This window comes from Chiloscyllium plagiosum, unplaced genomic scaffold (assembly GCF_037043375.1).
Source record: "Chiloscyllium plagiosum isolate Xiang-an unplaced genomic scaffold, Cpla_swu_hap1 HiC_scaffold_38, whole genome shotgun sequence".
Classification (NCBI taxonomy): Eukaryota; Metazoa; Chordata; class Chondrichthyes; order Orectolobiformes; family Hemiscylliidae; genus Chiloscyllium; species Chiloscyllium plagiosum.
In genome coordinates this window covers 30,435,051-30,579,229 of record NW_028270176.1, presented here as the reverse complement: position 1 = coordinate 30,579,229, position 144,179 = coordinate 30,435,051, and the positions used below count along the sequence as shown (strand labels likewise).

Below are 144,179 nucleotides of genomic sequence, written 5' to 3'. Positions count from 1 at the left end.
TTTAAAATCCTTGTAAATCGTTTCTGCACCCGTTCCAATTTAATAGCATCCATCCCTGTAGCAGGGTGAGCAGAACTATACACGGTACTCCAAAACTGGCCTCACCAAAGTTCCGAGATCTGCTGCAACATGATGTCCCAGCTCCTGACTGATGAAGGTCAGTGTGCCAAATGCCTGAGATACTACTTTCAAGGCACACTGAAGGCTAGCACAGACATGACAGGCCAAATGGCCTCCTTCTGCTCCCATGAGCTATGGTCCCACAATCAGTGGACGTTCAGTTGAAGTTTTAATGTTGAGGAATAATTATTGACTCAGGACATCAGGGAGGAGTCATGGAGATGTAGGGCTCGGAAACAGACCCTTCGGCCCAACTCCTCCATTCTGACCAGATATCCTAACCTCATCTAGTCTCATTTTCCAGCACCCAGCCCATATCCCTCCAAACCCTTCCTATTCATATACCCATCCAGGTGCCTTTTAAATGTTGTAATTGTACCAGCCTCCACCACTTCCTCTGGCAGCTCATTCCATACACGCACCACCCTCTATGTGAAAAAGTTGCCCCTTAGATCCGAGACCCGGAAGTAGTTAGTGTAAGCTTAGCTGGGTTAGTTTTTTTCCCCCTTCAAAAGCGTGAAGGAGAGGAACCCGAGGCACTACACAGGTAGTGCCTCCCACCCGCCCTCCTCCTCTAACCTAATAATAACATCTGTTGTGGCAAGCAGGTAAGTGCTGAATTTTGCTTGTATTATTTAGACACAGTTTTTGTTTAAACAGTTAGCTTTAGAGGGATGGCAGTGAAGGCAGTGCAATGTTCCTCCTGCAACATGTATGAGGTGAGGGATGCCATCGACGTCCCTGCCGATTACACTTGCAGGAAGTGCACCCATCTCCAGCTCCTCCAAGACCGTGTTAGGGAACTGGAGCTGGAGTTGGATGAACTTCGGATCATTCGGGAGGCAGAGGGGGTCATAGATCAGAGTTATAGGGAAGTAGTAACTCCCAAGATGGCAGATAGATGGGTTACAGTGAGGGGGACTGGGAGGAAGCAGCCAGTGCAGGGACCTCCTGCGGCCATTCCCCTCAAGAACAAGTATACCGTTTTGGATACTTGTGGGGGGGATGACTTACCAGGGGTAAGTAACGGGGCTCAGGTCTCTGGCACGGAGCCTGTCCCCGTTACTCAGAAGGGAAGGGTGAAGAAGAGCAGAGCAGTAGTAATTGGGGACTCGATAGTTCGTGGCACAGATAGGCGGTTTTGTGGGAACGAGAGAGACTCACGTTTGGTATGTTGCCTCCCAGGTGCAAGGGTACGTGATGTCTCTGATCGTGTTTTCCGGGTCCTGGAGGGGGAGGGGGAGCAACCCGAAGTCGTGGTCCACATTGGCACCAACGACATAGGTAGGAGGAGTGCTGAGGATGTTAGACAGGCTTTCAGGGAGCTAGGTTGGAAGCTTGGAGTTAGAACAAACAGAGTTGTTGTCTCTGGTTTGTTACCCGTGCCACGTGATAGAGATTCGAGGAATAGGGAGAGAGAACAATTAAATGCGTGGCTTCAGGGATGGTGCAGGAGGGAGGGGTTCCAGTTTTTGGATAACTGGGGTTCTTTCTGGGGACGGTGGGACCTCTATAAACAGGATGGTCTACACCTGAACCTGAGGGGAACCAGTATCCTTGGGGGGAGGTTTGCTAGTGCTCTTGGGGGGGGTTTAAACTAACTCGGCAGGGGCATGGGAACCCAGATTGTAGCTTCAGGGTGCAGGGCCTGGAGTGTAGGGAGGTGAGGAACATGGCATCAATTTCCAAGGAGGGTGCCTGTAAACAGGGAAGTGGCTTGAAGTGTGTATACTTCAATGCAAGAAGTATACGAAATAAGGTAGGTGAACTTGCAGCGTTGGTTGGTACCTGGGACTTCGATGTTGTGGCTATTACGGAGACATGGCTAGAACAGGGACAGGATTGGCTGTTGCAGGTTCCGGGATTTAAATGTTTTAGTAGGGTCAGAGGTGGGGGTAAAAGAGGGGGAGGTGTGGCATTGCTTGTCAAAGATAGTATTACAGCGGTGGAAAGGACGATGGATGAGGACTTGCCATCTGAGGTAGTTTGGGCTGAGGTTAGGAATAGGAAAGGTGAGGTCACCCTGTTAGGAGTCTTTTACAGGCCTCCTAATAGTCCTAGAATCATTGAAGAAAGGATTGGGAAGGTGATTCAGGAGATGAGTGACAGTAATAGGGTGGTTGTTATGGGGGACTTTAACTTTCCTGATATTGATTGGGAAAGCTATAGCTCAAGTTCGTTAGATGGGTCAGTGTTTGTTCAATGTGTGCAGGAGAGTTTCCTGACACAATATGGAGACAGGCCAACAAGAGGTGAGGCCATACTGGATTTGGTTCTGGGTAACGAACCAGGCCAGGTGTTAGAATTAGAGGTAGGTGAGCACTTTGGGGATAGTGACCATAATTCGGTGATTTTTACACTCGTGATGGAGAGGGATAAGTGTGTACTACAGGGCAAGAATTATAGCTGGGGTAAGGGAAATTATGATGCGGTGAGGCATGACTTAGGATGTGTGGCTTGGAAAAGTAGACTCCAAGGCAAGAGTGTAAATGATATGTGGAACTTGTTCAAGGGGCAACTATTGAGTGTCCTTGATAATTATGTACCTGTCAGGCAGGAAGGAAAGGGTCGTGCGAGGGAGCCGTGGTTTAATAAGGAATTGGAATCCCTTGTTAAATGGAAGAGGGCAGCCTACCTCAAGATGAGACGTGAAGGTTCAATTGGGGCGATTGAGAGTTATAGGGTAGCCAGGAAGGACCTGAAGAGAGAGCTAAAAGCAGCAAGGAGGGGACATGAAAGGTCCTTAGTAGATAGGATTAGGGAAAACCCTAAGGCTTTCTATAGGTATGTTAGGAATAAAAGAATGACTAGGGTAGGAATAGGTCCAGTCAAGGATAGTAGGGGGAAGTTGCGTGTGGAGGCGGAAGAGATTGGGGAGACACTGAATGAATACTTTTCTTCAGTATTCACTCAGGAACAGGGCATTGTTGTCGATGAGAATACTGAGGCACAAATAAGTAGAATGGATGGCTTTGAGGTATGTAGAGAAGAGGTGTTGGAAATCCTGGAAAAGGTGAAAATAGATAAGTCCCCTGGGCCTGATGGCATTTATCCTAGGATTCTCTGGGAAGCAAGGGAGGAGATTGCAGAACCATTGGCCTTGATTTTTATGTCCTCTTTGTCTACAGGAGTAGTCCCAGAAGACTGGAGGATAGCAAATGTGGTTCCCTTGTTCAAAAAGGGGAGTAGGGATAGCCCTAATAACTATAGGCCGGTGAGTCTCACTTCTGTTGTGGGCAAAGTCTTAGAGAGAATTGTAAGGGATAGGATTTATGCACATCTGGATAGGAATAATGTGATCAAGGATAGTCAGCATGGTTTTGTGAAGGGCAGGTCGTGCCTCACAAACCTTATTGAATTCTTTGAAAAGGTGACGAAGGAGGTTGATGAGGGGAAAGCGGTAGATGTGGTATATATGGATTTTAGTAAGGCGTTTGATAAGGTTCCCCATGGTAGGCTACTGCAGAAAATACGGAGATATGGCATTGAGGGTGAGTTGGAGGTTTGGATTAGGAATTGGCTGGATGGAAGAAGACAGAGGGTAGTAGTTGATGGCAAAGTTTCTTCATGGAGTGCCGTCACTAGCGGTGTTCCGCAAGGATCTGTTTTGGGACCATTGCTGTTTGTCATTTTTATAAATGACCTGGAAGAGGGGTTAGAAGGTTGGGTGAGCAAGTTTGCGGATGATACGAAAGTCGGAGGAGTTGTTGACAGTGAGGAAGCATGTGGCAGGTTACAGCAGGATATAGAGAAGCTGCAGAGCTGGGCAGAAAGGTGGCAGATGGAATTCAATGTAGCTAAGTGCGAGGTGATTCACTTTGGGAAGAATAACAAAAAGATGGGGTACTGGGCTAATGGTCGGATACTTGGTAGTGTGGATGAGCAGAGGGATCTTGGTGTCCATGTACACAGATCTCTGAAAGTTGCCACCCAGGTAAATAGTGCGGTGAGGAAGGCATATGGCGTACTGGCTTTTATTGGTAGAGGAATTGAGTTCCGGAGTCCTGAGGTCATGATGCAGTTGTATAAGACTCTGGTACGGCCGCATCTGGAATATTGTGTGCAGTTTTGGTCGCCATACTATAGGAAGGATGTGGAGGCATTGGAACGGGTGCAGAGGAGGTTTACCAGGATGTTGCCTGGTATGGAAGGAAAATCGTATGAGGAAAGACTGAGGCACTTGGGGCTATTTTCACTAGAGAAAAGAAGGTTTAGGGGTGACTTGATTGAGGTGTACAAGATGATTAGGGGGTTAGATAGGGTCGACAGTATGAACCTTTTCCCGCGTATTGAGTCGGGTATTACAAGGGGGCATAGCTTTAAATTAAGGGGGGGTAGATATAGGACAGATGTTAGGGGTAGGTTCTTCACTCAGCGAGTCGTTAGTTCATGGAATGCCCTGCCAGTAACAGTGGTGGACTCTCCCTCTTTATGGGCATTTAAGAGGGCATTGGATAGGTATATGGAGGATAGTGGGTTAGTGTAGTTTAGGTGGGCTTGGATCGGCGCAACATCGAGGGCCCAAGGGCCTGTACTGCGCTGTATTCTTCTATGTTCTATGTTCTATGTTCTATCCCTTTTAAATCCTCCCCCTCTCACCCGAAACCCATGCCTTCTAGTTCAGGACTCCCCCACACCAGGGAGAAGACTGTGTCTATTTATCCTATCCATGCCCCTCATGGTTTTATAAACTGACTCGATGTCCCTACAACAGTGGCCATGGGATCTTACACGCCCACTGCAGAGAGCTGGAGGGGATCTGGGTCCAACTACATTGGGCAGGCAGCACTGGGCTGGCACCACCAAGGACTGAGAATGTCATGTTCCTAGACTGACAGCCCACAACCCCCTACCTCAAAGCCAAAAAGATATAACTCAGCAAAGCAGCAACTAACTCCTCCTGCTAACAGTGAGAAAAGTGCCGAGGGTTTTGAGAGGGAGGGGGTGAACAGAATGGGCAGCTTGATGGCTGATGTATCTTAAAGCTAAACAAAAATGGCAGCCTTTTCCCCGTGACTTTGATTCCCCGACTGATCAAGAATCAGTCTCAGCCTAAAAAGACTCAAAGACTCTGCCAATCCCCACTCCCCCCATAGCTCTCTGTGACATAGTTCCAAAGACGCACAACTCTCTGAGAGAAGAAACTCCTCCCCATCTCAGTCTGAATTTGGTGCCCCCTTTATTCTGAGACAGTGCCCTCTGCTCCTCGACTCTCCCATGGGGAGGGGGGTAACACATTCGATACATTTCAATGAGATCACCTCTCATTCTGCTACACTCCAGTGAGTGGTACTCCAACCTGTTTAACCTTTGATCCACACCAGGGACCACCACAGTCAGCTTTCTTGGAACGGCCTACGATGAAGTGACAGCCTTTTATTAAAATGAGGAAATGGAAAGGCTCAGTATCAATCTCTTCTCTTTTCCCCGTTCCTCAGCACATTGCTTAATTTAAATAATCATCCATTCCCACTTGAATGCCCGAATTGATTCTGCCCAGGAAGTGCATTCCATTCCCTAATCATTGGCGCCACAATTGCATCATTTGCTAAGCCCTTGAGTGTGTGAACTCACCATCCTTTTATGAGCAAGAACAGGAAGTCCCGATCTACGCTGTCCAATGCAATCGTACTTCAGAAAACATGGAATTGGAGAGCCAACTAGGTTCCTCACTTCCCAGGAGGAGTCCCAACCTCCCTGATCTGTCCTTATTACGGCCCTTCCACATCCCTCTGAAAATTCCTGTTAACGTCTTCAGAACTCCATCTCATATGCACACATCTTTCCATTAGTATCCCTCTCTCTGTAACCCCCTCCAGCCCCTACACCCCCTCCCTGCCTCTGTAACACCCTCCAGCCCCTACACCCCCTCCCTATCTATGTAACACCCTCCAGCCTCTACAGCCCCTCCCTATCTCTGTAACCTCCACCAGCCCCTACACCCCCTCCCTATTTCTGTAACCTCCACCAGCCCCTACACCCCCTCCCTATCTCTGTAACCGCCCCCAGCCTCTACACCCCCTCTCTATCTCTGTAACCCCCTCCAGCCCCTACACCCCCTCCCTACCTCTGTAACCCCCTCCAGCCTCTACACCCCCCTCTATCTCTGTAACACTCTCCAGCCTATACACCCCCTTCCTATCTCTGTAACCCCCTCCAGCCCCTACACCCCCTCCCTATCTCTGAATCTCACCCAGCCTCCCTATCTCTGTAACCTTCCCCAGCCCCTACACCCCCTCCATATCTCTGTAACCCCCTCCAGCCCCTACACCCCCTCCCTATCTCTGAACCTCCCTCAGCCTCTACACCCCATCCCTCTCTCTGTAACCCCCTCCAGCCCCGACACCCCCTCCCTTTCACTGTAACCTTATCCAGCCTCTATACCCCCTCCCTATCTCTGTAACCTCCCCCAGCCCCTACACTCCCTCCCTATCTCTGTAACCCCCTCCAGCCCCGACACCCCCTCCCTTTCACTGTAACCTCATCCAGTCTTTATACCCCCTCCCTATCTCTGTAACCTCCCCCAGCCCCTACACTCCCTCCCTATCTCTGTAATCCCCCCAGCCCCTACACTCCCTCCCTATCTCTGTAACCCCCTCCAGCCCCGACACACCCTCCCTGTCTCTGTAACCCCCTCCAACCCCTACACCCTCTCCTTATCTCTGTAACCCCCTCCAGCCCCTACACCCCCTCCCTATCCCTGTAACCCCCTCCAACCCCTACACCCCCTCCCTATCTCTGTAACCCTCTCCAGCCCCTACACCCCCTCCCTATCTCTGTAATCCCCTCCATCTCCCTCCCTCTCTCTGTAACCCCCTCCAGCCCCTATTACCCTCTCTGATCCCTGCGCTATTCCAGTTTCAGCCTGTATAGTTTCCCAGAAATCACATCAACTGAATCCCCCTTTGCACCCACACACCCCCAACCCCTTCCCCTCCCAGCCGTGCAGTCTTCAGCTGTTTGGACCTGAAGATTTTTTAAAATCACTCATGAGTCATGGGTGTCACTGGCTGGGCCCTGTCCCTAGTTGCCCCCCTTGAGGAGGTGGGGGTGAGCTGCCTTCTAGACCCGCTGCAGTCCATGTGCTGTAGGGTAGACCCACAATGTCCCTGAGGGAGCGAGTTCCAGGATTCTGACCCAGGAAGGAACGGCCGATAGATTTCCAAGTCGGGATGGTGAGGGGCTCGGAGGGGAACTTGCAGGGGGGTGGTGTTCCCATGTACCTGCTGCCCCTTGTTCTTCTAGATGGAAGTGACCGTGGGTTTGGAAGGTGCTGCCTGAGAGTCTTTGGTGAGTTTCTGCAGTGCAGCTTGTAGCTGGTACAACACTGCTGTTACTGAGCGTCGGTGGGGGGGGGAGGGGATGGTACACACTGCTGCTACTGAGTGTCGGTGGGGGGAGGGAGGGGATGGTACACACTGCTGTTACTGAGCATCGGTGGGGGGAAGGAGGGGACGGTACACACTGCTGCTACTGAGTGTCGGTGGTGGGAGGGAGGGGACGGTACACACTGCTGCTACTGAGTGTCGGTGGGGGGAGGGAGGGGATGGTACACACTGCTGTTACTGACCGTCGGTAGGGGAGGGAGGGGATGGTACACACTGCTGTTACTGAGCGTTGGTGGGGGGAGGGAGGGGATGGTGCACACTGCTGTTACTGAGGGTCAGTGGGGGGAGGGAGGTGATGGTACACACTGCTGTTACTGAGCGTCGGTGGGAGGAGGGAGGGGATGGTACACACTGCTGTTACTGAGCGTCGGTGGGGGGGGGAGGGGATGGTACACACTGCTGTTACTGAGTGTCGGTGGGAGGAGGGAGGGGATGGTACACACTGCTGTTACTGAGCGTCGGTGGGGGGAGGGAGGGGACGGGACACACTGCTGTTACTGAGTGTCGGTGGGGGGAGGGAGGGGATGGTACACACTGCTGTTACTGAGCGTCGGTGGGGGGAGGGAGGGGATGGTACACACTGCTGTTACTGAGCGTCGGTGGGGGGGGGAGGGGATGGTACACACTGCTGTTACTGAGCGTCGGTGGGGGGAGGGAGGGGACGGTACACACTGCTGCTACTGAGTGTCGGTGGGGGGAGGGAGGGGATGGTACACACTGCTGTTACTGAGCGTCGGTGGGGGGAGGGAGGGGACGGTACACACTGCTGCTACTGAGTGTCGGTGGTGGGAGGGAGGGGACGGTACACACTGCTGCTACTGAGTGTCGGTGGGGGGAGGGAGGGGATGGTACACACTGCTGTTACTGACCGTCGGTAGGGGAGGGAGGGGATGGTACACACTGCTGTTACTGAGCGTCGGTGGGGGGAGGGAGGGGATGGTGCACACTGCTGTTACTGAGGGTCAGTGGGGGGAGGGAGGTGATGGTACACACTGCTGTTACTGAGCGTCGGTGGGAGGAGGGAGGGGATGGTACACACTGCTGTTACTGAGTGTCGGTGGGGGGAGGGAGGTGATGGTACACACTGCTGTTACTGAGCGTCGGTGAGGGAGGGAGGGGATGGTACACACTGCTGTTACTGAGTGTCGGTGGGGGGAGGGTGGGGTTCGTATACACTGCTGTTACTGAGCGTCGGTGGGGGGTGGGTGGGGATGGTACACACTGCTGTTACTGAGCGTCGGTAGGGGAGGGAGGGGATGGTACACACTGCTGTTACTGAGCGTCGGTGGGGGGAAGGAGGGAATGGTACACTCTGCTGTTTTACTGAGCATCGGTGGGGGGAGGGAGGGGATGGTACACACTGCTGTTACTGAGCGTCGGTGGGGGGAGGGAGGAGATGGTACACACTGCTGTTACTGAGCATCGGTGGGGGGAGGGAGGGGATGGTACACACTGCTGTTACTGAGCGTCGGTGGGGGGAGGGAGGAGATGGTACACACTGCTGTTACTGAGCGTCGGTGGGGGGAGGGAGGAGATGGTACACACTGCTGTTACTGAGCGTCGGTGGGGGGAGGGAGGGGATGGTACACACTGCTGTTACTGAGCGTCGGTGGGGGAGGGAGGGGATGGTACACACTGCTTGTACTGAGCGTCGGTGGGGGGAGGGAGGGGATGGTACACACTGCTGTTCCTGAGCGTCGGTGGGGGGAGGGAGGGGATGGTACACACTGCTGTTACTGAGCGTCGGTGGGGGGAGGGAGGGGATGGTACACACTGCTGTTACTGAGCGTCGGTGGGGGGGGGGAGGGGATGGTACACACTGCTGTTACTGAGCGTCGGTGGGTGGAGGGAGGGAGGTGATGACTGTGGAACCTCTAAAAATCCCTTCCTAAACCTTCCCATTAATATCTCTGTCCTAACCTCACCTCCAATACTGGCAAGGGAATATATCCACAGAGCTCTTATGGAACAAGCCAGGAAATAGGATTAATTCCTTCCCTCATGAGCAAGTTCAGGCACAATGAGGTGAATGATCTCCTCTTTTTGTATTCCCCCTAAACTGCTCTCACCTCCTCCTCCTTTCTGATGGCCCTCAATTCTGATATTTTTGACCATCCAAGATCCCCTTCGTGCTGAGCAACAATGGCGTGCAAAGGGACACATTAACCACATTCAAAGCGGGTGATACATAAATGCAGGTTCTGATTGTTTTCCGTTTACATCCTCTCAGTCTGACACAGCTCACAGCTCCTGCAGCAAGGGAACGATGTTGCAATGAATCCGTCGGTGACAGAAACGCTGATTTGGAAGAGATTTGGCATTCTCTTGTTCCATCCGTGACTAATAAAGGCTCTGGTTTGGTTGGATCAGGCGTGTCTGTGTATTGAGGGGGCAGAAGGGACTTTTCTGAACTGTGTGTTGCTAATACACCAACAGTCACATGGAAATTTCAACAAAGCCTCTCAGCGTCCCACAGGCTGAACAAGTTCAACTGGTCATGGGCATCACAAGTGCTTCATGGATTTCAGGTCAAGATTGTGTTCAGTGTTCCTTGCCAAGAGATCTGCAGGCTCTTCACACACGCAGAGAGACAGACACACGCACACCGACAGGCACACACACACAGACAGACACACACACACACACACGCACACGCACACACAGGTACAAACACACACAGACAGACAAACACACACAGACACAGACACAACACACAACGCACACAGTGAATTATCCAGTTCTCCAGGTTCTGTGGAAGGGACAGTTCAGTCGGCTCAATTCCCAGCACGAGGCTCAGAGAGTGTGGCTCATTATCTCCACAGTCTGTTAGCCCCTACACCCCCTCCCTATCTCTGTAACCCCCTCCAGCCCCAACACCCCCTCCCTATCTCTGTGACCTCCTCCAGCCCCTACACCCCCTCCTGATCTCTGTAACTCCCTCCAGCCCCACCCTTGCCTTGCAGTGACAATCCTTATTTGAGCTCAGGCTCTCCTAGTGCCGACAGCGAGATGGCATGGAGTGGTCAGGTGTGGATGAAGTGTGGTTGGTGGTGGGGGGAGAGGTAATGGTTCAGGGTGTCCTTTCCTCATTCGAGGCCTCTAAGTGGTGAACAACACAGGAACTGATAGGGTGAATGGCCTGCCATCTCTGCCCTGGTTGAGCCACCGCACGACTGTTACAGTGGAATGGTCACTTTGCCTCAAGCTGGGATCTTGCTGTGCACAGGGACTGGCAAAGGAACACTGGCTTCCTGTTAGGGTGGAGCAGGAGCCTTCACTAATCATAGAATCCCTACGTTGTGGGGATACACCAAAGAGTAATCCACCCAGATCCATTCCCCCTCCCCTATTACTCCAACATTTTCCCCGACTAACCCACCCTAACCTGCACATCCCTGGACACTATGGGACCATTTCCCATGGCCAATCCAACCTGACCTGCACATCCCTGGACACTATGGAACAATTTCCCTTAGCCAATCCACCCTAACCTGCACATCCCTGGACACTGTGGGAAGATTTAGCATGGCCTGTCCAACCTAACCTGCACAGCCCTGGACACTATGGGATAATTTCCCATGGCCAATCCATCCTAATCTGCACATCCCTGGACATTATGGGACAATTCACATGGCAAATCCACACTAACCTGCACATCTCTGGACACTACGGGATAATTTCCCATGGCCAATCTTCCCTAACCTGCACATCCCTGGGCACTATGGGACCATTTCCCATGGACAATCCACCCTAACCGGCACATCCCTGGGCACTACGGGACAAATTCCCATGGCCAATCCACGCTAACCTGCACATACCTGGGCACTATGGGTCAAATTAGCATGGGCAATCCACCGTATCCTGCACATCTCTGGGCACTATGGGACAATTTAGCATGGCCAATCCACCCTAACCTGCACATCCCTGGGCACTACTGGACAAATTCCCATGGCCAATCCACGCTAACCTGCACATACCTGGGCACTATGGGACAAATTAGCATGGCCAATCCACCGTATCCTGCACATCCCTGGGCACTATGGGACAATTTAGCATGGCCAATCCACCCTAACCTGCACATCTCTGGACATTTTGGGACAATTCACATGGCCAATCCACACTAACCTGCACATCCCTGGACACTACGGGATAATTTCCCATGGCCAATCTACCCTACCCTGCACATCCCTGGGCACTATGGGATCATTTCCCATGGACAATCCACCCTAACCGGCACATCCTTTGGCACTATGGGGCAAATTCCCATGGCCAACACACCCTAACCTGCACATCCCTGGGCACTATGGGACAAATTAGCATGGCCAAACCACCGTATCCTGCACATCCCTGGGCACTATGGGACAATTTAGCATGGCCAATCCACCCTAACCTGCACATCCCTGGACATTATGGGACAATTCACATGGCCAATCCACACTAACTTGCACATCCCTGGGCACTATGGGACAATTTCCCATGGACAATCCACCCCAACCGGCACATCCTTTGGCACTATGGGGCAAATTAGCATGGCCACTCCACCCTAACTTGCACATCCCTGGACACTATGAGACAATTTAGGATGGCCAATCCAGACAAACCTGCACATCCCTGGGCACTACGGGACAGTTTCCCATGGCCAATCCACCCAAACCTGTACATCCCTGGGCACTATGGGACAAATTAGCATAGCCAATCCAACGTAACCTGCACATCCTTTGGCCCGATGGGACATTTTAGCATGGCCAATCCACCATATCCTGCACATCCCTGGGCACTATGGGGCAATTTCCCATGGCCAATCCACCGTAACCTGCACATCCATGGGCACTATGGGACAATTTAGCCTGGCCAATCCACCGTATTCTGCACATCCCTGGGCACTATGGGACAATTTAGCATTGCCAGTCCACCCTAACCTGCACATCCCTGGGCACTATGGGACAATTTCCCATGGCCAATCCACCCTAACCTGCACATCCCTGGGCACTATGGGACAATTTCCCATGGCCAATCCACCCTAACCTGCACATCCCTGGGCACTATGGGACAATTTCCCATGGCCAAACCACCCTAACCTTCACATCCCTGGGCACGATGGGACAATTCAGCATGGCCAATCCACCCTAACCTGCACATCCCTGGGCACTATGGGACAATTTCCCATGGCCAATCCGCCCTAACCTGCACATCCCTGGACACTATGGGACAATTTCCCATGGCCAATCCACCCCTAACCTGCACACACCTGGACACTATGGGTCAATTTCCCATGGCCAAACCACCCTAACCTGCACATCCCTGGGCACTATGGGACAATTTAGCATGGCCAATCCACTCTAACCTGCACATCACTGGGCACTATGGGACAATTTAGCATGGCCAATCCACTCTAACCTGCACATCACTGGGCACTATGGGACAATTTAGCATGGCCAATCCACCCTCACCTGCACATCACTGGGCACTATGGGACAATTTAGCATGGCCAATCGACCCTAACCTGCACATCCCTGGGCACTATGGAACAATTTAGCATGGCCAATCCACCCTAACCTGCACATCCCTGGGCACTATGGGACAATTTAGCATAGCCAATCCACCCTAACCTGCACATCCCTGGGCACTATGGGACAATTTAGCATGGCCAATCCACCCTAACCTGCACATCCCTGGGCACTATGGGACAATTTAGCATGGCCAATCCACTCTAACCTGCACATCACTGGGCACTATGGGACAATTTCCCATGGCCAATCCGCCCTAACCAGCACAGTCCTGGACACTATGGGACAATTTCCCATGGCCAATCCACCCTAACCTGCACATCCCTGGACACTATGGGACAATTTCCCATGGCCAAACCACCCTAAACTACACATCCCTGGACACTGTGGGACAATTTAGCATGGCCAATCCACCCTAACCTGCAAATCCCTGGACGCTATGGGAGAATTTAGCATGGCCAATCCAACGAATCCTGCACATCCCGGGGTCCTATGGGACAATTTAGCATGGCCAATCCACCGCAACCTGCCCATCTCTGGACACGATGGGACAATTCACATCGGCAATCCACCCTAACCTGTACATCCCTGGGCACTATGGGGCAATTTAGCAAGGCCAATCAATCCGAACCTACACATCCCTGGACACGATGGGATAATTTAGCATGGCCAATCCACCCTAACCTGTACATCCCTGGGCACTATGGGATAATTTAGCATGGCCAATCCACCCTCACCTGCACATCACTGGGCACTATGGGACAATTTAGCATGGCCAATCCACCCTAACCTGCACATCCCTGGACACTATGGGACAATTTAGCATGGTCAATCCACCCCAGCCTGCACACCCCTGGGCACTTTGGGACAATTTAGCATGGTCAATCCACCCTAACCTGCACATCCCTGGACACTATGGGACAACTTAGCATAGCCACTGCACCCTAACCTGCACAACCCTGGGCACTATGGGATAATTTCCCATGGCCAATCCACCTGACCTGCATTCCCCTGGACAGTATGGGACAATCTAGCATGGTCAATCCACCCTAACCTGCACATCCCCGGACACTATGGGACAATTTAGCATGGCCAATACACCCTAACCTGCACATCCCTGGGCACTATGCGTCAATTTTTCATGCCCAATCCACCCTAACCTGCACATCACTGGGCACTATGGGACAATTTAGCATGGCCAATCCACCCTCACCTGCACATCACTGAGCACTATGGGACAATTTAGCGTGGCCAATCCTCCCTAACCTGCACAGCTCTGGACACTATAGGACAATTTAGCATGGCCAATCCAACGTAACTTTCACATCCCTGGGCATTATGGGACAATTTCCCATCTCCAATCCACCAGAACCTGCACATCCCTGGACACTATGGGACAATTCAGCATGGCCAATCCACCCTAACCTGCACATCCCTGGACACTATGGGACAATTTAGCATGGCCAATACACCCTAACCTGCACACCCTTAGGCACATTGGGACAATTTAGCATGGCCAATCCACCGTCACCTGCACATCACTGGGCACTATGGGACAATTTAGCATGGCCAATACACCCTAACCTGCACACCCTTGGGCACTTTGGGACAATTTAGCATGGCCAATCCACCCTCACCTGCACATCACTGGGCACTATGGGACAATTTAGCATGGCCAATCGACCCTAACCGGCACATCCCTGGGCACTATGGAACAATTTAGCATGGCCAATCCACCCTAACCTGCACATCCCTGGGCACTATGGGACAATTTAGCATGACCAATCCACCCTAACCTGCACATCCCTGGGCACTATGGGACAATTTAGCATGGCCAATCCACCCTAACCTGCACATCCCTGGGCACTATGGGACAATTTAGCATGGCCAATCCACCCTAACCTGCACATCCCTGGGCACTTTGGGACAATTTAGCATGGCCAATCCACCCTCACCTGCACATCACTGGGCACTATGGGACAATTTAGCATGGCCAATCCACCCTGACCTGCATTCCCCTGGACACTATGGGACAATCTAGCATGGTCAATCCACCCTAACCTGCACATCCCTGGGCACTATGGGACAATTCAGCATGGCCACTGCACCCTAACCTGCACATCCCTGGACACTATGGGACAACTTAGCATGGCCACTGCACCCTAACCTGCACATCCCTGGGCACTATGGGACAATCTAGCATGGTCAATCCACCCTAACCTGCACATCCCCGGACACTATGGGACAATTTAGCATGGCCAATACACCCTAACCTGCACATCCCTGGGCACTATGCGTCAATTTTTCATGCCCAATCCACCCTAACCTGCACATCACTGGGCACTATGGGACAATTTAGCATGGCCAATCCACCCTCACCTGCACATCACTGAGCACTACGGGACAATTTAGCGTGGCCAATCCTCCCTAACCTGCACAGCTCTGGACACTATAGGACAATTTAGCATGGCCAATCCAACGTAACTTTCACATCCCTGGGCATTATGGGACAATTTCCCATCTCCAATCCACCAGAACCTGCACAGTCCTGGACACTATGGGACAATTTCCCATGGCCAATCCGCCCTAACCTGCACATCCCTGGACACTATGGGACAATTTCCCATGGCCAAACCACCCTAAACTACACATCCCTGGACACTGTGGGACAATTTCCCATTGCCAATCCGCCCTAACCAGCACAGTCCTGGACACTATGGGACAATTTCCCATGGCCAATCCGCCCTAACCTGCACATCCCTGGACACTATGGGACAATTTCCCATGGCCAAACCACCCTAAACTACACATCCCTGGACACTGTGGGACAATTTCCCATGGCCAATCAACCCTAAACTGCACATCCCGGGGCCCTATAGGACAATTTCCCATTGCCAATCCACCCTAACCTGCAAATCCTTGGACACTATGGGACAATTTAGCATGGCCAATCCACCCTCACCTGCACATCCCGGGGCCCTATGGGACAATTTAGCATGGCCAATCCACCGCAACCTGCCCATCTCTGGACACGATGGGACAATTCACATCGGCAATCCACCCTAACCTGTACATCCCTGGGCACTATGGGGCAATTTAGCAAGGCCAATCAATCCGAACCTACACATCCCTGGACACTATGGGACAATTTAGCATGGCCAATCCACCCTAACCTGTACATCCCTGGGCACTATGGGACAATTTAGCATGGCCAATCCACCCTCACCTGCACATCACTGGGCACTATGGGACAATTTAGCATGGCCAATCCACCCTAACCTGCACATCCCTGGACACTATGGGACAATTTAGCATGGTCAATCCACCCCAGCCTGCACACCCCTGGGCACTTTGGGACAATTTAGCATGGCCAATCCACCCTCACCTGCACATCACTGGGCACTATGGGACAATTTAGCATGGCCAATCCACCCTGACCTGCATTCCCCTGGACACTATGGGACAATCTAGCATGGTCAATCCACCCTAACCTGCACATCCCTGGACACTATGGGACAACTTAGCATGGCCACTGCACCCTAACCTGCACATCCCTGGGCACTATGGGACAATCTAGCATGGTCAATCCACCCTAACCTGCACATCCCCGGACACTATGGGACAATTTAGCATGGCCAATACACCCTAACCTGCACATCCCTGGGCACTATGCGTCAATTTTTCATGCCCAATCCACCCTAACCTGCACATCACTGGGCACTATGGGACAATTTAGCATGGCCAATCCACCCTCACCTGCACATCACTGAGCACTATGGGACAATTTAGCGTGGCCAATCCTCCCTAACCTGCACAGCTCTGGACACTACAGGACAATTTAGCATGGCCAATCCAACGTAACTTTCACATCCCTGGGCATTATGGGACAATTACCCATCTCCAATCCACCAGAACCTGCACATCCCTGGACACTATGGGACAATTCAGCATGGCCAATCCACCCTAACCTGCACATCCCTGGACACTATGGGACAATTTAGCATGGCCAATACACCCTAACCTGCACACCCTTAGGCACATTGGGACAATTTAGCATGGCCAATCCACCGTCACCTGCACATCACTGGGCACTATGGGACAATTTAGCATGGCCAATACACCCTAACCTGCACACCCTTGGGCACTTTGGGACAATTTAGCATGGCCAATCCACCCTCACCTGCACATCACTGGGCACTATGGGACAATTTAGCATGGCCAATCGACCCTAACCTGCACATCCCTGGGCACTATGGAACAATTTAGCATGGCCAATACACCCTAACCTGCACATCCCTGGGCACTATGCGTCAATTTTTCATGCCCAATCCACCCTAACCTGCACATCACTGGGCACTATGGGACAATTTAGCATGGCCAATCCACCCTCACCTGCACATCACTGAGCACTATGGGACAATTTAGCGTGGCCAATCCTCCCTAACCTGCACAGCTCTGGACACTATAGGACAATTTAGCATGGCCAATCCAACGTAACTTTCACATCCCTGGGCATTATGGGACAATTTCCCATCTCCAATCCACCAGAACCTGCACATCCCTGGACACTATGGGACAATTCAGCATGGCCAATCCACCCTAACCTGCACATCCCTGGACACTTTGGGACAATTTAGCATGGCCAATACACCCTAACCTGCACACCCTTAGGCACATTGGGACAATTTAGCATGGCCAATCCACCGTCACCTGCACATCACTGGGCACTATGGGACAATTTAGCATGGCCAATACACCCTAACCTGCACACCCTTGGGCACTTTGGGACAATTTAGCATGGCCAATCCACCCTCACCTGCACATCACTGGGCACTATGGGACAATTTAGCATGGCCAATCCACCCTAACCTGCACATCCCTGGGCACTATGGGACAATTTAGCATGACCAATCCACCCTAACCTGCACATCCCTGGGCACTATGGGACAATTTAGCAAGGCCAATCCACCCTAACCTGCACATCCCTGGGCACTTTGCGACAATTTAGCATGGCCAATCCACCCTCACCTGCACATCACTGGGCACTATGGGACAATTTAGCATGGCCAATCCACCCTGACCTGCATTCCCCTAGACACTATGGGACAATCTAGCATGGTCAATCCACCCTAACCTGCACATCCCTGGGCACTATGGGACAACTTAGCATGGCCAATCCACCCTAACCTGCACATCCCTGGACACTATGGGACAACTTAGCATGGCCACTGCACCCTAACCTGCACATCCCTGGGCACTATGGGACAATCTAGCATGGTCAATCCACCCTAACCTGCACATCCCCGGACACTATGGGACAATTTAGCATGGCCAATACACCCTAACCTGCACATCCCTGGGCACTATGCGTCAATTTTTCATGCCCAATCCACCCTAACCTGCACATCACTGGGCACTATGGGACAATTTAGCATGGCCAATCCACCCTCACCTGCACATCACTGAGCACTATGGGACAATTTAGCGTGGCCAATCCTCCCTAACCTGCACAGCTCTGGACACTATAGGACAATTTAGCATGGCCAATCCAACGTAACTTTCACATCCCTGGGCATTATGGGACAATTTCCCATCTCCAATCCACCCTAACCTGCACATCCCTGGGCACTATGGGGCAATTTAGCATAGCCAATCCACCCTAACCTGCACATCCCTGGGCACTATGGGGCAATTTAGCATGGCCAATCCACCCTAACCTGCACATCCCTGGGCACTATGGGGCAATTTAGCATGGCCAATCCTCTGTAACCTGCACACCCCTGGACACTCAGGAAAAATTTCCCATGGGCAATCCGCCCTAACCTGCACATCCCTGGGCACTAAAGGACAATTTAGCATGCTCAATCCACACTAACCTGCACATCCCTGGACACTATGGGACAATTTAGTTCCACCCTGACCTTAAATTTACCTGGACCATCTCTGACACCTCCCTCCCCTTCCTGGACCTCTCCATCTCCATCAGTGACGACCGACTTGACACTGACATCTTCTACAAACCCACCGACTCCCACAGCTACCTGGATTACACCTCTTCCCACCCTACCTCCTGCAAAAATGCCATCCCGTATTCCCAATTCCTCCGCCTCCGCCGTATCTGCTGCCAGGAGGAGCGGTTCCACCACAGAACACACCAGATGGCCTCCTTCTTTAGAGACCGCAATTTCCCTTCCCACGTGGTTAAAGATGCCCTCCAATGCATCTCATCCACATCCCGCACCTCCGCCCTCAGACCCAACCCCTCCAACCGCGACAAGGACAGAACGCCCCTGGTGCTCACCTTCCACCCTACCAACCTTCGCATAAACCAAATCATCCGCCGACATTTCCGCCACCTCCAAACAGACCCCACCACCAGGGATATATTTCCCTCCCCACCCCTCTCCACCTTCCGCAAAGACCGTTCCCTCCGTGACTACCTGGTCAGGTCCACGCCCCCCTACGACCCACCCTCCCATCCTGGCACTTTCCCCTGCCACCGCAGGAACTGTAAAACCTGCGCCCACACCTCCTCCCTCACCTCTATCCAAGGCCCCAAAGGAGCTTTCCACATCCATCAAAGTTTTACCTGCACATCCACTAATATCATCTATTGTATCCGTTGCTCCCGATGCGGTCTCCTCTACATTGGGGAGACTGGGCGCCTCCTAGCAGAGCGCTTTAGGGAACATCTCCGAGACACCCGCACCAATCAACCAAATCGCCCAGTGGCTCAACATTTCAACTCCCCCTCCCACTCTGCCGAGGATATGGAGGTGCTGGGCCTACTCCACCGCCGCTCCCTCACCATCAGACGCCTGGAGGAAGAACGCCTCATCTTCCGCCTCGGAACACTTCAACCCCAGGGCATCAACGTGGATTTCAACAGTTTCCTCATTTCCCCTTCCCCCACCTCATCCTAGCTTCTAACCTCCAGCAACTCGATCCCCTGACCTGTCCGGACTTGTCCGACCTGCCCAGCTCCTTTTCCACCTATCTACTCCACCCTCTCCTCCCTGACCTATCACCTTCATCTCCTTCCCCACTGACCTATTGTACTCTATGCCACTCTCTCCCCACCCCCACCCTCCTCTAGCTTATCTCTCCACGCTTCAGGCTCTCTGCCTTTATTCCTGATGAAGGGCTTTTGCCCGAAACGTCGATTTTGCCTGTCCTCGGATGCTGCCTGAATTGCTGTGCTCTTCCAGCACCACTGATCCAGAATCTGGTTTCCAGCATCTGCAGTCATTGTTTTTACCTACAATTTAGCGTGGTCAATCCACTCTAACCTGCACTTCCCTGGACACTATAGGACAATTTAGCATGGCCAATCCACCCTAACCTGCACATCTCTGGGCACTATGGGACAATTTAGCATGGTCAATCCACCCTAACCTGCACATCCCTGGGCACTATGGGACAATTTCCCATGGCCAATCCACCCTAACCTGCACACCTCTGAGCACTATGGGAAGATTCAGCATGGCCAATCCACGCAAACCTGCACATCGCTGGACTCTAAGGGACAACTTAGCATGGCCAATCCACCTAACCTGCACATTCTTGGGTACTATCGGACAATTTAGTATGGCCAATACACCCTAACCTGCACATCCCTGGACACAATGGGACAATTTAGCATGGCCAATCCACCCTAACCTGCACATACCTGGACACTATGGGACAACTTCCCATGGCCAAACCACCCTAACCGACACATCCCTGGGCACTATGGGACAATGTAGCATGGCCAATCCACTCTAACCTGCACATCACTGGGCACTATGGGACAATTTAGCATGGCCAATCCACTCTAACCTGGACACACCTGGGCACTATGGGACAATTTCCCATTGCCAATCCACCCTAACCTGCACATCCCTGGACACTATGGGACAATTCAGCATGGCCAATCCACCCTAACCTGCACATCCCTGGACACTATGGGACAATTTAGCATGGCCAATACACCCTAACCTGCACACCCTTAGGCACATTGGGACAATTTAGCATGGCCAATCCACCGTCACCTGCACATCACTGGGCACTATGGGACAATTTAGCATGGCCAATACACCCTAACCTGCACACCCTTGGGCACTTTGGGACAATTTAGCATGGCCAATCCACCCTCACCTGCACATCACTGGGCACTATGGGACAATTTAGCATGGCCAATCCACCCTAACCTGCACATCCCTGGGCACTATGGGACAATTTAGCATGACCAATCCACCCTAACCTGCACATCCCTGGGCACTATGGGACAATTTAGCAAGGCCAATCCACCCTAACCTGCACATCCCTGGGCACTTTGCGACAATTTAGCATGGCCAATCCACCCTCACCTGCACATCACTGGGCACTATGGGACAATTTAGCATGGCCAATCCACCCTGACCTGCATTCCCCTAGACACTATGGGACAATCTAGCATGGTCAATCCACCCTAACCTGCACATCCCTGGGCACTATGGGACAACTTAGCATGGCCAATCCACCCTAACCTGCACATCCCTGGACACTATGGGACAACTTAGCATGGCCACTGCACCCTAACCTGCACATCCCTGGGCACTATGGGACAATCTAGCATGGTCAATCCACCCTAACCTGCACATCCCCGGACACTATGGGACAATTTAGCATGGCCAATACACCCTAACCTGCACATCCCTGGGCACTATGCGTCAATTTTTCATGCCCAATCCACCCTAACCTGCACATCACTGGGCACTATGGGACAATTTAGCATGGCCAATCCACCCTCACCTGCACATCACTGAGCACTATGGGACAATTTAGCGTGGCCAATCCTCCCTAACCTGCACAGCTCTGGACACTATAGGACAATTTAGCATGGCCAATCCAACGTAACTTTCACATCCCTGGGCATTATGGGACAATTTCCCATCTCCAATCCACCCTAACCTGCACATCCCTGGGCACTATGGGGCAATTTAGCATAGCCAATCCACCCTAACCTGCACATCCCTGGGCACTATGGGGCAATTTAGCATGGCCAATCCACCCTAACCTGCACATCCCTGGGCACTATGGGGCAATTTAGCATGGCCAATCCTCTGTAACCTGCACACCCCTGGACACTCAGGAAAAATTTCCCATGGGCAATCCGCCCTAACCTGCACATCCCTGGGCACTAAAGGACAATTTAGCATGCTCAATCCACACTAACCTGCACATCCCTGGACACTATGGGACAATTTAGTTCCACCCTGACCTTAAATTTACCTGGACCATCTCTGACACCTCCCTCCCCTTCCTGGACCTCTCCATCTCCATCAGTGACGACCGACTTGACACTGACATCTTCTACAAACCCACCGACTCCCACAGCTACCTGGATTACACCTCTTCCCACCCTACCTCCTGCAAAAATGCCATCCCGTATTCCCAATTCCTCCGCCTCCGCCGTATCTGCTGCCAGGAGGAGCGGTTCCACCACAGAACACACCAGATGGCCTCCTTCTTTAGAGACCGCAATTTCCCTTCCCACGTGGTTAAAGATGCCCTCCAATGCATCTCATCCACATCCCGCACCTCCGCCCTCAGACCCAACCCCTCCAACCGCGACAAGGACAGAACGCCCCTGGTGCTCACCTTCCACCCTACCAACCTTCGCATAAACCAAATCATCCGCCGACATTTCCGCCACCTCCAAACAGACCCCACCACCAGGGATATATTTCCCTCCCCACCCCTCTCCACCTTCCGCAAAGACCGTTCCCTCCGTGACTACCTGGTCAGGTCCACGCCCCCCTACGACCCACCCTCCCATCCTGGCACTTTCCCCTGCCACCGCAGGAACTGTAAAACCTGCGCCCACACCTCCTCCCTCACCTCTATCCAAGGCCCCAAAGGAGCTTTCCACATCCATCAAAGTTTTACCTGCACATCCACTAATATCATCTATTGTATCCGTTGCTCCCGATGCGGTCTCCTCTACATTGGGGAGACTGGGCGCCTCCTAGCAGAGCGCTTTAGGGAACATCTCCGAGACACCCGCACCAATCAACCAAATCGCCCAGTGGCTCAACATTTCAACTCCCCCTCCCACTCTGCCGAGGATATGGAGGTGCTGGGCCTACTCCACCGCCGCTCCCTCACCATCAGACGCCTGGAGGAAGAACGCCTCATCTTCCGCCTCGGAACACTTCAACCCCAGGGCATCAACGTGGATTTCAACAGTTTCCTCATTTCCCCTTCCCCCACCTCATCCTAGCTTCTAACCTCCAGCAACTCGATCCCCTGACCTGTCCGGACTTGTCCGACCTGCCCAGCTCCTTTTCCACCTATCTACTCCACCCTCTCCTCCCTGACCTATCACCTTCATCTCCTTCCCCACTGACCTATTGTACTCTATGCCACTCTCTCCCCACCCCCACCCTCCTCTAGCTTATCTCTCCACGCTTCAGGCTCTCTGCCTTTATTCCTGATGAAGGGCTTTTGCCCGAAACGTCGATTTTGCCTGTCCTCGGATGCTGCCTGAATTGCTGTGCTCTTCCAGCACCACTGATCCAGAATCTGGTTTCCAGCATCTGCAGTCATTGTTTTTACCTACAATTTAGCGTGGTCAATCCACTCTAACCTGCACTTCCCTGGACACTATAGGACAATTTAGCATGGCCAATCCACCCTAACCTGCACATCTCTGGGCACTATGGGACAATTTAGCATGGTCAATCCACCCTAACCTGCACATCCCTGGGCACTATGGGACAATTTCCCATGGCCAATCCACCCTAACCTGCACACCTCTGAGCACTATGGGAAGATTCAGCATGGCCAATCCACGCAAACCTGCACATCGCTGGACTCTAAGGGACAACTTAGCATGGCCAATCCACCTAACCTGCACATTCTTGGGTACTATCGGACAATTTAGTATGGCCAATACACCCTAACCTGCACATCCCTGGACACAATGGGACAATTTAGCATGGCCAATCCACCCTAACCTGCACATACCTGGACACTATGGGACAACTTCCCATGGCCAAACCACCCTAACCGACACATCCCTGGGCACTATGGGACAATGTAGCATGGCCAATCCACTCTAACCTGCACATCACTGGGCACTATGGGACAATTTAGCATGGCCAATCCACTCTAACCTGGACACACCTGGGCACTATGGGACAATTTCCCATTGCCAATCCACCCTAACCTGCAAATCCCTGGACACTATGGGACAATTTCCCATGGCCAATCCAACGTAACCTGCACATCCCTGGGCCCTATGGGGCAATTTAGCATGGCCAATCCACCCTAACCTGCACATCCCTGGACACTATGGGACAATTTAGCATGGACATTCCACCCTAACCTGCACATCCCTGGGCACGATGGGACAATTCACATCGGCAATCCACCATAACCTGTACATCCCTGGGCACTATGGGACAATTTAGCATGGCCAATCCACCCTCACCTGCAAATCACTGGGCACTATGGGACAATTTAGCATGGCCAATCCACCCTGACCTGCATTCCCCTGGACACTATGGGACAATCTAGCATGGTCAATCCACCCTAACCTGCACATCCCTGGGCACTATGGGACAATTCAGCATGGCCAATCCACCCTAACCTGCACATCCCTGGGCACTCTGGGGCAATTAAGCATGGCCAATCCACCCTAACCTGCACATCCCTGGGCTCTATGGGACAATTTCCCATCACCATTCTACGCTAACCTGCACATCCCAGACACTATGGGACAATTTAGCATGGCCAATCGAACCTAACCTGCACATCCCTGGGCACTGTGGGACAATTTCCCATCGCCAATCCACCAGAACCTGCACATCCCTCGAGACTATGGGACAATTTAGCATGGCCAATCCACCCTCACCTGCACAGCCCTGGACACTTTGGGACAATTTGCCATGGCCAATCCACCCTCACCTGCACATCCCTGGGCACTATGGGACAATTTCCCATGGCCAATCCTCCCTAACCTGCACATCCCTGGACACTATGGGACAATTTAGCATGGCCAATCAACCATATCCTGCACACCCCTGGGCACTATGTGACAATTTAGCATGGCCAATTCACCCTCACCTGCACATCACTGGGCACTATGTGACAATTTAGCATGGCCAATCCACCCTAACCTGCACATTCCTCGACACTATGGGACAACTTAGCATAGCCAATTCACTCTAACCTGCACATCCTTGAGTACTATGGGATAATTTAGCATGGCCAATACACCCTAACCTGCACATTCCTGGGCACAATGGGACAACTTCTCATGGCCAATCCACCCTAACCTGAACATCCCTGGGCACTATGGGACAATTTAGCATGGCCAATCCACCCTAACCTGCACATTCCTGGACACTATAGGGCAATTTAGCATAGCCAATCCACCCTAACCTGCACATCCCTGGGCACTATGGGACAATTCAGCATGGCCAATCCACCCTAACCTGCACATTCCTGGGCACTATGGGACAATTTCCCATCGCCATTCCACGCTAACCTGCACATCCCAGACACTATGGGACAATTTAGCATGGCCAATCCACCCTAACCTGCACATCCTTGGGCACTATGGGACAAATTCCCATCCCCAATCCACCCTCACCTGCACAGCCCTGGACACTTTGGGACAATTTGCCATGGCCAATCCACCCTCACCTGCACACCCCTGGGCACTATGGGACAATTTCCCATGGCCAATCCTCCCTACCCTGCACATCCTGGACACTATGGGACAATTTAGCATGGCCAATCCACCCTCACCTGCACATCACTGGGCATTATGTGACAATTTAGCATGGCCAATACACCCTAACCTGCACATCCCTCGACACTATGGGATAATTTAGCATGGCCAATCCACCCTAACCTGAACATCCCTGGGCACTATTGGACAATGTAGCATTGCCAATCCTCCCGAACCTCCACACCCCTGGACAGTATGGGAAACTTTCCTATGGCCAATCCACCCTAACCTGCACATTCCTGGACACTATAGGGCAATTTAGCATGGCAAATCCACCCTTACCTGCACATCCCGGAGCAGTATGGGGCAATTCAGAATGGCCAACCCACCCTAACCTGCACATCCCTGGACACTATGGGACAATTTCCCATCGCCATTCCACACAAACCTGCACATCCCAGACACTATGGGACAATTTAGAATGGCCAATCCACCCTAACCTGCACATACCTGGGCACTATGGGACAATTTCCCATCGCCATTCCACACTAACCTGCACATCCCTGGACACTATGGGACAATTTCCCATGGCCAATCCACCCTAACCTGCACATCCCAGACACTATGGGACAATTTAGCATGGCCAATCCACCCTAACCTGCACATCCCTGGGCACTATGGGACAATTTCCCATCGCCAATCTACCAGAACCTGCACATCCCTGGAGACTATGGGACAATTTAGCATGGCCAATCCACCCTCACCTGCTCAGCCCTGGACACTTTGGGACAATTTGCCATGGCTAATCCACCCTAACCTGCACACCCCTGGGCACTATGGGACAATTTCGCATGGGCAATTCACCCTCACCTGCACATCACTGGGCATTATGTGACAATTTAGCATGGCCAATCCACCCTAACCTGCACATCCCTCGACACTATGGGATAATTTAGCATAGTCAATACACCCTAACTTGCACATCCCTGGGCACAATGGGACAACTTCTCATGGCCAATCCATCCTAACCTGAACATCCCTGGGCACTATGGGACAATTTAGCATGGCCAATCCACCCTCACCTGCACATCCCAGACACTCTGGGTCAATTTAGCATGGCTAATCCACCCTAACCTGTGCATTCCTGGACACTATGGGACAATCTAGCATGGCCAATCCACCTTAACCTGCACATCCCTGGGCACTATGGGGCAATTCAGCATGGCCAATCCACCCTAACCTGCACATCCCTGGACACTATGGGACAACTTAGCATGGCCAATCCACTCTAACCACCACACCCCTGGACAGTATGGGAAACTTTCCTCTGGCCAATCCAACCTAACCTGCACATCCCTGGGCACTATGGGACAATTTACATGGTCAATCCACCCTAATCTGCAAATCCCTGGGCACTATGGGACAATTTAGCATAGCCAATCCACCCTAACCTGCACATCCCTGGGCACTATGGGACAATTTCGCATAGCCAATCCATCCTTACCTGCAAATCCCTGGGCACTATGGGACAATTTAGCATGACCAATCCACCCTAACCTGCACATCCCTGGGCACTATGGGACAATTTGCCATGGCTAATCCACCCTAACCTGCACACCCCTGGGCACTATGGGACAATTTCGCATGGGCAATTCACCCTCACCTGCACATCACTGGGCATTATGTGACAATTTAGCATGGCCAATCCACCCTAACCTGCACATCCCTCGACACTATGGGATAATTTAGCATAGTCAATACACCCTAACTTGCACATCCCTGGGCACAATGGGACAACTTCTCATGGCCAATCCATCCTAACCTGAACATCCCTGGGCACTATGGGACAATTTAGCATGGCCAATCCACCCTCACCTGCACATCCCAGACACTCTGGGTCAATTTAGCATGGCTAATCCACCCTAACCTGTGCATTCCTGGACACTATGGGACAATCTAGCATGGCCAATCCACCTTAACCTGCACATCCCTGGGCACTATGGGGCAATTCAGCATGGCCAATCCACCCTAACCTGCACATCCCTGGACACTATGGGACAACTTAGCATGGCCAATCCACTCTAACCACCACACCCCTGGACAGTATGGGAAACTTTCCTCTGGCCAATCCAACCTAACCTGCACATCCCTGGGCACTATGGGACAATTTACATGGTCAATCCACCCTAATCTGCAAATCCCTGGGCACTATGGGACAATTTAGCATAGCCAATCCACCCTAACCTGCACATCTCTGGGCACTATGGGACAATTTCGCATAGCCAATCCATCCTTACCTGCAAATCCCTGGGCACTATGGGACAATTTAGCATGGCCAATCCACCCTAACCTGCACATCCCTGGGCACTATGGGACAATTTAGCATGGCCAATCCTCCATAACCTGCACATCCCTAGACGCTATGGGAAAATGTCCTATGGCCTATCCAATCTGGGACAATTTAGCATGGCCAATCCAGTCTAACCTGCACATCCCTGGGCACTATGGGACAATTTAGGATGGCCAATCCACCCTAACCTGCACATCCCTGGGCACTTTGGAACAATTTAGGATGGCCAATACACCCTAACCTGCACATCCCTGGGCAGTATGGGACAACTTCCCATGGCCAATCCACCCTTACCTGCACATCCCTGGGCACTATGGGACAATTTAGCATGGCCAATCCCACCCTAACCTGTGCATCCCTGGACACTATGGGACAATATAGCATAGCCAATTCACCCTAACCTGCACATCCCTGGGCACTATGAGGCAATTCAGCATGACCAATCCACCCTCACCTGCACATCCCTGGGCATGCGGGGACAATTTCCCATGGCCAATCCTCCCTAACCTGCACATCCCTGGACACTATGGGACAATTATTATGGCCAATTCACCCTGACCTGCACATCCCTGGGCATGAGGGGACAATTTCCCATGGCCAATCCTCCCTAACCTACACATCCCTGGACACTATGGGGCAATTTCCCATGGCAAATCCACCCTAATCTGTACATCCTTGGACTTTGGGTGGAACCCGGTACACCCAGAGGAAACCCACGCAGACGCGGGGAGAATGTGCAAACTCCACACAGACAGTGGCCTGAGACTGGAATCGAACCTGATTCCCTGGCACTGTGAGGCAACTCCTGAACCCTGGAAATAACCATGTGGCTACCTCTCCGCCTCCTGGCCCACCCCTAGCTCTCCCACACTGACCGTTCAGCTCCAGTGTGGCTGAACAAGAAAGGAGCCTCTGGCCTGATTGGTCCTTCAATCCATTTGCCAACCCACCCGAAACCTCCGAACCTGTTGGAACTTGACACGGGCGACACCTTGAGAAATCTACCATCCTTTCCTGGTCTGGCCTACATGGGACTCCAGACCCACAGCAACGTGGTTGACTCTTAACTGCCCTCTGGGCAATTCGAGACGGGCAGGAAATGGTAGACACGACAGCGATGCCCTAATTCCGTGAATGAACAAAAAAGTCTCACCTGGAACCCTCCCAAAAACTGAGGGGGAGGAGAAGGAAGAACAGCTTTGAAAAGGAAACAGCAAGACTTGAATGTTCTGCCCAGACATTGAGAAGATTGCTTTGTCTGAAAGAGTGAGAGCTAACTGGACAGTCCCTGAACAGATATTGACCAGGAAGGATTTCTCCAACAAGGAAGGAGTACAGTAGAGTTCTAAACTGGGTACTGAGCCCATATGGGAAGGGAATGGTTTTTCTGAATATTTGATCTTAACTGTTGATATCCTTCACAGGACTTTCCAAAATCAATTCAACACAATTTAATTTCAGAGTTTCATTCCCCTCCAGCGTTGCCATTATTGAATTCCCCCACTGTCACCATCCTGGGGGTTACCATTGACCAGAAACTCAACTGGACTCACTACATAAATACAATGGCTACAAGAGCAGGTCAGAGGTTGGGAATCCTGCAGCGAGTAACTCACCTCCTGACTCCCCCCCCCCCCCCCCCAAAGCCTGTCCCATCATCGACAAGGCACACGTCAGGAGGGTGAGGGAACACTCCCCCCTTGCCCCTGGATGGGGGCAGCTCCAACAACACTCGAGTAGCTCAACACCATCCAGGGATAAAGCAGCCCCCGCTGGATTGGCCCCACACCCACAAACATCCCCTCCCTCTCTCCCTCCCTCCCCCACCGACGCTCAGTAGCAGCAGTGTGTGCCAGCTACAAGATGCACTGCAGAAATTCACCAAAGATCCTCAAACAGCACCTTCCAAACCCATGGCCACTTCCAACAAGAAGGACTAGATGAAGACTTGAGCCGTCATGGGGTCAGTCCTGTGACTCGATGGTTCCTGATGGTCTCAGTTGTTATGTGTGCACAGCCAATGTGGCTTGTATCTGTTGCTAGCATTTAGTAAACTTTCTCTTGTTGTGAATGCCTCTTCTCCTTCAGACATTAAAGTAACTAGGTGGTTCATCCTCACTCACTGATAACAAAGCTGGCTTTTAGAAACAAGGATGGTATATGTGGCGCAGTGATAGTACTCCTACCTCTGAGGCCACTGGCCTGGGTTCCAGTCTAGCCCACACCCGAGGTGTATAAAATCTCGGAACAGATTCACTGGAAAACGTCTAATTGGAGGTAGTACTCCCCCTCAACCATTGGTAGTGTTGGGTTATGAAATGGCTTAATGATATGGCCTTTAAAACTCTCTCTCACACACGCGCACACATAGTGTTAAGTGCATTAGTCAGGGGTAAACATAGAGGAATAGATCTGGGTGGGTTACTCTTCGGAGAGTTAGTGTTGACTTATTGGGACAAATGTCCTGTTTCCCTACACATCCTCTGTGTGAAAAAAGCTGCCCCTTAAGTCTCTTTTATATCTTTCCCCTCTCACCCTAAATCTAGTTCTGCACTTCCCCACCCCAGGGAAAAGACTTTGTCTATTTACCCTATCCATGCCCCTCATGATGTTATAAACCTCCGACGTTCCAGGGAAAACAGCCCCAGCCTGTTCAGCCTCTCCCTGTAGCTCAAATCCTCCAACCCTGGCAACATCCTTGTAAATCTTTTCTAAACCCTTTCAAGTTTGTGTGTTTCCTTGCTATGCTCCTGTACAGAACCGAACTGCATTTGCGACTATGCATATATGCAGAACTTTTTTATAGATAAAGTATATTTTGAAATAAAAAAGGAAAGCTGCAGTTCTGATTTCACAGTTTATGAGGTTCCTTTGGATACTGATGCCCCAACCTGGGAGCACTGCATTTCCCTCCCACTGCACGGACCTCCAAGAAAGCACCTTCCGGAATTTAAAGCCTCACGATGTTTGGCTCTGTTACTGTGAGGCCTGTGTGGGGGGAGGGGGGAGGCGTACATTGTCGCCTGATTATGGGTTTCCCCAAGTGGGTTTCCTCCGGGTGGTCCAGTTTCCTCCCACAGACCAAAGGTGTGCAGGTTAGGGTGGATTGGCCATACTACATTGTCCCATAGTGCACAGGGATGTGCAGATTAGGGTGGATTGTCCATGGGAAATTGTCCCATAGTGCCCAGGGATGCGTAGGCTAGAGTGGATTGGCCATGGGAAATTGTCCCATAGTGCCCAGCGATGTTCAGGTTAGGGTGGATTGGCCATGCTAAATTGCCCTGTAGTGTCCATGGATGTGCAGGTTAGGGTGGATTGGCCACGCTAAATTGTTCCATAGTGTCCAGGGATGTGCAGGTTAGGATGGATTGGCCATGCTAAAGTGTCCCATAGCACCCAGGGATGTGTAGGTTAGGGTGGATTGGCCATGGGAAATTGTCCCATAGTGCTCAGGGATGTGCAGGTGAGGGTGGATTGGCCATGCTAAATTGTCCCATAATGCCCAGGGATGTGCAGGTTAGGGTGGATTTCCATGGAAAATTGTCCCATAGTGCCCTGGGATGTGTAGGTTAGGGTGGATTGGCCATGCTAAATTGTCCCATAGTGCCCAGGGATGTGTCGGCTAGGGTGGATTGGCCATGCTAAATTGTCCCATAGTGCCCAGGGCTGTGCAGGTTAGGGGTGGATTGGCCATGGAAAATTGTTCCATAGTGCCCAGGGCTGTGCAGGTTAGGGGTGGATTGGCCATTGAAAATTGTCCCATAGTGCCCAGGGCTGTGCAGGTTAGGGTAGATTGGCCATGGAAAGTTGTCCCATAGTGTCCAGGGGTGTACAGATTAGGGTGGATTGGCCATGCTAAATTGTCCAGGTCTGTGCAGTTTAGGGTTGTATTGGCCATGGAAAATTGTCGAGGAGAAAGTGAGGTCTGCAGATGCTGGAGATCAGAGATGGAAATGTGTTGCTGGAAAAGCGCAGCAGGTCAGGCAGCATCTAGGGAACAGGAGAATCGACGTTTCGGGCATTAGCCCTTCTTCAGGAATGAGGAAAGTTGGTCCAGCAGGCTAAGATAAAAGATAGGGAGGAGGGACTTGGGGGAGGGGCGTCGGAAATGTGATAGGTGGAAAGAGGTCAAGGTGAGGGTGATAGGTCAGACTGGGGTGGGGGCGGAGAGGTCGGGAAGAAGATTGCAGGTTAGGAAGGCGGTGCTGAATTTGATGGATTTGACTGAGACAGGCTGGGGGGAGGGGAAATGAGGAAACTGGTGAAATCCGAGTTCATCCCTTGTGGTTGGAGGGTTCCTAGCCGAAAGATGAGGCGTTCTTCCTCCAACCGTCGTTTCGCTGTGGTCTGACGATGGAGGAGTCCAAAGACCTGCATATCCTTGGTGGAGTGGGAGGGGGAATTGAAATGTTGAGCTACAGGGTGGTTGGGTTGGTTGGTCCGGGTGTCCCAGAGGTGTTCCCTGAAACGCTCCGCAAGCAGGCGGCCCGTCTCCCCAATATAGAGGAGGCCACATCGGGTGCAGAGGATGCAATAGATGATATGTGTGGAGGTACAGGTGAATCTGTGGCGGATATGGAAGTTTCCTTTGGGGCCTTGGAGGGAGGTGAGGGGGGAGGTGTGGGCGCAAGTCTTGCACCTCCTGCAGTTGCAGGGGAAGGTGCCGGGAGTGGAGGTTGGGTTGGTGGGGGGTGTGGATCTGACGAGGGAGTCACGGAGGGAGTGGTCTTTACGGAATGCTGATAGGGGAGGGGAGGGAAATATATCCTTGGTGGTGGGGTCCGTTTGGAGGTGGCGGAAATGGCGGCGGATGATGCGCTGTACATGGAGGTTAGTGGGGTGGTAGGTGAGGACCAGTGGGGTTCTGTCCTGGTGGCGGTTGGAGGGGCGGGGTTCAAGGGCAGAGGATCGGGAAGCGGAAGAGATGCGGTGGAGGTTCAAGGGCGGAGGATCGGGAAGTGGAAGAGATGCGGTGGAGGTTCAAGGGCGGAGGATCGGGAAGTTCATGGAAAATTGACCCATAGTGCCCAGGGATGTGCAGGTTAGTGTGGATTGGTTGTGGGAAATTGTCCCACACTTAGATACAGGGGGGTTAGCCTTGGGAAATGCAGGTTTACAGGGATAGGGTGGCGGGGTAGGATACTGTTCAGAGAGTCAGCATGGACTCGAAAGGTTGAACGGCCACACTGTAGCGATTCTCTGATTATCATTAATTCCCCTCCATGACAAGAATCTACCACCCTCCACTTTAAAAAGACTGAATGGGCCACCTCCACTGTCTTCTGGGGCAGAGAGTTCCACTCTTACACCACCTTCTGGGACCCCCTCACTGTCCTAACCTCCAGCGGAAATTCATCAAACAAACACACAGGATGCCGGAGACATTCAGCAGGTCTGAGAGAAACTGAGTTCCTGTGTTTGAGTCTGGTGATCCGTGTGAACCAGCCCAGTGTGTTCAACTCTTTGCACCTGTGACAATCCCCTCAAGTTATCAACCCAGTTAACTCCTCTGAGACCAACCCCAATGTATTTACACTCCTTCTTCATTAAGGAGACTAAACCTGTACATAGTAGTCAAGATGTGGTCTCACCAACACCGTGCACAACTGCAGCATTCTCCTTTGTAACTAAATACAGCATCTCATTCGCCTTCCCAATGATGTACTGTACCTGCACTATAACGCCTAGACCACACACTTAAATCCCTTTGGTAGTCGGGATTCTTCAGTTATTGTCGTGGAGAAAATGTAGAGAACCACCAGGAGACGCAGAGAGTTCTTCAAGAAGTAGGTCTTTTATTTGCAAACAAAAAACCGTGACATGAGAAAGCAGATTCTCAAAAATCCCTGAACCTCAGGGTTCGTGGTTTTTTTATATCGTTTTAAATCATGTTCCTGTTAGCTTATCAGCATGTCCAACTTTATTAATCAAAGTACCTCACTCTAGCTACACAATAAGCCAGTGATGTTAGTTCCCATTATCTCTTTAGTTGTACATTCTACTTAATGTTATTCTAATGTCATAGTTAGATATTTAATATCACCTCTGCTACAGTGATTGTCCATTCCAGACTAACCTGTCATGATTAGATATTTATCTATTCCATCTATTACAATAGTCCCCTGTCTCAAGCTGACTCTACTGACTATTAAGTAGATATTTAATGCCATGTCCCAAATATTTATGATCCCAATCTTGTCATAATGACACTTAACAAGGAAACTATCTCTACCAACTGTTACCTCATCTTGCCATTGTGACCTATCAGCCTTAACCTTACTCTGCTAATTGGTATAAGAATGTTCCACTATCCTTATCCCATCCTGCCTTCCACAGACCACAGATTGCCAGCGGTCTTCATGCTTTAACCCTTCCCATGCTTTCATGCTCTTTATTTTCCATATCGTTCACTGTTTAAATAATATTCTGCTTTTTGTTTCACCTTGCTGTCATGTGAACAAGCTGATTTTGCCTCTGTTAGGAAGTGAGAGTGTTAAAGTAAAAGTTCTTTACTTTTATTTTCCCCGGTGTGCCCAGCTATCATTCTATAAAATGCAGCTTCACAAAGCATGAATGGGAAGGCATTTTTCCAACCCTTTGGGTCTGCAATTCTTCTCCAAAGTAACTGTATTCTGCTTGATAAGAATTCTCCGTTTCCAATTCCCATTGTTAGAAGACCATTCTCTGTTATCAATCTTCACAGAAACAAGCAGATTGTAATCAACATGCTGTTATGAAGATATGTGTGTACTGTACATTTAAACAAGTAGAACTATCTACAGCACCAAATGTTTTGAATAAGATACAATGTAACACGTGGTCCAGCTACTGGGGTAGCTGGTTGCCTGGAGACAAAAACAAATTCGAATTAGGCCAATCAGTTTAAATTATACCCCCAAAAATACCAAATTCCAATCAAGTTTGAATTTAGTATGTTGACCATCTTAAAAGCCAGTGACATAATCTGATGCTTTGGGGTGTATAAGACTGGGGTAAATTGAACAGTTGTGAGGAGAACTGCCAAGCCACCAGCATGTAGAGACTGCCCAAAAAAACTGCTCTCTTAAAGGTACCCTTATTGATCCGTGACCTATGAAGCATAATGCCTAAGAAGAAAAAAAGACGCAGGAAGATCCAAATAGAAGATTCAATGGTTAGCTAGTTTGGAAACTTGATTTTTTGGTAAATTTTAATTGGGGGTTTTTATCGGACTAGTATTATAGAAGGGAAACTAAAAGATAGGTATGGGGAAGGAGTTGTAAATAGTTGGTTAGTTAATTATTCTATGCTATACTTTAAGAAATAAAGTTTTAATTTTTACTTTAAATAGTTCCTGGCCTCTCAAAGTTTCATAGATTACTGCGCGGGATAAATCTTTTCTGCTTTGCTGCTTTAAGTTAAGTAGGAGGGTTTACGCCATGTCATAACAGTTTGGGGGGCTCGTCATTGGGATTTGAATTGATTTAGACAGATTTGAATAGATTTGGGGTATCAAAAATCCCAGCAGATTTAAGCACTTGCAGGTTAGTATCCTCGAACTTTAAATAAATCGTAGGTGAGACAATTTGTTTAATTTCGGTGACATGTGGTTGAGTAAATTAAAAGTGAGAGAAATGGCTCTTAAAATTGCTAAAAAGGTTGAGGGATTTGAAGATGATTCTCAAATTTGCCAAGAAAGTTTAGAAGGAAAGAAAAAGGCCATACTTTTAGAATTAACACTGAAGTTGTATTTGAGTTTACCAAGGACAAAAGTGAAGCTAAAATTCTAAGAGAATTACTCAAATACTTAGGTGCGTTAGGGAAACAGACAAGTGCAGTCGAGGTAGGAAAATTTAAATTACAATTGAGGGAAATGGAGTTAGAAGATAAACAAAGGGAGAAAGAAAGAAGAGAGAAGAGAGAAAGAGGTAAAAGAGAGAGAGAGAAGGTTCTTAGCTGAGAAAGGAGAGAGAGAGGAAAGAGAGAGACATATAGAGAGAGAAGAGAGAATTTGAACTTGAGAAGTTGTGACTTAGTCAGCAAAGTCAAGTTAATAGGAAGGAGATTAAACAAGAAGGTAGTAATATATACAAATACGTCAAAATTCTGCCACATTTTGATGAGAAAGATGTTGAAGCTTTATTTCATTTGAAAAATTGGCTAGGCAGATGGAGTGGTCCAGGCAGCATCCGAGGAGCAGGAAAATCGACGTTTCAGGCAAAAGCCCCTAAACGTTGATTTTCCTGCTCCTCGGATGCTGCCTGAACTGCTGTGTTTTTCCAGCACCACTCTAATCTAGACTCTGGCTTCCAGCATCTGCAGTCCTTTTTTGTACCGAGATGGAGTGGTAAGAGGATTTATGGGTAATGCTAGTTCAGACTAAACTGGCAGGCAGAGCTCGTGAGATATTTGTCATGCTGTCAGTTGAGAGGTCAAGAGATTATGAAGAGGTTAAACAGGTTATTTTAAGTGTTTATGAATTGGTACCAAAAGCATACAGACAGCACTTCAGAACGAACCAGATCAGACTTATGTTGGGTTCAAAAGAAATAAACATATTCATTTTGATCAATGGGTGCGTGATTTGAAAATAGATAGGACTTTTGAGGCTCTCAGAGAGATTATTCTGCAGGAGTAGTTTAAAAACTCACTTCCAAAGATGGTAAGAATTCATGTGGAGGAACAGAAAGTTCAGGAAGTGAGAGGGGCAGCAGAAATAGCAGATAAATAAATGTTGGTGCATAAGACAAGCTTCTGGCCAGAATTTCCCTCGTCCTGAGAGGGATAGAAGTGGGGAGAAGGAGAGATCCTACACTACCAAACCAAGAGTGGAGAGCACTGGTAAGAATTTACCACAGGATTAAAAAGAAGCCTAAGAGGGTGGACAGGAGGTGAAAGGTCTCAGGAGTTTTCACTGTAATGGAGTGGGACACAGAAAATGACAGTCCTGGTGGTTTCAGAGGGGCACTGGGAAAAGGTGTTTTCACAGCCCGAAGGTGGGACACATAAAGACACAGTGCTGGTCGTTAAAGAAAGGCACTGTGGGAAAAGATGTGGTAAAAGGAGCATTAGGAAAGGTTGTAAAGGAGACCCCAAGAGGAGCTGAGGAGCTGCAGGAGAGTGCATAGCCTGGGCAGGGCCTGGGTATGGAGTTAGTACCTGATCTCTACAAAGGATTCACTTCTGTGGGTAAAGTTTTCTCAGAAAGAACAGGGGGAGAAGGACAAGAAGTTAGAATTTTGAGAGATACAGGTTCTAACCAGTCATTGAAAGTAAGGGATGAGCAAATATGCACTCGTCCTGTTCTGTTACCCGAGAGTGTGGTAATTTGTGGGACAGGTGGACAGAAATTTAGCGTTCCCCTGTGTAAGATCAGGTTGGAGTGCCAGCTCTAGACTGAGGAAGTTACAACGGGAGTGATTGACTGAGTGTCAGTTCCAGGAATCCAGTTTGCTATTGGGAATGATTTGGTAGGATCCAAGGTGGGAGTGACACCCCTTGTTGTGAAGAAGCCTAAGGAAGACCAAGAAACTGAGGAGTTAAAACAGAAATATCCTGATATTTTCCCAGACTGTGTCATAACCAGATCCCTCGATCGTACTTCACAGTACGCAGCAAAAAATGATGAGAAAGATGAAGGAATTGAGGTTCAGTTTGTGGACACCCTGTTTGATGTAACGGTGCAGGAAAAACCTGTACAGGCAGAGGGTCAGACAGAAGTGTTCAGGCCAGAAAGGCTAAGGGACTTGCAACAGCAAGGCAAGATGATAAAAGATATATCTGTGGATGTGTACTCCACAAAAGAGGCAGAGAACATTCTGGAGGGCTATTATCTGAAAGATAGAATCCTCAGATGGAAATGGAGACCACGGCAGGTTAGTGCAGAGGGGACATGGGCCGAAGTGCACCAGATTGTGTTTCCGGTAGCATACAGACAGGCGGTGTTATGGTTAGCACATTAACTATCTGTAGGAGGTCACCTAGGGGTACGAAAGACTCAGGCTAAGATACAGAAACATTTTTATTGGCCTGGAATGCACAAGGGTGTGGTTAACTTTTGCCGTATGTGTCATACATGCCAAATGGTAGGTAAGCAATGGGCGATAATAAAACCAGTGTTGAAACTTTATTGCTGGAACAGCACAGCAGGTCAGGCAGCATCCAGGGAACAGGAGATTCGACGTTTCGGGCACATGCCCTTCTTCATTTTCCTGAAGAAGGGCCTGTGCCCGAAACGTCGAATCTCCTGTTCCCTGGATGCTGCCTGACCTGCTGTGCTGTTCCAGCAATAAAGTTTCAACTTTGATCTCCAGCATCTGCAGACCTCACTTTCTCCTCGATAATAAAACCAGCCCCTTTGTTGCCAATTCCCGCATTTGAAGAACCTTTCACGTGGGTTATAATTGATTGTGTAGGATCCCTCCCGAGAACTAAAAGTGGGAACCAGCACTTGAGAAAAAGTTGAGTCAGGTGAACTATTTAGTAAAGCTACCAGGCAGGAAAAAAAGATATCAGGTATGTCATGTGAACATGTTGGGACTGTATTACACTACAGAGAAAGGACTGGGGAAACAGTTACTGCCCCGCAGAGTGAGGAATCAGATCCAGATGGTGTGGATTTTGATGTGCCTCAAAATAGATTAAAAAATGAACATCGGTCATGGAAGATTGACCCCACAGAACACAAAGAGGAAGGCCATCGAGGAATTTCCACAACCAATCTCGAAGAAAGAGGTGCTTCGATGCTGAGGACTCCGCGGATCCTACTGGAAGTTTGTTCCAAAACTTCAGCGGTGTAGTGACACCGTTAACCGATTTGCTGAAGAAGAACCCAAAGTTTCGGTGGATAGAACAACGCCAGGAGGCATTCCAGCATTTGAAATCAATATTAACCACCAAACCAGTTTTAGCTACAACAAACTTTTCAAAGCCTTTTAAAGTCCCCACCGATGCTCGTGACATTGGAGTTGGAGCTGTACTCCTACAGGAAGATGGGGATGGGATTGAACTGCCAGTTGGTTACTTTTCAAAGAAACTCAATATCCACCAGAGGGAATACTCCACAATCAAAAAGGAACGATTGAGTTTGGTACTGGCCTTACAACATTTTAACGTGCATGTTACAAATAATGCGTCGGAGACAGTTATATACACTGATCACAACCCGATTGCATTCTTAGGACGTTTTAAAGACTTCTAATTTAAAAATCGTAGATAATGTGGGATGTACGAATGTAATCACAGATGCGTTATCACAGATTTAACTGATAAAGTTTAGATGAGATTTGTATTTATTTAATGCTTTGTGTGTGTGTGTATATATGTGTGAGTACACACATATATATCACACAGGTATATGGAAAAAAAGTTAAGGTGAAATTAGATTAAAGTTATCGGTAAGTTAGTGTAATATGTTTAAAGAATAGGAAAAAAAATGAAGCCATCTTTTCATTATGATGGTTCGTTTTTTTCTTAAGGGGGGAGGTGCTATGAAGATGTGGGTGTACTGTACCTTTAAGAGAGTTGAAAGCTAACAGACCTACCTGACAGCACCAAGTGTTCTCAACAAGATACAATGTAACATGTGGTCTAGCTACTGGGATAGCTGGTTGCCTCGAGACAAAAACAGATTCAAATTAAGCCAAACAGTTTAAATTATACACCAAAAAATACCAAATTCCAATCAAGTTTGAATTGAGTATATTGACAATCTTAAAAGCCAATGACACATCTGATGCTTTGAGGATATAAGATTGGGGAAACCTGAACAGTTGGGGGGAGAACTACAAGCCAGCATGTAAAGACAGCCCTTAAAGGTACGTTTATCTATCCATGACCTGAGAAGCATAATCCCGACGAAGAAAAGAAGACACAGGAAGATCCAAACAGAAGATTCGACAGCTGGCTGGTTTTGAAAACTTGAATTTTTGATAAATCTTAATTGGGTGGGGGGGGGGGGGTTGCAGTTTATCAGATTAATATTATGGAAGGGAAAGTAAAAAATAGGTTAGAGGAAGGAGTTGTAAATAGTTGTTATTTAATTATTCTCTGTTACATCCTGTGTCTTAACAATACACATTTTTTTTAGTTTTTGTGAGGAGAGTTTATTGACTGTCTCAATCTTACCCCTCTCATCCCCTCTCCCAGTGTCCTAGGGGCTACTATTTATTTGCACAAAGACAATTAATAGCCACTGTCTGTTTCTCTTCATCTTTTAGAGATAAACTTCACCATCTGATAAGGGCCTTAGGAGGAAACTCAGACTCATACCTCATCTAAAAGATGGCAATTACCTCAGTACGGGCATTGGAAACGTCAATCTGTGAACAAAAACTCACAACCTTCTGATTCTGAGTTGAGGGAGAGAGAGAAAGAGAGGGAGAGAGCATTGGCAATTGAGGCAAAGCTGTAAGAAGCTAAAATTTTGGTTAAGATTTAGTCTTTTCTGAGGAAGTATGCTCTTGCTCTCAAGGGAGTGCAGAGAGGGTTTACCCAGGATGAATCCAAGGATGGCGGGACTGACGCATGAGGAGAGATTGACGAGGTTAGGATTGTTTTCAATGGAATTCAGACGGGTGAGGGAGGGGGAATTCATAGAGACTTATAAAATGCTAAGAGTATGAGACAGGGTAGGTGTAGGGAGGATGTTTCCGATGGTATGTCCAGAACCGGAGGCGGGGGGGAACAGTCTATGGATCATTTAGGACAGAGATGAGGAGACATTTCTTCGCCCAGAGAGTGGGAAGCCTGTGGAATTCATTACTACAGGAAGGAGCTGATGTCAAAACATTGAATGTACTCAAGAGGCATGTGGGGCGAATGGGGTCAAAGGTTATGGGAAGAAAGCAGGATGAGGCTGTTGATGTGGATGATCAGCCATGATGATGATGATGAATGGCAGAACAGGCTCAAAGGGCCAAATGGCCTCCTCTTGTTCCTATCTTCTGTGTTTCTATGGTGTGTGTTTTCAAAGGGTTTGGTTACATGCAGGACAGTCAGAGCAAACGGAGGTTTTCAAGGTTCACACCATGTGTATGTTTCCTTTACTCACCCTCAGTGAAATAACTCCACACAGAGCAGTATCCCGTCACAAAGTCCCCCTTTTATATACACGGGGAGAGTCCCTGACACTGCCCCAGCTCCCTCAGAGCCAGCTCTCCAAGTGAACAGAACCTCCCGACACTCCTGTTCCTTTTTCTTTTGTTTTTTTACCAGGAAGATAGGAAAACACCCGAGTGGCCAGTGACAAGCAGACACTCCTGTTCCTACCTGTCAGCCGGGGCCCCCTGATTGGACCAGGTTAACAGCCCCAATCAGGGAACTCCGATTCGAAGCGATCCACCTGACTGACCTTGTTACAATGGGATATGGGTGCCACTGGCCAGGCTGGCATTCATTGCCCGTCACTAATTGCCCCTTGAGAAGGTGGACCGAAGTTGCTTTCTTGAACCACGGCAGTCCATGTGCTGTAGGTAGACCCACTGAGGAGGGAATTCCAAAATTTTGACCCAGCAACACTGAAGGAATGGTGATATATTTCCAAGTCAGGATGGAGAGTGGCTTGGAGGGCAACATGCAGGGGTCGGTATTCCCATGTATCTGATGTTTTACAGTTAAACGTGTACAGTTTTCCACACAGTAGGGGAGATGCCAGTGTTGTATTGGAACAGCTTGGCTATGGGAGCGTCAATTTCTGGAGCACATAGGTTCAGTACTATTGCTGGAATGCTGTCAGGACTCATAGCCTTTGCAGTATCCAGTGTCTCCAACCGTTTCCTGATATCACGTGGAGTGAATCGAATTGGCTAAAGACTGGTATCTGTGATGCTGGGGACCACTGGAGGAGACCGAGATGGATCATTCACTCGCCACTTCTGGCTGAAGATTGTTGGGAAAGCTTCAGCCTTATCTTTTGCACTGATGTGCTGCACTCTTACATCATTGAGGATGGGAATATTGAGATTCCTCCTCCAGTGAGTTGTTTAATCGCCCACCCACCATTCCTGACTGGATGTGACACGACTGCAGAGCTTAGATCTGATCCATTGGGTCTGGGATTGCTTAGCTCTGTCTGTCACTTGCTGCTGATGCTGTTGGGTGTGTAAGTAGTCCAGAGTCGAGAGGGTGGGGCTAGAAAAGCACAGCAGGTCAGGCAGCATCTGAGGAGCAGGAGAATGAACATTTTGGGCATAAGACCTTCATCAGGAAAGAGGGCTTCTTTCCTGATGAAGGACTTATGCCTGAAACATCAATGCTTTTCCAGCACCACACTCTCGAGTCTGATCTCCAGCATCTGCAGTCCTCACTTTCTCCATGTAAGTAGTCCAGTTTGGTGATTTCATCAGGTTGGCACCTCATCCTCAGGTCTGCCTGGTGCTGCTCCTGGCATGCGGTCCTGCACTTTCCATTGACCCAGGGTCAATCCCCTGGCTTGATGGTAATGGTTGAGTGGGGGATATGTCTGGCCATGAGGTTACAGATTGTGCTGGAGTACAGTTCTGCTGCTGCTGATGTCCCTCAGTGCCTCATGAATGCCAAGTCTTGAGCTGCTAGATCTGTTCGAAGTCCATTCCATTTAGTACTGTTATAGTGTCACACAACACGATGGAGGGTATTCTCAATGTGAAGTTCATTCTGTGCCCTTTCTGCCCTCAGTACTTACTCCAAGAGGTGTTGAACATGAAGTACCACTGATTCATCGGCTGAGGGGAGGATAATACATGGTAATTGGCAGGAGGTTTCCTTGCCCATATTTGATCTGGTACCATGGGATGGTCTGGATTCCATGTTGAGGACTCCAAGAGCAACCCCCTCCTGACTGTATCCCACTGTGTCGCCCCTTCTACTGGGTCTGTCCTGCCAGTGGGACATGACATATCCACGGATGGTGATGGTGGGGTCTGGGACATTGTCTATAAGATATGATTCTGTCAGTGTGACTGTGTCAGGCTGTTGCTTGGCCAGTTTGTGGGACAGCTCTCCCAGTGTTGGCACTAGCCCCCAGATGTGAGACTTTGTAGCGATTGGTACAACTGAGTGGCTTGCTCAGCCATTTCAGAGGTCAACTGTGAGTCAACCACATTGTTGTGGGTCTGGAGTCACATGTAGACCAGACCCATAGCAATATCCTTCCGTGAGGGACATTACTGTCCCATCCTGCTCACCCGCACATTCCTCTACCTCGCTTTTGTGGACACCAAAGCTTTCTCTCACCACATCAAACTGCTGACCCTTCGTACAAGGGAACACAGACTTCCTACCCCCACCAACCCCCTCCCCCCCACCAACCCAAGGATTAATGTTTCCCAATCTCTGGATTATTCGGTTGCGATTACTCCTCCTGTTCACCAGATGGCACTACAAAGCACAGCCCTTAGGTGGTACAATACTGCCCTCTTCTGGACATGGCTCATCATCACAACTCACTCAACTGAGGCAGAGTACTCCTCTTGAAGAAGCAATCAATCAGCCCATTGACAGATCAATCCCATTCGACCAACTTCCCTACCTCGACATTCCACACCTCCACACACCCTCATGGCCCTGTAAATACTTCCTCCTCCTGTACATTTCCTATTCCACACACATCCTCCCCCAACTTGTTGAAGGTCCCTGTTAAATCTGTTCTCTTTCAGGCAACACGTCCCCTTCACGATAACAGACTGGGTCAAAAAACAAATTCTCTGCCCTCCCACCACCCCGCCAAACATCACCCAACCCCCACCCTGAAGTTCTTTTCCCGAATCTCTCCAATCCATGTCCCTCTGGTGACTGACCCTCCTGCACCTGGGAACAGTGTCTCGATCATCAACGCAACCAAAAACAAACCACCCCCCCACCCAGAAATTCCGAATGCCCAGATTCAATCTCCCCATAACCTTCCACATTCCGAGGGGATCAATCCCAGTCCATTATTCCTTGAAAGTGGAGTACCAGGTACACAGGGTAGTCAAGAAGACATTTGGTATGCTTTCCTTTATTGGTCAGTGTATTGAGTACAGGAGTTGGGAGGTCATGTTGCTGCTGTACAGGACATTGGTTAGGCCACTGTTGGAATATTGCATACAATTCTGGTTTCCCTCCTATAGGAAGCTTGAAAGGGTTCAGAAAAGATTTGCAAGGATGTTGCCAGGGTTGGTGCGTTTGAACTACAGGGAGAGGCTGAACAGGCTGGAGCTGTTTTCTCTGGAGCGTCAGAGGCTGAGGGGTGACCTTATAGAGGTTTATAAAATTATGAGGGGCATGGATAGAGAAAATAGACATGGCCTTTTCCCTGGGGCCGGGGAGTCCAGAACTAGAGGGCATAGGTTTAGGGTGGGAAAGATATAAAAGAGACCTGAGGGGCAACTTTTTCACGCAGAGGGTGGTAAGTGTATGGAATGAGCTGCCAGAGGAAGTGGTGGAGGCTGGAAACGTTGCAACATTTAAAAGGCATCTGGATGGGTATATGAATAGGAAGGATTTGGAGCGATATGGGCCAAGTGCTGGCAAATGGGACTGGATTAGGTTAGGATATCTGGTCAGCACGGACGAGTTGGACCGAAGGGTCTGTTTCTGTGCTGTACATCTCTATGACTCTCCTCATGAACTGAAGTCCCTCAACACTGGGACATTTGGTTAACCTCCCCAACACTGTCCAAGCCACTTCCGGACGTGGATGAGGTGAGGCACAGACAAGGAGATTAATCTCCAGCTGAAGTGTTAACCATGTTTGGAATAGATTCCTTTTGCTCCCAGCTGAGAGAGTGAAACACATCCAATCTGATCATTCCAGTGCAAGAACAGAGAGAGAGAGAGAGCTTTCCCTGGTCAGTATTTCCTGGATGCGAACTCCTATCAAGCCCCATTTACCCATGATGCCACTATTGTCTCACTGATGCTGAGCTCCCCATTCAGGGACACCTCTGTTTCAGAATTTATGACCTTGTCTCCAAATCCCATGATTGCCTCAGAACTCACCAACTCCGTAACCTCAGGAACCTTCATCATCTCTGTCACCTCCTCATCCAGCTCGGAATTTCCCTCTCTATCTGTGTTACCTCCTCCTGCAGTCCCTACATCCCCTCCCTATCACTGCAACCTCCTCCAGTGCCACTACACCCTCCATATCTCTGTAAACCCCTCCAGTCCCTACACCCCCTCTGTAACCTCTTCAGCCCCAACACCTCCTCCCTATCTCTGTTCCCACCTCCAGCCCTCCCAATCTCTGTAACCCTCTCCAGCCCCGACACACCCTCCATATCTCTATAACCTCCTCTAGCCCCAACACCCCCTCCCTATCTCTGTAACCCCTACACCCCCTCCCTATCTCTGTAACCCCCTCCAGCCCCTACACCCCCTCCCTATCTCTGTAAACCCCTCCAGCTCCTACATCCCCTATATCTGTAATGCCCTCCAAATCCTACACCCGCTCCCAATCTCTGTAACCCCCTCCAGCCCCAACACCCCCGCCCTATTTCTGTAAACCCCTCCAGCCCATACACCCCTCCCTATCTCTGTAACCCCATCCAGCCCCTACACCCCCTCCTTATCTCTGTAGCCCCCTCCAGCCCCTACACCCCCTCCCTATCTCTGTAAATCCCTACAGCCCCTCCAGCACCTACACCCCGGCCCAATCGCTGTAACCCCCTCCAGACCCTACACTCTTCCTTATCGTTGTTTCCACCTCCACCTCCTACAGCACCTCCCTATTTCTGTAACCCCCACCAGCCCCTACACCCCTCCCTATCTCTGTAAACCCCTCCAGCCCCTACAACCCCTCCCTATCTCTATAACCTGCTCCAGTCCCAACATCCCTCCCTATCTCTGTAACCCCCTCCAGCCCCTACATCTCTCTCCCTATCTCTGTAACCCCCTCCAGCCCCGACACCCCCTCCCTATCTCTGTAACTTCCACCAACCCCTATACCTCCTCCCTACACCCATCACTATTGCTGTAACCCCCTCCAGCCCCTACACCCCCTCTCTATCTTTGTAACCCCTTCCACCCCCTCCCTTTCGCTGTAACCCCCTCCAGCCCCTACACCCCTCCCTATCTCTGTAAACCCCTCCAGCCCCTACACCCCCTCCCTAACTCTGTAATCCCCTCCAGCCCCTACACCCCTCCCTATCTCTGTAAACCCCTCCAGCCCCTACACCCCCTCCCTAACTCTGTAACCCCCTCCAGCTCCGACACCCCCTCCCTGTCTCCGCAACCTCCTCCAGCCCCTACACCCCCTCCCTATCTCCACTACCTCCTCCAGCCCCTACACACCCTCCCTATCTCTGTAACCTTCTCCAGCCCCTACACACCCTCCCTATCTCTGTAACCTCCTCCAGTCCCAACAACCCTCCCTATCTCTGTAACCCTCTCCAGCCCCTACACCCCTCCCTATCTCTGAAACGCCCTCCAGCCCATACACCCATCACTATCTCCATAACACTCTCCCTATCTCAGTAACCCTCTCCAGCCCCTATACCCTCTCCCCATCTCTATTACCCCCTCCAGCCTCTACACCCCCTCCCTACCTCTGTAACCTCCTCCAGTCCCAACCCTCCCTTTCTCTGTAACCCCCTCCAGCCCCTACCTATCTCTGTAACTCCCTCCAGCCCCTACACCCCTTCCCTATCTCCACTACCTCAACCAGTCCCAACAACCCTCCTTATCTCTGTAACCCCCTCCACATCTCTATCACCCCCTCCAGCACCTACACCCCAGCCCTATCGCTGTAACCCCCTCCAGACCCTACACCCTTCCCTATCGTTGTTCCCACCTCCACCTCCTACAGCACCTCCCTATTTCTGTAACCATCAGGCCCTACACCCCCTCCCTATCTCTGTAACCCTCTCCATCCCCTACCCCATCTCTGTAACCCCCTGCAGCCTCTACACCCCCTCCCTATTTCTGTAACACCCTCCCTATCTCGGAAATGCCCTCCAGCCCATACACCCATCACTATCTCTGTAACTGAAAATGTGTTGCTGGAAAAGGGCAGCAGGTCAGGCAGCATCCAGGGAACAGGAGAATCGACGTTTCGGGCATAAGCCCTTCTTCAGGAATGAGGAAGGGCTTATGCCCGAAACGTCGATTCTCCTGTTCCCTGGATGCTGCCTGACCTGCTGCGCTTTTCCAGCAACACATTTTCAACTCTGATCTCCAGCGACTGCAGACCTCACTTTCTCCTCAACTATCTCTGTAACACCCTCCCTATCTCATTAACCCCCTCCAGCCCCTATACCCTCTCCCTATCTCTATTACCCCCTCCAGCCCCGACACCCCCTCCCTATCTCCGCAACCTCCTCCAGCCCCTACACACCCTCCCTATCTCTGTAACCCCCTCCAGCCCCTACCTATCTCGGTAACCCTCTCCAGCCCCGACACCCCCTCCCTATCTCCGCAACCTCCTCCAGCCCCTACACCCCCTCCCTATCTCTGTAACCTCCTCCAATCCCAACAACCCTCCCTATCTCTGTAACCCCCTGCAGCCTCTACACCCCCTCCCTATCTCTGTAACACCCTCCCTATCTCAGTAACCCCCTCCAGCCCCTATACCCTCTCCCTATCTCCGCAACCTCCTCCAGCCCCTATACCCTCTCCCTATCTCCGCAACCTCCTCCAGCCCCTACACACCCTCCCTATCTCCTATACCTCATCCAGTCCCAACAACTCTCCCTATCGCTGTAAACCCCTCCAGCCCCTACCCCCCTCCCTATCTCTGTAACCACCTCCAGCCCCTACCCCCTCCCTATTTCTGTCACCTCCACCAGCCCCTACACTCCCTCCCTATCCCTGTAACCCCCTCCAGCCCCTACACCTCCCTCCCTATCCCTGTAACCCCCTCCAACCCCTACACCTCCCTCCCTATCTCTGTAACCCCCTCCAACCCCTACACCTCCCTCCCTATCTCTGTAACCCTCTCCAGCCCCACATCCCCTCTCTATCCCTGTAATCTCTTCCAATCCGGCTCCTTGTGTATCCCTCAATTCTCACTGTTCCTCCACGTTGGAGGGGGGGGGGGGGGGGGGGGGGGGAGGCATGCCTTGTCTTCAGCTGCCCATTTATTGAGCTCTTGCATTCTCTCCCGAAACCCACCCATATCTCTCTCTGTCTCTTTGACCCAAACCTTTCCTTATCACATCGCAAGCCGCGTGTCAAATATTGTTGGAGATGGGAGTAGACTTAGGATATCTTGCCCTGTGAAAGTGGCTACAGGAATGCACATTTCTTTGCTGCAAATTAAACGATGGACCATGTTTTGTTTTAAAAAATGCTTTGGCACACTCTCGGCCGGATGGGTGTGTCGATAATTCAGCTTGAATTTGGCAAATCCTGGGAAATGCATTGTGTATTTTACAAATCAATTGGCATGGTCTTCTCCCTGCCCTTGCTTGTCATGTCATCCACTGCAATCCCCAAGGAAAACCCCACACACCCTGCAAATACAGAAAAAGTTTATTGTTTACAAAAGATAACTTAAAACTCATCCAAGATATACAAAATATTTCCTGTAGAGTGAGCCCAACTGTGACTTGGACAGCATTAGTAATTTTATTCTGAAACAGCAAAGTCAGTTCTGAAACACCTTCACATCGATAGTGTTAAGTCTTAAATTTCATCACAGCTTGCGCATACACAAATATTTAATTCAGATGATTAACAGCAGCAGAATTCAAAGGCATTTAATCCCGTGTAGTGTCACTTTGATTAATTACAGAAATCACAATAAACCGTGTCACAGAACATTACGTATTCACATCTTGTAGCCTCTCTCACAGAATCGTAATTCAGTTGAGTGTGCCAAAATAAAAACCAAAAGCAGCAGCAGTGATATTTCATGAAGTGTCTGTGTGGAAAATAACAGGCCGCTGGGACAATATTTACCATTACATCACATCCACTGCACTGTCAAGGCTGTTCCTACCAGCACGCATCTCTCACCAATCTGTCAGTCAGCCGTCTGAAATTCTCCTTCTGTGGCTAATTGCCAAAAGATGTCTGATGAACACTCATGTGGAGCACCTTTGAACATGTGACTGTGTTACATGGTGATTGAAGCAGGTATTGATGAAATAGCTCAGAACGCACAACCGAATGACGTCATTGGCACTCACCACCAGAGAGCAGTATTACTTCAGACTTACTCCAAGGTTCACACTTTGCCAGCAAGGACAATGTTTAGAATTGAGTCATTGACTATATGCCAATGAGTTAGTGTTCTAATATGTTATTTCTTCATGAAATATTAACCATCAGGCTAAATTGTATCATTGATTTCAGACTGACATAGGGAGACCTCCTCAAATGCTTGGAAACAGAGCTCAGATTTTCACCAATTAGCACCAGGCAATCTTAGGCCAAGTGTGAACAACTGCTCAGGAATCCCACTCCAAATAAACAAGGTTCTAAATCATCCCAGACACAGCGCTGAGGGAATGCCGCACTGTCGGAGGGTCAGTGCTGAGGGAGCGCCGCACTGTCAGTGGGTCAGGAACTGGGGTGGGGAAAGTGTAGTTCTCCTTAGTGTCTGGGGGCCAATTTCTTTTCTTCAAATCAATGGAGTGAGTTGCCACCAAACTGCTGTTATTGGGATCATGCTGTGTGCAAATTGGCAGCACCGAGTCAGCAGACCTACCCTTTAAAAAGTGAGTGTGGTGTTCTCACGGAGAGTGAGGTTAAAAAAAAAAGTGCTTTCACACTCAGAACAGAAACTGGAACTCCCAAAACTGGTTTTGTTCTGAAATCCTTTGTGGGCAGTAATCACACCCTCTTGCCTAGGGGCACACAGTCAATCACATGCCAATTGCAATCTCAGACGGCCAGGAGTCCCAAGCTTTTTAAAAAACACAGTGCGAGCAATCGCCATCATCTTCTGCTTTAAATCAGTCAGTCACTCAATCTTTCTTCCGGGTCGGATACAAACAGAAAAAGTGCGAATACTGCGGAGTGGAGTTAATGCTGTAGTGACAAGCCAATGGCTCACTTGCCTGATCAGCTATTGTTTCTGCCGTTCAATTCAGAGCGAAGCGAGGAGTATTTACAACCAATTGGAAAATCCAAGGCAGGAATATGAAAATGTCCTTCCTGGCAGGAATCACAGAGGGGCAGCTCAGGATCTTTAGGAAGGACATTAAGGATTTGAGGAGGTTGTGGAGGTGATATATCAGAATGGCCCCAGATGAGGATCTTCAGTTACACACAGGGAGACTGGGATTGTTGCCCTGGGAGTGGGTAAGAGGTTGGGGAAGAGATTGAATCAGGGCGTTCAGAATTATTTGGGGTAGGCAGCAGCTTTCGATCGATTCAATCAATTCAATTCAAGCAGTTCCCAGGGGCAGGAGTGTCAGCCCCAGGATTGAAGGGGAAAGACCCAGAGAGAGCAGGTGGAAGAGGAGAGAAATTAATTTCTTGGTGGAGCAAGTTCATAGAATCCCTACAGTGTGGAAACAGGCCCTTCAGCCTAACTAGTCCACACTGACCCTCCAAAGAGTAACCCAGTCACACCAAATCGCCAACTCCAAATTTCCCCTGACTAACGCGCCTAACCTACACATCCCTGAACACTATGGGACAATTTCCCAGGGCCAATCCACCCTAACCTGCACATCCCTGGACACTATGGGACAATTTCCCAGGGCCAATCCACCCTAACCTGCACATCCCTGGGCACTATGGGACAATTTAGCATGGCCAATCCACCCTAACCTGCATATCCCTGGGCACGATGGGTCAATTTAGCATGGCCAATCCACCCTAACCTGCACATCTTTGGACTGTGGGAGCAAACCAGAGCACCAGAGGAAACCCACGCAGACATGAGGAGAACGTGCAAACTCCAAACAGACAGTCGCCCGAGGATGGAATCGAACATGGGTTCCTGGTACTAGGAGGCAGCAGTGCTAACCACTGAGCCACCGTGCTACTGTAATCTGAGACTGAAAGGGTTCAGGTTCAACAGGAACATTCTTTAAAGGGGGGGACTGTAGCAATAAATTGGAGAGGAAGCAGTTGCAGGATGTGGGGAAGTAGTGGGACTGATTGGAGACATCTCTCACAGGTCTGTATAGATGTTAACTGGATGCTTTTTCCTGCATCAGTTCCAGAACAGGATTTCACAGCTGGGTTTACACAGAATTTAAATGCATTTTCCTCTCACCAACCCCACCCTCGTTCATTTTTCTTCTCATGTCATCCCTGACCTAACCCTTTAAGGCCTGTGATCTCTTAATTTCTCCTGTAATCTTCACTCCAATGGTATTTTTTTTAAAAAAGTCATTAAATTTTTTTTTAAAAAGAGGGATATTTTTGGTGAATGAGGAACTCTGTTCCAGAGCCTGGAAGGGCTTCACCAACTGTTATATGGCCCCAACAATAGCCCCTCAGAAAACTGGATTTAAAAACACAAAGCAGATGGTACTTTCAACAAAAAATAATAAATAATTCTGCAGGACTATAATGAAATTTAAATTGGATTGCTTCTAAATTCCGGATAAGAAAGAGAGGGATTTTCCATCCCAGATGTTTAAAATTGCTTCTGGATCTGAAATACCCTTGCAGCTCCTCCCTGTAGCACTTTACCCAATACCAGAGTTCAGGAAGATTGAATTATTAGTTATCCTTAATACAACAAACTCCTCTGAGCTCAGTAAGTGTTAAAGAGTCAGACACAAGCTCCGCGGCTTTTACAAATCCTAGAGCTCAGCCAAAGTAAAGAGAAGAGAAGAGACAGAGAGACAGAGAGAGAGAGAGAGAGAGAGAGAGAGAGAGAGAGAGACACAGAGAGAGAGAGAGAGAGAGAGAGACACAGAGAGAGAGAGAGAGACACAGAGAGAGAGAGAGAGAGAGAGAGAGAGAGAGAGAGAGAGAGAGAGAGAGAGAGAGAGAGAGAGAGAGAGAGAGAGAGAGAGAGAAAAAAAAAGAGAGAAGAGAGAGAAAAACACAGACAGACAGACAGAGAGAGACAGACAGAGAGAGAGAAAGGGCGCGAGAGCGATATGACCCGAGTGGGTTACCCTGTGATACACTTAACGGTAACTCCCGATTAATGGAATCCTATCCACAACCCTTGGGTATGGGGGCTGCAGGTTTGCCCCTTTACCTCCCCATCAGTGCCCGACAATCGCTCACCTCCTCAAATTACCTGCACTTCAACCTTGTCCCCCTCAACCCAATCCCCATACCCATTGACCTCTCCAATACCCCCATTCTGACAACAGCCCACCATAAGCACCTTCCCAATACCCCTCTCCTATTACCCACGCTCTCCCTGCTAGCCTACAAAATCGGCTGTAGCTTCTAAGAAGGCAGGAGTCAAATTCCTGAAGCACAATCATGCGCGCTCTCTCTCTCTCCACCGAAGACGGGGTGAGGGTAGGGAGCTGAGAGTGAAGGAACATGGGGACAGTAGGGGGGAATTGAGAGCAACCATATTGGGCAACTGATTAAACAGGAGTGAGACTGGGAGTGGTCGTTGTTAAAGGCAATGGAATTGTCACCCACCAGCGTCGACCAGCTCCTTTAGGTCCCCAGAGTTACCATGATTTCCCAAAGTTTGGGACAGGTCTGTTCTTAATAAGCCTCTGCCTGAGAACTGGGCAGTGCTGAGTATGTAGGCGGGGAGGGGAGTGAATGGGGACCAGAGAGGAGTTTAAGGGTTTTAAGCTCCTGACACAAAACCATCTCCTTATTTCCATCCCCAACAATACCCCCATGAGGACAGAGCTAGGCCCCCTCCCACCCCCAACCCAACCTCAGGCTTGGTAGTGTACAGTGTGATGACCAAGCCACATATTACGCTCTGAGGGCCTAGTATCTTTTACTGGGTACGGGGCACTGAGGAGGTGGGGGTGGGATATGGGGGAGGGAGTGTGGGTGCCAAAGGGAAAGTGGTCAGGCTCAGCCCAGCTCCCTCTGTCTCCCAAGACAAACGTGACAAATTCCAACAAAAAAGTGTCAAGGATCGATAGCGTCAAGACTAGAGTGTGAAGACTCCCACCCTCCGAGCCCCCAGAAGGTAGAAATTCTGTGTCAGTCAGGGAAGAGAGAAGGGAAGTGCAGCCGTGTGAGTGTTAAGGCAAATAACGAGGTTGGAACGGATGGTGGCAGGGGTTGGGGGATGGGGGGGATGTAGTGGTCTTTGCCAGGAGAAGCCTGGGGCCTACACGTACATGCCCTTCGACACAAACTCCTGGCTCTTGCGATGTTCCTCAGGCTCATTGTAAGAGAGGTCATTGTAAATCGGGTTCTCCTGCTCCAGATAGTCCCCAGGGCGCACGGCGATGTTAGCAGACTTCACTTCAGTGTTCAGGCCCGGCTCATCGTAATACTGGGTCAGAGTCTACAGAGGGGGAGGGGAAAGAGAAAGTGGGGGTGTGGGGGGGTGGGGTGGGGAGGGGAAAGAGAAAGTGGGGGAGTGGGGGGATGGGGGGGTGGGGTGGGGTGGGGAGTGGGAGAGAGAGAGAGAAAGGGGACAAGCCCCAAGAGTGAGACAGAAAAGACCTGTTCCGCACCATCCAACGGCATCTCACTCCCATCCCATTCCATTCCAACACAGCATCACCATTATACACCTGTATTCTCCCTATCTCTGTAACCCCCTCCGGCCCGACACCACCTCCCCATCTCTGTAACCCCTTCCAGCCCCTACACCACCTCGCCATCTCTATAAGCCCTGTAACATGATGATTAATCATTCAACATCAGGGAACAGAACGAGGATCTGCATTTGCGACTGAACTCTGATAAAAGTGTCATTTCAGAATCGCTCTCCATCCTAGTGCTTGTAAATGCCACCCTTGCCTAAGCGCCTACCTTCACTGATTTATCTAAATACTCCCTCGCTTCCAGCTCCCCATTTAAAATTGTCACTTTTAACATCCATTCTTGTTCCTCACTGTTCCAATCAAAGTTATTCCTTTCACTAATTCGAAAGTAAAAGTGGGTGAGTGAGTCCCTCGCACTGTCTGTCACACTTACCATTCCATTATCTTCCTCTGCCCCAGTCTCAAAGTAGGTCGTGGTAATGGGGATGCTTTCCATCTTTTCATCTTCTGTTTTCATAACCTAAAGGAGTACACTGTTAAATATCGAAAAGGGAACGCATTTACATCTCCAGGGGGCAGCTGGACATCTCAGCCCCATTCTTGGTCTGTTCTCACTCATCACTCATCTCCCACCCCCAGGGCAGATAGCCGAACCCAAACACACACCAACACAAACAGGACTGAGGGAGCGTCACACTGTCAGTGCAGAGGGAGCGCCGCACTGTCGGAGAGGGGGTCAGTGCAGAGGGAGCGTCGCACTGTCAGAGAGGGGGTCAGTGCGGAGGGAATACTGCACTGTCAGATTAATTGTCTCACACATTAAACCAACACCATCCTCACTCCTGTTAGGTAGATGTAAGAGACCCCCACAGTCATGACTGGAAGGGGAGCAGGAGGGGGGAGGCCTTCCCCATGACCCCAGTCCAACATTTCTCTGACAATCAACTTATCCAAACGGATCCTCAGTGGATTGTCACATTCTCGCTTGCAGGATCTTGCTGAGCATAGACAAAAGTGTGGTATTTCCCACGCTTTAGCAATGACGACAATTCTGAAAGAGCCGCACTGGCTGCGGGATGCCCCGAGGTTGTGGGAGGCGCCACATCAATGCAAGTCCCTTCCCTGGAAAACAGAATTGAACCTGAAAACGAATACCTTGTCAATTCCCTCCAGGGTCTTCTTTGGGGGAGGAGGCTTGTAGTTGGGGGGTTCAAGACTGTAAAAAAAAAAGCAAAAAACCAAATCACTTTAGCAGAGACTTGGCGAGCCAAGGAGAGAAACATTAAATATTGGCGAGTAATTATTTCGCAATTGAAAGATCGTCACCCTGGATACAATCAGGAGGACAAAGGTCGGAGAAGAACTGGGAAGGAGAGTCTGAACGACACCGTCAATTCTGATCAATAATCTCCACTCAGCTCTATGAGCCCGAGCTGCAGGTCACCATGGTGTCCTGGTCAGTGACTGGGCGTCAGCTGTGCTGGGTCACCACTTCAACGTGGGGTCTGAAATCCCCTCGCACGTCCATCACCAGCAAAACTGGCAGGAACCTCTCCACAAGGCAGCATTGGACAACCAGATAGCTTCATCTTCTGCACAGTACGGACAATCCCACACGTACAATAACACTTCCACTCACCCAGTTCTAGGTCTGAAAGGATCGAGGGTTAGAGGGAAGGGAGATGGGAACTAAAAGGATTGCACAGAGGTGGGTATCACCAAGTTACCACTTTATTTACATGGGCCAAGTCCTTGATACTGACCTAGTTTCCTCAGAGCCAGCTCTCAGTGTGACACTCCTGTTTCTGTCAGTCAGCCAGGGCTCCCTGATTGGACCAGTTTAACAGCCCCAATCAGGGAACTCAGATTCTATGAGGTCCACCTGCCTGACCCCATTACCATCACAACAGGCACATCACTGGGTCAGTAACCTCCGGGCGTCAGGGGAGAACACAGGTTCAAATCACAGAACCCTACTCTTCTGATAAGGGGTAGCAAATTTAAAAGAGAGTTGAGGAGAAACGAACTCTCCCAAAGGGGTTGTGAATCTGTCGAATTGGCTACCCCAACGTTTGGTGGGTGCTGGGTCAGTGAGTAAATTTGTGGAGGAGTCAGACAGATTTTTAATTGGTAATGGGTTGGAGGGATACGGGGAGAAGGCAAGAAAATCAGGGTGAGGACATATTAGCCATGATCGAATGGTGGAGCAGATTCGATGGGCCGAATGGCCTAATTCTGCTCCGATATCCCACGAAATTATGAACCCTGCCCTGCACTGCAGATGGAGGCCATTTGTACGCACATCAGGGGTTAGCACTGCTGCTTCACAGCACTAGGGGCCCATGTTCAATTCCAGCCTCGGGCGACAGTCTGTGTGGAGTTTGCACATTCTCCCCGTGTCTGCTTGGATTTCCTCCGAGTGCTCTGGTTTCATCCCACTGTCCAAAGATGTGCAGGTTAGGGTGGATTGGCCATGGGAAATTGTCCCATAGTGTCCAGGGATGTGCAGGTTTGGGTGGATTGGCCACGGGAAATTGTCCCATAGTGTCCAGGGATGTGCAGGTTCGGGTGGATTGGCCATGGGAAATTGTCCCATAGTGCCCAGGGATGTGCAGGTTAGGGTGGATTGGCCATGCTAAATTGTCCCATAGTATCCAGGGATGTGCAGGTTAGGGTGGATTGGCCATGGGAAATTGTCCCATAGTGCCCAGGGATGTGCAGGTTAGGGTGGATTGGCTATGCGAAATTGCCCAGAACAATCTCACCATGACGAAGAGGGGGTATTTTGAATCCACTTGTGGAAATCTAGAATCGAAGCCAGTCTCTGAAAGAGGGGCCTGAGGACTGTTGATAAAAAAGAAACCCAAAACCAAACAATATTGGCTCACTCCTATCCGTTCAGGGCAGGAATCCCATTCCTTACTGTTTACACGTGTCTCCAGACCCCACATGACAACATGGCCGGTTCCTTAACTACCATCTGTCCTTGAGGGATGGTGGGTGCCAGACACACACAGTCAATTAGGGACAGGGAGCAAGGCGACATGAGAGAATGAGAGAGACAGCGGGAAACTACTTGGATGGGAATTGACGCCCAGGAGGAGAAAGGTCAAAGTTTATGGGCTGTTCTCTCAGAAAGGAGACAAAGATTGAGCTCAGGGATTGGAGCATCCTGGGGCAGCAGTAGATGGAGGGGTAGGAGAGGAGGAACTTTGGAAGAGACGTCCCTGCCTCTCCACTCCCCTCTCCAGTTAGGCCTGAAAGGTCACATTCGGCCTAATTGCCAGGATTTCTGGGAAGCTGACAGGAATGAGGCAACCATTGGCTCAGGAGGGCTTGCTGGGAGTCAGGAGGGAGCGGTGTATCCAGTTCCTATTTGGTCGTGAGCCAACAGGATGGGCCGCTGAGGGCAGTGAGGCAGCATACACAGCATGGGGATGGGGAGCGATGTGTGCAGTTACCACACACTACAGGAACATCACTTCCAATCAGTTGCACAGTACAACACAACATGGGCCAGGACTGAGTGACTCAATGACAACGCAAAGCTTCACTTGGCGATCAGCCGACGAAGATCATTCGCCGCTCCCAGATTCCCGGCTCAGGGTTTTGCCGATGGGTTCCGGAATGGCCCTTCTGTCCGCCAATAGAAGGACATTCCCCAGACTCAGAGTTGGGAACGTGGCTTTGGCCAGGGAAGGAGTTTAGTGTGGGACCCAAAAGCCACTGGGGTTAGGGATGGGCAGGAAAGATGTGGAGGTACATATCCATTCTGCCAGCATTGGGTGCTAACACAGACATCGGGAGGTTTGAGGGTCAGAGATCAGGGCTCATGGCCTCTGATCCTGGGGATGGAGGTCAGGAAGCTCGAAGCGCACACCGGCTCCAACACTCACTCATCTTCCTCCTCGTCCGTGTTCTTCCTCTGTCTCTTGAAGATGAGGACAGCAGTGACCAGCACAGTCAGGATAACGATCGCAGCGATGATCCCACCCACAATTGCTCCAGTCGTCGATCCCGAATCCACTGGGTCCTCTGAGAGGGATGGAAGGTAAAAAAAGGAGAGGGAAGGAATCACGACCGGCTCGCTACTCCTTTGGAAAGATGGTAAAGCTCCCTCTACTCTGAGGCTAATGGTAAAGCTCCTTGATGCTGTCCCTATCAAACACTCCCAGGACAGGGAGAGCAGGGGTTTTGATACAGAATAAAATAATCCACTGCATTCTCCAGCCCCAACACCCCTCCCTATCCCTGTAACTCCCTCCAGCCCTCATTCCTTCCACCACTGGGAGCTGTGCCTTCAGCTACCTGGGATCCTGAGCTCAGGAATTCACCTGTAAACGTGTCCAGCTCTCTTGCTCTGTTCCCACTTATGCCTATACCTCCCTCACACTCTTCTTGGACTGAAAGCCAATGTCCTGGTCCCATTACCTCCTCCTATGGCCCAGGGTGAACCTGTGCTGGATAACAGTCCCTCAAACGCCTCTGACGTCTCATTGGACCTCAAGTAAACTATAGACCCTGCTGCCGGGACAATGAGGTGGTCCCAGTCCTTCACAGTCTGCACTACGTAGACACAAAGTCAGGAGATAACGTTGATGATATGAAATCGGACTCGGAAACAGTCACACACCCAGTCTGATAAATGTAGCAGCCTCATTTGGCACAATGCCCTGCATTACATTCCACACTGTTTGTGATACAGTCAACTGGAAACATCACAGCCCACAGAACACAACGCACCCAACTGAGTGAGATTGGAATGAGTGGTCTCAATAGGTTTCCTGGAAACTGCATGTGTGAGAGAGAGAGAGAGAGAGAGACAGGCAGAGAGAGAGATCACGCGAGAGGGAGAAGGGGCAGGAGATCGAAGAGTGGGAGAACGAAAGTGACACGATACACAAGTACAGTCCTCCATGCCCTCCCTCCCTTTTGAAAGCTTCAGTTGGATTTGCCACCACCTCACTCTCAGGAAGTGCATTCCAGATTCCAACCATTCGTTGCATCAAAACAGGCCCTTCAGGCCATCGTATCTCTGCTTGTTATTAAGCACCTATCTACTCTAACCCCATTTGCCAGTACTTGACCCATCTCCTTGCAGATAGTTTTAATTAACCTCTTCAGACACAGTTGTACAGTATTATAGTATGGAGGGAGACCCTACAGCCCATCGATTCCACTACATTCATCAAGCACATATCTACACAAATCACAATTCCCAGCATTTGAAACACCATAGCATACAAGACAAAGAACCAAGTGTTCCTGTAAATATAATTTCAATGGTGTAATTGTTAACAAATTAATAAATGTTATTACATACCTCTGGAAGGGGCTTGAGGGACAGGAATAAATGCTAGCACAACAAGCAATACTCAAGTCCAGCAAAGGAATAATTTTTTAAAAAAAGTTTTCCCCTTAAGGCCCCCATTAACACAAGTAGCAATCACCTTAAAGCTGTTGCTGCTCAACCTCAGTCCTTTGACCAATGGTTCACCCCATGTGTTCTCTCCAGATAGACTCAGATGTACAGCATGGAAACAGACCCTTCGGTCCAACCTGTCCCTACTGACCAGATATCCCAACCCAATCTAGTCCCACTTGCCAGCACCCGGCCTGTATCCCTCCAAACCCTTCCTATTCATATACCCATCCAAATGCCTTTTAAATGTTGCAATTGTACCAGCCTCCACCACATCCTCTGGCAGCTTATTCCATACACGTATCACCCTGTGTGTGTGAAAAAGTTGCCCCTTAGGTCTCTTATATATCTTTCCCCTCTCACCCTAAACCTATGTCCTCTAGTTCTGGACTCCCCCACCCCAGGGAAAAGACTTTGTCTATTTATCCTATCCATGCCCCTCATGATTTTATAAACCTCTATAAGGTCACCCCTCAGCCTCCGACGCTCCAGGGAAAACATCCCCAGCCTGTTCAGCTTCTCCCTGTAGCTCAAACCCCCCAACCCTGGCAACATCCTTGTAAATGTTTTCTGAACCCTTTCAAGTTTCACAACATCTTTCCAATAGGAAGGAGACCAGAATTGCACGCAATATCCCAACAGTGGCCTAATCAATGTCCTGTACAGCGCAACATGACCTCCCAACTCCTGTACTCAATACTCTGACCAATAAAGGAAAGCATACCAAACACCTTCTTCACTATCCTATCTACCTGCAACTCCACTTTCAAGGAGCTATGAACCTGCACTCCAAAGTCTCTTTGTTCAACAACACTCCCTAGGACCTTACCATTAAGTGTATAAGTCCTGCTAAGATTTGCTTTCCCAAAATGCAGCACCTCGCATTTATCTGAATTAAACTCCATCTGCCACGTCTCAGCCCATTGGCCCATCTGGTCAAGATCCTATTGCAATCCGAGGTAGCCCTCTTTGCTATCCGCTACACCTCCAATCCTGGTGTCATCCTCCTGATTTTAAACACCCATTTCAAATCTGCCTCTACTCCAACCTTCCCTTCTGAGAAGGAACAGTCCCTACCTCTAAAGCCCATCCACATCATTAACATTCCCCTGTCACTGGGAGCAGTCTCATTTAATTGTTTTCTACATTGCCTGCAAATCCTTGACATCCTTCTGACAGAGTGGTTTTCAGAGCAGGATTCTGACAGATGCCAACGCCGCACGGTGTATGGATTTGTGGTAACTTCCTTGCTGATACTCTTGCTGTAAGTTTGCTTGCTAAACTGGTGCCCCTTTGTTCTCAGACGTTTCGTCACCATGCTAGGTAAAACCACCAGCTCAGCGAGCAAACTTCCAACCTGATCCACAACCTGAGCTATGAAACTTCTCCAACATCTGGTAGTCTAGCCCCTTGAGATTTATGAGGAACAAACCAAATTGGGTGTTTGTCAGGGTGCTGAGTTACCATCTTTTTTAAAATGGTGGGCGCTGAAATCGGATTGGTTGAAGGGATGCAGTTCTAGGCCAATCAGGTGTTGAGGCTTTTCCCCGGAATGATACAAAGATGGAGAGGGTTAACTACACAGAGAGGGGAGCACAGTCCGTTATGCTTGCATTTGAACAGCAAAGAGAAAAAAGGAGCAAGCTGTGAGAGGGTTTTAACTGGGTTGGTGAACTGCAGGAAGGACCAGCGAGGAGATTTCCCAGAATGTTGCCGAGCTGGAGGAATTCAGCTGTTGCATAGAGACTCGTTAGGGGGGTGCTGTGTGTTCTTTGGAGCAGAGAAGGTTGAAGAGGGGGACCTGATTGAGGTATACGAAGTACTAGATCCGAAGAAGCATTTCTCTCGAGTAGACGGTCCAGAACCAAGGGCAAAGATTTAAAAAGGAGAAAGTGAGTACTGCAGATGCTGGAGATCAGAGTAGAGAGTGAGGTGCTGAACAAGCACAGCATCCGAGGAGCAGGAGAATCGACGTTTCGAACATTAAGCCCTTCATCAGGAATTACTGAAACATCTATTCTCCTGCTCCTCGGATGCTGCCTGACCTGCTGGGCTTTTCTGATCTCGATTCTGATCTTCAGCATCTGCAGTACTCATTTTCTCTATGCTAAATTGTTCCATAGTTCCCAGGGGTGTGCAGGTTAGGGTGGATTGGCCATGGGAAATGAGAAATTGTGGGGATAAGGTGGGTTGCTCTTCATCAAGACCAGTGTCGTCTTGATGGGTAGAATGGAGTCCATCTCCAGTGTAGGGATTATGTCAATACTTCCAAAGTGTGCAGTGCTATGACCAAGTGTTGGGAAAGGGGATTAGAATAGATCGCTGCTCGATGACAGAGGTAGGCTCAATGGGCTGAAGGGCTCTACCCATGCTATAACACTATGATTTTACATCTGAACCAATTGGTCAAAAATCCCTTCAAGGAGAGAAGTCAAGTGCTGGGGAAATGGGATGAAAGCAGACACATGATGGCCTAGCAGAGCAGATGATGAGTTGAAGTGACTCTTTCTGTACTGTAATAGAGACTAATTTTATACACAAACGATTAGGGGGTGATGTGTCTTGTTCATATGAAGGAAATTGGAAATCCGCAACTCTTCCCCACACCCTACCCCCACTACAGAAAATAACTAACACTCAATTGACAACTTAAAAGCTGAGACAGGTTATAGAGCAAAGAGACATACCAGATCCAGTGCTAGCAGAACAGGCTCGAAAAGGGGATGAGTGGCTTCCTCCCATTCCCTCATGAAAGGGGCACTCTCAGACCTCCTCAGTGACAGTGAGGGAGGGGGGGGGAGGGGGGAAAAAGTGAGTGTGGAATCAGACAGAATCTCAAAGCCATCGTGTGAAAGGGCTTCACATTCCTGTCACATACAGACGCACAGAACTGAATTTAAAAACAGCAGGTGTGTAAACAAGCTGGAGTGATCCTGAGGCAGGGCACTGCTCATCTGTGAGAGCATCACACACGTGCACACACCCGGCTCAGTGGTGGTCATGGAATCCAGTGTTCAGTACTAATGCCAATGATCGATAGAAACAGCAAGAGAGCGAGAGAGACAGACAGAGACAGACAGAGAGAAAAAAAGATGAAAAAGAGAGCAAACAAAAGGAGAAAAAAGAAAAAAAAAACAATAAAAAGCAGAGTGAACAAGTCCAGGCAGTTAGAATTTCTCTGGACTAACTGGTTCAGTTTATTTTCTACTCTGTGGCATAGAGTGAGTCAACATTAAAACAAAGGCCATCATAACCTTACCCAAACACCAATAGCTGATTTCTCATTGATTTTAGGAAACCTTTAAGCATTACTGCACCATCTACATGTCAAAATGGTACCTACCAATCTCTCTGTGCCCACAGGTGAGTACCGGAGGCCCTACAATGACTAAAGCCAGGTTTGGGCAGGGGCTCTGCTGCCTGGGACTTGTCCCTCAACTAACCTTATCCCTCCTCAGGAGGGGCATCAGAATTGGATCACCCGCACACAACTGCTGCTGGGATCCTACTGTGCGCCAACTAAATGTGTGTGCAGCAGGAACTATGTTCTGCAAAGTAGTTTGGTGGCTGTGAACAGCATTGGGATCTGCCATTTTCATGGGATCCTTTACCATGTCAAAGCCCACCCCTGGAATTCTTAGGGGTGGGAGCGGGAACTCAGCTCATCGGCTCTGATGGGAATGAGCAGGTGAGTCACCAACTTTACCCAGAAAAAACCCGAGACCACAAAAGGTCAAATCTTGACTGGAGCGATAAACATTTACAGGAAGCTGAAGAGCAATCAACTCAAACCTTGCCACAGCCCAACAAGTACAGGCAGGAACTTTGTAACAACTCACATAGGACACCACAATGTTCCACACCTAAAACACCCCAAAGTGCTTCCACACAATGACTGACTATCAGACATAATCTGACATCAAGCTACTCTGGATGGGGGAAACATGAGGGTTGGGCCACAGATGTTCTGAGACAAACAGATGCACAGGCAGACAATGAAAGAGACAGACACAGAGTTATGGAAGAGTTTAGGGAGGGCATTCCAAAGCTGAAGGCATGCCCTCCAAAAGTACTAATGAGAGGTTTTAATTTTTTGAATTTATTTTGTGGGATGTGTGCATCGCTGGCTGGGCCCAACATTTACTGCCCCGTCCCTAGTTGCCCCCCTTGGGAAGGTGGGGGTGAGCTGCCTTCTTGAACCGCTGCAGTCCATGTGCTATAGGGTAGACCCACAATGTCCCTGAGGGAGGGAATTCAAGGATTCTGACCCAGGAAGGAACGGCCGATATATTTCCAAGTCGGGATGGTGAGGGGCTCGGAGGGGAACTTGCAGGGGGTGGTGTTCCCATGTACCTGCTGTCCCTTGTCCTTCTAGACGGAAGTGGCTGTGGGTTTGGAAGGTGCTGTCTGAGGAGTCTTTGTGAATTGCTGCAGTGCACTTGAGGATGGTGAACAGGCCAGGATTGGTGGAAGTTACAGATGGACGATGGGGCTGGAGGAAGGTACAGAGATAGGGAGAGGCATTGGGGCTGGAGGATGGTACAGAGATAGGGAGAGGCGATGGGGTTGGAGGATGGCACAAATCGGGAGGGGTGCAGGAGCTGGAAGACATGGATGGATGGAATGGGGTAAGGTGGGTGTGACACAAGGACATTTTTGTAATTGGGGTATCATAGAAAGCAAGAACCAAATCAGAGCAAGAGGACGGCGATAGGAGAAAGGCATTCAGCGCAGCAGGAAAGTTAATTTGTGGAAATGTTGGTCTGAAAGTCGGAGGAGGAAGACACCGCTTATATTTGTGTGTAGGACTTTTAAAAAAACTCTTCCCACTGTGTACTGAACAGAGGGAACCATGTCTGTGCAGCAACCCAAACAAACACCTTTCATAAATATACATCCCAACCTTCACCTGGCCATATCAGACATTACCCCAAAACCCCGTTCCATTCCTCCCATTGAATAAACACCAAAATGGAAGAAGAGGAGGGGGGAGGAGAGGGCAGCAATGTAACTCCAACTACATCAATTACTCCTGTCCATTTCAAATGTGTCAGACTCCAAAATGTTACACAATGGGCACTTGGCAGAATTTGCCAAATGTAACTCAGCTCATTTTCGAGATGTATGATAGCAGAATCGAACCCTGATCTCCAGGTGTCCTGGTAAGGCAATAGCAAGCTCCTGGTGAACTGCTTAATACATTTGAGTTGGTTAGATACTTAGTAGTACCCCACTGTTATACAGGGACAGACCTGTCCCCACCAGTACTGTACCCCAGTGTTATACAGGGACAGACCTGTCCCCACCAGTACTGTACCCCAGTGTTACACAGGGACAGACCTGTCCCCACCAGTACTGTACCCCAGTGTTATACAGGGACAGACCTGTCCCCACCAGTACTGTACCCCAGTGTTATACAGGGACAGACCTGTCCCCACCAGTATTGTACCCCAGTGTTATACAGTGATAGACCTGTCCCCACCAGTATTGTACCCCAGTGTTATACAGCCTCAGACCTGTCTGCACCAGTACTGCACCCCAGTGTTACATAATCTAAGTGTCTCTAAGCCTGTGCTTACAGTCTCTATCACAAGTGTATAATTACATTGTGAGATAATTATATATAACACAGATATCACCCTGGGAATTTGGAATGAAGTCAAGGGCAGAACCTGGAAGTTTAAACTGGGGATTCAGCCATGTGGTATTTTCTGCTCTGGTTTGTCTCGGGTTCATTCAATTGAATCCTGCACCGAGAAGCACCACAGGAGCAAACAATACAAATACTTTTAAATTAACACATCGTCATGATCAGTGCAGCCCAGTTTAGCACCTGCTCTTCACGATCAGCTGATGGAGCAAGAGAAAACATTTCCTTAGCTCCAGGATATAGATGAGTGAGATTCCCAGACAGTCACAAGTCCAGGTCTGGGCCCAGGAGTGAAATTTAGCCTGAGGACTGAAGCGAGGCCTTGTCCCTTTGGAACAAGACAGTGGCACAATTAAAATTTTTATTTAAAATCGAGAGCGGGGGGTGTCTTTGGAGATAGTTTCGAACCAAGCAACTCATTCCATTCATATGCTTAATTCACAAGAACTCCCTGGGACTTTTGCCTCAGCTTGGGGATGTTTACGTCTGAAATATAACACAAATTCCCCTGTTTAAGAATGAAGACAAAGCAGTACTTCACAGTACTTTGCGAGCCGGAAGTTCATCTATAAACCCACAGCCATTAGAGCCTCTATCAACAGTGCCATTAAAGATTAAGATATATTAGTTTATACACTTTGTCACTATTCTGCTGTTAATTGCTACTGGGAGGTTTTTAAAAAGCATTAATCACCTACATCATGCAAGAAATCAGAGCTCAATAGAATCACAAAATCACAGCAGTGTGGAAGCAGGCCATTCGGCCCATCGAGTCCAAGTGATCCTCTGAAGAGCATCTCACCCACACCCACCCTTGCCCTTTCACCTGCATTTCCCATAGTGCACATCCCTGGGCACTATGGGACAATTTAGCATGGCCAATCCACCCTACCCTGCACACCTTTGGAGCGTGGGAGGATGCTGGAACACTATTGAGGCAGTTAGGCCTTTAACCAAGATCTCCGACAATGAATGAAGTGGAAGGGCTTCACGGTGATGGTCAGTGTGTGGCAATATGGAAACAGGCATGTTTTTGTCACCTACAATCATCTGGAAGGTCAGACAAGGGAAGAGTTTCCAGAACGCATGCTGTAAGTTGCATGTTTTGCACTTCTTCTGCACCTTATTCTGGTGTATGATTGTGTCGTTTGTGCTGTCCATGTTGCATCCTTGGTCCTTGGAGGAACGTGGTTTCATTTTTACTGTATATGGTAGAAATGACAAATAAAAGCCACTCTACTCTACTCTCGGACCAGAGATTAAGTACTGCTCTACATGTTATCCATTGGCGTTACTGTCAGTCATTGAGAAGGACGATGACAACCCAGGACCAAGACAGAGTGACACAAGCTAACACCAAACAAGCCACAGAACATGGGAGAAGGCGGCCATTCTCCCCATCACAACTCTGCCAGCCTTTTCAAAGTGCCACTCTTTTTCCACTTCACCCTAGGCCATAGAGAGCTTGTTTTTCTCCTTTGGAAGCATTTACATCTATTTCCACTACTGATAAAGGTAGTGAACATTCCAGTTCACAACTCGATGCATCAAATTAAAATAGTAAATCTCCTCCTCTCCACCCTCTCTCCTCTGGTTCTTTTCCTGATTCCCTTCAACCTGTGTCTCTCTGGTGACTGACCCTCCACCCCTGGGATCTGTCTCTCCCTCACCGACTCAATCAATACCTGCCTGGGGATTCTGAACACCGCAATTCAATCTCCCTCTTAACATTCCCCCGGTCTGAGGGAACATCTCCACATAAGAGTTTGCTCAACATGTTGTTCATCTATACTCATATTTACCCTAAGTTTTATTTACATGGAATGGAGTTTTTGATGATTAGTAATGAGAAAACCCTTGCACTTACATAACACCTTTCACTTTCACTGAAGGTACTTAATGGGTCCTGGTCACTGTTCACAGGTCAAAAACACAACAGGAAACAAACACAGCAAACTGCAACTTGATAACAATCAGATAAACAGTTTTAGCAATATTGATCAAGAGATAAATATCAACTGGGAAATCTGCTGTTCTTCAAAAGTGTACAACGGGTAACTCTACACACAAGACAAAGGGGACAGGCAAACTCTCAGTTATCTTAAAGAAATCAAAGATTTTGCGGACAGTGCAGCGCTCCCTCAGCACTGACCCTCCGCCAGTGCGGCGCTCCCTCGGCACTCCCTCAGCACTGACCCTCTGACAGTGCCTACTCCCTTAGCACTGACCCTCCGACAGTGCGGCGCTCCCTCAGCACTGAATCACCCTTGAGTGACTTATGACCCAGCTGCCTCACGCTTTGGAGACAGAGCTACTAACTGAGCCACAGCTGACAGCAGCCATAAGGAATCTACATCATGAATTTAAAGCTTGCAAAAGGGAAGTGATTATCACGTTATGGTTAGAGTGTGGTAAATGTTTCAGTAGTTTATATATCTTCACATCCACATAGTTTAGCTTGCAGTCTAGTGGACTCAAGGAAACTCAACGTATAAACAATTGAGACTCTGCAAATGATAAGACAAAGGAATTTCCTGAGAGGGGAGATTCCAAGGATACCCGAGTACAGGAAGGACAAAAGGGGCCTAACACGCAAGACTCTGACCCCATCCTATCTCACCTCATTGCGGCTCCCCACTCACGGTGTGAAGGCATTTCTCATCTCAGTCATATGCCAAATCCTTGGACTGTGACCCCTGGTTCAGGACTCTGCCAGTCAACAGGAACATAAGATATAGGAGCAGAATGAGGCCAATCACCCCATCGAGCCTGCTCCACCATTCGATCATGGCTGATATGCTCCTTACTCCCATTTTCCTCCCATTTTCTCTCCATATCCCTTCAACCTGTTACCAATTAAAAATGTCTAACTCTTCCTTAAATTTACTCACTGTCCCAGAATCGACCGCACTTTGGGATATCGAATTCCACAGATTCATCACTCTTTGGAAAGAAACAGTTTCTCCTCAACTGTCGTAAATTTGCTATCCCTTTTCGTAAGACTACGACCTCTCTTCCAGGAATGCCCCACAAGAGGAAGCATCTGATCCATGTCTATTTTACCCACATCTTTAATCATCTTCAATACCTCAATTTGATCTCCCCTCATTCTTCTAAATTCCGGAATGTCTAGGTCTAAACTGTTCAATCTCTCTTCATGCAACAAACCACCTCATCCCTGGGACCAAGCTACTCAACATCCTCCCATTACTGAGCTATTCCTTTAACAAGGTTATGCTGTCCTTGACTTTGTTTATTTCCCCCCCACCCAAGAGAGGTCATAAACGACACAGACTCTGAAAAGTCGGGAGGTGAAGGGTTTTAGGGCCAAGTTGATTATAGCTAACAGATACTGCCTCAGGCAGAGGCTTTCACGTGCGAAAAAAAAACACTTGTACAATGAAAGGGGCGTAGACCGTTATCACAGCACAGCTTTTCCCTTCTTTTTCCCACATTCGCTTCTGGAGCCAGACACAGGTCCAAAGGTGATACAGGAGAGAAGCCAGAGAGAGGGAGTAAGAATTTGTGTTTGATTTACCTTTTGTGCCAAGGGGTGTTTATGGACATTTTTGCATGTATTCGGAACAGCAGCATTACTTTGGATTTTTGGAGAGGTTATGTTATTTGGTATTCTGTTTGCTATTGGATATGGTTCATTTAGTAATCTTGTAAATAAATTCTGTGTTGTTTAAAATTAGATGGTTTGACCAGCTGCATCACTCCTGGAATATCCACTTTACACCTGTTTAAAACAACTCGCAGCGTTAGGATCTAGGCTACCTTCTTGAAATGTTTTAAGGGGTCTGGCCTGGTCCATAACTCTCCAAACTGCCTTCAATGGCATTACATCCTTCCTTAAATAAAGGGAACCAAAACTATGCACAATACTCAAACATGGTCTCCTTCCTGTCTTCACCCTGTTTAGGGAGAAAGTGAGGTCTGCAGATGCTGGAGATCAGAGCTGAAAATGTGTTGCTGGAAAAGCGCAGCAGGTCAGGCAGCATCCAGGGAACAGGAGAATCGACGTTTCGGGCATAAGCCCTGAAGAAGGGCTTATGCCCGAAACGTTGATTCTCCTGTTCCCTGGATGCTGCCTGACCTGCTGCGCTTTTCCAGCAACACATTTTCAGCTCTTCACCCTGTTTAGTCCTGTTAGAATTTTATTGGCTTCTATAAAAGGTACCCCCCCCCCCCATCATCCTCAAACCCAGAGTCTACAATCCTAACCGATCTGGGTCTGTCTTCATGAGTCACGTCCTGTCATTCAAGGAATCAACAAAACAGATTAGATTGGATTCCCTACAGTATGGAAACAGGCCATATGGCCCGACAAGTCCACACTGACCCTCCAGAGAGTAACCCACCCAGACCCATTCCCCTACCCTCTTCTTACCCCTGACTAATGTACCTAACACGATGGGCAATTTAGCATGGCTAATTCACCTGACCTGTACATCTTTGAATTGCGGGAGGAAACTGGAGCATCCGGAGGAAACCCACGCAGGCACTGGGTGAATGTGCAAACTCCAAGTAGACAGTCGCCAGAGGCGGGAACCTAACCCAGGTCCCTAGTGCTGAGAGGTAGCCGTGCTAACCACTGAGCCACTCCTAAAATGCAGCGTTAGAATCCCTACAGTGTGGAAATAGGCCCTTCAGCCCAACAAGTCCACACCGACCCTCCAAAGAGTAACCCACCCAGACCCATTTCCCACCCTATATTTACCCCTGACTAATGCACCTAGCCTACACATGCCTGACCACTATGGGCAAGTTAGCGTGGCCAACTCAGCGAATGTGCACAGCTTTGTGATTGAGGGAGGAAACCCACGCAGACACAGGGAGAATATGCAAACTCCACACAGACAGTTGCCTGAGACTGGAATCAAATCTAGGTCCCTGGTGCTGTGAGGCAGCAGTGCTAACCACTGAGCCATCACACCACCCCTTGCAGCTGCGCACATTGCAAAGAAGTGAAAAGGGTGCGTGGGTTGTCTTTTCTCCGGGAAAACAGGAGACAGTTTCTCAGAAACCTGGGCACTACAATAATGCAGACAGCCACCGAAGCTGGTTCGAATCCTCCATGGATGAAAATACAAAGCTAACCTGAAGGGGTCATTAAAACGAGTCTGACGGTTCAGGGGCAGGAGGGTCAGTCACCAGAGTGACACGGATTGAAGAGGAGAATTGGGAAAAGAATCAGAGGAGGGGAGAAGAGAGGAGGAGAAATTGTTTTTTTTTTATTTTGACCCAACGAGTGGTGATCTCAGACACACCGCTTGAAAGGGAGCAAAAATTGTTTTTAAATCTAACAGGAAAGAAAAAGGATGAAATTGGGGAAATACTGGAAATACTTTCAGGGTGGAGGAGATAAAGAAAAGTGGGCATATGTTTTTTTTAAAATGTGTGGGATTAATCAGAGAGCCCTTTTGAAAAGCGCTGGATGCAAAATGGTTCTCTGAGCTGTCAGGAGTCTGTGATTCAATCAGCAAGAGAAAAAAAATTCAATTCAGCATTTGACCCTCGCCTAAGAGGAAATGAAGCAATGCAACCACATCAAATCTTTTAGCACAGTTCATCGATTTCAAACCACCAGTGAATCTATTTTAAATCAATGTAACTAGTGCTGGATTGGATTACATAATCTTGTTCCAAACACGGGCACCGTTTCCAAGGGAACCAAATGGTGTTCAGAACTATCCGACAGCAGGAAAGAAAAAGCTGAGAAGAAAGCTTCTTCCCGCACTGGAGGATTTCACAGCATCCAACGCAGAGTGTGCGAAAGAGGCACCAGCCAACATTCAGACACAGCAAGATCCCCCCAAAGCAACTAAAGATGGACAAGTTCACAGCAATGGGAGATTAAGAGATCATTACTCGCCCAGTAAAAGGTGGGAGATCTCCCCTCCACCCTCTGCATCGAATGGGTTCCACAGGAATTTTTACATCAGAGTCAGCAGAGCCTCTGTTCACCGGGTCACCCAATAAAGGGCAGTTTGGCCTACGCTCTGTCAGCACAGCAGCCCTCGAGGGGTTGAACAATCTTCCAAAGATATCTCACGTTGCTAACCCACACTTCAGTACACATACCGACCACAGGTTAAAACAGTCCCAACAAATTGACAAACGCCTTTGCTAGTGGGATTGTGCTGTGCGTGAACTGACTGTCCATTTCCTGGACAGCGGCTGAGCCATTTTCCTCAGAGCAGACAGGGATCTGACTGAGGTCGATAAAATCTCAGGGGGCATTCGCAGGGTTGGTAGGAATAAACTCTTCCCTTATTACAACGTTCAGCTTTTTAAAAAAATTCACTCATGGAATGTGGGTGGATCAGCAGTTTATTGCCCATCCCTAGTTGCCCCTTGAGAAGGTGGGGGTGAGCTGCCTTCTGGAACCACTGCAGTCCATGTGCTGTGGGTAGGCCTACAATGCCCCTGAGGGAGGGAATTCCAAGATTTTGACCCAGTGACACTTAAGGAACGGTGATATATTTCCAAGTCTGGAGAGGGAGGGGCTTAGATGGAAAGTTGCAGGGGGTAGTGGTCCCATGTATCTGATGCCCTTGTCCTTCTAGGTGGAAGTGATGATACGTATGGAAAATGCTGTTTAAGGGTCTTTGGTGAATTTCTGCAGTGCATCTTGTAGATGGTACACAATGCTGGTCCTGAGGGAAAGGATGTTTGTGGGTGTGGTGCCAATCAAGAGGGGGCTGCTTTGTCCCTGGATGGTGTCAAGCTTTTTGAGTGTTGTTGGAGCTGCCCCCATTCAGACAAGCTGGAGTATTCCATTACACTCCTGACTTGTGCCTTGTAAATAGTGGACAAGTTGAGGAGTCAGATGGTGAGTTACTCGCTGCAGAATTCCTAACCTCTGATCTGCTCTTGTAGCCACTGTTCATGTGGCAAGCCCAGTTTAGTGTCTGGTCAAATGACCAGCAGACAATTTATTTTTGAAGTAAAATGAATTCAATTCAGTTCACTTCACAGGGGTTATGGATTGAAGGTAAAAAGGGTGGGAGGTTTAGGGGGTATTTAAAGGAGAAAATCTTTCACCTCGAGGGTGGTGAATATCTGGAAACAGTTGTCCCAAAAGGGTGTTAGAGACAGGAATTCTCAAAACATTGAAGAAATATTTACGTGGATACTTGAAACACCATAGCATTAAGGTTACACAGGCCACGGGCTGAGAAATAGGATTAAAATGGATGCTGACAGGTATCCACCCAATGGATCCAAGAGCCTCATTCTATAGTGTAATATTTTATGATTCCATAATAAGTGCTCAGACATCAAAAACTATATCATTACCAAAAGAGTGCTTTGAGCAATTCTCACATTGTAAAACACTTCACCAAAATATAGGTCTGTGTACCCTAATGTTACAAAGGCTTCAGCGACAGCATGGAGCCAGAGAGTGGGTTGTGGGAGAGAAAGAGAGGGAAGGGGCAAAGAGGAGGACAGTGCAGAGACAGATAGGCAGAGACGGAGAGAGGTCATAGAGCCATACAGCATGGAAACAGACCCTTCGGTCCAACTTGTCCATGCTGACCAGATATCTTGAATTAATCTAGTCCCATTTACCAACATTTGGCCCATCCCCCTCTCAACACTTCCTGTTCATGTCCCCATCCAGATGCCTTTTAAATGTTGCAATTGTACCAGCCTCCACCACTTCCTCTGGTAGCTCATTCCATACACACACCACCCACTTTGTGAAAAGGTTGCCCCTTAGGTCCCTTTCAAATCTTTTGCCAATCATCCTAAATCTAGGCCCTCTAACTTTGGACTCCTCCACCCCAGGGAAGAGACCTTGGCTATTCACCCTATCCATGCCTCTCATGATCTTATAAACCTCTATAAAGGTCATCCCTCAGCCTCTGATGCTCCAGGGAAAACTGCCCCAGCCTCTTCAGCCTCTCCCCATAGCGCAAACCCTCCCACCCTGACAACATCCTTACAAATCTTTTCAGAACCCTTTCAAGTTTCACAACATTCTTTTTACAGCAGAGAGAGACCAGAATTGAACGCAGTATTTAAAAGGTGGTCTAATCAATGTCCTATTCAGAGATCTTGCTGAACACAAATCCATTTGCTGTAACAAAGAAGCGCAGTCTATAATATTGGACAATTTCGACTCGGATTGTACCTTAAACGACTCTCTGGAGTTCTGAACCACACCAGTGGATGGGGAGGGCGTGAAAGATCAGCCAGTTTGAGAATACTGCAATATTAGGCAGAACCTTCTGGGAGGTTCACAAACACACAGTTAACCACATTCATCCCAAAGCCACGTTCTTCATGTCTGTGCCATTGCAGTCACATGAGATGATTTGCGCTTCATGATTTAACAGAACAATTCAGACCAGAAACAAACAGGAGATGTAAAATGTAAAATAAATTATTATTACCAATCCATCTCTGACCCTGACAGTGTCATCGTGGAAGTGTGCAGTCTTGTTCCCACAGAAGCCTGAAACGTTATGTATTTCTTCTGTTCATCCTGTTCTTCTCTCAATACCCTCTGTCTTTCTACTACCCTGATGCACTTTGCATGTTACAATCTGGCTGTAGAGCATGCGAAAACACCACTTGTGTCTCTGTCTCTGTCTCTCTCTCTCTCTCTGTATATGTGAAAACAGAAATCAATAAATAGGCTTGAATGTGGGGTACAGAAAAAGCACAGCAGGTCAGGCAGCGTCCAAGGAGCAGGAGAATCAATGTTTCAGGATAAGCCCTTCATCAGGAATGAGCCTCATTCCTGAAGAAGGGCTTACGCCCAAAACGTCGATTCTCCTGCTCCCTAGATGTTGCCTGACCTGCTGTGCTTTTCCAGCATCACACACTTTTCTCCGATCTCCAGCATCTGCACTCCCGACTTTCTCCAAATTGGATTACAAGGCATAGGATTATCTCCCTGCCCCTTCACCGTGCCAGACAGCTCTCGCCCATGGTACACCCTCAGTCCTCTACCTCTCCTCACCCATCTTGAAAAAACAGCGAATAGGATTTTAAAAAGATCTCATTACACGTCTCATCTGAGATACATAATGGTCTTCTCACAAGGCTCTACTGAAGTATGTCCAAGCTGCTGGAAATATGGCTCAAAAATAGCTTTTGCCGGGTCCCATTTTGTACATTCTGACACATTCCTGTATGCAAGAGACAACTCAATTCCAAGTAAGTGCTCCTGACTCCAGTCCCTGGAGGGAAGTGTCCTCATGATGATTGTTAACCGTTTCAAGTCCTTACAGGCTTATACAACATTCACTCCCCACCCCATCTATTGGTCTGGCTAACCCTTCACATAGAAACCTTGGACCTGCATTGCTCCCCCAACAACCCCCAACCTTTGCCTTCCATTTATTTCCACTCAGTTCGCCAAGAGATATAGAGTCATTCAAAAAAAACACACAGGGAATAGCTGACAAACAGGTCAAAAAAAAAAAATCGAAAAACAGAAGTCAAATGACACTTTCTCCCCACCAGACAAAAAAAAAAGGAAATAAGATCAATGTGCAGTCACTACATATAAGCCAGCCAATTCACCAGAGCAGCTTCCAAACTGAACAGGGTTACCCACAGCATTCTAACCACTGGGGTTAATCAGTTACAGGAAACAGCAACAATATAAACAATGCAGTAAACAAAGAGACCAAAAAAGGGAAAAAAAAATAAACTGTACAGGTAGAGACAAGTGATGTTGCTCATAGTCCCAGAGAGGCTTAGAGATCATTAGACAGAAAGAGAAAAACTACAACTCATGGGGAGTTTAATATGAGGGTCAACATACCCCCAGGCGAGGAGATTAAGGAGATTAAGGAGGTGCAACCTTCTGGAAACTTTCCAGCACAGAAGTTAATACTGCCGCCTCCCAGTGCCATGGACCCAGGCTCGATTCTAACCTCAGACAACGGTCTGCGTCATGCTTGCATGTTTTCCCCATGTCTGTGTGGGTTTCCCTCCACAGTCCAGAGATGTGCAGGTTAGGGGTGGATTGGCCATGGGAAATTGCGCCATAGGGCCCAGGGATGTGTAGGTAAGGGTGGATTGGCCATGGGAAATTGTCCCATAGTGCCCAGGGATGTGTAGGTAAGGGTGGATTGGCCATGGGAAATTGTCCCATAGTGCCCAGGGATGTGCAGTGTGAGCTCCTCTTCAGAGGATCATAGAACATAGAACAATACAGCACAGAACAGGTCCTTCAGCCCACGATGTTGTGCCGAACATTTGTCCTAGCTTAAGCACCTATCCATGTACCTGTCCAATTGCCGCTTAAAGGTCGCCAAAGATTCTGACTCTGCCACTCCCACAGGCAGCGCATTCCATGTCCCCACCACTCTCTGGGTAAAGAACCTACCCCTGACATCCCCCCTATACCTTCCACCCTTCACCTTAAATTTATGTCCCCTTATAACACTCTGTTGTACCTGGGGAAAAAGTTTCTGACTGTCTACTCTATCTATTCCTCTAATCATCTTATAAACCTCTATCAAGTCACCCCTCATCCTTCGCCGTTCCAATGAGAAAAGGCCTAGCACTCTCAACCTATCCTCGTACGACCTATTCTCCATTCCAGGCAACATCCTGGTAAATCTTCTCTGCACCCTCTCCAAAGCTTCCACATCTTTCCTAAAGTGAGGCGACCAGAACTGCACACCGTACTCCAAATGTGGCCTAACCAAGGTCCTGTACAGCTGCAACATCACTTCACAACTCTTGAATTCAATCCCTCTGCTAATGAACGCCAATACACCAAAGGCCTTCTTACAAGCTCTATCCACCTGAGTGGCAACTTTCAAAGATCTATGAACATAGACCCCAAGATCCTTCTGTTCCTCCACCTCACTAAAAACCCTACCATTAACCCTGTATTCCACATTCTTATTTGTCCTTCCAAAATGGACAACCTCACACTTGACAGGGTTGAGCTCCATCTGCCACTCCTCAGCCCGGTCTGTGCAGGCTCACAGGCCGAATGGCCTCTTTCTGCACTATAGGGATTCTAATTGAACCCACATTGTTGGTGTCACCCTGCATCACCATCCAGCCAAATGAACTGACCCCTCCCCCCCCTCCCCCCACACACTCCACCCCCACCTCTGCCGAGAGCCTTGAGGATTCCCCAATAACATTAGCAAATTTACTGATGATACAAAGCTGGGTGGCAGGGTGAAATGTGATGAGGATGTTAGGAGATTACAGGGTGACCTGGACAAGTTAGGTGAGTGGGCAGATGCATGGCAGATGCAGTTTAATGTGGATAAATGTATGGTTATCCACTTTGGTGGCAAGAACAGGAAGGCAGATTACTTCCTCAATGGAATCAATTTAGGTAAAGGGGCAGTACAGAGAGATCTGGGTGTTCTTGTCCACCAGTCAATGAAGGCAAGCATGCAGGTACAGCAGGTAGTGAAGAAGGCTAATAGCATGCTGGCCTTCATAACAAGAGGAATTGAGTATAGAAGCAAAGAGGTGCTTCTGCAGCTGTACAGGGCCCTGGTGAGACCACACCTGGAGTACTGTGTGCAGTTCTGGTCTCCAAATTTGAGGAAAGACATTCTGGCTATTGAGGGAGTGCAGCGTAGGTTCACGAGGTCAATTCCTGGAATGGCGGGATTACCTTACACGGAAAGACTGAAGCGACTGGGCTTGTATACCCTTGAGTTTAGAAGACTGAGAGGGGATCTGATTGAGACATAAGATTATGAAAGGATTGGACACTCTGGCAGCAGGAAACATGTTTCCGCTGATGGGCGAGTGCCGAACCAGAGGACACAGCTTAAAAATACAGGGTAGACCATTTAGAACAGAGATGAGGAGAAACTTCTTCACCCAGAGAGTGGTGGCTGTGTGGAATGCTCTGCCCCAGAGGGCAGTGGAGGCCCAGTCTCTGGATTCATTTAAGAGAGAGTTGGATAGAGCTCTCAAAGATAGTGGAATCAAGGGTTATGGAGATAAGGCAGGAACAGGATACTGATTAGGAATGATCAGCCATGATCATATTGAATGGCGGTGCAGGCTCGAAGGTCTGAATGGTCTACTCCTGCACCAATTGTCTATTGACTCAATCCACTGGACAAGTCAGTGGGATCTTACTGTGCACGCAGGGGCTGCTGACACGTCCAGTTTTTATGTTCAATTTTTCAATGAAATTGTGAAATTTCTTCCTGCTGCATCTCTAAAAATAGAACCTTCCCCTTCCCACTCCCACCCCAGGAGCCAGCTGATTATTTGTCACCCTCACAACTTCCAGTTAAAAAGTGGAAGACAGCCAACGAATACATTAAACTCACTGCAATCTGCAAATACACTCAGCTCACAGGCCCTTCCACACAGAGCCCTTTCCATCATATGGACAGAGAGAGAGACACAGAGAGGTTCATCTGCCCATCTATACCAGTATTGCCCCATTAAGACAGAGGTCACAGACTGACCAAAGGAGATGTTACGGTAATACTGTTTGTAGTTAGAGATACTAACTCAAGTTGTAAAGGAGCTCACCGAGAACAGGCAACAGTTAACACACACCCTGCTCACTTTTTAAACATCTGCTGGCATTCAATAACTCAATCAGGAACACACCAGCACAAATCAGTTCAAAGTTCACACAGCTGAACAGGAGTGCGGTGTGGCTGCAGGCAGCAATCTGTCACAGAAAACAGAAATCTCAGCTCACCCCTTCTGGGTTTGCAGCTCGCTACCAGTACTGAGCTGGACAGTTACTGGCCTCTTGTGTGGCATGTGGAGAAGGAATCGACACTCCAGCGAAGATAACTGCCCTCTCACCACATCCCCACAATCATCCTTTATGCAGACACTCTCAAGTAACTCAATTCCCTCATGTCTTTCCATATCCTCTGAATACTGTGACAACATCAGAGGGACTACTCAGAGAGGCAGCCCTTACACCTCAATCCCACCTCGTTCACCTCCTCATCCAGCCCCTACACCCCTTCCTATCTCTGTAACCTCCTCCAGCCAGTAAAGCTTTCCAAGATCACCCCACTCCTCCAGCTTCCTATTGCACTGCCACTGGTGGCCATGCCTTCAGCTCTCTGGGGCTCGGAGCTCAGGAATTCACCCATCTTCCCCCAATCTGGTCTTCAAAATATTCCTTCCAACTCCTATCTTTGACCAAACTTTCTGGTCACTTCGACGGGCTCAGGGTCAAACGAATGCCTGACATGCAATCCTCCGGGCAGTTTTACTCAGTTTAAAAACAAAAAGAATGCTATGTCAATGCAAGTTGGTGACCCACCCTAAAACCGAAACCTTAAATATGAAACACAACCACACGATAGAAAGTATTTCTTTGAAACACAAAACAGAGGCAAAGCAAATTGGAAAATTTTTTTAATATATATATATATTCACAAAAAAATATACAGATGCACCGAGGGAAGTCTAAAACATTCTAAAAATGGTTTGTGTTTGGGATCAAATCAACTCAAATCAGGATGCTAGTTAACTTCATTTAGTTCCGACAACCTATTCTTCCCAGTAGTCCACATCGTAAAACGAAATACAATGCTTCCAGAGATTATTCCTAATCAAACGGTCAGCCTCTGATATCCCTCCTGGCTTTATTACATTGCACTGTGTGGGGGACACTTAGGCAACACAGCACGTACCTTATTGTTTAAACTCCAGAGACAAAAACAGCACATTGTGTGACTCAAACATTAAAAGTGGGAAGCCTTCACATTTGTTAAAAATAGAAAACAAAAAGAAAAGAAAAAAAAATGAAGTAGAGCGACTCAAAATAAAACCTGACACAAGTCTGGTCTTACACCTGGCCCAGGTGGGATAGGCTTGGATCTTCGGCAGCATGGGATTTTCTTTTCCCTCTGCGTTTTTACATCTTCCCCCACACCCGTGAGTCCTTGCAAAAAAGTGGGGGGGGGGGGGGGAAAAATGATGTAAAAACGCAGAGGGAACAAAAAAGAATCAGGAGCCCGGAACCCGTTTCACGGAAAAAGCTTCAGGTGGCTGGAAAAGGCAAGGAAGTGGCCACCTGGAAGGTTCCAGTCCAGGACGGAAATTGCAAAAGGGACAATAATGAAAAAAAAAGCACAGCATTTCCCATCCCTTCCCCTGCACAAAACTCTTCTGAATGCCAAATTTAATGGGGGGGGGGGAAAGAGCGGGTGAGACAGACATACATCGTCTTAGGGGTAAGTTCACACCAACCAGAGTAAGTATCGACAGACCAGTTGCATACTCTGATTTTGGAGCTGGGAGGCTGGAACGGTGATTTGTTCCTGGGGTTTGATGTCGGAGGAAGCCCAAATGTTTGGCGTGGGATTGGGTGATGGTGCAACGTTTGAGCAGTAGAGGGAAAAAAAAAGTCCTTCAGACTCTAACCCCTCCCCCAGCCAGGCCAGATATTAATCGACCACACCTCCTCCTCGCTTTTGCCCAACCCTTCCTCAATTCCACTTTTTTTGTTAAAAATGAACAGTGTGACTCTCAGTGCAGACATCAGACCTAATCAGTCATACCCACCCATACCAACCCCCCCAGCCCTAACTCAATTCAGATACAGATCCCTTTACCTACACTACCCCCAATCCCTACCCCTCCCAAGTTCCACTGCCATTATGACAGCTGTCAGTCCAGACTTTTGGGTCCTGACACTTTTCCCCCTTAGATTGCCATCTTATTAACATGTGCACACTGCAGCTCACGGAGTCACTGATGATACACCCCACCCCCAAGTTTATTGGGAAGGACAAATGAAGTGGGGTAGTGATGCTGTCTGATTCATTTTGGGGTGGGGGGGTGCTGGGGCGTAGATGGAGGGGGTGGTGGGGCCAGGGCTTTCGGACCCTCAGACGTAGACAGCCCTCTTGGAGATGATGGAGCCATCTCGTTGAGATTCCATATCGTCCTCCATTTGTATCTCATCCCGAGGGTGGCCTGGGAGGGACAGAGCGGGTCCCTTGGAGCTACCCAGTTCCTTGTCGTCCTCCTCCTCCTCCTTCTGGCTGTTCTTGAAGTTCTCATAATCAGGTGCTTCACTGGTCAGCAGCTTCTCCGCCTCACCAGTGTGGTGGCCCACCACTGTGGAGCTGGTTGTCACGGTGGCACTGGGCACCCTCTCTGAGTCAGAGTCCGGCCGGTACGTGTACTCGGGCTGGGGTGCGCCATTCCCAGTGCCGAAGACCCGCTTCTTGGTCTCATAGGAGCCGGCTGCCCCGCGCTGGCGTTTGTGCAGGAAGTAGGCAACCAGGCCGGCGATGAGCAAGAGTGCCAAGATCCCACCAATCACGCCGCCCACAATCGCTCCCACGTTGCTCGGCTGCGGCAACTGTTTCTCTGGGGTGAGATAAAAACACATCGGGGAGGTTCCCGGTCATCCGGCATCTCCTTAGCAACAAGCCCACAAATGTTTCCCACTCTACACAACTACAGAAATCGCGGTCGGACAACCATCATTGCCTTGCTCCCAACACCTATGCCCATGGTTCGGGTAGAGAGGTAGGTTGGTGTTTGGGGGGTCAAAGAAGCTTTTACTCACAGTAATAAGGGGAATGCAAAGCTCTCTCTCTCTCTCTCTCTCTCCTTCCCGATCCTCCATCGCTTCTCACCCCTCCTCCCCCTTTCCCCAGAAAAGAGCAAAAAGCTAGGAACTGTCCGCTTAAACATTTTTTAAAAATTCAAAATGAAAAACTATCAATTGAATCTTGTGGACAAGGGGTTTAAGAGACCTCCTCCTGGGGGCTCTCGATGTGCCTGTATATGCCCCTGTGCATGTGCATCTGTGAGCGCTTGTGTGAGTCTGTGTGTCTGCCTGTGCTTGCGCATGTGTCGGTGCGTGTGCACCAAGACGGAGGGTGCAGGCAGGAATTGAACAATAGATAGTAGCTCAATCAGGACTGAATGGCCTCCTTGTATTCCCACTGCTGCTCTGGTAAATTGCCAAAGTCGCAATGGGATAAAATAAAAATGCCGTGTCATACAACAACCAGACCATTTTTAAACAAAAAAAAATTCAGAGTACAGCTCACCCCGGTTTGTTCCGAGTATTGTTGGGGGGGGGGGGGGGGGGGGTTGCATTTTCTTGTTGGTTGACCACAAGCATGCTGAGTGGGTTATTGTATGAGGGGTTTGCACAAATTAACAAGGTTGGAGTGTGGGGTCTAAAGTCACAAGCCAGTCGGTTTCCTTTCTTCCATCTGTGACCTCCAATGGACTTGACAATTTCCCAGCTTCAATGCCACTATACCAGCAATATTGCCAATTCCAGTGACTTCGATATTTTTGAACCACGGCCAATACCAAAAAATGTGCAACAAAACAGAGAGGGGGATAAATGAAGTTGGACAATCACAAATAATGGAAAGATCCACCCGCCAGTGAAAAACCCAAAACTCTAAAATTCCAAATGACAAAAAAGTCACATCTAGAACCAACTCAATACACCACGTGGTTGAGAGACTTGGATCACTATTAGAACAAGCCATAAGAAAACAAAATATAAAAACAAAACTCCATTCACAACCAAGGACATCCGTTTTTACCACTCAGCAGATACAGGGTCATTGCTAGGGCTTTCAGGATGCTAACTGCCAAAACTGCTTTTTTTTCCCCCCACTTTCCACAAAGTTGTCCACCTTTACATGCTTGCCAGACCCAACTGCCCAATAACTCAGGGGCGTAATGACCAGGTGGGACCCAGAGACACACACAGTCATCATAACTGCATAGCAATGGTCTGTGTACAACAGGAAACAGGGCCAACTGGATGTAGCCTTAACCCAGAGCACAGCCACCACTGGGTGACCAGGGAAGCAAAGTACTTACAATGACACTTTGTTAGAACACATACACAAAGGGAAATATATACAAAAGGAAAGGCAGCGAGACACAATACAACACAAAAAAGTGAAATTCCAGAACACTTGACTCTCCCAGAAAGATGAGGTGAAGAACAAAGCCAAAACAATAGGTACTCGTTTCTATAAATTTCCCTTTGTCTCTTTAGTTGCTGACCACTTGTCACAAACTATTCCCTTCTCCCACTCAAGTTACCAATTGTGACAGGCTGGATCCCAGAGGAACCTTCACTACATGATCACACCACCCGCCCCACACCAGCCTTCTATTGGCTAGTTGACTCAACCCGCTCCCAGACTCCTTGCATAATTGGAGCACCAGCAGCCTGTTCCATCCTTTTCAGTCGATTGGATGGCCTCCGTGCTGCCACCCATCTCTTGCCAACGCCTCCCCATGACGAGTTTCAGAAGAAGAAACAGATTGCGTTTAGATTGACGCCCCTCATGAGTCGTTTGCAGATTCAAATTGTCCTTCACTACAGAAGAAGGTCCCAGAAGTGGTAATGGCATGGATTGAGGCTATTCGGTCCCTTGTGCCTGTGCTGGTTCTCCAAAACAAAAGAAGCAATTCACCTCATGTCACCTCCCCCACTTTAATCTTCCTTTTCAGATAATAATCCGATTTCCTCTCGAATGGGTAAACTGAACCCGCCTTTCTTTCCAGAGTGTGTTTCAGACCCAAATCTCACACTGTTTTGAAAAAAGACATCTTTCAGTATTATTCACTTTTCACCATCTCATTAGCTTGGTGTCCTTTGGTTCTCGATTGTTTCATCAATAGGAATGGTTACTCCCCATCAAAAAGGGCCTTTCTCAAACCACCACATCTCCCAGAAAGACCAGCTTCAATCTCTCCAATTTATCCGCATCACTGAAACTCCTCAACCCTGGAGCCAGTTTTGTGAATTTCTTTTTTGTTTTACACTTTCTCTGATATCCTTCCTAAAAAAAAAATGTGGTGCCAAGAACTGGAGAAGTTAGGGCCAAGTTGTTGGGATTGGTCATCTACCCTGTCAGACCCACTTTCATATATAGGTAATAGAGCATGTATACTGGAAATGTTAGCACCTGCAATAGGCATGTCATTATGAAGGGAGATATCAACAAACACATTTTGCATACGTTTAGCCAAAATGATGGATCATATCACTGTTGGCGCAGCAGACCGTGGGAAGGGTGGAGTTGAATAAGTCCAATGCACCCTCACAGTCTCCACACAATAAGCATTCCTGATGGGGCAACATCACACAGACCCATGTCCACAGAGACGATTTCCTTTTAAAGAGTAATGCTCCGTTCGGGAATAGAAAGATCCCGCAGCCACTGGGTGGTTCTCCCCGCTTCCAGCACCAGCTATTTGGGCCTCCACCGACATGCCAAGGAATCTGGTCGCTCAGCTCAGTGGGGATCTTGACAACCACCAGTCACGTACCTTGCCGCACATCATCACGCGGTGGGCTGCCCAATCCAGTTTCACTTCTCATTCTCAGCTGGTCATTTGAATCCAGGAACAGGAATAGGCTGTTCAGCCCTTCAAACCTGTCTCCACCATTCCACAGGTTGAGCGTCAATTCCGCAACACCACTGTGTTAACATTCCCACGCTGTTTCCCCTCCAACCCCCACTCCAGCCACAGCCTCTGCTCATTTCTACAATTTCCTCCACCTCAGACACCGACTGAGAAACCAGTGTCCCTCCAACTCCAGCCTCGTGCCCCACTCCCCATCTCTCCACCATTGATACCCAGAACTTCAGGTCCCCAAAACTCCCTCTGGAATCTCTTTCCTGAACCTCTACACCTCCCTCTCTCCATTCCTCAAGATGCTCATGAAGAAGCTACCTCTTTGAACAACTTATCCTTTACCAACATCATAAAAAACAGATCACGTGCCTGATCAGCGGGAGATCATTTTGGGGCCAAATTACTGACTGCATTCCCCACCTTACAACATACATAACCGGAAAGGATATGCTTTGGTTAACAATGTAGAGCCTACACCAATCTAATCCCCTTAATCCTTCCAGTGGTGGAAACATCTACACAGGTCCACAAAACTGTTACAAGAAAAGCCTCCATTTCAAAAAGTGTAGGAGATAAGAGTCAAACCCCAGAGATGTGCCCTAGCATCTCCGAATAGGCTGATTTGAAAAGATCTAGGAATGGACACAGGAGAATAGGCCCCGAGAATGGAGCAAGTTACAAGGCTACCAGTGCAATACTTGCCCTTCAGCAAGACCCACCCCAATACAGGATACTCGAGGTCAAAAGGGAGGTTAGTGCCATTACTCTCTTCCAATCCCAAACAGAGTTGTACAGCATGGAAACAGACCCTTCAGTTCAACTCATCCATTCCAACTGGATATCCACAATTCATCTAGTCCCATTTGCCTGCATTTGGCCCATATCCTTCCAAACACTTTGTATTCATATACCAATCCACATGTCTTTGCAATGTGTAATTGTACCAGCCTCCAGCACTTCCTCTGACAGCTCAAAACACACACACACACACACACCCCTTTCAAGGCTTTCCCCTCTCACCTTAAACATATGTCCCCAAGTGTTGGGACTCTCCTATCCTGGGAAAAGGGTCTTTGTCTATTTACCCTATCCATGCCCCTCATGATTTTATAAACCTCTATAAGGTAACCACTCAGTCTCCAATGCTCCAGGGAAAACAGCCCCAGCCTACTCAGCCTCTCCCTACAGCTCAAACCCTCCAACCCTGGCAACATCCTTAAAATCTTTTCTGAACCCTTTCAAGTTTAACACCACCTTTCCAGTGAAGAAAAATCATTTATCAGGAATCGCAAACAAGACTTTGTTCTGACATATGGGCCAATTGTGTTATTCTTAATGATTTGCTTTCCATTCTCTCTTTGAACTCAGTTACAGTGAGAGGGCAAGAGCTGAAAACAAAAGGGACTCTTGTCCAAATCAAAGTGGATCGTAGGTGAACAAAGAGGAGCCCCAGCTTTATAGAGTTAGAGTTAGGATTATACTAATTTTATAGGAGCAAAGTCCTTTCAGCTGAAGGATACAAAAGAGACTGTACTGGGGGCTTGCTGTTGATTAATATTATCCTTCAGCCAAAGCAGACTCTAGTCATTCTGGGACATTGATAGTACTGGCATGTACAAAGAGGAGATGGTGAGTCAAACCAGTTCCACTTTCAAACCCCACTCCAGGGCTAGCTAGCCTGGAGCATAGAAGAACAGACCCAAAGGCTGTCATCTTCCAGGACAGTATGGAAGACAGTGCTACATTGATGTCAAGATCAGAGCTGGTTCAATTTCTCATCCCAAACACCGCAAGCCTGTTTTGGATGATGAAATTTTGCCACCAGCCCTCCGGGTGGGAATGGTGAGGGAGTTGGGCTGTTGTCAGCACGGCCATCATCACTTAGAGCTTGTGGTCCCATGAGGTGCCTGGCCCCCCTGCCAATTTGGGAAATCCCACTCCAAATGGAGGCCTCGTCAGCCTGCACGGGCTGGTGTGATTCAGCCACTAGGCCGGAGTTCATCCTGAAGCCTCGGCCAATCATTCTCCCCTACAACCAAACACCAAATCATAGATCATCCAGATCATCAACAGCAACGAGGGATCTTGTTGTACACTGAACAGGCTGCCACATTTCCTGCAAACGTACAGTCCATTGGCTGTGAAGTAATGACAGCCAGCAGTCATGCAAGGCTCCATACAAATGCAAGGCTTTCTTCACCCACAAAGAATTGATAATACTGTCGTCAGGAGGTTCTCTATTTAACCACCCTCACCCAATCACCAAGAGCACAAGCCTGGCTAATCACCACAGACAAGATGGCACACACTCTATAATGCTCGGAATGTGAAAGGGTACAATTCACCCAATAACTCTCGCATGGAATAATCAAATATTATCACTCCCCCTAAAAACGCTCATTAATTCCATTATTCTTTTGAGAGCCTCAATGCGCGAAAGACTGCTGTATTGGAAGATTTCACCGATGATTTGGACTAAAATACAAATCTGTCGTTATGGTGCAGAGATGATCAAAACAGTTTCAAGCTACATAGTTTAGCCAAGTTTGGTCTCAAATGACTGGACAGACTGAACAGGCCACTCCATTTTCTGTTGAGTTTGTCTCGGACCAGCCTTGGTCTTATTTAATGCAGGAAGAGCCCCAAGTAGATAGCAGTGGCTGTGGAGGGGTTGGGAGGAACAACCCTTCAAACATCGGGATTAAACAATGGAGAGAATAAAGAGAATGGGCGAAACTGAAATGACTCACAACAATAGAAGTTTCAACATTTTGACACTTTTTCTTCCAATGCAGCAACATGATCGGGGAGGTCAAAATGATTATAAAAAAGTTATACAACATATTTTTGACAATAACAAAACCTGTTTTCCCCAGCAGTGAACAAAAGCAAATGATATTCTTTTGCTAGTTCAGTTTATTTACAGATGGTATTCATATGTAATAAATTGCCAAGCCTCTCAGCCCCAGGGACCCGGGTTCGATTCCAGCCTCGGGTGATTGTGTGTGGAGTGTGCACGTTCTCCCAGTGTCTGCATGGGTTTCCTCTGGGTGCTACGGGCTCCTCTCAAAACTGTGCACATTAGGGTGGATTGGCCATGCTAAATGCCCTGAAAGGTCTGTGGATATGCAGGCTTGGTCGGCTAGCCTTGAGAAATGCAGAGTTGGGGAAGATGGTGGGATGCTATTCTGAGGCTCCGTGTGGACTCATTGGGCCAAATGGCCTGTTGCCACATTGCAGAGATTCTAAAAATGCAATTGGACTCCAAACAACATTGTAAGGGAGACTGGGAGTTCAGAATTCTCAACCAATGCTTGCATGGACACATTCCCATCAACAGGCCCACTCCCCTGGCATATTACCACTTCAGATACTTTGAAGACCAGTCAAAACTGTCATATGCATACCCTTGCCATTACCAATGTTGTTCATCCATATTTGTATGGTGTATTGATGAAGCAAACATCATTGAAAGCAAAATGACACCAGGTGACCATCTTAGTGCTGCTTGTCGGATCCTGCTATACACAGTTTGACAGCTGTGTTGCCTGTGTCACAACAGAACCTTTCCTTCAAAAAACAGAAAAGGACTTGCATGGCCCTGAAGCACTCGAGAAAGACATCATCTACAGCTGCATGCCTTTTTCTTTAAAGAAATCAGTGACTTGTAGACACCCGAGAGGTTTACGCATTGACCAGCAAGAGATCTCTCCTCTTTGGGGAGGAAATGGCCTAGTGGTACGATCGCTGGACTGTCAACCCAAATCCCCACACATTACCTGGCTTCAAATCCCATCACGACCGATGGTGGAATTTGAATTCAATAAAAATATCTGAAATGAGGAGTCTAACAATTGGCCCATGAATCCATCGTCGGTAAATCCCATTCTGGTTCACTAATGTCCTTTAGGGAAGGAAACAGCCATCCTTGTCTGGTCTGGCTTGCATGTGACTCCAAACCCACAGCAATGTGGTTGGTTCTTAACTGCCTACTGGGGCAATAAGGGATGGACAATAAATGCTGCCTTGTCAGCGATGCCAAGGCAAAAAAATATAGAAGGACAGATCTGACTGACAGATTGGTGGGACAGAATTATCCCACTGTGTTGGTCAGTGATTTTTCTTTATTTTACACACACACACACAAACAAAAATCTACATTACCCAACTGCACTCCACACAGTGTGAAAAATAAGCCTGCTACTGTCAGGAGACATTTATATAGTTACACTTGTGGGATTGGTTCCTCCCGGGTTCTCTAAAGTAGAATGTTTGTTGTTGGACCAGCCTTGCTCCCTGCTGGTCAAAACCTTCCCTCGAAAATAGTTTCAGATGAAGGCAGCACTTCGGCTCATCATCCTCATCAACCCCCGTGCTCACCGGAGTGTGCTGCCATCCAGGAGATTGAGGTACAAATGCACCATTTTATCCCCATTCCCTGGTCAAGTGGGGATAAAATGGAACTTCCTGACTTTAGTCCCCAGTCTGCTCTGCTCTCTCCAAGACGCAGCTTACAATGACAACAGGTATCAACTGGGGTCCAGCCAGAGGACTGGGTCCCAACTTGGAAACCACACACTTCAAAAGAAGGAACGTCAAGCAATTGGGAATTGGGGCAGAATAGATAGGTGCAAGGATGAGGGAGTTCAGTACACATGGATAGCTATCTTTGGAACAGAGCCATACAGCATGGAAACAGACCGTTCAGACTAACCTGACCATGTTCCCACTAAACTACTCCCACCTGGCCAATATTCCTTTAAAACTTTCCTGTTCATGTACTTATCGAAAGGTCTTTTAAACATTGTAACCTCATACCTGCATCCATCGCTTCCTCTGTCAGTTCATTACATGCACAAACCAACCTCTTTTTAAATTTTTCTCCTCTCACCTTAAAAATACGCCCCTTAGTTTTAAACTCTCCCATCTTATGGAAAAGATCCTCGCTAGTCACAATGTCTATGACCCTCATGATTTTATAAACCTCTGTAAGGTCACCCCTCAACCTCCCATGAAAAAAAGTCCCAGTCTATTTTTGTATCTCAAATCCTCCATTCCTGACAACATCCTGGTAACTTTGTTCTGAACTCTCTCTCCAGTTTAATGATATTGTTCGTGTAACTATGGATGAACAGAACTAGAAACAGTACCCAGAAATGGCTCCACCAACGTCCTATACAAATTTACACAACATCCCAGCCTCTACACTCTAAGATTTGAGCAATGAAGGCAAGTGTGCTAAACACTTATCTACCCATGACGCAAATTCCAAAGAATTTTGTGCCTGAGCCCCTAGGTCGAGGTTATGGGTGAGATTCAACAGAATCTGTCAAAGTCTTGAGAAATTTTGACAGGTTAAAGAAAATGGAGAAATAGAAGTTACAGAGGGACACTGATTTAAAGATAAATGTGCAGAACCAGAGACGGAAAGGAAGCAGAATTAGCCACACGGCAGTATGGAATACGATCATTAAGACAATATAAAACAGGAAATCAAGTTGTCAAAGCTAATCAGGACAAATACAAGATTACCACATTTCACAAGGAAGAATTTATACTACGACAGAACAAAAGAAAAGTCGATTGGTCAAAAGGTGTTTTGCCAGGGAGAATATACCAGGAAATGACTGCAGCCCAGACTTTTGCCTAACTCAAAATAAAAGTACAAATACCTGGATGTATACCTTTTGACTGCAGAGGACAGATAAATGTATGGGAACCAGGTAATATGAATACAAGCAGCCCCTGGGTCATGAATGGGGTTCCGTTATTGAGTGCATTTGCAAGGTGACTTGTATACAAGGAAGGAGATGCAGAATGATACAGGAAATGTACTTAGAAATTTAAAGTTATACCCCTGCATCAGATTGCATTCTTAAGTCACAACATTCATAAGATCAGGGACCCAGACCCCACCCCGCCGCCTCCTGTACATTGTGGTTCATTAGTAAGAGCACAGCAATCCACATGATGAACCCGACTGATAATCAGATACGGGTTGGAAGTGTAACTTAGTACTGCTGTTCAGTACATACAGAATTGTGCTAGCAGCTGATGGAAGCAGCTTCTCAGTATTCTATCTTCAATCGGTCATCATCCTATTTCAAATCTCCTCTTTGTGCCAACAGGAACAACCTCCACTTCTTCAAAACACACTTTTTAAAAATTCGTCCATCGCAGGACCATTTCTGTGCATCTCGCTTGTACCTTCATAACATTCTTAAAACTGGATCAATATTCTAGGTGTGGCCTAACCAGAATTTTGTAGTGGTTCAGCAAAATATTTGCAGTCAATACCTTGAATGTTGTATGCCTCTCCAACCACTCTCTTAAACATCACCTGTCACCTTCAGTAATCAAATGCATGCATCCAAAATGTCCTTCCATCCCTGCAACAGTGCCACATAGGACACCCATCAAGCTTACGATACTCAAAGTAAAAAATGGTCAAGTGGAGATGGAGTAGCTCAAATGTTCAAGCTTTGTTCATAGCTTTTGCTAAACAAAAGTAAGGTCTTTCCATTATTTGCAAAAATTATACAGCTGACAAATAAACAGGTTCAGAAAAAGCAGCATTTTTGGTATTGCCATTCCCAAAATGAAGGAGTTTGACTTTAACCAAATCAAAGCAGCGGGTATTATAAATTGCCTAGAAACTAAGTCCATTGGGCTCAGTAAACAAACTGGGCTCCCCTGCCCACTCTTTCACTGACTTCCTAAATAGCCTAGCTGTCTCCCAGGGTGAGCATGTACACTCAGGGTCAGATCTCAAATTGGAGGAACAGAGAAACAGAACTCACCACGAACCACAACGTCCATCTTCGCCCGACCTGTGCCCAGGCTGTTGGTGACCTCGCAGGTGAAGGTGCCATTGACAATGTAACTCACATCCCGTACAGTGAGCTGGTGTCCATCCACCTGGATGGAGGAAGGAAGGGGTTTCCCATTCCTGTGGAGAGAGGGGGAGGTATAGAGCACAGTCAGAAAGAGATGGAACAAGACTATAAGCAGAATCTAGATTAGTATTACCATTTAGTATTCCTGATGAAGGGCTTTTGCCCGAAATGTCGATTTTACTGCTCCTCGAATGCTGCCTGAACTGCTGTGCTTTTCCAGCACCACTCTAATCTAGACTCTGGTTTCCAGCATCTGCAGTCATTGTTTTTACCTATAAGCAGAATGTCAACCTATACAAGACTCTCACCAGGACCAGCATAGTAGTCTCAGAACTGAATTAATACAAATCCACAAGGCGATGCCATGACTAATGAGCATATAGAGTCAGCAGTTATTTATAAAGAAAGCTTAAAACAGGAGAAAGAGGGTGTGCAAGTAAGAGCAGGGAAGACACTTGGGTGAACACTTGGTCATATGTTGGAAGGCCTTACAGCTCAGAAAAGGCCCTTCCTCCTCTCTTCCCCCTCCCCCCAACCCCCCCCCCTCCATGAGTCTGCACCAACCTATCTACCCATTAATCCCATTTAATCAGCGCTTGACCCATAGGAATGTCAATAACATTTCAAGGCTAAGTGCTCATCCATACACTTAAAAAGGTTGTGAGGTTTCCCACCTCAACTACGCTCCCAGGCAGTGCATTCTAGACCCCCACAACCCTTTGAATGAAAATCATTTTCTTCCTCAAATGCCCTCGAAACTGCCTGCCCTTCACCTTAAACGATGTCCCCTCCTGATGAGTGATCCTTCAGTAAAGGGGGACCAGCAACCATTCTGGCCGTGCCCATCAGTCAAGTCATGGTTAGGTTAGACAAGGGCTCCTTTATTCCACTCAGCACATGATGTTGGGGGGAAACGGAGTGAGGGGCAAAACCATTCGAATCAGAATGAGGAAGGGAGAGGTCACCTAGATTGGTCCTAACGCAGAGCCAAACACAAACGGAGGGAACTGGAGAAGTGAAAGAGACAAGAGTCATCAGGATATAGAAAATCAATATAAAGGCAAATAAACACTGGGCCCAATATGGAGAAATTTGGATGATGATACTCATCAGGACACAGACCACAAAAACATTATGCATTCAGGGACAGGCAGGGAATGTTTATAAGAGAAAGTTAGAAAGTAGAGTTAGATTTTTGTTGGGTTAAGGGGATTAACGGAGACCCCTCTGTTTAACTCGTTATCGTCATACTGCAGATGAACCACCCTCTGATAATCAGGACAGAAGGGCTGAGTGGCCTCATTACTCCTAGCTGTGGTGGCCCATTTACCAGTTTCCATGGAAACTCTATTGACATTCTGTTGGGTCCTGCATTCTGGATATTCACACATTATATCCTCTCAACACTCCCTCGACCAGATCAAAAAAATTAACTTAATTTAGGAATTTAATACTCACAGGAGCCATTTGTAATTCAAAGTTTGGGGGTTGGCTTTTGCGCTACAGGTCAATGAAGCATGCTCCCGGTCCAGGTACCAGTTTTCATCATATCCCTCAATGCTCACGATAGGTGCATCTGAAAATTCAGAGATTTAAGGAAAAATGTCACACTGCCCCAAAAAAAGAGATTCAGGAGCAAAAATATACATCCCTGTATTGGAATCCTCTGTCACCTCCTCCAGCCCCTAATCCCTTCCTGAGTCTGTCACTTCTTCCAGCATCTACCGTGATTCTTAACAGTCCTCCATTGGGAGCCACGCATTCAGCTGCCCGGGCCCTCAGCTCTGGAATCACCTCACCTACAAAGCCACTTATTAAAAGTTCTCTGTCTGACCAAGCTTTAAGTCACCTCTACCAATATTTCAGAGCCTCAGTCACATTTGTACGGATTGTCTTTGGGACCGTTCCATTGCTGAAAACCTGCTACACGCACACCCAGATGGAGTAGGCAAGTGACACAAGCCTGCTCCCAATGATTGAAATGTTCACCTGAAGGAATCATAGAATTCCAACAATGCGGAAAGAGGCTAGTTGACGTATCTAGTATCCACCCGGAGTCAGATCCCCACTAAAACCCTGCATTTCCCATGGCTAAGACATAATCTAACCTGTGTATCTTTGAACTGAGGAGGAAACTGGAGCACCCAGGAGGAAATACACGCAGATACAGGGAGAATGTGCAAGCTCCACCCAGACAGTTGCCAAAGGGTGAAATCGAACCTCGTCCCTCGCGCTGGAAAGCAGCAGTGCTAACCACTGCTACGCTTGCACAAACATTGGGAATTAACACTGATATTTCCCAGTGCTTAGTAGTTTTTTTTGATGAATGAAGCTGGTTTGGCTGTAGAAATATATTTGCTGGAATGGTATTTCCTAGCCAGATAGAAACAGTCCTTCTATAATATGATGGCTGCATTCTTGTGCAACCCAGTGTTCAAGAAAAATCACACTTTAGAAACAGTGTTTAAAGTGTTGGCAAGGTAATCATGTTACAGCCAACACGTTTTAAAAGTTTATGCTTTAGAAACAGTGTTCCCAATTCGACAACTGCAAATTCACATTGACAAGAGTCTTGTCAGAACAGAACGAGTCAAGAACAGCTGCCCAAGAGTAACACACTGAAATGGTTAGAGAAAAGGTCGATTTCAGCAACCAGGGGAATGGAGCAGAGAGCTGGGCACACCCACGAGTACTTACACTGTACAGAGAGTGTGATGGGAATGGTCTCTGGCCGATCGAGTGCCTGTTGCATTACCACACAGGTCAGCTTCTCCCCGTTGTTGTCACCGGTGGGAATCATCAAGTATTCGCTCGTCACTGTGAAAGTGCCGTTGTTGTTTTTGGTAACAGTCTCAGAAACGTTGCCCTCAGAGCCCCCTGACCAGTTGATGGTGGCTGGAGGCTTCCCATTTGCAGAGACACACCTGGCGACGGGGACTTCAGCGTGTCCAGCTTGGACAAGGATCGTTTTGCCTGAATTCTCTGGCTTGGCTGTGAGAGAGGGAGGAGAGGAGAAATAAACAATGAGCAAAAGGCACAGGGATGAGAAACAAGGCTGTCCATGAGCACTTCCCAAGGTTCAAGGTGACATCTCCCGGGTCATACGACGAGGTCAAACAATCCCCCCCCCCCCCATCCTCGAGCCTGGAATTAATATCAGGAATTTATTTGCATTCAAATCCTCTCTTTTTTGAGAAAGTCACTCCACATTTCCATTACCGTCTTCCCTCCCCCCAAAAAAAGACAACAAAGCAAACTTGGAAATGGGTGACAGCAGGGCTTTAGGATTGTAGTTAGAAGCCTCTGTGCTGTCCCATTTATAAAAGAAGGTGATCTGCCCTCCCTACAGGGTCTGTGGGTGATTCGTGTCCCCCAGCCCCACACCAACATGGCTGACTGGCAGAACAATCTATTCAGAGTGACAATGCTTCACAGGTTAGCTGTCCCTGAGGAACTGGGAAGTGCAGCACTTCTCAAATCCAGGGTCTCCACCACAAACTCAATGGGGGAAATGGAGAGGGCAAACGTGACACAAAAATGGATGGGGTTCATTCAAACATGAGCCAGTACAAGCACAGACCACTGAATGGCCTCTCATTGCTCTTTCTGGAGGGGGTGGACACACTGACTGAGCCAACATTGACTGCCAATCCTTGAATCACCCTGGTGAAGGTGGGGGGGGGGGAGCGGCCTTCTTGAACTGGTGCAGCTCACGCGCTGGAGATAGACCCACAATGCCCTTTGGGAGTGAATGCCAGGATTTTGACCCAGTGACACTGAAGGAACGGCCGATATATTTCCAAGCCAGGATGGTGAGGGGCTCGGAGGGGAAATTGATGTGGGTGGTGTTCCCCTGTACCTGCTGCCCTTGACTTTCTAGATGGAAGTAGTCACGAGGCTGGAAGATTCTGCCTGAGATCTTCGGTGAATTCCAGCAGCACATCTTGTAAATGCTACATATTGCTGCTACTGAGCATTGGGGGTGGAGGAAGTGGATGTTTGTGGATGTGATGCCAATTGAGCAAGAGTTGCTTCGTCTTGGATGGTGTTGAGCTTCTTGAGTGTTGTTAGAGCTGCAGGGCCAAGTGGGGAGCATTCCCTCATACTCCTGACTTGTGCCATGTAGATGGTGGACAGGTTTTGGAGAATCAGGAGATGCTCTTATAGTTGCTGTGTTTATATGGTAAGACAAGTTGAGCTTCTGGTCAATGGTAATCCCATAGGATGCTGACAGTGGGGAATTGAGTGATTGGAGATATTGTGGGAGGTCCAGATTCGAAGAGGAGCAGGGAAGACAGAGATGGCCCTCAGCTCCAGTGTAGACTGCCCTTGTCCAATAGGGTCAAAGCCACTGCACTATGGGGAAAAAAAGAGGAGTGTCCAAGGAAAGGAAGACATTCTTCCTACCTAGGATGGTCAAGTTGGTGGTAGCATCCTGGTTGCCATCAGGGTAGGTAGCGAACTCGCAACTGTAAATCCCATCATCCGCCATCTCCAGGCGATCAATGATCAGCGTGGCGTCCGTGTTGGTGACCTTGCGAAAGTGGATGCGGCCGCCGGTGTCAGTCGGATAGTTGATGCCAAAGTCGGGGTTGTACACAGCCAGGTTCACCTTACTGGTGGTGGGGTTCTTCATCCAGGTGATCTGTGTGACCTGGAGCGAGTTGTCAGGATCCACAAACTGGCACCGCAGGATCGCCTGGTTCCCCACGTAGCCGTAAATGAAGGGTTCCACTTTCACGTTCTGGGCATCACAAACTGTAGTGAGTAAGGGACACAGGAGAGAAATAAACAGGCATCAGCATAAAGCATTGAAAACCCAAGGTATCATTATCCACAATTCAGGAATTGGAGGAGACCCTGCCCTTCAACCCTCAGGCCTGTTCCATGCTTGGACAAATCCCCTCCCCTTTCACCAGCCTCCCCCCCCCCACCCCGCAACTCCAGATCCCATTTCCATATTCCTGAAGACTCCAAACCCAATCAATCCTTTGCCTTTTTTTTAAAATGTGGAGGGTGCTTCATATTTCAAGTGTCTGTAAATATCAACCATTGGCTCAGAAGCTTCAGACACTTAGATATACCCCCTAAAACAAGTAACACACCACCCACTTTGTTCCCTGCCCCCAACCGCCAAAGGAAATGGTTTCTCTCCCTCAAGTGTTTGAGTCATCTCACGTCCCTTGTTCATACCTTGAAAATCTTAAATGAAGTTACTGGATGAGCCCAAGTGAAGCTAAATTAAACAAGAATGAAACCAGAAGGAGAAAACATATGAAGCCTGGTGATGACCCAATGCTCAGAAGATTGTCTATTTTAGTCTGTTTGTGGTTAGCTGAAGGATGTTTATACTGAGTGCAGGAACTCAACACCAATGGCCTGAACTGCCTGAAATGAGATGTGGACTGCTCATCAGCTGAATGCGTGACTGTGGTGGAATTTTGCTACATAATTATAGTGCAGAAGCTTGGAGGAGATCTAAAAGTGGTGAACAATGAGTGTAAGCTAAAACAGAGGTCAGGGTTAGTTAAAATCAAGAGTTAAGCCTCTTTCCATGGAGATGCAGAGAGGTCTGACTGAATTAATGGACTAAACCCATCTGGAATGCATGACATGTTTGTGATGCTTGCCAGTTGTCAATCTGATGGCTCAGTGGTTAGCACTGCTGCCTCACAGCACTAAGGACCCAGGTTCAATTCCACCCTTGGGTGACTGTGCAAACTCCGTGTAGACATTCTCCCAGCACTTGCATGGGTTTTCTCTGGGTGCTCTGGCTTCCTCCCAGTCCAAAGATGTGCAGGGAGGGTGGACCACTAAATTGCACAGACTGTCTGAGGTTGTTCTGGCTCGGTGGATTAGCCACAGGAAATGCATGGTATATCTAAAGGGTAGGGGTATGGGCAGCTCTTCAGAAGGTTGGTGTGGGCTCAATGGGTTGAATGGCCTGTTTCCACACTCAAGGGATTCTATCATTCTACACAACATTTAAAAGGCATCTTGATGGGTATATGAATAGGAAAGGTTTAATGGGGATATGAATAGGAAGGGTTTAATGGGGATATGAATAGTAAAGGTTTAAGAGGGATTTGGGCCAGGTGCTGGCAAATGGAACTAGATGAATTTAGGATATCTGGTCAGCATGGATAAGTCAGATCGAAGGGTCAGTTTCGGTGCTGTATATTGGTATGATTATTATATGCTGGAGACGGGACAGTGTCAGAATTAGAACCTACAGCTTCTTTGCATGGAAAGAGTACTTATGAGACCAAACTTTGCCTCAGAGCATAGTGAGCTAGCTCGAGGGAAGTGGAAATCACCTGAGCAATGCCTGTCCTGCTGCTGTCCTCTGACAAATCTGCAGAAACCAGTTCACTTGAGAGTGTAAGCATTGTGCGATAGGATTTTTGCAGTTTGTTTTGTGATGCATTATGCTTTACTAAAAGAACGTTGGTTATATCCCATTAGAACTGCCTCAGGTTATTGATATCTGGAGGAAACCTGATGGACCAGAGAGAGTGGAAATGAGAGCCAACAGAACAACCTTTGAATATTCTACACTCGAGGGAAAAGATGCACTTCACAATCAGAAGAACTGGCATGAGTTCAACGTAGAAAATCTGAGAATCATAGAATCCCTACAATGTGAAGAGGCCACTGATCCACCAAGTCTGCACTGACCCTCCTACTCAGACACAGCTTCCCACTGTCCTGCCATAGTCCCATATTTCCCATGGCTAATTCACCTTTGTCAGGGCCATGTGTGAATTGAATGGGATGTGGCTTGAAGAAGCTGCTAGGATCTTGGAGGGTTATAGTGAGGATGGCAATGGAGGAGCTCCTTTGCTGTATTTAAGCTTTCTTGACCTGTAGGAATGTTTTCTCAGTCCTACACTTAAGCACCTAATTGGCCTGTACAGGGTAAGGATAGATAATTCTACTTTTTACTCTTATCTCCAGTGTTCAGTAAATAGTCCAGGTGCTGTTTTCCTTGGTGCCTCAGAGGCTAAGAGGTGATTTTATAGAGACTTATGAAATCATGAAGGGCATAGATAACATGATTAGCCAAGATCGTTTTCCTGGAATAAGGGAGTCTGAAACTAAAGGGCATAGGTTTAAGATGAGAGGGTAAAGATTTAAAAAAAAAAAAGAGACCAGGGGTGGTGTGTGTATGGAATGAGCTGGCAGGGGAAGTGGAGGAAGCTGGCACAATTACAACATTTAAAAGGCATCTGGATGGATACATGAATAGGAAAGGTTAAGAGGGATATAGGCCAAATGCTAGCAAATAGGACGAGATTAATTTAGGATATCTGGTCAGTATGGACAAGTTGGACCAAAGGTCTCCGTGTAGTACAGCTCTATGACCTAGCCTCTATATCCCTGGACACTATGGGCAATTTCCCATGGCCGATCCACCCATCTCTGGACTATGGTGGGAAACCAGAGCACCCGGAGGACACCCATGCAGATATGGAGAACATGCAAACTCCACAAAGACACATTCGTCAGAGGAATCAAACATATGTCCCTGGCGCTGAGAGACAATAGTGCAAACCACCGAACCACCAGGGCAATATGCTATGCACAGCAAAAACGTACAAACAGGGAGGTGACAATGGCCCAGTTAACCTGTTATAGTGATGGTGGGGTGGTGAGGATTTCACAGAATTCTTTGTTACAGGAAATGGCTCTTATCTTTATATCTCAACGTCAGGCCTCATCTGAAAGATGGCCACTGCCCCCACCCCAGGGTCCCTACTGAGAGGGAGAGGGCGGGGATGGGGGGGGTTAGTGAGGGAATGGAGCTGAACAAGGCAATGGGAGGGAACATAGTTCAAAAATGTGGTGCTGGAAAAACACAGCAGGCCAGGCAGCATCCGAGGAGCAGGAGAATCAACGTTTCGGGCATAAGCCCTTCTTCAGGAATGAGGCTGGTGTGCCAAGCAGGCTGAGATAAAGGGTAGGGGGGGAGGGGTGCTGGGAATACGATAGGTGGAAGGAGGTGAGGGTGATAGGCCGGAGAGAGGGGTGGGGGCGGTGAGGTCGGGAAGGAGATTGCAGGTCAAGAGGGCGGTGCTGAATCCGGGAGTTGGGACGGAGATAAAGTAGGGAGGAGGCCAAGGACCTGCATGTCCTTGGCGGAGTGGGAGGGGGAGTTAAAGTGTTCAGCCACGGGGCAGTTGGGTTGGTTGGTGCAGGTGTCCCAGAGGTGTTCCCTGAAACGTTCCGCAAGTAGACGGCCTGTCTCCCCAATGTAGAGGAGACCACATCGGGTGCAACGGATACAGTAAATGATGTGTGTGGCGGTGCAGGTAAATTTGCATGGAAGGATCCATTGGGGCCTTGGAGGGGAGGTGAGGGGGGAGGTGTGGGCGCAACATGAAGGGGGTGGGGGGGAAAAAAAAAGAATGGCAGACTGCAGCAAAAGTGAAAGGAAGTTGTCGAAATGGTTTGCTCTCAAGTGATCTGAGAACAAAAAGCTGTTTGGAGCACAGCCATGAAAGGCCTTATCTTAAAACACTGCAATTCACCACCAGGTTCCTACGGCAACGGGAGCTGCCAGCACAAAAAGGCAGATCTCATTGAAAATCCGGCCAAATTAAAACTCCCAGTTCACTCAGAAAACAGCTAAGGCAGTCAGTCTTCACCAGGAAAGTGTCGAGATTGGGTGGGGAGATGAGGGTATGTGATGGAGACAGACAGACACACACACGGTAGGAAGGAAAAAAAGGGGAGAAGAGAGATGGAAGAAGGGGGAGAGAGACAGAGGGAAAGTCAGACCGAGGCAGAGAGAGAGAAAAGAGGGAGGAGTGATAAAGGGCATTTTAACATGGTGGATTGGTCATAAAATAGAACCAAGTTACAAATTTCAGCTCTGATCGGGAAATTATATTGAACCAGTTGAAAAAGACAAAGCCTAAAGTCAAGGATATTTGTGGGTTTTGGCTGTTTTAAATTCAGAATCTGTTAGCAATTCTGAGATACATCTTCACAATGGTGGGGTCTGAGTCCATGGGAGGTTCCAACTCCGGGGTATGGTGGCTGCCACCGATCCTGTGGGGGGGGGGGGGGGGGTGTACTTCAACTCCCATAGCCCAAAATAACAGATCTACAAACAAGCACAAGAGTGAAATGTGTCTGTGGCTGCAATATTAGCTCAGTACTTCCACACTAGACCTCACACCACAAGTTATCACTCTTAGTGAAGGGCGGAATTTCATAGTCATAGAGAAGTACAGCACAGAAACAGACCCTTCAGTCCAACTTGACCATGCTGACCAGATATCCCCAACCTAATCTAGATCCATTTGCCAGCACTTGGCCCATATCCCTCCAAACCCTTCCTATTCATATACAGTACCCATCCAGTTGTCATTGTACCAGCCTCCACCACATCCTCTGGCAGCTCATTCTATACACACACCACCCTCTCAGTGAAAATTTTGCCCTGTAGGACTTTTTTATATCTTTCCCCTCTCACCCTAAACCTATGCCCTCTAGTTCTGGACTCCCTCACCTCAGGGAAAAGAACTTGTCTATTTATCCTATTCATGCCCCTCATGATTTTATGAACTTCTAGAAGGTCACCCCTCAGCCTCAGATGATCCAAGAAAAACAGTCCCAGCCTATTCAACCTCTCTCTATAGCTCAAATCCTCCAAGCCTGGCAACATCCTTGGAAATCTCTTCTGTCCCCTTTCAAATTTCACAACATCCTTCCAATAGGAGGGACACCAGAATTGCATACAATATTCCAAAAGTGGCCAAACCAACATCCTGTACAGCTGCAACATGACCTCCCAACTCCTATATTCAATACTGCGACCAATAGAGGAAAGCATACCAAGCGCCTTCTTCACGATCCTATCTACTTTCAAGGAGCTATGAACCTGCACTCCAAGGTCTTTTTGAGAATGTGAATAGGGTATAAGCAGGCAGGGAAAGAGTTAAGTTTTGAGTTGTGCAAAATAAGAGGTGCAGCTGAGCATGACTCAGATTAGATAAGAATTTACAATTAAGAATGGGATGCTGGAGGCAAGGATAATGGGTTAACAAGGTGGAAAAGCATTTAACAGGATGAGGTAGCATTCAGTATGTAACATCAGTTAACAAGGTGAAAATGTACTCATTATGTAAAGCCAATTATTCATTGTGTAACAGCAGATGGCTTAATCTTTACGGTTGATGCTCACTGATTGGAATGGTCACCCAATCACTATGTATGTTGCCTTGTCTGGATGCTCCTCCCTGTAAACTATACAGTTCATTGAGAAACTACAGTTCCAGAGAAGACAGGGAACTGATGTCCCTGTGCACATTGGCGGCCATTCTCTCTCCCTCCAGCGCCTGGATGGAGGAGGTAAAACTATACTGATGAAATTCAACATGAGCAAATGCAAGGTCTTGCACTTTGGAAAAAAGAATGCGGGCTGGACTATTTTCTAAACAATGAATAAATTCATAAAGCCAAAGTACAAAGGGGTCTGGGAGTGCTAATCCAGGATTCTCTAAAGGTTGATTTGGAGGTTGAGTCGGAGGTTGAGTCCATGGTTAAGAAAGCAAATGTAATGTTGTCATTTATTTTAAGAGGCTTGGAATGTAAAAGCAGCGATGTATTACAGAGACTTTATAAAGATCTGGTTAGGCCCCATTTAGAATACTGTGTCCAGATTTGGGCCCCACACCTCAGGAAGGACGTACTGGCACTGGAGCGTGTCCAGCAGAGATTCACATGGATGATCCCTGGAATGGTAAGCCTAACATAATGACTGAGAATCCTGGGATTGTATTCATTAGAGTTCAGAAGGTTGAGGGGAGATTTAATAGAAAATTACAAGATAATGTATGGCTTAGAAAAGGTGGACACTGGGAATTTGTTTCTGTCAGGGAGGGATACTAGGGCAAGGCCTTAGAATTAGAGGGGGTCAATTTAAAATGGAAATGAGGAGACATTTCTTCAGCCAGAGTGTGGTGGGCCTATGGAATTCATTGCCACGGAGTGCAGTGGGAATCGGGATGTTAAATGTCTTCAAGGCAGAGATTGATAAATTCTTGATCTCACAAGGGATTAAGGAATACGGGGAGAGTGCGGGTAAGTGGAATTGAAATGCTCATCAGCCATGATTGAATGGTGGAGTGGACTCGATGGGTCAAATGGCCTTACTTCCACTCCGGTGTCTTACGGTCTTATACTGCGTCTCTAAGCATTTTGCTTCGACTTGGGGGGCGTGGGGTAGGGGGAGGAATGGGACAACACCTTTGTTCAGCAACATTCCCTGAGACCTTACCATTAGGTGTATAAGTCTTGCTAAGGTGTGCTTTTCCCAAATGCAGCACCCCGCATTTATGTAAATTAAATTCCATCTGCCATTCCCCAACCCATTGGTCCATCTGATCAAGATCACGTTGTAATCTGAGGTTACCTTCTTCACTGTCCACTACACCTCTAATTTTGGTGTCATCTGCAAACTAACTAACTATATCTCCTATGTCCAAATCATTTATCCCCAAATCATTTATATAAATAAGGAAAAGGAGTGGATCCAGCACCAATCTTTGTGGTACTCCACTGGTCATAGGCCTCCAGTTGGTAAAGCAAGCTTGTAACGCCACCAATCTTCTACCTTCGAGCCAGTTTTGTATCCAAGTGGCTAGTTCTCCCTCTATCCCGTGAGATCTAACATTGCTAACCATTCTCCCATGAGTAACCTTATCAAATTTACTTATTGAAGTCCACATAGATCATGTCAATTATTCCACCCTCATCAATCCTCTTTGTTACTTCTTCAAAAAAAAAACTCAAAATCAACTTTGTGAGACATGATTTCCCATGCACACAGCTATGCTGACTATCCCTAATTAGTCTTTGCCTTTCCAAAATACATATAAATCCTGTCCCTCAGGATTCCCTCCAACAAGGTTCATGTATGGAATGAGCTGCCAGAGGAAATGGTGGAGGCTCATACAATTGCAACATTTAAAAGGCATCTGGATGGGTGTGTGAATTGGAAGGGTTTGGAGGGATATGGGCTGGGTGCTGGCAGGTGGGACTAGATTGGGTTGGGATACCTGGGTCAGCATGGATGAGTTGGACCAGAGGGTCTGTTTCTGTGCTGTATGATTCTATAACTTGCCCACCACTGACATCAGGCTCTATAATTCCCGAGCTTTTCAGTTGTCCCCTTCTTAAATAGTGGCACCACATTAGCCAACTCCAGTCTTCTGACACCTCACCTGTGACTATCAATGATCCAAATGTCAGCAAGAGGCCCAGCAATCACTTCCCTAGCTTCCCACAGAGTTCTAGGGTACATCTGATCAGGTCCAATCCAATTAAATTTAAACCATGAATTGCTGCAAGACCCCATTAGGGAAGGAAATCTGCCATCCTCACTCAGTCCTGCTTACACATGATCTGCAGTGATGTTTGAATGTTTGAATGGCATAACATATCTAACTCAGTTCGAGGACATTAACATAAAAAAAACCAACAAACTGGGGGTGGAAAGAGGAGAAATTGATCCCTCCCCCTGAACTCCAGATATTTAGCATAAAGGCCTATTCCAGACCAATCAAACCGGATTGAAGTTGCTGAGACTGTCACCGATCTGTTGAGGAGCCTCGGACTGGTTGCTATTTCCACAGCAGGTTAGTCAGGATCAACTTGCTGGCCCGTTCTCTCACAAATTTACAGCTGGTAAAGCGATAGGTATCACAACTGCTGATGTCTGACCTGCTCCAGTCAAACCCACTCATGTCAATCATCAGTTAAAAGTTTGTCAAAAAAAAAAAGCCCTTCGTACTATGGTGTGCATTGGTGGGTGAAAGGGGGGCGCAGGTGAGGAGACAGGGAGCACAATCTGTGCACTTAGCAATATGTTTGAGTAATAACAGTCCCTGTTGGAATGGAGGAAACACAACAGTGAGAATGATCAGGTCATTTGGTTTTGAGATAGTGGGAGATACGAAGGTCTTACAAGGAAAGGCCGAGGGACTGGAGGCTGTTTTCGTTCGAGAGAAGAAGGTTGAGAGGTGACTTAATAGAGACATATAAGATAATCAGGAGGGTTAGATAGGGTGGACAGGGAGAGGCTTTTTCCAAGAATGGTGATGGCGAGCACGAGGGGGCATAGCTTTAAATTGAGGAGTGATAGGTATAGGACAGATGTCAGAGGTAGTTTCTTTACTCAGAGTCGTAAGGGTATGGAATGCTTTGCCTGCAACGGTAGTAGATTCGCCAACTTTAAGTACATTCAAGTCATCATTGGACAAGTATATGGAAATACATGGAATAGCGTAAGTTAGATGGACTTCAGATTTGTATGATAGGTCGGTGCAACATCAAGGGCCAAAGGGCCTGTACTGTGCTGTAATGTTCTATATTCTACAATCAAGCAAGGGGTGGAGAGAGAGGAGGATCAGACACATAGATGTCCATGGCTTCGGTGTTTCTTAATTTCTCACAGTTCAGTCAGGACCCAGTGCTCTGGCCTAGTAATCTGGTGATTTCACCAGAGGTGTAGCTGGTTTAATTATTACCACTGGCAGAGTAGCAGAGCAGGCGAAACAGGAGCTTAATGACCACACACAGCACAAGCTCCTGATAAGAGAAGTCTCCCCGACACTTCCACTTACACCAAGAGCACTTCCTGTCTCTGTGTTTCAGCCAAGAATTCAAAACACTAAAAATATCCCAAAATGGCATAAACAAGAAGTCTCAAAACTACTTTAGGACTCATCATTCACAGTCCCTGAAAATCTATAAAACCTGACAACCCGAGTGAGGAAATTCTTCCTCATCACAGAAATGACAGACCTCTTACCCAGAGACTCAATCTGAGCTCTGCCCCTAGCTTTAAAATCTCCAGTGTGAGACCCTGGCAAAATCTCAACATTTATACAAGATAATTTCTGAAACACCAGTGTCTGAGCCCTCCTTCCTCAACCTCTCAAAACATTACAAATAACAAAACCAAACACATGACTACGTTTAAAAAAACCCACAAGCTCAGTGATATAAACAGAGACCTAAGGTAGTGCCAAAGACAGCAGTGACTCTTTGCAAATAACAGTGAAAAATACTCTTTTGCGTGTTCAGTACATGTGATAATAAATATACCTAATCTAACTGCACCATCTGTCTCTCTCTCTACCTCCAGGCTACCCCCTGACCTTCAAAACATTGAGGGGCAGGGTGGGGGAAGAAAGCCACTTGAATTCCAGCACAGTGACAGGATGAACTAAGATTGGAGTTTTTTTCCCAGGAATGCAGAACAAAAGAGATTCCTCATTCAACTCATCCCTCATGAAAAAGGGGGATGTGTGAGAGGCATCTGTGCTTTCTCCAACCAACTTTCCACATCAGTGGTCTGAGTTTTTAAAAAAAAAGGAACCACTGAAGAGATTTTCAGTCGGAGATCTGATGAGCAGAAATATGAGGGAGGTAACTCCAAGGAGGTAGTTTTTTTTTTAAGCATCTTAAGCCTGGTGTCTGATTTTTAACTTCATCTTAAAAAAGGGCGAGGAAGCAAACAACAGCAATTTTCTTTATTTATTCATGGGACCTTGGTGTCACTGGCTAGGCTAGCATTTATTAACTATCCCTAATTGCCCAGAGGTCAGTTAAGAGGTAGCCACATTGCTATAGTGTGGAGTCACATGCACACCCACACAAGGTTGGGATGACAGATTTCCTTCCTTCAAGGAGGTGGTGAGGAGCTGCCTTCTTGAACCGCTGCAGTCCATGTGCTGTAGGTAGACACGCAATGTCCTTAAGGAGGGAGTTCTAGGATTTTGACTCAGCGACTCTGAAAGAACAGCGATATAATTTCAAGTCAGGTGGTGAGTGGCTTGGAGGGGAAATCACAGGGGATGGTGTTCCCATATATTCTTCTGCCTTTGTCCTTCTAGATGGAACTGATTGTGGATTTGGAAGGTGCTGTCGGAGGATCTTTGGTGAATATCTGTAGTACATCTTGTAAGTATTCGCAACAGTATGTACTGAGTATCAGTGATGGAGGGAATGGATGTTTATGAATGTGGGATTAATCAAGCAGGGCCTACCTTGCCCTGGATGGTGCTGACTTCTTGAGCTACACCTGTCAAGGCATGTAGGGAGTAGATGGTGAACAGGCTTTAAGGAGTAAGGAGGCGAGTTACTCACTGCAGGATTCCTGGCCTTTGACCTGCTCTTGTAGCTACTGTGTTGATTCCGCAGGTTAAGTGGCTGGAGGAGGCTACTGAGGTAGGAAAGGGATGGAGAAATTTGGTAACCTAGATGAGAAATTTGGAAATGGGTGGTCTCTGAGCATGGGGCAGGCAGTGGGATAGGAGAGTTTTGGATTGTACGCAGGATGCACAGAGTCCAGGATAAGAAATAGGTGTCTGGGAAAACATTTGATAGCTTCATCTGATGATTCTCTGTGACCAGTGGCAATCATGTGCCCTACTTAACCAACATTTGAGTGCCCTGTGAGGAGAGATTAGTGAATACAGACCCAAATGAACCAGAGTTCAGAAAGATGAAGGAGGTGAGGGATCGGACTGAAATGTAAAAAATTCCACACAGGTCTGGACAGACTAGATGCAGAAAGAGTGTATCCCCTTGTTGGAGAGTCAAGAACCAGGACGCAACCTCAAGTATATGAGGCAGATCATTTGGGACTGAGTTGAGGAAATATTTCTTCAATAAGAAGATAGCAAATCTGTGGAATTCTCTATCAGAGAAGGTTGAGGAGGTTCAACTCACCGATTACAATTAAATGAAACAGACAAATAGAGCTTTAGATTTAAAAAGGCATCAAGGGGTTTAGGGAGAAAGCAGGAATATGAAACAGAGATAAAATCATGGAACCCTTATAGTATAGAAGCAGCCATTCGGCCAATCGAGTCTATACCAACTCTCCAAAGAGCATCCCACCTATATCCACCCTATAACCCTGCATTTCCCATACCTAATCCACCTAACCTACACATCCCTGGACACAATGGCAATTTAGCACAGTCAATCCACTCTAACCTGCACATCTTTGGACTGTGGGAGGAAACTGGAGCACCCAGACAAAACCCACACAGATGCGGGGAGAATGAATGTGTGGAGTTTGATTCCACCCTTGGAAGAACGTGCAAACTGGGGTCCCTGGCATGGAGAGGCAGCAGTGTTAAACACTGAGCCACCAGAGGATTGGCAATGATCCTATACTGAATGGTGGAACGGGCTCAGACGGATTGAATGATCTGACTATGGGTATCCCTCTTAAAAGCAAAGGCGTCTTTTTAAAATATAATGAAACATTGTCATCCTAATATACCCCAAGCAAATCCCATGGTTGGTTTCATGTCAAAATAAATTCCTGATTTGTTAACTAGGTTATTCGATAACTCAATAACATTGCCATTCCTACAGAGAGTGAACTATACAGCACGAGAGAGTGCGAGCAATCGAGAGAGACACAGAGTGCAATCCAGTCCAAGAACACGGTCTTGTGCAGCGCACACCTGCTTATTATTTCACGGGTGTCCTCGCTCAAAATTCACAAGCTCAAGGACAACTGCAGAGAGAGACACAGAATAAAAATGCCAGCAGAACCCACACAGTTCAACAACGTCCAGCTCAATCCAACACAACCCTTTAGGTTTTACATGTGCATGCCTCACAACATGCATAAGTAATTGCCTAATAGTACACAAGAGACTGTCGGCAACTCAAAAGGAAACAATGTTTATATATATCCTTAGAGCACCAATTGGAGCTGGTTTCAAGATCTTTTACACTATCTAGCTACGAGACACATTGTAGCACAGAAGTAATGGGTCGGGTGCTGGCAGGTGGGACTAGATTGGGTTGGGATATCTGGTCAGCATGGATGAGTTGGACCGAAGCGTGTTTCCATGCTGTACATCTCTAGGATTCTAAATTTAAACCTAACCTTCGAGCTCTCACCTCCTTCTCTCTAGTTGCTCCAGCAACACACCCAAGCACCCATCTGATCAGATTATAGTTCAGTTCTGGAATAAAGTGCTCTGAAGAGCTGCGAAAGGGTTTATCATGTTTAAGAAACTATTTAAATGCAAATGTTGTAGCAGAAGTAACAAAAAGATCAGAGGCTAACCCTACAGCTACTTCAGCCAAAAATATCCAATCTAGTCACGTGGAGAATATCAACATGACTACCTTCCCAAATTTTAATCATCGAGTCCAGTACCTGATTGTTATCGCAACACACAGCACAGCCATTAGGCTGAACGGTCCATTTCTGTGCAGAAAATATTTGTGGAATATTACCCTCACTCTTCCCCAATTTCCAAAAACGGAACTGGGTGAGAAATACACTCCTCTGTCGCACCAAACAGATTTAGCAACAGTCTAATTACAGAACACTCCAACCAATGTAGCAAATCACGACCACATTTCTGTGGTCAGTGATCACTTTGGTTTGATTCTGCGAAGAGGGACTGAAGGTGGCTTCCTTTAAAGGTGATACCAGTCTAACAGAGCAGCATTAAAAAGGACCACTGGGGTAACCGCAGATACGCGCCTCTACCACAACATTACCAAGCAGCAGTAGCAGCCTGGAGCCACACTGAGCTGCAAGATCCCAAACTCCAGCCCGTGGGAAATTTTGAGAGTCGGGGTGTGCAAGTGGCATGGACGGAAGGAGGTAATGCAGGGAGAAAAGGGGAAGTGAGCCAGACATTTGTTGGAATTCTGAAATGGCTGCACTCCTCCCATTGAGATGAAGCAAACCTGTTTAACAGGCAGTGTAAGTTTGGGTGTGTCTGCTTGGGGTGGAAACGCAATGTTACCTCACGAGCATACAATAGATATAGATCTATTACTGCTGTTTAATGAGAGCTGGAAATGTGGGACACAAGAACTTTAACAGCAAGTAGTACACCTGACCAGAGGTGGCAACAATTAAAATTTCAGTGGTCTAGAAAGGAGAGAGCGCGCACAAGAGCACACACGAAGCACTGTCAGGTTTAGCTCAATGCACACTCCCTCCTCAGATGCTGAAGGTTTCAGCACTCACTCCAATGCTTTGAGCATGGAAACCTGGCAAAACACATTCAGCCCCATACCACTCAGCTGGGTCAATCGTTCAAAGGAGACACTAAAACAGGGCCTATGCCTCCGTTCTTTCAGAAAGAATGGCATAAACGCTGGGCTGCCCACAGCCAAAAGGTTGACCCTTAACCAACAATCCAAAGCAATGATCCAATTGTTCGACTGATTCCTGTTTGTCAGAGCTTGCCATCTGCCATTGGTTCCCATTTTCCTCCTTGAACCAGTCCCCTCACTTTGGAAGGTCTTGGGGATAGCCCTGGGCTGGGCTACACAAACGCAGGCATTGGCCCACTCCTTCAGCCAATCACATGACATAGCCTGCTTCAGTCAGTCAGTCAGTCAATCACTTCAGAAAACTCCCAACTGCAGCACTCAATGCTGTCTCATCAATTACCACAGTGCCTGTGGGCTATCAAGGGATGTGGGCTGATGGGTCTTGTTAAGTGACAAGTCACTAACAACACAGATGAATAGCCTTGAGGAGCTCCATTCTCTCTCAGTGGTGTCTAACCACCCAGCTTCTTGCACCTTGCCTTCTGATTTCCATTGTTCCACCTCCAGTCCTCCTGGTCCGGAGGCCTAAGCTCACTTATTCGCTTTCACAAACCTCTCTCTATTTCCTCTCTCAAAATAGATTCAGAACTGACTGGTGTTTTGCTAATATTAACCCATACTAACATTACTTGTGGCCCAGAATTAGATTGCTCGATGACAGGTTAAAATGCATTGTGCAAATGTCAGCCAAAAAGCCTGTACCTTAATTGCACTTGGAGAGCATCAGAAACCACACCAGTAAGCATCAAGAAACATCAGACTTTCATTTTTTTTTAAAACAAGAGCATCATGTGTTAGACCTCTCTGTCCAAGTCAGCGTGTCACATTCACAGCACAGAAACCATGATGTTATTCAAAGTTCCTCCAGTCTTTACAGGTTAGGAAGTTCAGCTAGGTTGATCGCATAACATTCAACTCTACTTACCTGCCTTTACCTTTCATTCCCCTTATTGATCAAAAATCTGTCTATTGCTGCTTCAAATATACTTAACAACCCAGCCCTGGCAGTCCCAGGTGGTGAAAAAATGCCACACATTCACCAATTCAAGTCAAGTTGCCATAGTCTTACTAGACCATAGGGCTGCTTTCTCATTAGAAAGTGATGACTGGTGGTGGTTTAATCGGAGTGTCATCCTTCCTCAGGTGAGGGTAGAGGTTGGAGGAGGACAGCCCTTCATGGTAACCTCAGTCAGTGTGGGGATTGAACCCATGCTGTTGGAATCAAACCACTTTGCAGACCAGCTGTCTCACCAACTGAGCTAAACCAAACCCCTACCCCAGACATTCGCCATCCTCAGGAGAAATTCCACATCTCTGTGGGCCCCTTAGCTTGAGATGATGCACTCTGTTCCTCAAGTCTCCCACAAGGGGAAATCAACCTCTCCACACCTACCCAATCACATGTCCCAAAAATTTTATGCTTCAATAGCATCGCCTCTCATTCATCTAAAAGCCGATGAGTAACTGGGCCAATCAACTTCTCCTCCATAAGACAGTCTCTCCGTATCCAGGATCAGCTGAGTGAACCTTCTTCAGACTGCCACCAATGCCAGTCTATCTTTCCTTCAATAAGGAGACCAGAAGTGATCATAGTTTCCTAGCTGGGGTCTGGATAGTGCTTTGTACAGTTTTAGCAAGACTTCTCCATGATATACTCCGTTCTCTTTGTAATAAAGGCCAGCATTTTATTTGCCCTCCCTATTATCCGCTGAACTTGGATGCTAGCTTTTTATGATGCACGCACAAGTTCCTTTCTTCTACCTGCCAAAAAGTGTGTAACGTCACATTTTAACTCTGTCGGCCAAGCATTTGCCCGCTCACTGAACCTGCCTTTTTCCTATTGTAAAAACCAAAAGAACTGTGGTTGCTGTAAATCAGAGACAAAACAGAAATTGCTAGAAAAGACTTAGCAAGTCTGGCAGAATCTGTGGATAGAAATCAGAGTTAACGTTTCAAGTAGAGTGATCCTTCCTCAGAACCCTCAATTCCAGCAATTCCTATTTTGGTCTTTGTTCTACTTGCGCCATCCTCATCACTTGCTTTTCCACTATTAATGTCATCCACAAACTTGACGACAATACATTCACTTTCATCATCCAACTAATAAACAAGGCAGGCAGACAGAGACACAGAGACAGACAGAGAAATAAAAAGTGACCCTTAGCACTCATCACAGGTTACCAAAATCCAAAAAATGTCCTCCTTAGCTCAACTCCCTGTCTATTACTTAGCCAATTCGCTATCCTTGCTAATATACCAACCCCAACATTATGGTCCGTAATCCTATTAAGTAGCCTGATGTGTGGTAACTTATTTAACACCTCTTTAGAAACAAAACACTATATTTACTAGTTATGCTTCATCTATCTAGATTGTTACCTCGAAAATAAAGCGAGTGAATTAATCAGGTAATGCACTGTCACCAATCATCTGGAGAGGACTATAAAAGCAGGGATATACTTCTGAGGCTTTATAAAGCTCTAGTCAAAGCACATTCAGAGTATCAGGAGCTATTTTGGGCTCCATACCTCAGGAAAAGACGTATTAGACCTGGAGCAGGTCCAGAGGAGGTTCACCAGAATTGGGAAGATGTTTCCAGTGGGTGGAGATTGAGAGAAATGTCTCTGGCCAGACAGTGGTGAATCTGTGGAATTCATTGCCACAGAACACTGTGGAGGCCAGATCATTGAGTATATTTAAAACAGAGGTAGATATGTTCTTGGTTGCCATGGGGATCAAAGGTTACGGGGAGAAAGCTGGAAAATGGTGTTGACTTATTAGATTTTAAAAAATTAGATTCCCTACAGTGTGGATACAGGCCCTTCGGCCCAACAAGTCCACACCGACCCTCCGAAGAGCAACCCACTCAGACCCATTACCCTATACCTAACACTAAGGGCGATTTTGCATGGCCAATTCACCTAACCTGCACATCTTTGGACTGTCGGAGAAAACCGGAGCACCCGGAGGAAACCCTCACAGACACTGGGAGAATGTGCAAACTCCACACAGACAGTTGCCCGAGGCAGGAATTGAACCTGGGTGCCTGGCGCTGTGAGGCAGAAGTGCTAACCACTGTGCCACCCCAGTGAGCCACCGTGCCGGGGCAAATACAATGGGCCGAATGGCCTAATATCTGCTCTTATGATCATATGGTAAGATTTTCCCCTCATGAAACCATACGGACTCTGCTCAAATTTATCATGTACAGGTATCGCCCGCTTTTCAAAAGCTCATTTCACTTTTAAGAAAGACCTACATTAGTACTTGCTTTCACAAACCAAAAGAAATCCGAAGAGGATTTTAGCTTTTAGGAGAAAAAGCAAAATTTTTCACATATAAACTAATGTTTATTCACTTTACGCCATTTCAGTTTACAGAAGGTTTCATAGGAACACTCTAGGGGCAGGGGAATACCTGCATTTCTAACATAACTGCTCTGATATCCTTTTTATTTTCCATTTACATTTACCCAATGGCAGAGGTTAAGCTAATCAGCCAGGATGGTTGCACAATTGTTGGCACTTTATTCCTTCGTTAGTGACATGGACAAATTCATCCTTTACCGTTCAATTTCCCCTTGAGACTGAATGGGACTGCACAAGAGTTGCATTTTTAAACAGAGTGCCCTTTGTGACCTCAGAACATTCCAAGGGATTTTCTATAAAAAAGGCTAAGTTAAGTGTATTTGAGGTGTCATCACTGTTACGATGTAGGAAATGCTGCAACCAATTTGCGCGCAGCCAGCTCCAGCAAACTGCAATTGGACCAGACTGTCCATTTAGCAATGTTGGTTTATGGGGTGGGGGCACAGCATCTACTTTCTTTCCAAAGGGATCATTCTTATTTATCCGGTGGTGGGGTAAGGAATATGTGTCTCAACGTCACATCTCACCCTGCAAGACAACATTCCAGTCCTACAGCGCTTTGCCCAGCGTAAGCAATAGCTTACTTGGCCTATCTGCACTGGTTAAAGGCGTAACATGAACAATATCCCAAACTGCAGTTTGTCTGCTACTCCTGCAATGTCAGTTTATCGCCCCCATCTGTGAATCAAAGAATGAGGATGACCACAGTCAGATCAAACAAAGTTACAGCGAAAATAACTGCAGTTTAAAAAAGCAGTTCTAAAAGTGTTATGGTGTGATGGCGTTACACGCAATACAAGGCTACAGGGAGAGAAGGCAGTGCTGAAAAGAAAAAGGGCCGAATTACCACCTCCTGTGCTGCAACACTTCTGTCATAGGAATAAAAAGGGGAAATCTCCTTCCTCGCAACAGATACAGAAATCTGTTCACAGCGTGAGAGGGAGGGGGTTCTCTCTGATGATTAAACAAACATTCCCTGGGACAGCAAAAAGGGATGTTCCCCCAAGCAAATGATTGGAGGCAGATTCATCCTGATTGCCATATGCTGTTCACCGTGAAGGAGGTCAGGCCTTGGTCAAATTGTGGAGGAAAGGAGCTTATTACAGATAAATATACTCAACGATCTAGTCTCCACAGCATTCTGTGGCAATGAATTCCACAGATTCACCACTCTCTGGCCTAAGAAGTTTCTCTCAATCTCCATTCGAAAAAGGTCTTCCCTTTTCTCTAAGGCTGTGCCCTTAGGTCCTTGTCTCTCCTCCCATTGGAAACATCTTCTCAATGTCCCAGGCTGTTCAATATTCTGCAAGTTTCAATCAGATCTCCCCATATCCTTCCAACATCATATATAGCCCCAGAGTCCTCAAACGTTCCTCATGTGTTAAGCTTTTCATTCTGGTCAACCTCCTCTGGACCTGCTCCGCGGCCAATATATCTTTCCTGAGGCATGGAGCCCAAAATAGCTCCTAATACTCTAAATGTGGCCTGACTGGAGCTTTATAAAGCCTCAGAAGTATATCCCTGCTTTTATAATTCTCTCCAGATCAATGATGACATTGCATTACCCAATTAATTCATTCACTTGATTTTTGAGGTAACAATCTAGATAGATGAAGCATTCATTTATGTTTCCCCTTTCATGAGTTAAGCACTTTACAATCAATGCAGCATCTTTTCTTTTGTAGGAGCGGTGGCCATAACTGTATCGCAGAAAATACAGTTGTAGGTCTGAGGGGGTCAAAGACATTTTTTTTAAAAAAAACTACAGGAGGTGCTGGTGTTTTCTTTCCTCCAAACCTCTGTCCACCCCCACCGAGGGTGGTGAGATTCTGAACTGGACTGCCAGAGGTAATGATGGAGGGGAGTACAATTTCATCACTTAAGAAACATTTAGACAGGTCCATGGATGGAATAGGTATAGAGGGATATGGACCCAATGCAGGCAAATGGGATTAGGTTAATTGTGAAAACTGAATGGCATGGACGAGTTGGGCCGAAGGGTCTATGACTATGACTACACAACCATGACCAGGTGCTCAATATCACACGATGACGAAGGGCCAATCGACAGGGGCCTTGGTGTCAAAGAGAACCTCAAAGCCCCTCTGCTCTTAAATATACAAGATCCAGAAGGAACCTGTCAGATTGAATGTTAAATGGACATGAACTTGTCTACAATTAAAAATTAAGGATTCTCCTTTAAAGTGAAAAATTATTTTTCACTCTGCAAAATCTTATTCCCTAAAAACCGGGAAGTCAGAGGTAATAAAAAAACTGATCAGTCAATTTGTTCTTGGCTTGCAGAACAACTTAAGGAAGCAAATGATCTTTTGGTCCTCCCAGCCTGTATTCTTCCAACAGCAGCTGTTGGATTATTTACACTAACCCGAAAGAGCAAGGTCATAGAAACCTTACAGTGTTGAAGCAGACCATTTGGCCCATCGGATCCACACCGATCTTCGGAGAAGCATCTTACCCAGACCCACCCTTTCCCCGTAACCCCACATTTCCAAAGGTCAATCAACCTAACCTGCACCTCTTTGGACTGTGGGAGCACCTAGAGGAAACTCTCACAGACACTGGGAGAACGTGCAAGCTCCACGTAGAGAGTCACCCCCAAAAGAGAAACCAGGGTCCCTAAAGCCGTGAGGCAGCAGGGCTAGCCACTGAGCCACTATGCCACTCAGTGGAGGCCTGACACAGCAGTGAATCTGAATTCTATTCGCTGTCAGGGGCCTCGATCAGGAGATAGTGCTATCCAAATGAAGCAAAGCCAATATTCGAAACGTCGTAGAAAGCAGCCTTTTAAAAAGGAAAAGAAAAGATTCCCACAAGCTCCAGCCTTCCTTATCACACTACTCCAACTCCACCGGTTTACAGGAAGATGAAAGGACACTCATCATAAATGCATGCCAAAAGCCAGAATTCCTCAACGACACAAGAATGCTGTTATCTTTAATCACGTAATCACTCCCATTCTCTCTCCCTGATTGTTTCCGGGATGGGAGAGTGGTTTCTGGGAGGGGAGTGTGGTTTCTGGGAAAGAAGACGAGGTGAATTGGGTTGAGTTATTTCCAAAACTAAACACATCCAGCCAATGAGTCATGTCAGAGGTGACGTATAGAGACTGCAATAGATATAGAAGAAACTTTGGGCCTATGACCTCTGAGCACAGGAGGGGCTTTCCATCCTGTGTGAGTGTGAGTCTAGGTTGACAGATAATAATCAATGACAGAGAGAAAAGGGATTATGGGTAATAACTCTATGTCCAAAGTCCAAAAATATGCAGGTTAGATGGATTAACCAGATTAATTTGCCCCATTATATCCAGAAATGTGCAGGCTAGATGGGTTAGCCATTGGTTACAGGGACAGTGTAGGGGAGGGGGAGGGGAGTCTGGGTCGGATACTCTTCAAGAGTTGGTGTGGACTCAATGGGCCGAATGGTGTGCTTCCACACTGTAGAGATTCTATGATTCTGGTTATGACATGAAAACTAGATACTGAACAAAGTTAATCTCCAACTCCAGTTTCCATTCATTCAGAGTTCACAGAATTGAACTAAGTCATTTTATCCCCTCCCTTTATTACTACTTGCATCCTCTCTACTGAAAACCTCTCTTCCCCATTAAAGGCTATTAAACCCAATGCCAGATCTGGTAATCTTTCAGAACTGTTGACTCATTTCTTAAAGTATCGACATAGAGAAACACAAGAAATAGAGGTATGCCCCTTGACCCTGCATCGCCATTCAAAGAGGTCATATTGATCCAATTGTGGCTTTAATTCCACATTACTTTCTGTCCTCAACTACCAATTTAAAAAAAAAGAAATCTACCTAACTCATGCTTAAACATGATCAATGGCCCGTCTTTTACTGCTAACTGGGGAAGAGGAATCCAAACATGAAAGAAATTATTCCACACTTCCACTTTGATCGGGAGGCTACTAATCTTTGAACTGTGGCCCTTCATTGCAGACTTTCCCACAACGGGAAACATGATCCTAGTAACAGCCCCAGGATTTTACTTTTCAACGAGATCATCTCTCATTCTTCAAAAATTTCAAATGGGAATAGGCCCAAACTGCAGCGGTTCAAGAAAGCAGCTGACCACCACCTTCGCCAAGGGCACCTAGAGATGGGGCAACAAATGCTGGGGCCAGCCGGAAAAGTGAATAAAAACAAACCATTAGACCTGTTTCCTATGAACTAACCCCTTAATTACAGACCTGCATCAAACTGCTTTGAATTCCACTGCATCCTTTCTTCAATAAAGAGATGAAAACTGTGCACAATATTCCTGATACAATCTCAGCAAGACTCTCCGATGCACTCATTTAATCGGATCCTGGGGCAGATATAGTCACATTGTCACTAGACTGGCAATTCAGAATCCCAGGATTAATGTTCCTGGGGGTTGGTTTGAATCCCAGCAGTAGTGGCTAATTCTGAATCCAGTTTAAAAACCTAGATTAAAATGACAGCCTAATGATGAACAAACCATGTTGAACTTCATTAAAAAAAACACTCAACTGGGTCCTTTAGGGAAGGAAACTGTCATCTTTATTGATCTGTCCTACATGTGACTCCAGATCCACAGCAATGTGTTGATTTTTAACTGCCCTCTGGGCAATAAACACTGGCCCCAATAAATGTCCACATCCCATGAACAAATACAAGTAAAGCAACAACCTAACTTGATACAGTGCCTTTAGCTTGGCTTAGTTTCTTACAAGGGGGAGAAATGCTGGAGATCAGATTCAAAAAAAATTGTGTGGCGCTGGAAAAGCACAGCTGATCAGGCAGCATTGAAGGAGCAGGAAAGGCGATGTTTTGAGCATAAACTCCTCCCCAGGAACGTTTCTCACAAGGGCACTAACCATTTGACATAGAGCCCAAGACATTAGAGCTTAGTCAAAGGCAGTGGTTGCAAAATGTGTCGTAACCAGGGCAGGGGTGGATTAGGAAGGCAAGTTCATAGCACAGGACCCCAAGTGAGGTAAAGCCATGCCTTCCAATGCTGAATGAATGCAGAAGCAGAGAAGGTTCTGGAGCTGGAGGAGGTTACAAAGACAGGGACGGGTGAAGCAAAGAAAGCATTTGAAAACAAGGATGAGGACTTTTTTTTAGAAATGAAAAGAGGAGGCAATGTGGTTCACCAAACACAGGAGAGTATGGCGATGTGAGCAGAGGTGGAAAATGAGCAGAGTCTCAAACCCCAATTTGAGAGCAAGCGGACAAGACAAGGCGGCAGAATGGGAGGGTGGGGGTACTGGGTGTAGGTGTGTTTATTTGATAATAATGCCTCTATCATAGTTACTCTCCAATGACAACAACAGCTCCACCCAACTGCACCAGGATCTGGTTCCCTTCTGTTCTAACACAGTCAGGACTCTAGACTTTTCACAAAACACACACCCACCAAACTAATCCTCCAATTGTCTCCTATATGCTCTCTTTCTCTCTCAAAAACTGAAAGAAGCAATATACAAAACATCACCAGCCAATTCAAAGGCTTGCATGTTAAAACAAAAACCTTAAAAACAAACTCCCTTGAATTGTGTAATCCTGCAGTGAAAATTAAGTTACCCGAAGGAGGGAGGGTCTAAGAGACAGATAAAAGTGCACTTTGGAAATCAGATATTCTCAAAGGTTCACGCCCTTTTACACGTCCAGAAAAATACCTTTGTCTCTGGAACGCTTGAGACACAAAAGAGAACACGCCTAATTCCTTAAAAAAACCTATTTCTCTTCTGTTTTGAAATGGCGAGGGTTGGAGTTGAATTTTAAAATTAATTCAGTTGGTTGTGTATGTTCATGTATTATGGGAAGATAGAAAAAGAAAACCTGGGTTCTTCCCTCTGGGTAATCTGAGCTCACCCGTTCGCTGTAACTTTACACCAGAAAAAAACAGCTCTAGTTCAGCAGTGACCATAGAGGGAGCAAGGAATTTGACTACAACTGGTTTAAGACGAGCCTTCTGCTGAGACATATCTCGGCAGAAAGACAAAGTGTAGACATTTCAAATTTAATTCCCTCTTTCCCAATTTGAAATCATTCACCAAGGACAGAGAACATACACAGACCTCCCACCTGTAACAAGCCACACCTAAATAATGGCGATCCTAAAACAGAGGCCTTTTTTCTGCTAGGACAGCGTGTTACTTTTCCTAGGAAGTCAAATCTAAATGTGCTACAGTTAATGTTGCGAGTCCTACCAGTCCAGGTTTGAAGTAACAAGACGAAGGGAATCAGATACAACGTAGCCATTGCTGAAGGAAATGTACAGGTCGGTAGATTTCACACGACAGCAGAGCTGCAGTTCCCAGCGAAATCCACTCAGTCCTTCCGAAGATCTTGATCTGTCTATCGCTGCGACCCTCCGATCTCTCTGTCGCGAGTTTCCCCAAACGTGGCCTGTTCCTTTTCTCTGTATAGCTGCACCCTCGATACTTCCCAATAAAAAAAAACCCTTCGTTTCCCAGTATCGGTTGAAAAGACTCCTCCCCCTTTAAGGGCTGTCTCTCTCTCTCTCTCTCTCTCTCACTTCCTCAGACACGATTTCTCCTCCCCCCCACCCCCAGAAACCGAAAGCAGGTTCCCCACCGAACGAAGGAAGATTATCAATGTCTTACAAAGAGAAGGGAGTAGGGGGTGGGAGGACGGAGGCTGAGTGCGGGCGGTGTAGTGAAATGCGGGTCACCACATTCCGAGCTGAAATTTCAGTGTTTCTGGTTAAACAGGCTCGTTTCAGAGCGATTTATGTACCGAGCGTGTTCACCAGTCATCACATCTTTCAGCACCCGCTGAGGGAACACTGCACTGTAATTGGCACCATCTTAGAAATGCAGTGTTAAAAAGTGTTCGATGAGGCTTGTTTCACTTATTCCTCGGCCAGTTTGGAGTATGAAATGGGAAGTTTCTACATATGTCGTGGAGAAAATATTTATTCTTCAATCAACAGCACTTAAAAAATTCTAGGATGTGGTATGTTGCTACTTCTCCTACATTACCACAGAAAGTACACTTCGCAAAGAAATGTCTTTGGCTGTGCCAAGCTTTGTGGCATCCTGAGATGTTGAAAGGTGCTATAGAAATGCAGCTTAATCCTCTCCTGGGGCCAGTGTGATTCCAGTTTCCTGGAAGTTCCGAGTGTTTGGCCCCAGTTGGTGACATCGCTGGGCGTTGCCTTATAGACGCTATAAAAATCGGATTGGATTAGTGTCATTGTAGCTGCTTGGCCATTCAATGTAATCGTACCTCCTGAGATTTCAGCACACATTTCTTGGCTGACCCTGGACTAATAGTACCGAGGGAGTGCTGCACTGCTGCCTCTCCCTCCCTGGACGTGTTGTTAAAACCAGGGCCCCATCTTTTCTCGGATAGTGTGTCCTGGTTTACTGTCCAATGCCTTATCTGTGAAGTTAGTGTTCCTGACTGTGGGATCTTTCTGTACTAGAACGATGATTAATCCACAAAACAACTCCATTGTTTGGCAAATGCTTCGGGACGTCCCGACGTTAGGAAGGATGCTATGTGTGATTTTATGATTCACATGCTGCATCTAAACTGAAACCAAGAACTGCTGGAGATTCTGGAACAAAAGCAGAAATTTCTGGAGAAGCTCAGCAGGTCTGGCAGCATCTGTGTGAAGAAAGTTATCGCTTTCAGTCCAATGACTGATGAAGACTCTGCTTTTGTCCCCTCTGATGCTGCCAGACCTGCTGAGTTTCTCCAGCAATTTCTGCTTTTGCCCCATGTTACCTTGTTCCCGAATGACTGAGTTTTCCCAGCCTTCTGAGGGAGTGAATCCCAAAGATTCACACTTCTCCCTGCGAAAAAGAATTCTGTCCCCTCTTGGTCATAAATGGGCTCACTCTTAAACCTGAGACTGCGACTTTCACCTCTTCCTCCAGTTCTGAATTCTCGAGCCAAGGGTGAATAACATCTGAACATCTATCCTGGAACTTCCTCAAATTATGGCTCCAAGCCCCTCATTGACCTTTAATGATCTTGATTCAGCAGTACCTCAATTTTTAAACAACATTTATTTGTTCCCAAAACCTCTGTCTCCCTAAAGTCCTCCAGCCTTACAAACCTATGTTCTCAGCATGCCCTCTTCCCATTTCAGGCTCTTGCATATTTCTATCACTCCAACTTAGGAGTGTGTAATTTAGCCCATCTGGCCTGTACTGACAAAAAATGACTGTTTCAAATCTACATTCAGGTCATAGAGATAAAGAGTAAGAAACAGACCCTTCAGTCCAACTCATCCAGGCCAACCAGATATTCTAAATTAATTCAGGGTGAGCCCAGGTAGCTCAGTCAGTAAACCATCAGACTTTTAATGTGGGTGTCCAGGGTTCATGTCCCTGCTCAGGCAGTTGTTTTTGGGATGGTTCAGTGGTTAGCACTGCTGCCTCACAGCAGCAGGGCCCTGGGTTCGGTTCCAGCCTTGGGCCACTGACTGTGTGGAGTTTGCACATTCTCCACATGTCTGTGTGGGTTTCCTCCAGGCGCTCAGGTTTTCTCCCACAGTCCAAAGATGTGCAGGTTGGGTGAATTGGCTGTGCTAAATTGCCCATAATGTTCAGGGATGTGCAGGTTAGGTGCATTAGTCAGGGGAATATATAGGGTAGGGGGAATGGGTCTGGGTGGGTTACTCTTCTGAGGGTCAGTGTGGACTTGTTGGGCCAAAGGGCCTGTTTCCACACTGTAGGGATTCTATGGAATCTAGGCCCATTTTCCACCATTTGGCCCACATCCCTCTAAACCCTTCCTGTTCATGTACCCGTCCAGATGCGTTTTAAATGTTGTAATAATACCAGCCTCCACCACTTCTTCTGGCAGCTCATTCCACACATGCACCAACCACTGCATGAAAAAGTTGTTCCTTAAGTCCCTTTTATATCTTTCCCCTCTCACCCTAAACCTATACCCTCTGATTCTGCACTCCCCACCCTGGGGAAAATATCGTGTCTATTTATCCTATTCATGCCCCTCATGATTTTAAAAAACCTCTCAGCCTCCAAACCTTCAGGGAAAATAGTCTCAGGCTATCCAAACTCTCCCCATAGCTCAAACCCTTCAGCCCTGGCAACATCCATGTAAATGTTTTCTGAACCCTTTCAAGTTCCTATAGCAGGGAAACCAGGATTGAACTCAGTATTCCAGAAGATCCATTTTCATATCCTTGAATATTACAACATTTCAAGTGCTCATCCAAGTACTTTTTAAATATTGGGAAGTTTCCTGCCTTAACTACTTTCCCAGACAGTGCAGTCCAGACACTCACTACCCTCTGGATGAAATAAAATTTCCTCAAATTCCCTCCAAACCTCCTGCCTTTCACCTTTAAAATTAAGGCCTTTAAGATGCTTAATAAAGCCTACTGTCATAGAGATATACAGCATGGAAACAGACCCTTCGGTCCAACTCGTCCATGCCGACCAAATATCCCAACCAAACTAGTCCCACCTGCCAGCACCTGGCCCATAACCCTCCAAACTCTTCCTATTCATATACCCATCCAGGTGCCTTTTAAATTTTGCAATTGTACCAGTCTCCACCACTTCCTCTGGCAGCTCATTCCATACACATACCACCCTCTGCGTGAAAAAGTTGCCCCTTAGCTCTCTTTTATATCTTTCCCCTAAACCTATGCCCTCTAGTTCTGGACTCCCTGACCCCAGGAAAAGACCTTGTCTATTTACCCTGTCCATGCCCCTCATGATTTTATAAGCCTCTATAAGGTCACCTCTTAGCCTCCGAAGCTCCAGGGAAAACAGCGCCTGCCTATTCAACTCTCCCTACAGCTCAAATCCTCCAACCCTGGCAACATCCTTGTAAATCTTTTCTGAACCCTTTCAAGTTTCACAATATCTTTCCGATAGTAAGGAGACCAGAATGGTACGCAATATTTCAACAGTGGCCTAACCAATGTCCTGTACAGCCGCAACATGACCTCCCAACTCCTGTACTCAATACTCTGACCAATAAAGGAAAGCATACCAAACGCCTTCTTCACTATCCTATCTACTTGCGGACTCTACTTTTAAGGAGCTGTGAACCTGCACACCAAGGTCTCTTTGTTCAGAAACACTCCCTAGGACCTTACTATTAAGTGTATAAGTCCTGCTAAGATTTGCTTTCCCAAAATGCAGCACCTTGTATTTATCTAAATTAAATTCCACCTGCCACTCCTCAGCCCATTGGTCCATCTGGTCCAGCTCTTGTTGTAATCCGAGGTAACCTTCTTCGCTGTTCACTACACCTCCAATTTTGGTGTCATCTGCAAACTTACTAACTGTACCTCTTATGCTCACATCCAAATCATCTATATAAATGACAAAAAGTAGTGGATCCAGCACCGATCCTTGAGGCTGCCTTTCCCTTCTGTAGCTCTTTTTCAATATTTGTGGTCAGTTCCCTGTGAAGTGCTTTGTTAAAAATTTAGTCATTCATGGGATAAGGGTGTCACTGGCTAGCCCAGCATTTATTGCCCATCTCTAATTGTCCAGAAGGCAGTTAATAGTCAACCACATTGCTGTGGGTCTGGGTGTAGGCCAGACCAGGTAAGAATGGCAGTTTCCTTCCCTCAAGGACGTTAGTGAACCAGGTGGGTTTTTCCAACAATCGACAATGGACTCATGGTCATCATTAGACTTTTTAATTCCAGATATTTATTGAATTCAAATTCCACCATCTGATGTGGCAGGATTCAAACGCCGGTCCCCAGAGCATTATCTGCATCTCAGGACTAATAGTCCAGCAATTATATCATTGTGGGTCATTGCCTCCTCAACTGCATGCTTGAGGATATTTTCAATGCTACCCGAAACAGCGACTTCTCCACCTTTTGATGCTGCCTGGCTTACTGTGCTCTCCCGGCCTCCTGCCCGTCCCTCCTGATGCTGCCTGGCTTGCTGTGTTCCTCCAGCCTCCTGTCTGTCCCTCCTGATGCTGCCTGCCTTGCTGTGTTCTCCCAGTCTCCTGCCTGTCCCTCCTGATGCTGCCTGGCTTGCTGTGTTCTCCCAGCCTCCTTCCTGACCCTCCTGATGCTGCCTGCCTTGCTGTGTTCTCCCAGTCTCCTGCCTGTCCCTCCTGATGCTGCCTGGCTTGCTGTGTTCTCCCAGCCTCCTGCCTGTCCCTTCTGACGCTGCCTGCCTTGCTGTGTTCTTCCAGCCTCCTGCCTGACCCTCCTGATGCTGCCTGGCTTGCTGTGTTCTCCCAGTCTCCTGCCTGTCCCTCGTGATGCTGCCTGGCTTGCTGTGTTCTCCCAGCCTCCTGCCTGTCCCTTCTGACGCTGCCTGCCTTGCTGTGTTCTCCCAGCCTCCTGCCTGTCCCTCCTGATACTGCCTGACTTGCTGTGTTCTCCCAACCTCCTGCCTGTCCCTCCTGATGCTGCCTGACTTGCTGTGTTCTCCCAGCCTCCTGCCTGTCCCTCCTGATGCTGCCTGGCTTGCTGTGTCATTCCAACCTCCTTCTTGTCTACTTTGGATTCCAGCATCTGCAGTTTTTTTTCTCTCAAACTTAAATGCAAGGGTCTCTCTTGACTGTGAGCCCCTGTCATTGCCACTTTCAGACCATTAGGGCCCTCCACCTCCTGAAAGCTATGGTGTTTGCGATGGAGTGAGAGCATTGATTGAAAGGCACTGCTTGAGTTTTGGCTGTGATTAGGTTTTCTCTCATTGACAGTCAGAGTGGACGAGGGACTGGGCTGGGCTGGGTAGACTGAATGGAGATTTGTGATTGGGGCTGGCTTGTCCTATCCCCCCTAGTCCAGGAACTCCCCATATACGTTCGAGACACCACCCACGCCCTCCACCTCCTCCAAGACTTCAGTTTCCCCGGCCCCCAACGCCTCATCTTCACCATGGATATCCAATCCCTCTACACCTCCATCCGCCATGACCAGGGCCTCAAGCCCTCCATTTTTTTCCTCTCCAGACGTCCCCAACAGTACCCTTCCACCGGGTACACTCTCATTTATTTGGCCGAACTGGTCCTCACCCTTAACAATTTCTCCTTTGAATCCTCCCACTTCCTCCAGACCAAAGGGGTAGCCATGGGCACATGTATGGGCCCCAGCTATGCCTGTCTCTTTGTTGGCTACGTAGAACAGTTGATCTTCCGTAATTACACCGGCACCACTCCCCACCTCTTCCTCCGCTACATTGATGACTGCATTGGCGCCACCTCGTGCTCCCGCGAGGAGGTTGAGCAATTCATCAACTTCACCAACACATTCCACCCTGACCTTAAATTTACCTGGACCATCTCTGACACCTCCCTCCCCTTCCTGGACCTCTCCATCTCCATTAGTGACGACCGACTTGACACTGATATTTTTTACAAACCCACCGACTCCCACAGCTACCTGGATTACACCTCTTCCCACCCTATCTCTTGCAAAAATGCCATCACGTATTCCCAATTCCTCCGCCTCCGCCATATCTGCTCCCAGGAGGACCAGTTCCACCACAGAACACACCAGATGGCCTCCTTCTTTAGAGACCGCAATTTCCCTTCCCACGTGGTTAAAGATGCCCTCCAACGCATCTCGTCCACTTCCCGCACCTCCGCCCTCAGACCCCACCCCTCCAACCGTAACAAGAATAGAACGCCCCTGGTGCTCACCTTCCACCCTACAAACCTCCGCATAAACCAAATCATCCGCCGACATTTCCGCCACCTCCAAAAAGACCCCACCACCAGGGATATATTTCCCTCCCCACCCCTTTCCGCCTTCTGCAAAGACCGTTCCCTTTGTGACTACCTGGTCAGGTCCACGCCCCCCCCCCCCCCCCCCCCACAACCCACCCTCCCATCCTGGCACCTTCCCCTGCCACCGCAGGAACTGTAAAACTTGAGCCCATACCTCCTCCCTCACCTCTATCCAAGGTCCTAAAGGAGCCTTTCACATCCATCAAAGTTTTACCTGCACATCCACTAATATCATTTATTGTATCCGTTGCTCCCGATGCGGTCTCCTCTACATTGGGGAGACTGGGCGCCTCCTAGCAGAGCGCTTTAAGGAACATCTCCGAGACACCCTCACCAATCAACCAAACCCCCCCCGTGGCCCAACATTTCAACTCCCCCTCCCACTCTGCCGAGGACATGGAGGTCCTGGGCCTCCTTCACCGCCGCTCCCTCACCACCAGACGCCTGGAGGAAGAATGCCTCATCTTCCGCCTTAGAACACTTCAACCCCAGGGCATCAATGTGGACTTCAACAGCTTCCTCATTTCCCCTTCCCCCACCTCATCCTAGTTTCAAACTTCTAGCTCCGCACTGTCCCCTTGACTTGTCCGGACTTGTCCAACCTGCCTAGCTCCTTTCCCACCTATCCACTCCACCCTCTCCTCCCTGACCTATCACCTTCATCTCCTCTCCCACTCACCTATTGTTCTCTATGCTACTTTCTCCCCACCCTCCTCTAGCTTATCTCTCCACGCTTCAGGCTCTCTGCCTTTATTCCTGATGAAGGGCTTTTGCCCGAAACGTTGATTTTGCTGCTCGTCGGATGCTGCCTGAATTGCTGTGCTCTTCCAGCACCACTGACCCAGAATTTATATAATTCCTGGCAGCTCAACACTGTTTCTTCTAGGATTCATGGCCATGCAGCTAAGGAGGAGTGAAGGGACGGGGGGAGGTTAGAGATAAGGGGTGTAGGGGCTGGAGGAAATTATAGAGATAAGGAGAGATGTAAGCACTGGAAGAGGTGACAGAGATAGGGAGGGGTGTATGGGCTGGAGAAGTTAACAGAGATAGGGAGGGGTGTTGGGGTTGGAGGGGATTACAGAGATAGGGAGGAATGTAAGGGCTGGAGGAGGTGACAGTTAGGGAGGGGTGTAGGGACTAGAAAAGGTTACTGCTGTTGTACCCACCTGTCTCATTGTACAGACTTTATTTAAGCCTAGTCCTCTTTCTGTATGTTTAAGAGTTTTGTTTTTGACTCATTCATAGGATGAGGGTGTCACAGGGTAGGTCAGCACTTATGGTCCATCCCAGAGGGCAATTAAGGAACCACCACATTGCTGTGGGTCTGGAGTCACATGTCGGTCAGGTTGGGCAAGAATGGTAGTTTACTTCCCTGAAGGCAACATCCTTCTGCTGCCTCTGCCACCTCAGCACGACCTGTCCCTCCACCTAAGTTTGTGTCATCTGCAAATTTAGCTAGAGTGCGCTCATTCCTTTGTCCAGATCATTAATGTATGATGTGAATAGTTGTGGTCCCGACACTGACCCCTGCAGATGTCCACTTGTCACTGGCTGCCATTCTCAAAAATATACCCTTTATCTCTTGATCTCTGCCAGTCAGTTGATCCTCCATTCAGGCCAGCATAGTAGTCCTCCCACCGTACCCATGGGAGAAATGTTCCAGGACCTACTGCAGAAGCTCAAAACCGTGGATAGGAGTGAACACATTCATTTAACTGAGAAACGTACCTTCCTGGCAGCCTCCTGGTCCCTGGTTCTGGAACGTTCCCTCTTATATGTTCCGGCCATGGTAAAACATGGGTAAGTGAAACCATGAAAAATGGTTCCATGGATACGGAGGTTGCCCTGTACCTTGACCTAACGCCATGGGCTTTTATTTAGCAGCCTTTTGTGCCACACCTTGTCGAGGGCCTTCTGGAAATCCAAATAGATCACATCCACAGGATTTCCTTTCTCTAACTTATTCATTATCTCCTCAAAGAATTCTACCAGATTATCAGGCATGATATCCCCTTAACAAAGCCAAGCTGACTCAGCTCTGTTTTACTATCCACTTCCAAGTGCTTTGCATTCCCATTCTTAATAATGCACTTTAAAATCTTACCAACAATCGAGATCAGGCTAGCCTGCCTATAGTTTCCTATTTCTATCTCACCATTACATTAACCATTTTCCAGTCCACTGAGACCCTCCCTGACTCCAGTGATTCCTGAAAGATCACCATCCATGTCTCTACAATTTCTTCAGCTTTCTCCTTCAGAACCCTGGGATGTAGTCTATCTGTTTCAGATGCTTTATCCACCTTCAGACCTTTCAGCTTCCCCAGCAACTTAGTGATGGCTACTACACTCACCTCTGTCCCCTGACTTCCTTGAAGTTTTGGGATGCTACTGTTTTCCACTGTGAAAATTCATGCAAAGCACCTGTAAAATTCCTTTGCCAATTCTTTGTTCTTTGTCCACTCTTGCATTTCTCCTAGCTTCTAGATTTCTAAAATATCTTCTATTTTATTACAAGCTCATTTATCTACTCCCCCTAAATGCTTTTTTTTAGCTATTCTCTACCAAATATTAATGGCTCCTCAATCATCAAGATTCCCACTAATCTTCACCACGTTATCTGGAGGAAATATCAGGGATGGGCAGAGATTGCAGGACTGGAGGAAGTTACAGAAATAGGGAGGAATGTAGAGACTGGAGGAGGTTACAGAGATAGGTGGGGTGAAGGGGCTGAAGGAGGTTGCAGAGATAGATGGGGTGAAGGGGCTGAAGGAGGTTGCAGAGATAGGTGGGGTGAAGGGGCTGAAGGAGGTTGCAGAGACAGGAAGGGATGTAGGGGCTGGAGGAGGTTGCAGAGACAGGAAGGGTTGTGGGGGCTGGAGGAGGCAACAGAAATAAGGAGGGATGTAGGAGGTTATGGAGATATGGAGGAGTAAAGGGCCTGGAGGAGGTTAGAAATAAGGAGGGGTGTAGGGGCTGGAGGAGGTAATAGAGATAGGGAGGGATGTAGGGGCTGGAGGAGGTTATAGAGATAGGGAGGGATGTAGGGGCTGGAGGAGGTTACAGAGATAAGGAGGAGTGAAGGGACTGGGGGAGGTTAGAGATAAGGGGTGTAGGGGCTGGAGGAAATTATAGAGATAAGGAGAGATGTAAGCACTGGAAGGGGTGACAGAGGTAGGGAGGGTTCTATGGGCTGGAGGAAATTATAGAGATAAGGAGAGATGTAAGCACTGGAAGAGGTGACAGAGATAGGGAGGGGTGTATGGGCTGGAGAAGGTAACAGAGATAGGGAGGGGTGTTGGGGTTGGAGGGGATTACAGAAATAGGGAGGAATGTAAGGGCTGGAGGAGGTGACAGTTAGGGAGGGGAGTAGGGACTAGAAAAGGTTACTGACCTAAGGAAGCGGTAGGGGCTAGAAGAGGCTTCAGAGATAGGGAGAGTGTCAGAAAGTGTTAGAGAGATAAGGAGGGATATAGGAGCTCGAAGAGCTTACCGAGGTAGGGAGAGGTGTTGAGGTTTGGGAAGGTATAGGGAGAGTAAGCTGATGGATCAGTGATGGAATGATTTCAGCAGGACCTGCCGATGCTGAACTGTGGGCCAATGTCAATGAGTGGGACAGGGAGTTGATGAGTTAAAGGGACTTGATTCATGTTTAGCGCACAGCAGGGGCTCTGGAGTGTGGACAGATGCCTGGAGACTACTGAAGTTATTGAATCTGGAGGAAACAAATCCAATGGATTCATACAGTTAAGTAGAACCACAGAATCATACAGCACAGGAGGAAGCCATTCAGTGCACCGTCCCTGCTCTGGCTTGGTATTAGACCTCTCCCATTTGTTCCACTCACCAAAGCCCTGCCCCCATCCTATCCCCATAGTCCTGGGAATGTTTTTCCTTCCAGTATTTCCCTGGTTCCCCATTGCTGAAAGCTCCTGTTGAATCTGTTCCCACTGCCCTTTGAGGCAGCATGTCCCCACATCACAACAGCTGGCTGGGTCAAAAAGGAACAAATTTTCCTCCTCTCCCCATCTCTGGTTCTTTTCCAAATTCCCTTCAATCCATGTCCCTCTGGTGACTGAACCTCCTACCCCGGGATTGGTGTCTCCATCATCGACTCGATCGAAACCCTCCCTCAGTGATTGTGAATGCCTTGGTTAAATTTTGACAGAATAAGGGCCAAAACAGATGGAATGGGGATTAGAAGTTAACTCAATAACAACCTCTCGGTAAAACCTACAAAAGCAGTACTTTTCAAATGGCAAAGAACATGGTTCCCCCCACCCCCCACTATGCTGTGTGATTGCTGACAAAGTTTATATGCAATTAAAAAGGAACAGATGCAGGATTCCTGAGCTGATAAAGTCAGATAAGGGAAAACCACAGTCTGATAAAGAAACACTCAGTCCTAAGACTCATTGTCTTCCTGAATGCAAATCCTTAACCAAACAGATTGGGCAACAAACAGATCAAGTCACTGTAGTCCTGCTCTCTCATTAGAAGGTCACCACACCTCAAGCTGGAATGTAGGAACATTGTGGTAACTTCAGCTGGTGTGGGAATTGAACCCACACTGCTGATGTCACTGTATCGCAAACTAGCCAGCTGAGCGTGTACCAAAATACAGTGAAAAATGTTTGTTTTGCCTGTTTTTCGCAAAGAGTTGCCATGCTCTGAAGCCATCTTGAATCTGTTTATATCGCCCACTATTACAGCGATAGCTCTGATATTTGGAACTCCCTTCCAAAATCAGTTGTTAATTTTAAATCCGAGATAGTCACACTTTTGTTAAGCAAAGGGATATGGAACAAAGGCACGTCTATGGAGTTAGGCGTCATGATCTCATTGAACAGCAGAACAGGCTCAAGGGGCTTCTCCTGTTCCTCTCTCACTCACATGGGATAATAATCATTAATTGAATGGCTGTCTTCCATTTTAACACCTTAGCACCAAGAAGTATTATTAAAAAGTCTCATCATAGTTTGAATGATTAGTTTGGTCAGGGGAGAGAGAGGTTAATGTCAGTCACTTATGTATCAGATGACTGATTCTAAACCTCATGGGTCTCATTGCCTTGGGATAACATCATTACTTTGATGTTTGACTCTGAATTTATTTTAAAAGTCTCCATCGTCCCGTTATCTCATCAGAGAGAGAGAACTGGTGGTGAGTTTAACCTGTAGGTCACTATACCTCATGCTAAGAGGGGGGATGTGGAGAAGGTAGGATATTTTGGTAACCAACCAGTCATTGGAATTGGACCCACACACTGCTGGCGTCACTCTCTATTGCAAACTAGCTTTCCAAATCCCAGTCTCTTTTTTTGAAGAATTGTATGATATAGAATTTGACTCTTGGATTCTCTTTCAGAAATACAAGGCAGTTACTGTTTTGTGACATGATTCAACTTTGCAATTTATATTTTTTTGTTCAATCACCAAAATTGAATGCTTTGTAGCATTAAATTAAAGGACTAATTCAAATTTGAATTGCCTCATCAAGTTTTCTGTATCAAATGCTCAGTGAAACTTAACCTCTTTTCTGGATAGTGCTGGATTATTTTCACCCAAACCCTAACAATATCCGGGGAGATTGCAATCTAGCGACAAAACAATAGCATTTTAGGCTATCAGAAAGAAGGCAACACTTTCAGAGGACTTTCTTCCTCTGAATTAGGGGCTAGTTAGATACTGCAAGCCCACATTAGATGTTATACAGTCTATCTCGCTCTGCCTTAGGTTATGGGGAGTTATTGAGGTACTGCTTATCCAACTCAGTTATGTGTGTAGAAGACACCACAAATTATCACCCTAAGCCTTTTCTGCTCTAAGATTAAAACACAATCCCAGATTCTTCAATCTCTCTACAGAATTTGTGGTCCCTCTTGCTTCATACCATCCAAAGGAATCACCTCCACACCTAAACTTTGATGGGATTTGGGGGATTGTCAGAGTCCAGGGAAAGGGGATGTTGACTGAACTCGAGGGATGGTTAAGAGTGAAGCAGAGGGATCTTGATATTGGTGATACTGAATTCTCACTTTCACCTCTGTACATTGCGTACTGAACATTGTAATCAACTATGGGTTTGCAAAGCAGTAAATATACCCATTGCAAAACAGGATTAGCAGAAGGCTGGGTGATTATGTGTCAAAGTCAGCTACCAAACACTTTTTGATTTGCTAGAATGATGATTACTGCAGAGGTTTTCTGTTCATCTGGCAGCCAAACCGGAATTTAAACAAAGTACAACCCATGTTGTTGCAGCCTCCAGACTTCTCAAAGTGCCTCAGGTCTCATCAGGTAATTTGTTTTGAAGTTTAACTGTGATGTCAGAAACATGAAGGCCTAGCTGTGTTAAACAAAACACCCAAAAATCACACTGTGGCCATCTCTCAGACATGATTTGGAGGTGCCGGTGTTGGACTAGGGTGGACAAGGTTAAAAATCACACAACACCAAGGTTATAGTCCAACCTGATGAAGGAGTAGCGCTTCGAAAGCTAGTGCCTCCAAATAAACCTGGTATAGTGTGATTTTTTTTTAACCTTCTCCCAGACAATTAGCTTTTTCAAAGGATGATGGTTTTGTGTTAACTGATGACTCCTGAGAGACTGTACCAACTCTTCCTCAGATTAGTGGTCTTGGGATGTTTCCATTGTTTCAGTTTGACATCTCATTCAGAAGATAGCTCAGTCAAAACCAAGACACTGACAGTGTGCCACTCCCTCAGCATTGACCCTCCAACAGTGCAGCACTCCCTCAGTACTGACCCTCCGACAGTGCGGCACTCCTTCAGTACTGACCCTCTGATAGTGCGGTACTCCTGCAGTACTGACCCTCCGACAGTGCGGCACTCCCTCAGCGCTGACCCTCCAACAGTGCGGCACTCCCTCAGCACTGACCCTCCAACAGTGCGGCACTCCCTCAGCGCTGACCCTCCGACAGTGTGGTGCTCCCTCAGCACTGACCCTCTGATAGTGCGGTGCACCTGCAGTACTGACCCTACGACAGTGCGGCACTTCCTCAGCACTGACCCTCCGACAGTGCGGCACTGCCTCAGCACTGACCCTCCAACAGTGCAGAAACCCCTCAGCACTAACCCTCTGACAGTGCGGTACTCCCTCAGCACTGACCCTGCGACAGTGGGATTCTCCCTCAACACTGACCATCCAACATTGACGTCAATAAGAGACTGAAATCTCTGCAGTGTGAGTTGTGACCTCCTGACTTTGAGGTGAACATTATATCCTGTAATTCACAATTGAAACAATGAATCACATGTTTATTACTTCCTGTGAGGTTTCCAAACATGATATTTGATTTGTGTGAATGATGAAACACTGCAGTGTCTGTTATGGAATGCACGATATTTACTGTGTCCTATCATTAATATCTGGACATTGGAACACGAGTCAGACAATACTTTCCCATCTCGTCAGAGATTCCAATTGCATCTACCTCACACAAGTCCAATTCCTGTTTACCCTGAAAAGCAAAGACTTTCTCTGAGGACAGTCAGAGATGGTCCGACAGAGAATAAACACCAGTCTCCAGCTTCAGCTGTAAATAGCACAGCATGTTCGCTGTTATTGTTAATCAATGAGCACTGTTAACGAGGCATAATGTTCCAAAGTGATCTATGCGCAGGTTATGAGAGAAAGTAACTTCTTGCCACACATAATGATCTCCCAACAGCAAATTCAGTTCAAAGTATTCACTGTCCTAGCATACATTACTACTGACTAGGAATGAGGTTTTGATTTGTGTACATTGTTTGTGAGATGATTATTTTGCTTCTGAGATGTTTTTTATTCCCTGGATGCAAGCTTGGTGTGCCGCTGTGTAACCCCCGGACATGTGGGGAATTAATTTCATACAGGATCAGGCGACAGGAATGGACTCTGAGCAACTGTTTGGATGAGAAGAAGGTGTCATGGGTTGGAGAGGAATAAAGACTTTCGATAGGATAAAGTGAATGGGCCAAATGGCCTGAACGATGTTCACAGAATTTCATTCTGATCTGGAATGGCTATTGGAAGCAACAAGAGTGCTGAGGGAGCAACACACTGTCAGAGGGTCAATGCTGAGGGAGTGCCGCAGTGCCAGAGGATCAGTGCTGAGGGAGCGCCACACTGTCGGAGGGTCAGTGCTGAGGGAACACCACACTATCAGAGGGTCAATGCAATGCCAGAGGATCAGTACTTAGGAAGTGCCACACTTTCTGATCTGGAATGGCTATTGGAAGCAACAAGAGTGCTGAGGGAGCAACACACTATCAGAGGGTCAATGCTGAGGGAGTGCCGCAGTGCCAGAGGATCAGTACGAAGTGAGTTCTGCACAGTCGGAGGGTCAGTACTGAGGGGGCACCACAGTGTCGAAGGGTTAGTACTTAAGGAGCACCGCACCGACCGAGGGGCAGTACTGAGAGAATGCTGCACTGTAGGAGAGTCAGTGCTGAGGGAGCACCTCACTGTCAGAGGGTCAGTGGTGGGGAGCACCACACTGTCAGAGGATCAATGCTTAGGGAATGCCGCAGTGCCAGAAGATCAGTGCTTAGGAAGTGCCACACTGTCGGAGGTCAGTACTGAGGGGGCACCACAGTGTCGAAGTGTTGGTACTTAAGGAGCACCGCATTGGCCGAGGGGCGGTACTGAGAGAATGCTGCACTGTCGGAGGGTCAGTGCTATGGCAGCGCCGCACTGTCGGAGGGTCAGTGCTGAGGGAGTGCTGCACTGGCCGAGGGTCAGTGCTGAGGGAATGCCACACTTTTTCTGAGTAGTGTGACACTGTTGCCCGTGTCTGTCCCTTCTGAGAGAAATGAAAGATGCACTGATTTGAAGGAGAAAAGAGTTGTTCTCCCCATTGTTGTGTGGTTAATATTAGACAGCCAGTACCTGCAAGTGCTTTATGGAGTTTGCCATTTCACAGCAACCTTTCCTACTTTACAACAACAAGCATGTTTCAGAACAGCTCTTTACAAGCTGTAAAGCATACAGATGTCTGCTGGTAGTGGAAGGTGCTATAGAAATGGTTCTTCCCTTTAAATCTAGAGGCAGTGAACTGAAGACCCCTGTTTGGGCATTGATTTTCTTCATATTCAATGCAATCCGATTCATAAATATCCTATAGACATATGCTCAGTTTCATAAGAAGGGTCAAGTAAACATTAAAGAGCATTTTAAATACAGAATATAAGAGCATGACGTGGTTTTGTGGAATTATTATGAGCAAAAACATTTAAAAGTGGAATTTTTGCTCCCAATTTTGAAGTCTTAGAGATTAATCTTCCTCACGGAACCAAATTCAGTTGACATTCTGAAACTCATAAATGGTGGGCAGGTAAAACATCTAATCAAGAACAAATCATCAAAAAGCTAAGGGGAGTTCGTCTTTATCTGGGGTAGCATGGTGGCTCATGGTGCCAGGGACCCTGGTTCAATTCTAGTCTGTGCGGAGTTTGCACATTCTCCCCATGTCTGTGTGGATTTCCTTTGGATGCTCTGGTTTCTTCCCACATTCCAAAGATGTGCAGGTTAGGATGCATTGGCTGTGCCCATAGTGTCCAGGAATGTGTAGGTTAGGTGGATTAGCCTTGGGAAATGCAGGGTAAAAGGGATGAGGTAGGATTCTCTTTGGAGGGTTGGTGTGGGATGAATGGCCTATTTCCACACTGTATGGTTTCTATGTGCACCTTTCTTGGATTTGAACAAAAAAGCATAATGTTTTACTTAATTTATACAGGGCGTCAGTGAGACCACATTATGAATACTGTGAACAGTTTTGGTCTCCTTATTTAAAGGATGTAACCGGATTGGAGCTGGTTTAGGGGTTCCCCTGGAGTGAGGGAGACTCCTCTGAGGAAAGTGTTGGGCTGAGAGTTTGTTTCCCTTGCGTGTTAGGGAGTGAGAGCTGACATAATTGAAGGGAACAAAATCCTGAATGGTCTAAACAAGGTGGATGGGGAAAAGATTAAATTAGATTACTTACAGTGTGGAAACAGGCCCTTCGGCCCAACAAGTCCACAGCGACCCACCGAAGCGCAACCCACCCATACCCCTACATGTACCCCTTACCTAACACTACGGGCAATTTAGCATGGCCAATTCACCTGACCTGCACATCTTTGGACTGTGGGAGGAAACCGGAGCACCCGGAGGAAACCCATGCAGACAAAGGGAGAACGTGCAAACTCCACACAGTCAGTCGCCTGAGGCGGGAATTGAACCCGGGTCTCTGGCGCTGTGAGGCAGCAGTGCTAACCACTGTGCCACCGTGCCGCCCACGGTGTTACGTCTTGTTAGTCAGTCCACTCCAGAACTGGGGGGAGCTATTTTCAAAGTCGGGGTCACCTTGTCAGAGATGCGGATAATTGAATACTTTTAAGGTGGAGTGAGACAGATTCTGGATAGGCAGTGGAGTCAAAAGTTATTGGGATTCAATGGGAATGTGGAACTCAACACACAAAAAAAATCAGTTATAATCTAATTCTGTGGCACAGTAGGCTTGAAGGGCTGAAAGGCCCTTCTGGTTCAAGGCTTTGTATAAAAACAGAACTAGAGTGCATAAGTTTAGGATGAGAGGGGAAAGATATAAAAGAGACCTAAGGGGCAACTTTTTCACGCAGAGGGTGGTACATGTATGGAATGAGCTGCCAGAGGAAGTGGTGAAAGCTAGTACAATTACAACGTTTAAAAGGCACCTGGATAGGTATATGAATAGGAAAGGTTTGGAGGGATAAGGGTCAAGTGTTGGCAGGTGGGACTAGATTGGAATGGGATATCTGGTCGGCATGGACGAGTTGGACCGAAGGGTCTGTTTTCATGCTGTATGACTCTATGACTCATCAGATCTGGCAGCATTTGTGAAGAGAGAGAGAAACAGAGTTGAAGTTTCAAATCTGATATGCTGTTCCTCAGAACTGAAAGGGGCTGGACAGTGGTGAGTTTTGTGCCATTGGAACAGATTGTGAGAATGCCCAGTGCTAAAGACAAAGAGAGTGTTAATGGTGGTTAAGGAACAGTAGAGATGTAAAACAAATGTTAAAGGTAGGCTCTTGATAGCAAAGCTCACAAGACACAAATAAGATTTGGCTAGAAGAGGGTGAGAGATAGATGAGAAATAGAAGAGAGAGGTTATATCCTGATGTTGTGAAACTCAATGGTGAGTGCTATTTAAAACTGTTTCCAGTTTAGATAGCAGATTTAGAATTGGAGACCAAGTGTGTGTCAAAGTTCGCAGATGGCACTAAGATGAGTAGGACAGCGAAGTGTGCAGAGGACACTGAAAGTCTGCAGAAGAATATATGTTAAGTGACTAGGCAAGGATCTGACGGATGGAGTACAATGTTGGTAAATGTGAAGTCGGCCATTTTGGTAGGAACACAACAAAATGGACTATTATTTAAATGGTGAAAAATTGCAGCATGCTGCTGTGCAGAGAGATCTGGATGTCCTTGTGCACGAATCACAAAACATTGGTTTGCGAGAGGGATCGAGGTTAAAAACAGGGCGGCTATGCTGCAGTTGTATAGGGTGTTAGTGAGGCCACACCTGGAGTAATGTGTACGGTTTTGGTTTTCTTACTTGAGAAATGATGTACTAGCACTGGAGAGAGTGCAGAGGAGGTTCACTAGGTTGATTCCAGAATTGGGACAGTTGGCTTATGAGGAGAGAATGAGTAAACTGGGACTGTACTCATTGGAATTTATAAAGAAGGGGAGACCTTATAGAAACAAACGCAGATTATAAAATGTTGAAATGGAAAATGAACTTGTGCTTGTTCCTTGAGCTTGTGTTATATTTCATCGGAACATAGCAACAGTCCCAGGACAGAAATCATGGCATGAGAGCAAGGTGGCTTATTCAAATAGCAAACAATCAGGAAGTCAGGGTCATTCCAACAGACAGAGTGGAAATAGAGTCATAGAGTCATAGAGATGTACAGCATGGAAACAGACCCTTCGGTCAAACCTGTCCATGCCGACTAGATATCCCAACCCAATCTGGTCTCACCGGCCCATTCCCTCCAAACCCTTCCTATTCATATACCCATCCAAATGCCTCTTAAATGTTGCAATTGTACCAGCCGCAACCACATCCTCTGGCAGCTCATTCCATACACGTACCACCCTCTGCGTGAAAACGTTGCCCCTTAGGTCTCTTTTATATCTTTCCCCTCTCACCCTAAACCTATGCCCTCTAGTTCTGGACTCCCCGACCCCAGGGAAAAGGCTTCATCTATTTATCCTATCCATGCCCCTCATAATTTTGTAAACCTCGATAAGATCACCCCTAAGCCTCTGACGCTCCAGGGAAAACAGCCCCAGCCTGTTCAGCCTCTCCCTGTAGCTCAGATCCTCCAACCCTGGCAACATCCTTGTAAATCTTTTCTGAACCCTTTCAAGTTTCACAACATCTTTCCGATAGTAAGGAGACCAAAATTGCACACGATATTCCAACAGTGGCCTAATCAATGTCCTGTACCTGCAACATGATCTCCCAACTCCTGTACTCAATACTCTGACCAATAAAGGAAAGCATACCAAACGCTGCCTTCACTATTCTATCTACCTGTGACTCCACTTTCAAGGAGCTATGAACCTGCACTCCAAGGTCTCTTTGTTCAGCAACACTTCTAGGATCTTACTATTAAGTGTATAAGTCCTGCTATGATTTGCTTTCCCAAAATGCAGCACCTCGCATTTATCTGAAATAAACTCCATCTGCCACTTCTCAGCCCATTGGCCCATCTGGTCCAGATCCTGTTGTAATCCGAGGTAACCCTCTTCACTGTCCACTACACCTCTAATTTTGGTGTCATCTGCAAACTTACTAACTGTACCTCTTATGCTCACATCCAAATCATTTATGTAAATGACAAAAAGTAGAGGGCCCAGCACCAATCCTTGTGGCACTCCACTGGTCATAGGCCACCAGACTGAAAAACAACCCTCCACCACCACCCTCTGTCTTCTACCTTTGAGCCAGTTCTGTATCCAAATGGTGAGTTCTCCCTGTATTCCATGAGATCTAACCTTGCTAAATGTTCCATAAAATGGTCAATCTATTTTGATACTTAAAATGGTGCCATGTGTGGTGACATTATACACTTTTCACTGTACTTGAGTACATGTATAATGAAATCTAAATCTGAAAATAAAAAATTCCAACCAATTTGTTCAGAGATTTTATCTCATATCTCTGCAGCAGGTGAGACCTGAACTTAGACCTCCTGGTTCAGACAGCAGAGACATTACCACAGCACCAATTCGATTAGATTAGATTCCCTACAGTACGGAAACAGGTGCTTCGGCCCAACAAGTCCATACTGAGTCCCCAAAGAGTAACCGACCCAGACCCAGTCCCCTGTTAACCCCTGACTAATGCACCCAGCACTATGGGCAATTTAGCATGGCCTATTCACCTGGCCTGCACATCTTTGGATTGTGGGAGGAAACCTACGCAGACACAGAGAGAATGTTCAAACTCCATAAAGACAGTTGCCCGAGGTGGGATTCAAACCCAGATCCCTGGAGCTTTGAGGCAGCAGTGCTTACCACTGAGCCACCACACAGTGGCACTAAGATGAGTGGGACAGCAAAATGTGCAGAGGACACTGAAAGTCTGCAGAAGAATATCGGTGAAGTGAGTGGGCAAGGATCTGATGGATGGAGTACAACGTTGGTAAATGTGAGGTCATCCATTTTGGTAGGAACACAATAAAATGGACTACTATTTAAATGGTGAAAAATTGGGGGTGGCATGGTCCCTCATTGAACCAGGGACCTGGGTTTGATTCCCACCTTGGGTGACTGTGTGAAGTTTGCATATTCTTCCCGTATCTGTGCGGGTTTACTCCGGTTTCCTCCTGCAATCCAAGATTTTGTTTAATTTCAAAAATATACTTTATTCATAAAATAATTTGATGGTCTGTACAGTTGGTCATGCCATACATAGTAAACAATTGCAAACAGAGATCCGAATTTATCATTTGTAGATACAGGTCTGTACGTTTATCAATCATATGTCCACATATTTAGCTGAGGCATCAGCAGAGCCGAAAAGACTGCGTGGGCCCCCTGTTCTTCTTAGGCAGGCACATGTTACACGGTGGTCTTTCCCCACCTCGCCTTGGCGGCAGCTGCCCCAAGCTTGAGCACGTCCCTCAACACGTAGTCCGAGACCTTGGAATGTGCCAGTCTGCAACACTCAGTCGGGGTCAACTCCTTCACCTGGAAGATCAACAGGTTTTGGATCACCCAGATAGTGTCCTTCACCAAGTTGATGATCCTCCAGGCACAGTTGATGTTCGTCTTGGTGTGCGTCCCAGGGAACAGACTGTACAGCACGGAGTCCCGTGTCACGGAGCTGCTTGGGATGAACCTCGACAAACACCACTGCATAATCCAAGATGTGTAGGTCAAGTGAAATAGCCATGCTAAATTACCTATAGTGCTAGGTGCATTAGCCAGAGGGAAATTGGTCTGGGTGAGCTACTCTTCAGAGAGTCAGTGTGGACGCGTTTCCATACTGTAGGGAATCTAACCTACACCACAAGAACCCAAACTAGTGAAAGAATGATTTTTGTGCAAGAGAAAGCAATGAGTGCCACGATGGAAACACACTTAATGTTGAATAAATAAACCCATGAGCAGCAAAATGAAGCAATGGAATGAGCTGCTTTGGTGGTACAGCACTACCATCTGGTGGAAAGCTTCAATTGCATATTAATACAGATGATGTGGAGGTGCCGGTGTTGGACTGGGCTGGACAAACCTAAAAATCACACACAGCAGGTTATAGTCCAACGAGTTTATTTGTAAGTACTAGCTTTGGGAGCACTGCTCCTTCATCAGGTAGTAACCTGATGAAGGTGCAGTGCTCTGAAAGATAATACTGTAACCTGGTGTTATAATTTTTAATATTAAAGTGCACTGTCCCAACGACCTCCACCACCAAGAATAGGAAACAGCCAGGAGATTGTTAGAAGAGTCAGGACCAGAGCTAACAGAGGCAGAGTTGAACTTAAGCAGGGGAAAATTACAGTGATGTTAACAGATTTGGGGATTATTTTAGAGATGGTACAAAAAGGGGAAAGGAAATTGGTTTGGGATCAGATGAAGCAGCAAGGACATATTGCTAAATCCACAAGAAGGACTTAACCACTTTGGTGAAAGTGCAGACAAGATTTAATAAAATATTGCCAAACCTGGAAATTGAGGGCTTTTGCCCAAAACGTTGATTTTCCTGGACCTCAGATGCTGCCTGACCTGCTGTGCTTTTCCAGCACCAATCTAATCTAGACTCTGGTTTCCAGCATCTGCAGTCCTCACTTTTGCCTGGATATTGTAGCTATGAGGACATGTTTCAACAGATTCAAGAATATCTTCTTCCACACTATTCTTGGACTTTCAAATGGATCTCACAAATATTAAAATTAATCTTTCTCCGCACCTTCCCTGCAGCTGTAACACTATATTCTGCATTCTGTTCTGTTACCCTGATGTATTCATCTAAATCATGATTTGCCTGGATAGCATGCAAAACAATATATTTCACTGAATCCCGATACATATGACAGAAATAAATCAAATCAAAAATGACTGGTGAGGTTGGGTTTGTTCTCCTTGGAATAGGGAAAGCTGAAGGGTGACAAGATTGAGGTATACAAAATTGTGAAGAGTACAGATAGAGTGGGACAGGAGGAACCTATTTCTCTTGGCAGAGAGTTCAAAAACTAGGGGTCATAGATTCAAGCTAAATCACAGAAGGATTGGAGGGGACATGAAGGAAAACCTTTCCGTGCATGCAGACGATGGTGAGTGTCTGGAATTTGGTGCCTGAGTTGGTTGTACAGGCAGGACCCTAATTTTTTTTTAAAAGTAATACATGGATCTACACCATAAGCACAGGGCTTTGGGCCATGTGCAGGAAGCTGCGGTTCAAAAATTACATCTCGGTGTCTTTGGTTTTGCATGGACAAGTTGGGCTGAATGAGCTCCTCCTGTGTTGTATTGTTCCTGTGGTTCTATGGTTGTAATCTCAGGGTTAGAGTGGTGCTGGAAAAGCACAGCAGTTCAGGCAGCATCCAAGGAGCAGTAAAATCGACGTTTCGGGCAAAAGCCCTTCATCAGGATACAGGCAAAGGGCCTGAAGGGTGGAGAGATAAATGAGAGGAAGGTGGGGGTGGGGAGAAAGTATCACTCTCAAACATTCCAGTAGATTCCCCCGGCCTCTGGAACTGCTTGGACTACATTAGCCATGCAGCACTTTGCAGCCACCATCCCCACGCTGATCGATAATGTCACTTTCGCCCCCACCATGCCGCTTCCACAGCCACTTCCGCCCCTCACAATTCCTTATGCACCACACGTGGCATCACTTCCACCTCTCACATCATCGCTAATATCACACGCTCAGTGACTTCCGCCCCCCCACCACTGCCATGTTTGCCACCACTTCCACCACCAACGCAACTCACCTGCATTCTGCTGACCCCCCCCACAGATCCTACTGTCACCATCCCTGCCCCCCAGAACCCTGAGGGGAATACCACCCCTGCTCATGACTCCACCCCTATTCCCCCCACCACCACACCCACTCCAGTTACCAGCTTGGCCCCCACTCCCAGCTCCACACCCACACCAGATCCCAGCTCACAGCCCTGCCAAGTTTCACCATCCCTCCAGACCTCCCCCTGACTGAGGACGAACGATCAGTCCTCAGCAAAGGACTCACCTTCATCCCCCTCCGTCTACGCATCAATGAATTTAATACACGTCGTGATGTCGAACACTTCTTCCGTCACCCCCGCCTCCGAGCTGAATGCCCTGGGAAATAGTCTCTGGCTATCGACTCTATCTATGCCTCTCATTATCTTGTATACCTCAATTAGGTCCCCTCTCCTCCTCCTTTTCTCCAATGAAAAAAGTCTGAGCTCAGTCAACCTCTCTTCATAAGATAAGCCCTCTAGTCCAGGCAGCATCCTGGTAAATCTCCTCTGAACCCTCTCCAAAGCATCCACATCTTTCCTATAATAAGGCGACCAGAACTGGACACAGTATTCCAAGTGCGGTCTAACCAAAGTTTTATAGAGCTTCAACAAGATCTCACGACTCTTAAACTCAATGCCCCGTTAATGAAAGCCAAAACACCATATGCTTTCTTAACAACCCTGTCACTTGGGTGGCCATTTTAAGGGATCTATGTACTTGCACACCAAGATCCCTCTGTTCCTCCACACTGCCAACAATCCTATCCTTAATCCTGTACTCAGCTTTCAAATTCAACCTTCCAAAATGCATCACCTCGCATTTGCAGGTTGCACTCCATCTGCCACCTCTCAGCCCATCTCTGCATCCTGTCAATGTCCCGCTGCAGCCTACAAAAGCCCTCTATACTGTCAACGACACCTCCAACCTTCATGTAGTCTGCAAACTTGCTGATCCATCCTTCAATCCCCTCGTCCAAGTCATTAATAAAAATTACAAACAGTAGAGACCCAAGGACAGAGCCCTGTGGAACACCACTCACCACTGACTTCCAGGCAGAATATTTTCCTTCTACTACCACTCGCTGTCTTTTGTTGGCCAGCCAATTCTGCATCCAGACAGCTAAATTCCCCTGTATCCCATTCCTCCTGACCTTCTGACTGAGCCTACCATGGGGAACCTTATCAAATGCCTTGCTGAAGTCCATATACAGCACATCCACAGCTCAACCCTCATCAACTTTTCTAGTCACATCCTCAAAGAACTCGATAAGATTTGTGAGGCATGACCTGCCCCTCACAAAGCCGTATTGACTGCATTTAATCAAGCCATGCTCTTCCAGATGGTCATACATCCTATCCCTCAGAATCCTCTCTAACACCTTGCAGACAACAGACGTGAGACTTACTGGTCTGTATTTGCCGGGGATTTCCCTATTTCTTTTCTTGAAGAGAGGAATTACATTTGCCTTTCTCCAGTCATCCGTCGACATTTCCGCCACCTCTAAACGGACCCCACCACCAGGGATATATTTCCCTCCCCACCCCTTTCCGCCTTCCGCAAAGACCATTCTCTCCGTGACTACCTGGTCAGGTCCACGCCCCCCTACAACCCACCCTCCCGTCCTGGCACCTTCCCCTGCCACCGCAGGAATTGCAAAACCTGTGCCCACACCTCCTCCCTCACCTCCATCCAAGGCCCTAAAAGAGCTTTCCACATCCATCAAAGTTTTACCTGCACATCCACCAATATCATTTATTGTATCCGTTGCTCCCGATGCGGTCTCCTCTACATTGGGGAGACTGGACGCCGACTAGCAGAGCGCTTTAGGGAACATCTCTGTGACACCCACACCAATCAACCACACCTCCCTGTGGCCCAACATTTCAACTCCCCCTCCCACTCTGCCGAGGACATGGAGGTCCTGGGCCTCCTTCACCGCCGCTCTCTCACCACCCGACGCCTGGAGGAAGAACGTCTCATCTTCCACCTCGGAACACTTCTATGCTACTTTCTCCCCACCTCCACCCTCCTCTCATTTATCTCTCCACCCTTCAGGCAATCTGCCTGTATTCCTGATGAAGGGCTTTTGCCCGAAACATCGATTTTCCTGCTCCTCGGATGCTGCCTGAACTGCTGTGCTTTTCCAGCACCACTCTAACCCAGAATCTGGTTTCCAGCATCTGCAGTCATTGTTTTTACCTGATTATAATCTCAGATGGCTGCCAGGAGCAAGTCTTCAATGAGGGTCAGGAGAATGCTGAACAAAAGAATGGGTTATATTATCCTGTGAGTGACAAACTCTTTATTGTTCTTGCACTTACCCAGACATTGTCCATTGTGTTTTTGAAATGGCACATTACTGACAGTTCAGAGGCCCAAATGGCACTGCATTTTCTGCAGGGTGTTTTGGAAGTGTATGAACAGAGTGCTCCGCCTCTTTCTGCAATCAGTTTGAATGAACAAAATCAAAACCAGAGATTGACTAGAATATTTATATAAAGACAAAAATAGATTTGATTAAAAGCTCAATGGTGTTGGAGAAAGCAGGACACTGCAGGAAGATTTGGTGGAACAATAATACCTGACATTCAGTCTGCAAAAGTGAGACTCATGGAATCAAACAGCATGGGAACACACATTTCAATCGAACTCATCCAAACCAATCAGATTTCCCAAACTGAATGAGCCCTATTTGCCTCCATTTGGTCCATATCTCTCTGAACTTTTCCTATCCATGCACTTCTCCCAAAACTCTTTTAAATGTAACTGTATCAGCCACTACCACTTTCTCTGGCAGCTTATTCCACACACGCACCACACTCTGCATGAAAATGTTGCTTTTCCGGTCCCTTTTAAGTCTTTCCCCTCTCACCTTTAAACCTGTGCCTTCTAGTTTTGAACTCCCCTACCATTGGAATATACCTTGGCTGATCACCTTATCTATACCTCTCATGATTTTATAAACCTCAATAAAGTCACCTCTCAGCCTCTGAAGCTCCATTGCCACAGCCTAGACTCCAGCCTCTCCTTATAGCTCAACCCCCCCCAGTCCCAGTAGTTGGAATGTTTTTCCATACCCTTTCTGGTTTAACAACATGTGGTTAGTATGTTTGTCACATGGGATCCAGGAATAGCCAACTGAATACAAAATTGGCTTGAATGCATTTTGTTGAAATTGCACATAATCTGGAGGCAGTCAGTCAATGTAACATAAATACCTACTTTGGAAATAAAACCAATCTGACTCCAGGATGGGACAAACTCTAACCTCACATCTTTAATGCATTGTCTGAGTTGAGATTATCAACTTTTTATGAAATAACTTAAAGTCGTATCAGTATATCTCGGGGCAGTCGTATGAAAGAAATTCTGGAATTTACATATTAATCAATCGAAACCTTCATCCCCATTCTAAGTGATTAAAGACTTAACAGCCACCTCGGTTTGTCTAATATGTTGCAAGATTTGTATGTCACTTTGGGTTTTTACGATAAATCGTGTCCTGTTTATCCTGTCCTACTAGCTACCTGACAAAGGAGCAGCACTTCTTTTTTGAAAACTTGTACTTTTAAATAAACCTGTTGGAC

At 47.6% G+C, this 144,179-nt stretch overlaps 1 protein-coding gene across 3 annotated transcripts; it reads right to left on the bottom strand.

The window, feature by feature from the left end:
- Window positions 1-48,459: 48,459 nt before the first annotated feature.
- Window positions 48,460-117,850, bottom strand: LOC122544222 (nectin-1-like). Of its 3 annotated transcripts, XR_015753537.1 has the most exons (10): window positions 117,596-117,850; window positions 94,297-94,647; window positions 92,587-92,880; window positions 91,348-91,465; window positions 89,794-89,942; window positions 57,461-57,599; window positions 54,720-54,780; window positions 53,998-54,084; window positions 50,675-53,359; window positions 48,460-50,621 (listed from the first exon to the last, which is right to left on the bottom strand). XR_015753537.1 is itself a non-coding variant. In XM_043683301.2 (9 exons), exons 1-9 carry the CDS (start codon window positions 117,645-117,647, stop codon window positions 53,180-53,182), a joined length of 1,431 nt encoding a protein of 476 aa, XP_043539236.1. In that variant the 5' UTR covers window positions 117,648-117,850; the 3' UTR covers window positions 48,460-53,179. The 3 variants fall into 3 exon arrangements, 2 of the variants coding, with proteins under 2 accessions (XP_043539236.1, XP_043539235.1); XM_043683301.2 differs by having other exon boundaries at window positions 48,460-53,359; XM_043683300.2 differs by lacking the exons at window positions 48,460-50,621; window positions 50,675-53,359; window positions 53,998-54,084; window positions 54,720-54,780; window positions 57,461-57,599 and adding an exon at window positions 77,970-79,951 and having other exon boundaries at window positions 117,596-117,848.
- Window positions 117,851-144,179: the final 26,329 nt, after the last annotated feature.

Coding starts and splice junctions, on each gene's coding strand:
- LOC122544222 (XM_043683300.2), bottom strand. CDS start 117,647: ATGGCTACGTTGTATCTGATTCCCTTCGTCTTGTTACTTCAAACCTGG. Junction 94,648..117,595: donor GTTACTTCAAACCTGGACTG/GTAGGACTCGCA, acceptor TACTCACTACAG/TTTGTGATGCCCAGAACGTG. Junction 89,943..91,347: donor TTGAATTACAAATGGCTCCT/GTGAGTATTAAA, acceptor CTCTCTCCACAG/GAATGGGAAACCCCTTCCTT.